The 144,179-nt window shown below is 41.0% G+C and overlaps 1 protein-coding gene and 1 long non-coding RNA gene across 2 annotated transcripts; one reads left to right on the top strand and one right to left on the bottom strand.

The window, feature by feature from the left end:
* The first annotated feature begins 29,501 nt into the window (after positions 1–29,501).
* spock1 (SPARC (osteonectin), cwcv and kazal like domains proteoglycan 1) lies at positions 29,502–141,938 on the top strand. The gene is given in 17 exon segments (XM_037780298.1): positions 29,502–29,688; positions 30,277–30,414; positions 80,614–80,622; positions 84,535–84,580; positions 99,628–99,708; positions 113,204–113,318; positions 116,810–116,942; positions 121,599–121,719; positions 135,340–135,411; positions 135,414–135,457; positions 135,770–135,816; positions 135,818–135,879; positions 135,882–135,932; positions 135,935–135,988; positions 137,227–137,289; positions 138,343–138,480; positions 140,544–141,938. Coding segments are annotated over 16 exon segments (1,368 nt in total). The 5' UTR covers positions 29,502–29,688; positions 30,277–30,279; the 3' UTR covers positions 140,741–141,938.
* Positions 64,652–67,547, bottom strand: LOC119494432. Its single transcript, XR_005208213.1, has 2 exons — positions 64,912–67,547; positions 64,652–64,835 (listed from the first exon to the last, which is right to left on the bottom strand). It is a non-coding gene; the product is annotated as an uncharacterized LOC119494432 (long non-coding RNA).
* Positions 141,939–144,179: the final 2,241 nt, after the last annotated feature.

Here is a 144,179-nt window from a genome sequence, read left to right as displayed (position 1 = left end):
CCATCCAGCCATCCAGCCATCCAGCCAGCCAGCCAGCAGTGCACAATAAGCATATTAAACATTATTATCATCGTTCATATTTCATTCAAATGTAATTTGAAATAAAGTCCCTTTGGCTGTTGGCGCTTTTCAATTTCCTGCTGATTTTAAATACTTGTATCAGATTTCTGCTTTCTGTGATTTAACCTGAATGACATTGTAGCTACAGTATATGCGGGACTGACAGCCGCTTGCTCGACCCAGTCGGTCTCTATTGTATATTAATATACAGTTAGGCATTGACCTTGAATGGTTAGGATAGGTCTTGGCAGCGAGTCTTGCGACAGTTTTTGCACGTCAATACATCAATCGACTGGATCGCTATACTCAACCCAATCGCTCTCTAGCTCGACCCAGTACCCAATACTCGACCCAGTAGGTCGATATACTCCTCCCAGTGGATCGCTATACTCGACCCAGTATGTCGATATACTCGTCCCAGTGGGTCGCTATACTCGACCCAGTCGGTTGCTCGTTTGACCCAGTTGGTCACTTGCTAGACCTGGTTGGTCGCCATACTCATTGTTTTGTATGTGACCGTCTCACAGTCAAACCAAGTTGAGACTTCTCCTCTCTGGTGAAACAAACTATCCCCTCATTGGATAAGGCTGTATTCGAATCATTTTGATAGTGAACACGACCAACTGTGACTAGTGTTACAGCTTACCTCAGCTCGCCTGATGATAAAGTGCCTTGAAAGTCTTCAGCATCATCAGATTTTTTTTTTTACCACAAAAACTGTATTAGTGTCAAAATTACAGCCCAACATTTTTCAGGGCACTGGCATAGAAGGCCTCTCCATCTCAAAGTCCCGGAATTAATTTCGGTCCCAGTCCGTCTCTGTTGCAAAAAGACGTGCAGCATAATTATTTTTTGCCTAGAAGTGTATGAGCCGGGCCTGCTTGCACCTATACTTGCGTTGACCTAAAAATACACGCAAGTCGATAAAAAACAATATTTCAGCATTCAGCCTCTGATTGAGGGGCCCAGCAGGCTCCATTGTTTGCTCAGAGTTGTTTTGTAGCACGTCACCGGAGAAAAATTAAATTGATGATATGTAAAACATTGTCAGTGTGTGGGACATGTGCTGGATTCAAAATGCCACACATGGGCCTGATACTAATCCCTTCTGCAGCTCTTCACTGTACAGTGTGTCTGTGTGTGTGTGTGTGTGTGTGTGTGTGTGTGTGTGTGTGTGTGTGTGCGTGTGTATTAACACACACTATCCGAACATGACAAAGCTTTCTGGCCAAAGAAATCCACAGCTCAGTGCACACAGATGTGTTGAACACGCTTGAGCTCTGTTGGGTTAAAGCTGTAAGAGAACATCAAGAGAGCAGGAAGGATGATGTGACAGGAAGACAGGGGAAGGAATATGAGTGGGCACAAAGAAAGAGGATGAGGAGAAGTGGAAAAAGCCAATTCTTATGAGAGGAATAAGAATTCTCTTATTCACTGACGATCTTCGAATGTCTAATCTGCAATGCCAGTGAATATGTCTGAGTTTGATTATTTTAACTAAGGTTAGACTTGTACAATATGGCTTTTGTACAATTTCCGTACAATACACCATGTTTTCTCTCTTATTCTTCATTAGGGACACACAAGGACTCCACTGCTTTATCTAAATGCAGACCACAGTCTGACTTAAAGGCTGTCACATTAAATACAGACCAATGTAGAACAGCAACTGCTGTGACTTGATGGACACATCAACAGGAGTTTGATTAGCCTTTTATGAGGCTTTATTTTTTAATTGAATTTAAGCTGCACACAAGGCCACCTTTATGTGCCTGTGGATAGGTTTCATCATCATTGTCGTGGCGAAAAAAGTGTTGAGGAAAGGCAGCCGCCATCGGCACATGCTGAAAGTTAGTACTCATGGGGAATGTCAGCTGCTCTATCCAACAACTTCTCCTTCAAGTTGAGTATAGCACTCAACAATAAGGCTTTCCCGCTTGCCCGGGGCAATTAAAATGCCACGTCAGGCTAGTTGTTGTTGTTTTTAAATGTACTTTATAGATAAACTAAACTTGAAACTTGAGTCGTCTCACTTCCTTCTCATCTCTGTTGAGAGTTTCACATGCACAGTGCCGATCGGGCAGAGAAAATGCCGGCGAGTAAAGGCAAACTTTATGAGCTGAAGTGCAAGCCGAGAATTTTAATTATCCTGGAAACGGGAGTTCAGTTGAGTGGAGGATGTGGGCGAAACTCCAACTTGTGCAGTTTGCTGCAAGTTTGAGAGCAAGGCAGATAAAACATGACAATTAACTTAAGTCTTTGTTGTTATTGATAACCACTAATAAATAAAACTATTTATATGGGGGCAAGTAAAAATGTACTTACCCACAAAGTTATAAAAATTACAGATAAAAGAACCGATGACGCCGGAGCTTATCAATACTTCGGGTACGGTCTTTAATAATTTAGCACCAGTGCCCGTTTAATACTGGGTTTCGGTACCCATCCCTAGACTTTACTTACTTTTACTTCGTGAAATATTAAGTTTCTCTTTACCTTGCCTAACCTCACATGCTCCTCTCCAATATGCCCCTTATTCAATCTAAGCTTACTCTCCCTATCTCCTGTTGTTGCTCCCTTGCTGCTGCCCCTTCTGTCATTTTATTATGATAAAAATGACATAGAAATGTCAGCCTAACAGTAAAAATGTCTCCAACACAAATCTCTAACACAAATTTTGCCATGACCTCATCCAGGACAGAGTGGAAAGGCGGATTGAAGAGTCAAGGGCCGTGGTGGTTTAAAAGAAGGCTAAGAGCAGGAAGAGGATCATAGTGGTGTTACACCATTCCCATGGAAGGGTCAGAGGAGAAGAAGAAACAGAATATATAGGATCAGTAGGGTCAGACAGTCTTCCAGTGGTGTGTGTGATAACCAGAGATGCATATCCAATGGCTGGGTTCAGTTTACTGAGATACTAACGAGTCCCATCTGGCCCCGTCTAAAATCACAAGTGGGCTCACTAGTGAGCTGTTCTTTATGAAGAAAGCAAAGACAGATCTTGATTTATTCTATCATTTTTGATTACGTACACACACTGCCTTGACCTCTTATACTCCAGAGTAGTGGCGTCGTCAGCATTGGGCTTTTGGGGCGTTAGCCGGGAATATTTTTTGTCTAGGGCCGAAGCTTTCTGACAGAGTAAAAACTCTAATCATCATAAAATGTAAATCATTTTATTCCTGACCACACCAACCCTTGCTGCTGCCTGTGTGTGTGTGGGTGTAGAGAGACTGGGTAACTTCCTGTTGTAGCCTATACGAGCTCAGTCAGTCCATCTGCACGGCGTGCAATGCTGCTTCTGCTCGGCTGTCGGGCTCACACCGCAGAAGTCCTGCTTTTAGACAGCCGAGTGTCCACATAGCTTTTTTTTCTGTCAGAAAGTGCTGGAAAGTTCAGAGATTTTCAAACTAGGAGCGCTCAGAGCGGCCACACAAAAGTCGGGAGGCTCGGAGCGCTCTGAAAAAAAGATGCTGGGTGCAGCGCTTTTTCTCTAGGCGGCCGCATCCACTCTCTCCTGGGAACAATAGAAAAAAGACGCTGGTGCTCAGAAAAAAACGCTATATGGACACTCTAAAACTGAGACTTATGATAATTGTTCAACATGTCTATTTTTCAATTGAATTGAGAGGGCTTTGGCTTCATATATTATGCATCCAGATAATTCCCAGACTTTTCAAAGTGATCTAAAAGATATGCATGCTATCTCTTGTAAATATCCCTGAAATTGTTAAATTCAGCACAGATAAAATTGTTTTGAGAATATGAAAAATGTGAAAAGGGAACAATGTTTAAGGTAAAACTTGATTTTGTCATGTAGGCATAGATGACATGAGTTAAAGGATATTAGGATACTTGGGGAGTTGTTGGTGACACATTCTGGAGAAAAGCGAGATGGTGAAAACCCCTGATGTTTGCACAAATAAACAAGTGTTTCAATTCAATGCATTGTCATCAGGATGCTTATTTGTTTTATTTGTACAACACAAAGTGCCAAATATTACAGCAGTCAAATAAAAATGAAAAAAAGGACTAAAAAAAGTAAAGTAGCAATTAAACACTGGTGCCGTAGGTTTGACAATTCTCAGCTGCCCTGCCGATGTCTATTTGGTCCAAAAAATTAAACGTAATGTTAGCAGTAGTCATACAACGCAGTAATAGCAGTAGTGTTTGGAGGGAGGCCTGAAGCAACGGACTATCAGTGTTGCCGACTTGGCAACTTTCTCGCTAGATTTAGGGACTTTTGGAGCTACTTTCATTGGAAAACAGTTGCCAACTTGGGGCTCATTTTTCAGATCATTTTTAATAATCTAGTGTACTCTTCCTAGTTTCTCAAGATCGCCCACCTTGCCTTTAATATGAAAGTGCTCCTATCTAAAGAGAGTTCAGAGACTAAATCCAATGCCTTTCTCCTCCACTTTAGCTTTCATTCTTGACCTCTCCACTCCTCCTGCCTTTTTCCTGAACAATTCTTTTTTATTTCACGTCATGGCTGTTTTTCCAAACCATTTCCTCCCAATCTCTCTCTAGTGCTTTCTCTCAAAGAGTATGCATCTCTCTCATTTTCCTCTCCCCCCTCATCGCTCACGTTTCGGCCTCATATTTCACTCTGACTCTGCCTCTCATTAGGCCCTCTATCGCTCTTGTTTCTCTCTTTCTCTTTTCTTTTACCTTACTCAATCTCCTCTCCACTTCTCTACTTCATTCTCTGCTCTTTTTTTTTACTGTTTATCTGCTGCCTAGCCCTCGGTGCCATTCTTTTTCTTAACCTTCTCTCACACTGTCTTTCTCTGCCTTTTTCCACTCTTCTATTTTCATGCTGCATTAAGTCAGTGAGCAGTGTACAGAAACCATATTAAGCCAGAGAGAGAGAGGGGTGGGGAGAGATTCTCAGAAGTTCTCAGTGTGCTGACAGAGACTGGGGGAGGTCATCTATCTCCTGGGTTTTCTCTCTCGCCTCCTCTCTCCCCAGACAGCTAATTCAATATGTTGAGAACAGGACAGAGCGCTGTTCCTTTGTCAACAAATTTCATTAAGCAACATTAGCAGCGCTATCAAAGAGGTGACGGGGAGGAAATGATGGATTCAGATTAGAATATTGAAAATGAAAATGTTGGAGAAGCAAAATGGTTCCCATGTGTGTGTGTGTGCGCGCGCACGTTTGTGCACAATCTCATACTTACCACACTTGTCCCCAGCCACTTAACAGACAGAATTTACATAACCCATTTGAATTTTCATTATTTCTCTTGGAAGGGGTTCGTAATTGGATTTCTTCCTACAGACTCTTTCTTCCTACCCACACGTACCCAAGAGGAGAGGAATACTGTTAAATTACTGTACCATTTGAAGTAGTTAAAGCCGGGTGTGGTTTGCAAATTTTCTGTCCTGATAGTGTTATTAACATTTTGTAAGAAGGGAACGATTTTAGCATTTCTTTCTTTACATTCACATATCTGCTTTTATAAATTAATCTTTGCGATCACAATTGCTAAATTCTCACTTCGTAAAAATGGTACGACGGTGCTAAAATGTAAATGAACCATCCATTTCACAGATTGATGCTACAGAAGGATGGATGGATTTTTTCTACTGCATTGTGTAAAAAAAAAAAAAAAAAAAATCACAACTCCCCGAATGAGATGTCATATTTTGATTTTCCCTTTTTATGTTTTTAAAGTTTCACTGGGCTAATAGTTTATGGTCATCATTAGAAATAATTAAAAAAAAATTGTAATTACAAACAGTTCAATATTGGAGTCACACAAAGGCATCACACATTCAGTATGAATGTCATGAAAATGAAAACTTGATAGGAAAGTGGCAGGAGTGAAATAAAAAAAGTCACTTTGCTGATTAGTGAGTACAAAGTATAAAAGAATATGTTCACTGTCGGATTAAATACAGCCACTGTGAGAAGAGGAAACCCCACAGAACAAATTACAGGCAGCAGCCTGCCGACAGACCTGGTTCAATTAATCATTTGAAACAGTTTGTTTTAGGTCTGCCTTTAGAAACAGCTCATTTTGGAATTAGATCATTCACAGACCTATTTCAGGAGCTTTCGGACACCGATACACTCCGATTAGATTAATCTGGCCTGCTGCTAACCATTATTAAATCTGACAGACTCAATTCAGCTGCCTTTATAATCAGGGTAAACCAAAAGAAGTATGTTAAACACTGAATCTGTTTTGTGGCAAAATACTGTTACAGGTCACTTTAAAAAATATAATGGTAGATCATTTAAAAAAAAGAAAAGATGCAGAGCTATTTAGCTTTCAAAGATATATAAATTGGATAAAATTGACAAATTTTAATACAAGTGTATTTTCAGTGTTGAATGTGTTAGAGTAATATATTACTTTTAGCAGTAACAATGTAATATAACGCGTTACTAATAGGATTTCAGTAATATTATTACATTTACTGTGTCAAGTAACGCGTTACCACCTAAAATTAAGTGATTATTGCTTTAATTTTTCATTCATCCGTCACGTGCCACTTCTGCTAGTGCGCCACCAGAAAAAAATATTATAAGTAGGCGATTTTAATACAGAAGTGGTAACTGCTGCATGTGATTGGGCCTGGAACCGGCTCCATCTAACAGTAGCTCTTGGACGAGGTGACGACATTCCCCGTATTGTTGTCTCCGACAGATCGTATCATGCACCCACATCCTCCTCTTTGCTCTACGGCAGCGGCTGTCAGATCCTCCGATTGATGCTCATGGGGAAAAAACAAATAGATAGTAACAAAAATAGATGATAAAAAGCAAAGGGGCGATGCTAGTCTATCATATAACGGCTGTTAGAGTGGTGATATGTTGTCAGGATATTGTTGTCGTAGAAACAAAACCCACTAGCATGCGGGATGAAGCGCTCCCCGGCGCCCTGCCAGTGCTGTTCTGCCCACTGGATTTGTAATGAACTGCAATCAACTTGCGCTTCTGTGTTTTAATTACCCGCTATCATTTTATGATGCCTAGTCCTACTTCTGCGGTTATTTTGGTGAATGCAACACAAAAGTAGTGTCATCAGTAACACATTACTCTACACAGACAGTGATATTGTAAGAAAGGACAGCAAAGATAAATGTCTGACTTCACAATGCTGAGCACGACACATCTACACCGCAGATGTGTTACATTGAAATACAACAAAGTAAGGCACAAAGACAACTTTTCAAAACTATGAAATCTGAACTACAGAGCATGCGAAACAGTGCCAAAGATTTGAAGTTATCAGCTGTTTTTAGCCCTTGGCAACCTCACATCTGTCCAGTTACAGGATAAAGGATCACAGAAAGCCGCAAAGCACACATACAGAGCTGGTTACACAGAGACTTAGGAATTCTGATTCTTTCTCAAAAAATATCTATGGATGCACAGAGGAAGAAACATTAAATTCCCTTTTCATGTTTTCATCAGTAACGTGTGCATGGCATTTAAACTAAAACCATTTGGTTATGTCCAGTGAAAGATTGAGTAAGGCTGTCGCAATAACCGCAATATTGACAAGCCAACCGTAGGGGATGGCATCAACTGCCACAACTGCTATGTTCATGTTTTTTTCTTTATTTTAATTCTTTGCAATGGGAGTGCTGCATATTTACATTTTGCTACAAACGGCAGCAGCGTGATGAGATGCTGAGTGTGTATTCTGCGCTGAGCGCTGCACGTATGGTGTTTTTTTTCTGGTCGTCGAAAGTTGACATATGTTCAACTTTTAGTAAAACAACCGTCACATCCTACATGTAGGCTACAAGTGCTTGATAACAACAACAATGGAGGAGAAATCAATACACAAAGACCGGCGGGTCCGTCCTCTCTCCCTGAGTACTTCAGCCTTCCCTTCATCCTGAGCAAGTACTCTACCTTGTAACGACATTTTGATATTCCATATCATAGCAACCAGATGCGACCAAAGCGGAGCTGAAAGAAACGCCGTGGCTCATTGCCATTACATTGTGTTCTGCATTAAACAATAAACAAGGATTTAATTAACAGTAAAGCTTATTTATACAGCACTAAAATCAGGATAAATAAAGAGAAAAGTTGCAATAATACCGCATCTCACGCTGTTGAGCCAACTATTATCATTGCCAGTAAAATTCCTTCACTGCGACAGCCCTAAGATTGAGGCCAAATTGGAATATAAACACTCGGAAAGCCTGGTTTTCTCTGGATCACAGGTGCAGCCTGTCGGTATAGGGATACACTGATTGACCAAGTAAACCATGCCACACATTCACATTTCACACATGGGATGGATTCTTCCTTCAATTGGATATAAAACGTGCCCAAAAAGTAGATTCATCCCTCGGCTCGTTTGTTGAAATGAAGTCATTAAAGGGGCCTTGAAGGTCACCAGCTTGACTTCTACACTTTTACAACATCTTTCATCTCTCCACATAATTAATGTTGCCACTAAACATACAGAATAGCTGCATAAGAACATTGTGGTTGCATGTTCACATCTGATGTTCTACACACTGAGAAACAGGTTTACACTAACCCTACAAAACCACACACAAACACATGTGAACGCACTGGTAATCCCTCAGATTGTCTTGTGATTGAAATGGTTTCCATCCCTTTTGTCGCCCCCTCCTCCCTGTATTGTTTTTTCCTTCCCCCCCACCCCCTTTCCTCCTTCATCTGGCTCTCTGGCAGCTACAGGGAGCAGTGACTGAGTGAGTGTGTGTGTCTTATTGTTTGTCATGAAAATAGGATTTCAGCAGATGGATGGAGAGATTCTGGAGGAGAAATACAATCTAAAAGAAAGTATACACATAAAGAATGGATTGTTATGGTTACCGGTTTCCTCTCTCCCACATGGGGGAGTAACAGACTCCATTGTTCTTTTGTGCGTGTGTGTGTGTGTGTGTGAATGCGTGTACGACCACGCACTTGTGTGGTATCTGTGATAAGCGCTGGCATGTGTCCTAATATAATTTGAATTCATGTGTGTGTGCCTGACACTTGACTTGAGTGGGAGGTGAAATGGGGAGAGAGCGGAAATGCATTCCTGTGTTGACTACAAAAGAAAAGAGAAACCTGCGCAGTAAGACGCAAAACGAATGAACCTTAATCTGATATTTGCAATCAAAGGCACACATCACTATACCTACACCTCGACATGGAGGGATTATCTTGTTAGATGCACAACTGATTGTTTGTATACCGCCCTCTGTATGTAAGATATTTAAACAGATTCCCTCTGTGTGTGTTTTTGATAAAGTGACAGGGAGGGAATAAAAGAGAGAGTGTATTTCCCATATTAATGATGCTCTCCTCCGCCTTCCTCTGGGATGGTGAGTGATGCAGAGAGATGATGAGCCAAATTTCCCCATGGGGATTATGAACAATTCATGTTGTTTTATCTAGATTCATCATATTATTTCATCTTTTTCTTATTTTTATCTTATGAGTTCATGAATATGTATTCTGTTTTGATAGGATGTTCTCTACATGTTCAGGGATGGCACAAATGCTAAATATATCCATCTATCTAATAAGGGTGTGTATCTCTCCCTTTCAGATGATTCAATGCATATCTACACTACATACACAGTCCACAATCTGACTTTTAACATTATGATACACTGCAATTCAAAGCACATTCGTAAAATAAAATAATAAATCAGAATTAATAATAATATTAATATTAAGTCACAGCACGCCAGTGAAATGCCAGAATGGACGACTTAGTCAGTGTCAAAGAAGGATGTAACATCTTGTATTTGGTGATATTAGGGGTTTAACCCAGATGCCAAAAGTTAAGGATAATGCACAGCCTAACTGCAAGCTAATAAAGTTACTATTGTGAACTGTTTATGGGGAAAAAAAATATTTCTATTGTTAATAATAGTAACATTGTTATCTTAATACTAGGAGCAGTAGTTGTAATATACATATATATATATATACTAATAATAATAATAATAATAATAATAACAATAAGTTATATATTTATTTTTATTAAACAATTTATTCTGTTTAGCATTAATGAATGTTAGAATTTAACTTTAGATTAAGGATTTTGATTAATCATCTCGAGCATCTGACGGAGCTTGGAAATAATAAAAAAAAAACGTTAAGCATTCTGCAAACAATACAATTCAAGTTACGTGAATAAAAGTTTATAAAAGACCGAACATTTTATTTAAAATATTTAAACATTAATAAATTCAATTTAATTGCAATGTTTGCTCTATTCAAACAATGGCTCCTCTTCAAAAGTCCATGTGTCTGTGCTTGGTGCAATAATATGTTCCATTTAACATTATTATCTTAATTATAACCACCCAAATCACATCCATAATGTTAGCTAGGAGCACAGAGCAAAGTTTTGGTGAGCAGGCGTATGGAGAACAGAGATGCGGGGTATCAGATCCATGGAGAAGAGACGGCAAACTGGTTTGTAATTAAGGATTTAAAATTCACTCGTCACTCGTGCTGATTAACGGGGCTCAGCGGGCGGACATGGCGCTCCACCAGAAACATCTCAAAATGCACAGAAGGGAGCAGATTCTGGGCATTATTTTTTGATAACATCTTAGTTCTGATAGTAACCTTAATAATCGTCGTAGGAAAAAATAATCGTCGATCATCTCTTCAATCGACGATATGCGATCCGATCGTGAATCGGCACAACACATGCTGCCAAGTTGTTTGTTTTACGATACCACTTTAAAAAAATTAAATTCCTAATTCAATGTAAATGTAAGGCAACGTTGTACACAGTAGTCCCGACATTTCTTTCAGTGTGGAAATTCTCCAATGCGGCTAGAAGCAGTATGTTTGAAGAACTATCTTCCATTATCAAGATCACCATTACTTGATTTAATTGTGTCAATACGTCCGACGCTTAGGGAGCGAGAGAATGAATAATATATACAGCATGGAGGCTATTAAAAGCATATTAACGTAATGTTATGATATTATAATTAGTAATCTAACACCACATGACACACACACATTCTGCCTTTATGGGTCTTTTCTAATCACTCTCTGATAAGAAAGCTTTTCTATGAATCCCGACGTCCTTTAGACACATTTAATAGAAAAGACAAGCCTCTGCCAGTCAATGACAACTCTCTCTTTATCCAATTCTCTCCTTCATTTGTTTAACACTGAAAGATGGAGGGAAATGAGAGCGATGCTGTAACAGAGAAGATTTTTACCAACTTGACTGCTGCCTAATTAATTCCTCCCCATCTTTGTTCAATAGAAACTATAATTATGTGTTTGGTTTGCCGAGAGCTTGGCTGTGGGAGTTAAGGGAGTGGATGAGTGTGCGTGAAGAGAAACAAGATCTATTTCCAGATCTTGGACTGTGTCAACAGCATTACAGTGATTTCCAGTGTTGGCTCTCTGCTTCTACTCAAATTCACATTTGTGTCAAATAAACCAACATACTATCTCTCTCAATCTAGCTCTCTCTCTCTCTCTCTTTTGAGAGAGTTGAGAACAGTTTTTATGAGCTTGTGTCTGTTCTTGTTTTCTTTTTCCATTGTTGGCCTCTACTGTATGATTTATGATCATCTTTGACTAGTTGAAAATGACCAGCAATGTCCATTGTGCTCTTTCTTACTTTCACACTACAACTTTTCCCTCCTATTCACCACTAACTACTGCCTCGGTTTGCGACTGCACGTCACAGTAAACAAACTTTATATAATGCATAGGTCTGCAGGATCTCTCAGGGCAGAGGTGATGCTGTCAAATATCATGCAGATGAAGTATTTTTGTCTCATGCCTGCTGACTACACCTATCTATTTTCTTACTGAGTGTGCGTGTGGGGTGTGTGTGTGTCAGTCAAACTTCCCCCCCAACTACTTATCTTTTGCACTCACTTTCTCTTCGCTCTATCTGTCATCCATTTATGTGCTGTCAACAACTCTCATATCCATTATTGCCCAGTCCAGCTATCTCACTCTGCCCTTCTCCTGTTTCCTTTGTTTTCCTTGACTTCCTCTGGCTGATTAGTAGCATACATAAGAGCATATATACAAAGATAACCTGCTGGCCTCAGGAAGAAGCGAGAGAGAATAGAAGAAAAATGACATACTGTAGTTCAACTGACAATGCATCATTATTCAAAACTGGGTCTTGTTGGTTTGTTTGTTACATGGTTAAGTTGCAGTGATTGTCAATAATGCACAAATAGTATTAAACATATAAAACAACCGGCCTAATCTTTTTCCTCTTTCATTATGCCTTTGCATTTCCTGCATTATGTTACCCACTTCACTTTGTTAAATTCTTAGCCTCTGCGGATTCCAGACAGTAACGTTAATATTGCCATTGCTTAACAGCGGTGTTTTTATGACTTAACCACTCGAACGCCAAGCATACACGACGTCTCCCATGTTGTATACACAAGCTCACGAGTTTCATTTGAAGGCACAAATTATTACATGAATAATCAATTTGAGTATTTTTAAATGTAATCTTGATACATTTGCCATATTGTATTGATTTTAAAAACAAATATTTGTATTAATATTGTGGTATGGATTTCAGCCACATCGCCCTGGGCTTTCTTGTATAGTGTAGTTTATGGTAGTTCAATGAAATGGGCATGCCTTTCTTTGCAGGCCTTAGAGATTTTATACCCATGCAATTTGAACCTTCATCACCCATGAGAGCTGCAGAAGTGTGCCTGTCAAAACACACACACACACACACACACACACACACACACACACACACACACACTTCAAGGAGATACAGATGAGAGATAGGAAGTTGGAGGCCAACGCGAACAGGATGATTGAAGTAGTAAAAAGATCATTACGAGGCTGTGTTAAGGACAGAGCAAAGGAAAGAGTAAAGGGATAGATGGCAAGAAACATCTTGAACGATGAGGGAGGGTGTAGTACAATACAGCTGAAACAGCATGTAAGTGGCTGGATAGGCACTATAGCCGTTATGCCAGATTTACTCATAAAACTCGATTGATGGCCATAATATTGTAATATGGCATGTTGCCAGTTATGGTTACAGCTTATACTGAGAAAAAAACCTTGGTCCTGATAAGCAGGCACATTTATTGCCAGAAGTGTCCCAAAAACAGCAAGTAAAGGAGAGAAATGCCTCACCAATGTGACAAAAGACTACAGTTAAACATCATATTATAATAGGATTTATGATGTATGTAGCACGCCTGGCTTACCTTTCCTATTACTAATCTCCAAATAATTAAAGTGTGTTGAACATGGTTCAATTTGGGTCCTGGTTTAGTTATCACTGTTACACACAGAGTGGCAAGTATTTGGGCTTATAATGCAAATAAAAAGGGCACAATTTTGCAGCAGACCTTACTATGGATACATCCACTCATCATGCATCATACCACACCAAGTTAATAAGACACCACAGTGTCATCAGCTCTGCAGAAGTGGCACAAGTTTTGGAGGTCAAAACAAGTATACTTGAGGTATATTATATGTGGCACAGCGGCCGACACAACACAAACACACCACTAATAACATGCAAATGACAAAAAGACTTACTGTTTGTAGGTCTACTTCGGAGTTAGGTGTCCATGGCATGTGCTGAACTTCTTAATCTTCTTCCTCTTCCGAGTGCATGGATGAAAAGTGTCCTCCTCCTCCACACGGATACGAGTCACAGCGTCCAGAGTGCGTCCGCAGGCTGGAGGAGAACAGCAGCCTTAGCTCAGCACTGATAGAAAACTGTGTCGCTGACATAACTTTGCTCAAAACTTCACCGTCCGTCTTCCAAAATAACGTAAGTATGGTGGTGTGGGTCTGGTAGCTGTTGTTGTTAGCATCAGAGTTCATCAGAGTGAACTTGCTCTGCTGAAAACAGGTGTTTCCTTGAGTTGCATGCACAGACAGGGGGCAGTAAATAGACTTGATTTTAAATGTGTGAACAATTCAAAGAAGAATTAAACCGATACATAGGTAAACAATATATATAAAGGAAATAAAGGGATAAATAAAAAACAAACAAACATAAAATTCAAAACATGCCAGGGGTTAATTTAAATAAATAATAGTAACTTAAGTAAAAACATTAAAATGGGAGCACAAACTCACTGTTTTATTAGCCTTTTTGTTGTTGTTGTTGTTCTTCTTCTTCTTCTTCTTCTTCTTCCTCTACACTTACCAGATCAGATATTGTTCAGTGTCTCATCATAAAGTCCTATTTCATGAATAAGAGCAAGAGATACTAGCTGATAGTTTATCATAATTTTGGTGTGACAGAGGCCCTTACATGTATCAAGTAAGTATACTTTATGTAATAAATATTCTAATATAAATGTACTAGCCGTGCAAGTGTACTACTTCAATGCTTATTTTGACTAAATCGGCCCAGTTTTTAATTAATAAAAGTACTTCTAAGTGTACTTTAAAGTGGCAGTAGGCAACAATATTTTGGCATAATTTGGCAAAAATTCCATAATAACCTTTCAGCATATTGTAATTCAAGTGATCTGAGAGAAAACTACACCTCTGCACCTCCTCATGGCTCTGTTTACAGGCTTTAGAAAATCTTGCCCGTGACGGCAGACTTTGACCAATCACAGGGCATTTCAGAGAGAGCGTTCCTATTGGCTGTTCCACAAAAGGAGATGCGCGTTCACGTCTGGTCTCTGTAGATAGTGAAAGCCTCGGTCAATGGCGGAACAACCTACTGGAAAGCTTGCTATTCCAGCATTGGCAGCAACTGCCTACACCTCAAAACAACCCAAAAAAAAGAAAGACAGACTTTCAAAAAGACAGTCCAAACTGTTGATGTCCTTAGAAGGTAATGTGTAGCTCGCTGCGGTAGCCTCCTCAGATGTAGCGAGCACGTATGAAGCGCGTGCATATGCCCGTTCTCGTGTGGGGGGAGGGGCTTCGGACAGAGAGGGGAGAGCAGCTCGAGGCATGCAGGATTTTGCGTTTTCCGGATTTCTACGCACTGCAGCTTTAAGTGTAAGAACAGTAAACTTCGATTACACAACTAGATTACATCTAAGTTGTATTTTGTACTACAACTATACCATGAAGTGAACTATACTACAAGTGAACTTCTAAGTATACTGTTAGTTTACTAGTTCTATTCTTGTAGCCCACTTTTTAGTTTATGAACGTGCACGTTAAAGTATACTCTGTAAACTACTAGTTTAATAGTTTTTACTGCAAGCATACTTGTACGTTTTCTTTAACTTATTGTACTTAGCCAATAATGTATACATTACATAAAGAGACTTGCTCCTTTTGCTATTTGGCTTGATGTTTTGTGATGAGATTAAAAAAAAAAAAATAGAACTACTTTTTCTCGCCTCCACAATGAACGGAAAATGCAAAAATGTAGATTAACATAAATTCATATCAAAGCGTTTACAAACTCTCCCACACCTAAATAGGCCACTCTATCAAAAAGTAAGCACAACAGTGTAAGCAAAATATACTTTAGACTTTTCTATACTAAAAAGTGAACTGAAAGCATATTCTCTTATTTTATGTTTTAAAAAAGTATACTATTAGCACACTTGCATAAACTAAATCTTTTTGGTAAGGGGGAGGCTCACTGAATCACCGCTGTGATTTTGCTCACAAACAAATCCAGAGCAAGGGATGCTGATATCCTGATAGTCTACACAGTTCCCCAGTTTATGCAATAAAAACCATCAGGCCTGTTGGAAACTCTATGTGTCCTTGGGGTGCATTGAACACACACAGTTCACATAGCCTACTGTAGTTTCATGAGAAATAATGAGACAATTATATTTCGCTGTTCTCTTAACAACACGGAAACCCATCGAGACCACCACTTCTCACCAAACCTCTCTTTGCATCTTCTTCCAAAAACAAGGCTTACCAGGGAAATAACTGCATACTTCTTTCCAAAAGGCCAGACAATGGACCTTTTTCACAGACAGACAGAAAAACACAGGGGAATTTTATAATATTAACAATGGCTCAGTTCCCTTAAAGGGACTGTTTCTAACTTCTTACACGTATAAATCAATCCGGGTCGGTGTCCCATGCGCGCTCGCGTGTGGCTACGCTGTTCAGTCAAGACTCCAACACAAACTACACGGAAGCACCAAAACCGCAAAGTTATATCTAGTGAAGCCCGTCTTGCAAAACAGTGTTGGCCGCGGTCGGAGGACACGGGGGAGACCGTAGCTTTTGTCTCCAGGGCCGGAGTCTCTGCTGTACTCTGCTCCTCTGCTCCTCTGCCTGCCTGCCTGCCTTCACTCACAGCTCGCCCCACCTCACGTGCATGCGTGCACACTTCACACTGCAGAAGAGTTATTTTAGCTCTGAGAATATCTAGTGAATGTACAGTGGATGTTTGTGCAGAAATAAAATCTGCAGCTCCTCCAGACCAACAGAGGTTTCCCGTGTCTTGTGAAGTGACGGGGCTCCGCAACAAGTTATGTTATCGTCTTTGACCGGGTGCCAGCCGGTGTCTCCCCTGTTCTGACTGCGGTCGGGAGGCTGAGGCAGGAAAAGCCAACACTAGGATCAGCAGTGATTCATGGAGAGACCTCCATCTGGTCAGCTAACATTACTGCCAAGCAGGTGAAATATAGAGGGACACTGTGCGAGTGACACTGTTGTTAGCAATTCATGTCAAATACTATCACATTTGTTAAGGAAATTGCACCATATACCATGCACCATGTACAATATAAACTAAGATGGATCCAGTATTATTACCTCATCTTTTGGCCCCTGTCAAAATCTAGTTTTAAGACCTTAATTTATTTAATTTAGGCTATATAATTCTCGGTTTAATGACCCCCATGTGTACGGCACTTGCAGAGAACCTAGAGGCAGAGAGGAGTGGATGTGTGCTGGGTGGTCAGTAACAAATTGGCCAGCATTAGTTGTCTTAATTGTCTGGCTGTAATAATCGTTTCTTGTTTCGAGGTAACAGAATTCCCAGGCGACACTGGCTGCGTTGTTAGTCTGTCTGAAAACGATGCAGCATGTGATGATAAACTGGAATCAAACAAGAGAGTAATTACATGCACATCACCTCTGTTTAAATTATTATCGATGCTGTCACTTTTTTATCTGTAAAAAAACTGATCACCATTAAGTGGCCACACACACGCGCAAAAAAATAACACGTAGTACTTGACAATACAGAATAGCCATAAAAAAAGCCTTAAGATTCAAAGTTGCAGCTCTGTGCTCAGTCTAGTACATCAAAGATAAAGAATGGACTATGGGGAGTATATTGTTTTGTTTTGTATTTCAAGTCAGAATTCAACCTCTATCCAAATCGTTTTGTGCTGACTTGTTCAATGCCAACCAATAGATCCACTTTCTATGGCTTGCCATGTATTCATACTGTATGTGACCTCGACTGGCTCAGGAGCCTCTATTGTGCGTCTGAAACTCTTAACAAGGCCACAAAACATTGCTCAAGGATATCTCAATGGTAATTTCATCCACAATTTCAGTCCAGATTTTCCCCACCTGCTCAGTGAATTTTAACAAACAACCTTCTAGTCAAAAACTTTCTTGGCTTCTGCTGCGCTGTCCCCTGACATTATAACCTGACCCTATTCCACGTACGTCCTGGTTAGAGCAGCAGCAACCTTACTGTATTACTACAGTAAGTACAAGTACCTCAGAGTTGTACTTAAGTAACAGCCTCACTTGTTTAACAGTTGCTTTACTATCATATGTTTTCTCCAGTAGTGTCTTTTCCCAGCTTCTTGTGTCGTTTTGAACTTACTAGATGCCGATAAGCTGCCAACCTGGCACCCCTGGCTGTGTTTCATTTGTTTGTCTCTTATTTTTCCCCTTCCTTTTCTCTCTTCTCCCTTCACCAGTGATTCATTTGTTTTTCTGAAGAACGAGATGAGGGAGGAAGAGGAAGGAATCTGCACAGGTGGCTGCTGCGGTAACAGAAGGTGGGGATTAGATTTCACACCCCGTGTGTGTTTGTACGTGTGAAGAAAGTTATTTCTCAGTGTGTGATAAGAGAATATTGAAGATCTAAGTAAGTGCCCCAGGTAAGAGTTTAGCATTGCCTCTAACACAGGATATTCATAGTGCATAACAGATCCTCCCAGACTCCACTCCTCAACTGGTCAATTATATTCTTCTTCTCTTCTCTTTCTGTATTATAGCATTGTGCTTCTTGGTCTGGGGGTTATACACATTTTCTCCCAAATAAAAGGTCATGTTTCAAGTTCTTATGAGGCCTAGCTGTGTGCTAAATTCAAAATAATCTTTAGTTTAACTTTCCACTATTCAGGGATGTGTTCTTTACTGACAGCAGCAGCATGATTCAAGTTCTGCTCTAACTGTGCAACCCATGAAACCTCTCCGCTGCCCTTGGAAAGGATTTGGCGCTGTTTGTGTGATAATGTATAAACCTGCCTGACCCTGCTGTGGAGCTCAAAGGGAGACAGTTAACAGGCTGCGTTGTCTCTCTGTGTTGTATCCTTCTATCTGTGTGACTCTCGGCGCGTGAATGTTTTCAACTATCTGAATCATTGGCCAACAAAAGAACCTCTGGCACTGGCAGCCATGCCGTGCCTGTCCAAAACAATTTGGGTTGCACCCGGAGAAACAGATAAGAGGGGCGCTCTGAGACTCATCCTGAGCCATGATGCAAAGTCCGCAGAGAGTTGAGGGGGGAGCGATTGAGAGACGGGGCAGTTAAGAGTAATATAAAAAGTCAGACGATGAAAAAGTGCAGAGAATAAACTAGTACTTGAGCATTTTAAAGCTGAAGGGGAAGTGAAGAGAGAGATGAGAGAGGAAGCTTGCAGCTAGAACAAGTTTTGGGTTGTGGGAGCAAGAAAAAAAAAATGACAGGCTGGATGATCAGACTCTTGGAAGAAATGAGAACAAGCCAGAGAGACCGGGTGGGAAGTGGGAGAAAAACTCAAGTGAGGGAATAGTTGTAGAGGAAAAGTGAGGAAATATGTGGGATGGGAGAAAGTCAGAAAGAGGCAAAAACCAGAGAAGGTGTTGTTCTTAGGCTGCAATGTGGCCAAGCTTAAAGGGGAACTGCGCCCCCTTTTCAAAATTCATACATGTTATTCCTATATGGTCTAAGACAGTCCAAGGTGTGAAACAGAAAATGTTCCCATATGCTCGGAACATTCCCCCGGGTGCTCTCAGTATCATCTAAAACATCTCTCCCTATTCATTGTCTATGGCAGTAAGTATAAGCAGTTCCACACTTTACTGTATACTTGATGACATCACAAGTTTTAGTTTTAGCACTCTAGTTTTTTGATTTGGGAGAGAGTTGTTCATGTTTACTAATATTTTTTGGACTGTCTTAGACCATAGGAATAACGTAATGTATGACTTTTGAAAATGGGTGTTTTCCAAAGTTCATGAAAAGTTGACTTTTTGTCTCACTTGAGGCTCTTTGTTTTACCACCAGCACCACCAGGGAAGTTAAAAATACACTGGACTGGAATCTGATATTCCTCCCAAATTTTTGATAGGACTTTTAATACATGTACATACATCAGAAAACAACTAAATCTTCAACAGAGAGCTAATAAGAGGTTGTCTTTAATTCAGGAAATGCACACTAGGTTGAATAAATTCATAGAATCAAACCCTTCTTTCGATAACTCTCTCCCCATTGAAACCGAACTGTATGGTGTGAAAACTCAAGTGCAGATTTGCAAGAACTGTCTACAGTAACAACCTTGTGGAGAGGCAGCAGAGGTAACTGAGTTTCTTGTGTGGTTCAGCTATATGCAGCAGGGCACGGCCCTGAATACACAACTTTAAGTTTCTTTCTTCTCTGGCTCTTGCTGCAAAAGATCCCGTCTCCCTTTAGTGCAGCAGACCTCCTCAATGAAACGAAGTGAAGTCTTTAAAAGTGCAACTATTCTCTATGTAGGATTTTCATTGTATGTATTTGATATATTATACTTGAGATGAGACAGGGATCAATCTTCTCTGCCCGCTCTTTCTACTAAATAACTTACACACTGACAGTTGTTGCCTTTTTTATAGTTTAAGAGTCAATCATTTCAGATACTTTTGTAGACACACACTGCTGCTCTTGATCTTTGAGAATCTGCCAGTTGAATGTTAAATGCCTCCTTGGTGAATATTAATAAATTTTCGATCAGGCATGCCAAGAAATCATCTTTTAGATTGACTGTCTTGGTACGCGGCAGAGAGCGCTCCTCTGGGATTATTTTGACCTGCACTAAAGAATATGAAGGAAAGACATACAGTATAGAGACAGATTGATAGACAGAGAGGGAGAAAAGTCTTCTTAATTGGCAGTCAGACCCGGTCAGTGTCAGATGTTTGAAGGAATGAGTGATTTGTTGAGCACTGAAGGAGACTTGATTTAGACTGACAGTATCCGGAAATGTGACACAGGTTTAAAGGAGCTGTTTTCGAGCATTCGTTTGATCATTAACCAGCTCTCTGTGGGGATAAAGTGTGGACTCTGTCTGCTCACACATTGTGGACCTTCCTTTTCTCCTCTGGTCTTTAGTGCCTCTCTTTCTTCTTTGTTTTGTTTTTCGGTTTTGGTTATTGGCAGTAAGATCGCTGAATCCGCAATAATGCTCTCACCGCTTTTGCCTGGTGTAGGATTTGCAGGCACTGTACATGTAAACACATACCGCTTAATATGATTACACACAAAAAGAAACAACTGAACCTGTCAGCAAAGTTCAGAAATAATCAAATGTAAGGGATCAGTGGGTTTAACAGTTGTTCTCTGCAGATCCAGAGTGTAATTAGCTTTCACGGCTGCAACTTTCCTCTGAGAAAACCTTGATATGGGTAATCTATTTCCTCCCACTCTGAGGCGGCCCTGAGGCCACTGCTGTGGTCAGTTATGGAGTTTCCTCTCTGTTGCTGTGGGTAGAGAGAAGTTGCTGCATCTTGACTGAGGGTGTGTTCACACCTTTATTTTGGATCATCCCCTAAACCACAAAATGACACGGTATTCTAGTCAGTTCACACTGCCTCATTGCAAAAGAATTAGTTGACCCATATCGCCCATAACTCATTCATGTCTGGAACATTTCAGTGATTTCTATTCTTGAGATTTGCAGAAAAACATAACTGAGCTCAAGGGGTTTATCTTCTCAGATGGTCTGACAAGCACAATAATGAAGAAATACTTAAATGCGATTGTTAGTCAAGGCTAAAACAGTTTTTTAGTTTTTCATTTTCTGTCCTAAATATATATTAAATAACCCATTGTCTGATCCAGACTATATTCACACACCATAAAGAAAGCACAATGTAGTTCACTTCAGATGATGTAACAGGCCAATTGTGAAAATGTCCTTTATTTAAGCCCAGGATTGTCTCGGATTTGTTCCTTTTTTCTTTTATTCTATTTCTTTCTTGTTGTCTGTGAAGCACAAACCAGTTAGAGAAATGATGTATGGCTGTCAAAGATAACGCAAAAATAACGCGTTAACGCAAAATAATTTTAAAGCCACCAATTTATTTAAAGCATTAATGCAACTTGCGATTTTTGGGTTGTATCAGGCTAAGTTTTAAAGCTTGAGTAAAATCTAAGGAATCCATTGGTACCAACCGTGTCATACTAGCTTGTCGGGAACAAGGTTAACGCTCCAAACTTATGCTAAATTTTGGCAAGGAAAAGCTGTCATGGCCATTTTCAAAGGGGTCCCTTGACCTCTGACCTCAAGATATGTGAATGAAAATGGGTTCTATGGGTACCCACGAGTCTCCCCTTTACAGACATGCCCACTTTATGATAATCACATGCAGTTTGGAACAAGTCATAGTCAAGTCAGCTGTTGTTGTCTGTTGGGCTTGAGTTTGCCATGTTATGATTTGAGCATTGTTTTTTTTATATAAATGCAGTAGCTGTGATGGTTTCTGGACAATATTTATCATTGTTTTGTGTTATTAATCAATTTCCAATAATGAATATATACATACATTAGCATAAAGCAAGCATGTTTACCCACTCCAGTGTTGATAAGAGTATTCAATACTTGACAAATCTCCCTTTAAGGTACATTTTGAACAGATAAAAATGTGCTACCCTAAAATGATGATAGGATATAATATCATGTCTAATGAAGTAAAATCAAAAAGTAAACTTCCTAGTGAGAGGAAATAGCTCTCAAAGTTGTTCATATGTGAAGAATGTGAAGAGGGGGCAGATAATAGCTCTGAGATGGTGTCAAACATCCCTCCCCGGGGATACTGTTGTTTCTCTGTGGAGGAACTCCTCCTGAGAATGGCTCTCCTGACTGCCCAGGTCAGGAAACCTTGGTAAACTGGCATGTTGCCTCTTCACCTACCCTGGAGGGAGTCCCAGCAGGTTCTGGTGCTATATGCTGCATTGCAGTGCATCTCTCTTCCCGTTGTGTCCTCTCGAACAGTGGGCTGCTGTAAGAAGATAACCTCTGAGTGTCATTGCCAGTTTATAACACTGTTTTCTCCTCCTCTGTGTCCTCTGCTCCTCTAGAATATGTTTAGACCCTGAACATAACACCAGCAGTACAGTAGTGTTAGAGCCCCTGACATGTTTTTCTGCATTCCTTGTCTATACCATTGAACAACTTTTTTTTTTTTTAAATCTGTACCTATTCACTATTTACTTTCCTGTCCTTGGCTGTGCCCTCACTGGCTGCCTCACTGTCTGTGTCTTGTCTGTGTTGATAGAGGAATAGATGATGTCATGCTGAAGGACGATTCAGCAAACTTTTAACCACACCGACTTTCCGACCTCTTTTGCTTTCCTCTCTCTTCTGATTTGTCTCTAAATCTGTGTGTTTTTTTTAATGCGGTCCTCTACTTTAGGACATCACTGTTCTTTCACCTACTTTTAAGATACAAATCAGACAGTCAGTTCTCTGATTTTAGGGCCTGTTGCTCCATAGAAAGCACTCCTTTGCCTGCAGTCCTCCATTAACCCTCACAGGCCTGCTGCTCAATCCTAAATTGTGGCAAATCCTCACTGATTGACACGTTATATTTTGTTCCTTTAAAGGTACAGTGTGTAGGATTTGGTGGCAGTGGTGTGGCTGCAGATTGAAACCACCCCTCCGCTCACTCCTCCCTTTCCATGATTGTGGAAACGCAAGCTGCCGAGTGCAAAACCGTGGTAACGCTGTGTTATCTTTCAGTACTTTCGTCTTGCCTACTATAGGAGCACCAAAATTCAGACAGCTGCTGGCGGTACCACGGTTTTGCACCCTGCGGCTCACATACTGCAATTTCACAAGCATGTCGGAGGACTACGGTGGCCTTTAGGTCATGTAAAAACACAAAAGGCTCTCACTAGAGTCAGTGTTTGGTTTGTCCGTTCTGGGCTACTGTAGAAACATGATGGACTCGGGGAAGAGGTCCCGCTCCCTATTTAGATATTAAGGGCTCATTCAAGGGCGCTAACAAAAACATAACAATTCTTAGTTTCAGGTGATTATACACTAGTAAAAACATTGTTATGAATATTATATTCCATTTCAGCCAATAGATCCCCCAAAATCCTACACTCTGGCCTTTTAACCAAAATTAACAGTTTTCCTGGGGTAGAGTTTGGAGGAATTTTGAATGTGGTTTCCACTTTAGAGCACCATTGTTCTTTCTCCTAAGTCTAAGACAAAAGTCAGTCCGTTTCTGATTTGGAGGAAGACTGTTTTTCTGTTGCAATGTGGTGAATGGCTTCTTTCAGCACCCTGGACAGCTCCCCTGAGACGTTAACCTGCCTCATTAAACCTCACAGTCCTGCTGCGCAATCCTGATTTGTATATTTTTAAAGCACCAACAGATGCCCCAAAACACCAGCAACGTTTCTACATATCCATGTGGCGAGCATGCCAGCTAATGATTACAAATCCCCTGACTTCACTCTCTAACTCCTCCACAGCTGGCTGGACCATACAGCACATGAGAATGAAGATACTCCTACAGTTAGAGGTCAAATGAAGCTTAGTAGTTATCTGGAATTGAAATGTCCCCGTGTCAACTTGTAACAATAGTTACATTTTATTTAAAACAATTTGCGCTCTTATCTATAATTGGCTGTTTTGGTATCACATCCTCCAATGATGTCTCAGTGGAGAGAAAATCAAAACTAGCTGACATACTTTTTTAAGTATAAATGTGTCCCCTTTTAATCAATTTATTTAGGACATGTTCATTTAGTTGTTTTTTTTTGTCCTTTCTCATTTTTGAGGCTAAAACTTCTTTTTCAGCTCAACAAAGAAACACTATGATCATTTAGAACTTTTCCAAACCAGCTTATTACACAGATATCAAGGGAAATGACAAAAAAAGAACCCATCTCTTTGCTTTGAAAAAGATGACAAATAAATGCAGTGGTGCCCGAATGACAGAGGGAAACATCAAAGCCGATTGGTGGGTTGTTTCTAAAGGAGTCAGATGGGCTTAATGTGTTTACATGCTGCATTTTATCCCATTATTATTTGGATGCTAGATTAGTCCTGTTTTTAGATTGGGCAAGTCAACAACATGTTCTGTTTACAACCACTGAAGTCCTTGATGAGGAACTGATTAGGATACGTACCCGGCGTATAAACACATCTATCACATTTATACTCTTTATCCCATTTGCTGGTGGGTTTCATGCTCTATGAGTTTCCTCTTTTCATCCTATGTGGAACGTCAGATGTATGATTGGATTTACGAATGCCCCCAAGAGCACCCGGCAGAAATGTGCATTGTTGTGTGATGCGAAATGTTACATTTTCCAACATATTTGCACCTTGCACAGTGGGACAGCCCAGGCAGATATCATCTAGGAGGCTGATATGCTTTATGATCATGGTCCATTTCTCCGGCAGACTGACAGAGCTTTTCTCTGGGGCCGCTCGAGTGGAACTGAAGTTCTCATGCACAAGTTAAGTAACAGACACATAGCTCATTAAGAAACAGTCTATCACACCCCACTGCTCGCTTTCAAACATCACCCGCAAACTTTTCCCATCTCATTTCCTTCTCGCTTGTCTCAACACACACTCACACACAAAACCACACAACTTTAATCTTGTTTCATCATTCTTGTTTTCCTTCTCTCCTCCCTCCCTCTCTCTTTTCCTTTTACCATCTGCATTTGCAGCGTAGGGAATTTACAACAGTAAATTTACCGCTGGGACACGGCTCCCCTGTGCTTTGTTTCAGATATTTTGATCTGTATTATTCAAAATTGGATCTCCTACAGCTGTTCGTATCCTTTATCTTCCAGAGCACCCCACCCCCCCTCCTTCTTTCCAGAATACCTGACTGAAGTGGGCCTGGATTGGATACTTGAGTGAGTCTCTAACTAAGCTGCTATAACAACACAATGACAATCAACAATGGTTAAAAATGATACACGAACATATCTGGTTTTCTGTTCAAAAGCATAAACATATCCTGAGGTTACATCTGATATTGAGGTGTTTTTCCTGATGTTTGAAAGCCGGGGCTTAAAGTAAAATCTGAAAGGAAACAACCACAAACCTTCATCCCACTGCTGATGCTCACTGTAATGTATCTATCAATATAAGCACCCGATTCAACTGTTATCAGGCCATTAAATAGACGTTATCGGTCGCTTTAAGCACCATAGATGTGGGTCAAAAGGGGCCTGCTATGCCTACTACTTTGTAAACATGAAACTTAAAAGCAACACGTTGTAGGACATTGTAAAACTGAATGAAAGGTTACGTTTTGAACACAAACAAAAAGGCTTTTTTAGGTTTCTGCAACAAAACCACTTGGTTAGCTTTAGGGGAGAACATTGTGTTTTATTTTAAAATAACTACGTTTCAAAAGTGAAAGTGATACTTTTTTAAAAATATTTTTATTTAAGAAAAATAATATTATTCACAGATATTTAACACGGAACATTTTCACAGAGGATGGGAATCCCAGTGGATGAAAAGTGTTTTGAATTCCATCCATCGTCCCAACCTCCACCCAATATGGAGTTTCAAGCTGTCTATACTACAGCGCCTGACTTCTGCTTCAGCTCCTGTCATAATGACTACGGTTGCTAGAGGTCTCTGTTGTCTTCTTTTATTCCTTCTTTCGGTGATCTATCATGTGAATAGATGATAAAACCTACTATTCGGTGTAGCAAGCCCCTATTCACCCACATCTATGGTGATTATAGCAACAGATAATGCCTATTTAATGGCCTGATGTCTGTTAAATTTTCCAATATGTGAGCAGACCACTGTGCTACATAATGTTCCTGTGTCTTGTACCATGTTTCTCTAACTCTTTCTCAATATATATTTGTCATAAATATCAGCATTTTCAGTACTTAAAATAAAACAGAATTTAAGATGCATTTAAGTTGTCAACTATAGTGTAAACGTTATATTTTGAAGCCTTATATTTCAGGAGTTTGAATAATCTATTCATTTTAAAATCTACAACCAATGTTTTAAATAAGTTGTTACATCTGAACCAGCCCCTTGGAGAAATGTACTGGTGTTGTCCACATTGTAGAGTGTCTAGAGCTTAAATGTGTGAGGAGAACTGTAAATAGGCCACTTGGCAGTAGTAGCTGAAGGACAGATGTTCCATCTCATTTCCAAGTGTCCCAACTTTACTCAAATTTACTGTAAATGTCAGGGTTTCCATTTAACACGGGCTACATAACTATTACCATATACTGCGTATAAATGTCTTGTAAGAGCCTCTAAATGTCAAAATCAAGTGTTTCATAATCACTCAGCTCATAAGCTGCTTATTGGACTTTCCAATTCCACCAATCACACAGTGCTTCACATTATAAGATGGCACAGTGAGAGACAGGTTTTTAAAGAGTAACGTCTCATTATTAGCAACTGTATTATGCAGACCTTCACTTGCCATTAGCTTTATGGTGTTGATGTCACTGTTGTATATTACCAGGACTCAAAGTGAGTGTTTTTAAACAATACAGATGTATGGCAATAACAACAAGCTCTTTAATGCAATAATGTGCGATTTCTGGCGCTTAAATCCCCGTAAAGGGTTTATGGGCCTCCAGAGTTTAGCACACATAAAATGACTGACCTCCCTTATTGATCTAGTTAGCTAAAGTCCAGAGAGTTTTAATACTTTTTTTTAATAGAAAAAAGGTATTTAAAAAGTAGTAACGTTTTCTCCCCCCAGTTGTAACATGAGGTGAAATAAAACATCTCTTCCAGATGCAGATATAAACACAAAACTCAATATAGAACACAAATATAATATAACTTTCCTAATAAAGAAACAAAAGTTGACATTTCAATTGACAGATCCAATTTGCTCCAGCTTTTAAAATGTCAGTTAAAATTGAACTTTAACACAATGTTTTGCAGGTCTTATCCTCTCATTTGTCTTTGTCTGGCAAAGTGTTGCGATGACCAAAAGAACAAGGCTGGAGGTTTTGGATGTAAAAATCGCTGCATCCTCTTTCAGTCTTGTGTTGTTGATGGTCTCTTTCTGCATGACATTAAGTCTGAGGGATGAAGGCAGAAAACTGAAGAAATATGATACTTTTGAGTACGGTGCAAAAGCTATTTTTCATATTGTTAGGTGTAATTCAATAAAACGGCACATTTCTAAAAAAGTATCTGTCAAATGTATCAGTTGTAGTGATCTTATCTTATCACACACTGTATCGGCCATCTGTCACAAAAGACTGAATAGAAGAGATAGACTATACTGGAGATCAGGAAAAACTATATAAAAATCTAATAATAAGATACATGAAAACATGCAGCTAAACTTAATTTTAATGGTGGGCATCTAAGGACTCAATATATGTGAATCTGCATACTGACCGCTTTCTTAATCCATTGGACTGATTAACTCTGAATCAGCTGCTACTCTAAATGACACATAACTAATAACTACTTTTATATGATGTGAATATAACTTACTGTTTGTATATCCTAAACTGTAATCATCTTAAGCAGTTGGGGTTAAAAATGGTCAGTACCATGAACAGCTCCCCCACCTGCAGTGTTTAACTGCGTCACTGCTGGAACAATCCTGCTCTCTGTGTTTTGAAGACACCAAAACACATGGCCACCCAATTAATGCTTAGACCTTTTACATAATGTGGACAAATATTAAAAATAATCCAGTATTTCATAAATAAAGGTTTAGGAGGTCACTTGACCAGACCTCACAGTTTTTACACTGCAGCAAACATTATTGCAAAGGAGAGCGTATAACTTCTTTGTGTTTAACCTGTTTCATTTTTAATGAGCTCCGATTCTGGACCGAGAACAGGAAATAAAAAGGAAAAACTGCAGCAGGTCTATAACCTATAAGGTTTAGTTACCCTGGAGGGATACACAAGTTCAGTGCTCAAACAGCTACTGTGAACTTTGGGTGACAAAACAATCCAGACTCATTAAAACAGCACGATAAAATATAGATATATAAATATAACACAGTGGTGGCAAAAAACAAAAACCTTCCTTTGCAAGGGCAGTGAGTTTTGCAACGTAGCAGGACGAGATGAATACAGAATTGCAAAAAAAGGAAAGACTACCGTGCCAGACTAGATTAATACTGGTAATACTTTCCAAAAGTGCAAACAATACAAAAGAGAATTGTGATGTCAGCCAGAATAGTTAGAATAAGGTTTTATGTGAAACTGAGGGAGATAAGGAGCTGGAGCTTTCTCTATGCCAAAACAAGTCAATAAAAAACAGGTTTAACTGAACCACTGGGCAGTCCTACACACACCACAGACACCAACACCAACACCAACAGCAGACACACATTACGCAAAGAGAGAGAGAGAAACGAGAGTGTTGCCAAAGCGAAGAAATCCCAGAGAGAGCCTTAGCAAAGAGTTACAGATTAAATATTTAAACATATATCGTTATATCCCCCCCACCCACCCCAAAAAATGAACGCCCTAGTTATATGGCCCATTTATGAATTGTGTTTTCATTAAAAAAAGAGCCTGCCTCTGTCCGTGGTGCTGAAAAGCGCGCAACACTCCAGCGGATCAACTCATTCATCCGCTGAGGGTCGCGCGCTTTTCAGCACCACGGATAGAGGCAGGCCACATGAAAAGGCTTTTTTTTAATAAAAAAAAATGTTATTAATGTATTTAAACTAATAGTAAATACAATTATGATACATAAACCCCGTAAAATCAGCGTCTCCAGTTTCACTTCCCTCAGCGGATCAACCCATCCATCCATCCATCCATCCATCCATCCATCCGCTGATGGAAGTGAAACTGGAGATTGTAACTGATTTTACGGCTTTATGGATCCTAATTGTATTTACTATAGTGGTCACGAGCTGGAATTCCACAACAGAGTGAGGCGCGTAACTAACATGAAATGTGTGTGAACAGCAACGCTGCTGTGACACACACGGCTCCTAAATCCTGCTCCAGCTCTGGTGTGAACATAAAAAAAGAAAAAAAAATCCCCCCCCCCCCTGCTGAAAATCAATGACACGGTGTGTGTGAGTGAGAAATAGAGAGAGAGAGAGAGAGAGAGAGAGAGAGGCGGCGTCTGGTGTCCGAGGAAGAGGAGGAGGAGGAGGAGGAGGAGAAAGTCCCGGTACGCGCGTCCTCGCAGCTTTCCTTTTTGCCGTCAATCTTACAAGCAGTCGGGTGCCGCCGGAGTGCCCGGGGCCGTGGACCTATATTTTCTCCCGGGAATCGGACAAATTGGACACCCAACGAACTCTTCCAGGTAGAAGCACCGCATGCTGTTTTATTTGATTTAAAAAAAAAAATTAAAATCAAAGAAATATAAACTGGAAATGAAAGTGAGTGGTTGACGACTTGCCGCTGGGATGGATGCAGGAGAAAGCAGACACAAAGCTCCTCGGGGGGTATATTGGGGGGCCGTCTATATAGTGTTGACGCCGCTAATTGCTTTTTAAATTGGCGGAGGGGGGGAAGCTCGCGAGCTAATCGTTTTGCGCGTCGCCCCATCTGCCGCGGTGACAAACTCTCCAATGTTTATAATCCGATTAAGGAGGAAGGATCAGCGATTTGATCAAATGAGCACTCTCTATATATACATCAGCCATAATAAACGGAGGTTCTTTTAGCTGCTTTCTACGTTCCATTGTGACATTCTGACCCATTGATGCGTCACAGAGTTCTAATGTTCTGTAAAAAGTGTTCTATCTCACTTCGTGCTGCTCTTTCTAACACTTTGCTGCATCCTCCTCTTGCTCTGTATCTGTTTCCTCACTCGGAATATGCATCCAGGCTCATGTCCCTCTGTTCTCTCTCTCTCTCTCTATCTCTCTCTCTCTGTCTTTGCTTCCAGAGGATGTTCTTCTTTCTGCTCCCTGTCGTGGCTCTCTTGCTGAGCAGAGAAACGACGGTCTCCGGTAACAGTAACGACAAATGGCTGAGCACCGTGGCTCAGTACAACAAGGACAGACCCTGGAACAGATTCAGAGATGTGAGTTTGCAACTGCAACATCTAGCCATAAAGGGGCACCATGATTACCTATACTGTGTGTGTTTCTGTGTGTGTGTGTGTGTGAGAGAGAGAGAGAGAGAGAGAGAGATCACTACGCCCTTGATACACCCTGTGAGTACTTGATCACTTGCCAGCAGCCATAATCCACCTTGTAGAAACTCAGCAGGTTCAGATCCTGGTTGAAAGAGATGAGGATTCGTAGACCAACAACAACATCAGACACATCTTCTGCGTGTGATGGAAAAAAACTTCTAGCTTATGATTTGACTGACCAATGTTGACTTTAAGAGATGTCCTCATTTCATTACATTTCCAAGCAGTAGTCATGCCATAACAGTGAGCTTTTTATAACTGATAATCATCTACTTCAGTCTGAGTCAGAAGAAGTGAGTCTGTGACTTATTATGTGCATCTATTAGCCTTTGCAGTAATGGTTTATGTGTCTGCCTTTCCTGTAGGAGTTCTCAGAAAAAGAACATACAGTACATGTAAAAGTCTATAGTCAATATATGAGCTATAGTGCACCATGTGTATAGAGAGAGTGCCAGTGGTAAATCCATTATGGTGAATCATCGAGCTCAATATCCATGTTGAGCCATGTTAGCTCTTCAGCTGACTCAACGTGCTGTCAGGTCAATACAGACGCATATTGATGGATTAACATTTCTCACTCTCGTATAAACCATAATGATGAGTTAAACCATTGAGTTTTGTGTCAGGGTTTGAAACCTTGGTTTGCTACGGCTAAAACATCCATGACATGCTTTGAAGAATGAAGAACTTAATGGATATAGCAGGTGCTTCATATACATTTGCTGAAAGTCACTTTGAAGCATGATTCTCTGCAGTTTCACTGACATGTATAGGTCTAATTATTGTGAAGTAAGATCTAAAAAAAACATATTAAGCCAGTTGCTGTGCAGCCACATTGTTCATTTTGTCAAAGATACCAAACACATCAGGCTTCAGAGTTCTGGAGAAAATGTGTATAAAATGATGAACAAGACATCTAGAGGGTTTCCATTAGATGGAATGGTGCAGCCATAAAAAAAAAACATGCAGTCTTGGGGTTGAATATTCCACTTACAATATAAACATTTTACAGCTCCAATGAAGAGCTGGGAGAGAGTATGTGATGCTGCCAGACGGTGTGAATTTAACAACTTTACAGCTACTTAAGGGGAAATTAAAGGGGTTGGTTGTGTTTACACTGTGCGTCAATATCAGGAACATAATGACTTCCATTACTCTTGGTATTTGGATATACTTAGGACTCTAAGCTCTGGCCTTAACTGGAGAATTACAACAATGCTAAGCATTCTCTCCAGTCTAACCAGTAGCTGACAGTAGTGTAACCAGCTGACCGACCCCATAAAGTAGTGCGTCGGCGATGTGAAAGCCAGTATTGGTCGTGTCTGTATACAATCAGCCAGGGCTCTACTACTGTACCTGCAGTGTGTGTGCGTGTAGGTGTGTGTGTGTGTGTGTGAGAGCATGTGCACTGCTGCCCACTCTCTATTCCTCTCTGTGGTATCCTGTGCAAGTGAAACTCATTAACAGGAAACTGTCAGCGGAGGGCGGAGGACAGGAGGGAGGGAAAGGAGCGGAGGAGAGGAGCAATGGATAGAAGGAAAGGCTGTGACATTTATGTTTAATATTTCAAGCAATGCTACCAACCTACTGTTGTGTTTATGCGTGTGTGTGTATTGTCTGCCCTATCACATAGGGAAACCTGCTGGTCGTAATTTGTCTCCTGCAACATTGGCTGTCTTTTGTCCCACTGTGTCTTCTTTCCTCCTCCATTCTGTCTTACTCATTCCTCTCTTCCCCTCTCTGGCACCAAAAGCCTTTAATATCACAGACAGCGAGACCTTAGATGAAGAAAATGTGTTTCTGTACGAGTCAAACTACAAAACAACCATTCTTGCAACCATTTAAATTTGATGACTGAGGAAAGCCCTGATGCGATTTTTCCCAGGAGACAGCTTACTGAATGCGAGAAATTTGTGTTGTTGTTGTCAATCATGGTCTTAAATCGCACCGTGCGACATGTCCATGACGACTTATTTAGTTGTGGTGACAAAAAAACAGGCTTCTTTAACATTCTGAAAATTTAAGACCAAAATCCCACAATGTGACGGATGCATGCAGCGTCCCACATTTACAAAGAATACAAGTTGAATACAACATGTAATGACAGAATACAGTGGTGAGCTAGCATATTTACCTTTCCGTCTGTAACGGCAAGATTTATGGGATAAAAATATGTATATACTGTATATATATAAAAAGAATATAAGCTAAATGTTTTAGAAATCCTTTTTTTTTTAATTCAAGTATCAAGTGAGCTCCATTATGAAAACTATGTTGATTTGATGTCAAAATTGGCCACCAGACTTATTATCCTTTAAATCCTTTAAATCCCTTTACATGTGAAGCCAGGTGGTACCAATCATGTCATGTTAGCTTGTCCGGAAGGAGGCTAAATAACGCTTCAAAGTAAGGCTAAATTCTGGCAAGGGACAACTGGCATAGCCATACTCCCTTGACTTCTGACCTCAAGATATGTGAATGAAAATGGGTTCTATGGGTACCCATGAGTCTCCCCTTTACAGACATGCCCACTTTATGGTAATCACATGCAGTTTGGGGCAGAAACATGCAGTTTGTTTGCATTATTTTCACCTATTCTAAAAATGGTGTATATAAATATCTCTGCCTATACTGCGATCCCAAAACAGTCTTGAAGTTACATAAATTGAGTATGACTGTAAAGTTGAGACTCTTGTGGATCCAATGAATTGAATTGTCACCTGTCTTTATTTATGTAAAGGAAAACATTTCCACCATAACTTGATGCAGAAAAGGCAGAAATTGGTGCATAAAAATTCACCAGAATGCAGGAAATGAAGTGTTTGATGCTCACAATATAACAATCCATTGCAGCACTGTGTCAATCTCACCCCCCTCCTCTTAATTCTCATTGAGTCATGAACTCCACATTTTTCTTCCACGCTTTGACTCGTTTTCTGCCTCTGTCTCTGGAGCTGTGGATGACCCTGTGCTTCCTCAACCATGGCCCTCTCTATCTTCCCCCCTCCCTAAGCCCTTACCCATGACTCCTCCTCTCTACTGCTCCCCCCCCTGCCTGCCATGTTTCACTCTGCATCCCTGATGAGCCACTTGCTCCCTCCTGCATAATGCATGAGCGTCCATTTGTTGGCAGGGGAGCTGGTGCAATGGTTAAGCAGTCAAAGTTCAGGTGGCTTATCTTGAAAACATAAGGAAAATAGGGTTTGATTTATTCTTTTTGCCTGGGCGCATTCCTAACGACGGCACTGTTGGAAGATACGCAGACAGAGACAGTTTTATTCTAGTCCACTTCTATCTGGGAAGACGTGCAGTAGAAATAAAAAGTCCCTCATTACCATCCCATTTTGTCAGTTCAAAAACATGTTTTCTTCAATCAAAACAAAGCCAGCGTCTTTGTTACTCGCTTGTATACTTGATGTAGACATGAATTTCAGCTGGTTTGTAGAAACAAAAGGACACATTTATGGAATAAATGACGCAGCGTGTTTATTGGCTTCAGACTGAAGTCTGTGGACAGGCTTGCTGCCTGAGCTAGTTTAATGCTTCACACGCCCGCCAGCTACTATGCAACCATAGCCTATAGGCTTATGTTTACATTGTATAGCCAAAGCTAATTGTATAATATTATCAGAACTGGACTAATTACCAGGCAGCAGAGACAAAACTCAGAGTTATATTTTATTATTTTCTACATTTTATATTTTTCTACAATATTTTATTAAATGTTAAAGGTGACAATTTTGATATCCAGAGCATTAATATAACTATTAACTATTTAAAGATATAATGGCGTAATGTCTACCTAAGCAGAGAACGAAGTCTCTCTTCCTCTGTGTGTGTTGTAATCCCAGTTTCCAGTTTCTCCTCGCTTTGTTGCCGGCTGCACGTGCTTATAGTGCATGTAAGTGCATGTGAGCGTGCTACACTTGCTCGCTCACGGACGCTGCTCTGCACTGCTCTCATACGGCGGTTACCGCTGATAACGCTGTCCCGGCTGACGGCGTCATCGCGGAAGCGTAGCAACCGCCCTCCGGTTCCCCCTCAGGTAAACACTGTTATCTCTGTCAGCACTTTTGCCAGTGTTAGCACCGTTAGCTACAAGCCGCTGGCTCGCCATCTCACTGTCGCCATGTTGAGAGCTGTTGAGAGGCAATAGAAATGCTCTCAATCCCGTATTTAGCAGCTTTAATGTTAATATTCACTTATCCTTAGATTCCATAGAAAATACTCTATTCAATAAATGTTTGTTTATACCTCATTCTGTTCTGTATAGTTCTTCTTAGACCGACAGAGGGAGTGAGCTGTATTAAAGGAGAAATGATTGTAGTGGTGTGACTGTGTGGAAATGGCAAATGGTTTACATGGCTCATGGGTCAGGATCGGTTCAGTCGGCATCAGTTGCAGGCCACATGACCTGAGAAATTTACTGATCTAAACTAACTATTAGCTAATGTTGGCGTGAAATATATGTCACTGACTCTCTCTCACTTTACATTTTTGTGTCTAGTAGGAGAAAGAGAGTGTTGATATGAGTAAAGCACACATAACTGTGTGATTTGTTGACTTGTCTTGTGGAAAAGTGTCTCATTTTAGTACAGTGCCTTTATTACCAGTACTTTATATTATTGACGGTTTGGAGTTTGTTTAGCTTGTTAGAAGATCTAAATGTTTTTATGACCAATTAAATACTTTCTTAATCCTTAAATTTGCTCAACCACCTTTGTTGCTCTTTTGCCAAATCGCTTCGGTATTTTCATTTTCCTTAGGTTAGAATTTAATTTCCATGAGCTGTTATGCAAATAAAAGTTGAGCTGCAGTGAACATACACACATTTGTATGCAGCGCCGAGTTGGACTGTGTTTCTGTTTCAAGCAGGGTCAACTTTGTTGTGAGCCTGCAGCTGCCTCGTGTTGTCGGCTACATCCGAGTATTCTGGTCAGGACTAAAGTGAATATTGGGGGGTCCTGCTGGAACAGTGGTAGAAGCAGCAGCAGTAAAACTAAATATCTTATTAACAGATATAAATCTGGTAACACCAGCATGCAGGGTTGAGACTGCGGTGCATGATAGGTGCAATTACAGTGATTTTTCTTTAATGTCTCGGTATTATGCAGTCAATACATTTGTAAGTTGAGTGAATCTGAGGACGCTTTTTCCTGTGTAAGTGTTCTTACAGCAATAGACACAGTTTTAGTTGATAATTATAGTCCTTCACAATTTTTAAATGATGTGACTAATTACTTTACCTCGCTCACCTTTCGCATCAAAACCGCTGACCTCAATCTTCTGTGGTCTCGGTAGTGAAAAGAAGAAACACTGATAATTTGCAACTTAACTGTTGGAGAGTTTATTTAAAGGCTGGAGAACGGCAGTTTAAAAAGCTCTGTGTAATTGCTTTTTATACAGTATAGTGAAGTCTATCAGATAACACTGCTCATATTGTGGTATGTGTATATTGCTGAGCTGGCCGGTTCAAACCAGTTCTGCTATTGTGGCCTGAGCGAGCCTATTATTGGTGGATTTATGTTGTGCAAGGTGTTTGTATTGAGGTAAAGGTACAGTAAGCATTGGTATCTGAGGGTCAGTGTGTAACATGAGTATGAATTTGATCTACGTAGAGGAGGTATGTCTGCTGATATCATGAGTCTGTGATGATGATGAAATACAACATAGACAATCCATATAACAGAAATAAATACATATATTACATTGCCAAACAGATAGAGCCAGAGCAACAAAACTTCCTCTCCACGCCAAATAGATAGAGCCACAGCAATACGACCTCCTCTCCACGCCAAACAGATAGAGCCAGAGCAACACGACCTCCTCTCCATGCAAATAGATAGAGCCAGAGCAACACGACCTCCTCTCCATGCCAAATAGATAGAGTCAGAGCAACACAACCTCCTCTCCATGCCAAATAGATAAAGCCAGAGCAACACAACCTCCTCTCCACGCCCAATAGATAAAGCCAGAGCAACACAACCTCCTCTCCACGCCCAATAGATAAAGCCAGAGCAACACAACCTCCTCTCCACATCAAATAGATAGAGCCAGAGCAACACAACCTCCTCTCCATGTCAAATAGATAGAGCCAGAGCAACACAACCTCCTCTCCACGCCAAATATATAGAGCCAGAGCAACACAACCTCCTCTCCACTATGGAACCTAGAGAGAGAACCAGATTTTTGTTTTTAATTCACAGTTGCTTGGTAATGTAAACGTATGTTTCCCATGCCATAAGCCCCCTTGGACTGAAGTAAATTGATAGAGAGGCTAAATCTGGTCCCCACTGGGCTTATTTGAAGCCTCCACCTAGATAGTGTTCATCAAATTTCATAATCTTATAGAGAACACAATATTAATATACAGAAATGGTATGACTACATAATATTGATGACAAACAAACAGATCTCAGGCAAGTGGTGTCGACACTGACCCACAACTCACTCGACTAAACCTCAGTCCCGACCAAAATGTGTCTGTTGTACAGAAAGCACAGAACGTTGGCGTTGAATGCCTGCTCAGATTAGACTGTTTACCTAATCTTTAATCAGATTTGTATTTATTCTAATCTTAATTTTGCCAAATACCCAGCCATTGTGTTAGTTGTCTTGTTGTATAATCTCCTCTCCTCTCCTCCCCCTGTGTCTCTTATCAGAATCTCTCTCTGCAAACAGTGACAGAAAAGCTGTCATTGCCGTTCAGACAGACCCACTTTAATCCTCAGGAGGAGGGAAACTTGTTTTCACTCTTCTGAGCCTGTTGTTTGTTTCTCCTAAAAGAGTCTTTTCTTGTCCCTGTCCTCCTTCCCTTCCCTTTCTATCATTTCCTACTGAAATCCTGTCTTCCGCCCTGCTTGCACGCTGTCAGGTTTGCAGAAATGCACTAAATCTTATTTGCGAGGGACATCGGATGTGTGCTGCATATTTCCTCATATATTTGTTTAAATGCATGTCTGTTCGCTGTCTGGCGGACCTGGTGGCAGGTAGAAAATCTTGGCGAGCTGCAAACCACAACGTTTGCGTGGTTGCATTGTGGCTGTGTGTGTCAGAGCGTGTGGCCTGTCTCCGCTCGGTCTCATGGTGACAATTAAATGCTGTCATCTTTTATCATTAGCATTCACTTTTCACAAGACGACAGCCTCTCCGGGGCTGCCAGTCACCGACCCCCGCTGTCTCTCCTTATCAAGGACTGTGTGTGCAGCAGTTTTTTTAGTTACTATGTGTTTTTCTGTCAGCCTCAGTGACACTATTATTTTCATTTCAAAGCTGGTCGGTGCGGTAGCTTGTATTACATGTTTTCCCCTTTTCCATTTACGGAGGAGAAGGGTTTTGCTGAGCTTGCACGTTCTTTTTTCAGCCCCTCTTTCTGACTCACGGTGAAAACATTCACACCTGGGAGCTTCCCACTGCATCCATATTAACTCTTCTGTCTATGTTTGCACCCTGGTGTGTGTGTATGTGTGTGTCCTGATTGCCTGGTTGCATAGCTGAGGGGGAGGGGTGCAGTTTTAGAGAAGCCTGGAGTCACCTTCACCTTCTCTCTCATACATATATATACACACTCATAAACCCTGCAGACACACAGTATTCCCGTCAATTAAGCGAAGACTTGGGCGAACACCTGTCATTCTTTTCTTATCTCTCCTTTGCTCTGACCTACATTTCTCTTTCTCCTCTTAAGCTGCCTCTACACCTTCTCTTCATACCGTTTATCACCTCCACTCTCTCCTGGCTCTTCCCTCTCTCGTTTTATATTCCACCAATTCCCGATGAAACAGTGCCCTTCAAAATAAAACCTTCTCACTATTCCTTTCATCCCTCTTCTTCTTCCTCCTGCATATTTCTTCTTACTGTGAGCCATTGATTTCAATGCTGATCCTAATCTCCGCACTGAAGGAGAGTTCTCTTTGTCATGTCGTACCCCTTTAAACTGACTCGTGGAAAATTTTCACATCTCTCTCTCCAACTGCTGTCTCTGCATGTGTGCGAATGCTCACCCAAACACACACAGCTTCCCAACCACCCCGAGGCTCTAGGAGAGATCGATCAGTAAATTTACAGGGCCTAGTAACCCTGATTGGAGCCTTGATATAATCAATACGAGTGTGAGGACACACAAAGACACACACAGACACACATATGCAAGCACACACACACACGTTGGAGGACAATTCGGTCACAGGCCAGACAGAGGTCACTGCACCCTATGACTAGGATAAATAGGTTTTGTGTGTTTGTGTGTGTGTGTGTGTGTGTGTTGGAGGGTAGAACAGAGAGACAGACAAAGCAGGGGAGCTAGAGGATTGCCAGTGTAATTTTGGCCGACGATAAAAAAGAGGAAATGGAAAAAACAGAGAGACGTAGGAGAAGAGAGGAAGAGGAGGAGCTTTCATGTGAAGCCCATCAACACTGTGGGCAGAACAGATGGACAGACGGAGGATGGCAGGATGGGAGAAATGTGGAATCCATCATCAATAAAACATGTGTGTTTGTGTGTGTGTCAGTCAGCTTTGTCGTGGGAGCCCCTCCAAACTCCCTTCTCTCTCTCTCTTTCTCTGTGGGGATCGTCTTTCTGTCGGTCGATTTGGCGCTGATATGAAGTGTTCCCGCTAAGCCGCTGATTCTTTTGAAGAGATGCTGTCTGATTTGCTGCTAACTTTTAAAGATTTAGACAAGACAGATAAACCACCCTCAGACTGCTGGGAAAAAACCCGATATATACTACCACTAGTTCTATATTTTCGTTTTGTCTTACTTTGAGCTATATTCTATTAGAAGGCTGATTTTTTTTTTAACACATACCATTGTTATCACTACACTGAAGTGTAGAAAATCCTCTTTCTATTTCTAGAAGAGGGATTGCATTGGATCACCTATCCTGCACAGTACCTTACATTTAAAGTATAGGTGATATGATGATATATACTATGAGTATTATGAATATGTCTACCATCAGAGATTTTACCATGCTGTTTATACTGAGGTAGATACCTGTTTAATATCTCTGGACATGTTGCATCATTGCGGACAATGTTTCAAACAATAAACAGGAATGTTTTATAGCAATATTGGCCTTTTAGCCATACCAGTAGTGTGAATCCACTGTAGGGATGGTCGGCCGGACTGTTGGTCCACTACTTAAACTATTTTAACCAGGGATGGTGGGTCATTATATGCTTGTTACATGCATAGTGTCCTTTCAAAATAAACTTCACACAGGCCACGAACAGTGGTCTCCTGTTTGAGAGTCCGTGTCCTGTGTTTGTTTTACCCACACCTCCTCCCCACCCTTAGCGATCTCTCATGCTCTTAATACTACATCACTTTACCTGAACGTCGGACAACGCTGCGGGTGGGTTTATATTGGTGTTAGTTGAAGGCCCAGTGCGTCACATACGGTCACTAAAGGGTGCCTCCGTACTTCGGTATCAGATGCCGAGGGGCGCTTACGAAGCAGCGGTACTTGACGAGTTGGGAGTGAAACCGGGTTGTCTATCTTTATCTTATGCTGCTGAGTTAGTTTGACATCCTTGATATATCATCCAAAGGCATATTGTAGACCCTTCTTTTCTCTGAAATCGCTTTTTTGTTTTTCCAAAAATTAGGTCACATTTCTTTAGGGATTGCAGCTAGTGACAGTGAGGGCTCCATGATACTCTGACAGCTTGACGGGGTAGCAGTGGGGGGGCGGGATTTAGCGAAAGGGTCAATTGAATTTTATTACCCTGCATGCAGTAGTGATCCATATGGCTTCAAGCTGTCTTCGCTATAATTTCCCCATGTTTCATTTTCATGGATGTCTGCAGTCGTTGTTAGAAAATCTACATAATACTAATGACAGGCAGCCAGCTTTCTGTCAACATACGTCTGTAATATTGTGGGTTTTAACTCGCTTCTGTAACAGCTGGTTTTGATGGAAGGGGAGGATATCAAAGTGTGTGAGTGTGTGTGTGTGTGTATGTGTGTGTGAAAACCTGCGTGTAATAGTATCATGCATAATAGTTTGTTTTGATCATCACGTCTGTGTGTCAGAGTGAAAATATAGGCATATATTCTATATGCCAGAATAGTTTTTTCCGTCTTTGTGTGTTTCTGTTGCCAGTGCCATTAATGAATCTGTCAACCCCACTGTGCGCTGCTTCTAGTGTATGATCAGATATTTGTTCCTCTGGGTTTGGCTCCCATCTCGCCATATGCCATTGTTTGATTTGTCTTTTTGTAATCTGTTATATAAGTTGAATCTATGAGTGGAGATGAGTCATGGCAGCCTTATATGCCTGCTTGTTACTCTGCCAAATAGGAAGTCCCTGTTGGCACAGTGACAGTATTGTTGTGTTGGGAGTGTGTGGTCTTTGCCTTGGAAGATGACCCTGGAATATATTTTTACACAGCAATGAAGATAAACTCTGTAATTAGGATGTTCTATGTCCTTTTTTTAGGAAAAGCTCAAATTGGGTATGTACAACAGAGTATTAGGGCCACATTGAGGGGAAATCAATTTGAGATTTTGAGAATAAAGTCATAATATTACGAGAAAAAAAAATGTAATTAAACGAGTATAAAGTCAAACTATTTCAAGAAAAAAAAAGTTGTAATATTATGAGAAAAAAGTCATAACTTTAGGAGAAAAAAAGTAATTTCCTCCTCCACGAAAGAGGCAATTTCCTCCAGGTCTGTGTGTTTCTTTCTTTGGAATAAACGCAGTTTCTTGCACAATCTTTTCAAGGTCCTGAAGCATTTAGTTATTTGTGAAACCTATACTAAAGTATAATTTCACAAAATGCTTAACGTTCCTCATTTTCACACAGGCGGCACGCTGCTCTATTTCCCCTCTATAATAACACGTAAAATTACTATTTTATAATATTATGACTTTACAGTTCATCCTCCGGGGACCATTGAATGTCCGTACCAAATTTCTTGGCAGCGCATCCAATCCAATAAAAAACTACAATATCAACATGGTAGATAAGGGTTCATCAGTAGGAACATGAGACACAGATTTATCAGTGTTGTTGATTGTATTTTTCAACCATAATAATCATCTTTTATATCTTGTAATATGTAGCTGCCACACAACATGCTCTTCTTCTCGCTATCATGTAATGAGGTATATCCTGTGATTTATAAAGCAGCTTCATGCCTTGATGGATCGTATGTGTCTGCCTCCGCGTGTTCCCTGTAATCACAGTAGTTGTTGTTGAGATGATGGACGCAGTCCTTGCTTTGCCCGTCATGATAGCTGATGCAGATGATCATACAAACGGCATTCAAATTACAGATTGTTCTTGGGAGTAAATTGTTGGGCTACGTATTGTGTTTTGTAGGTAGCCTAATCAATTATGTAACGCAGCAGCAGTTTTTATTCACAAGCGAGGCGTCTTGCACAGATCGCATTTGAACGTAGCCTTCCCAACCCTGAGTGTCACAGTGTGAAATAAACCACGGGCAGTCTGTTTCTCTTTTTCTCACCTCCCCAGCCCTCCTTTCGATCAGTGTCAGCATCCTTCCTCTCCCTCCCTCTCTTCCTCTCACTCTCATGTTTATGGTCTCTAAAACCATGTCAGATTGAATTGGTCATTATCTAATTTTCCCCCTGAGGGCAGGGATACAGTTACTGTTTGTGTGTATGAGTGTGCGGGCGGGGGTTTGAGAGATGTCTTGTCTGCTTCAATAATTCAGGAGGTGTCTGCTACGGCAGCTCATGTGATGCTCCTGGGAGAGCGAGAGAGACAGAGAGAGAGGGGAGGGGAGGCAGTGATTGACACAGAAATGTGGCAGATCTGTTCCTTGTAGCTTTTAGCGCCTTTCCATATTCCTCACCGCATCATTTTGTAGTTTTCTGCAGCGAAGTAACTCCCTGGCTGTGCACTCTTGTTTATGACACACAAACTCTTGCGAATTGTAGGTAATGGCAACGAATAGTCGAAGCCTGAGGGGTTGAATGAATACTGCATGTAAAGTCATGGACTCTGCATGTGTGTGTGTGGACAGTTAAACCAATAGCCCTATGGGTAGTTAGACAGTGTTAATTTCTCCGAAGACTTCCTGGAAACCAAGTGAAACTGAACTGACTGCTCCTTCTTCTGACAGTCTTTTCTGTGAAAAGCTGTTTATATCATTTCATATCATACAACAACCTTGTTTCATACGTTTCTCTCTCTGTCTCCCCATGTATTGGGGCATATTGGGGGTGACCCCGGGGTAGAAGCATCAGTAGCCAATATGGGATCTAATTCAAGGTTAATGAATATAACTATAGACTGTAATGGTCCTCAAACTTAAATTGTAAGGAATGACTGGTTTGTAAGAAGATAGATCAATATTGTTAGATTATTTCTGTCCGTCCTAACTCCTTAATCACTATATTAGCATTGGAAAGACATTATTATGGTCTTGAATGGGACTCGATTTGCTCTGGACTCAGTCTTGACTTGGTCTCAGCAGCCTTTGGACTTGGTCTTGACTCAGACTCGACTGGACCTGGTTTTGGACTTGACTGCCCTGGTCTTATATAGGCACAGTGGTATTTTGTGTTAAATGCTAACACATCTTAGTCTACCGTGTTAGTGTGCTAACATTTTCAAAGTAGCACTAAACATGAACAATAACTGAGGCTGCTGGAATATCATTAGTTTTGCAAGTATTTGGTCATAAACCAAAAGTATTGGACAAATTTGACCTAATGTTGGCGCTAGAGGAAAAGTTAAGCGATCACCAAAATGATGAGAAATCATCCTGAGAGGGGGTTAGGGATGTTACAATACCAGAAATTTAGTGGATACCAGCAATACCACTGAAATTCCACAATTCACTATACCCAATTCGATACCACAGTCAAAAACAAAACAATAATCCCTTTGAGCTAGTTTTAGGAAGTTAAACAGGTCATAATTCCCTCTCTAATATCTATTTCATATTGCTGTGAAAACTTCAAACACCTGTATTTATTCAGGTTACATGTCAAAAACAAAATTTTACAATATTACATTTGAACACATCATGATAACATTATAATTTACCTTCGCTAATACTTTTCTACTAAATAGAGCTTGAACACATCACAATGAAACTCAATGCAACCTCCGTTAACTTTACCTGTTAGCTCTGCAGGATTGTGCAGCACACCTGCTGCTAACAGCTAACGTTAACTAGCTTTCCTCCTGCCAATTTCAACGGCAAAAATTAGTGTACGTTGATAGTTTGTTTACAGCGTCCTTTAGGATATTAGATGCTGTTAGTCTCGAACCCTGACGGTACTTACTGTAACTGCAGAACTGTAGAAAAACGAGTAGTGTCACGTTTTCAGAATTTTGGCATCGACTTGGCACCGAAATATCGGTTCTTGTGACATCGCTAGAGGGGGGCATGAATGACCATACCAGATTTCATGGTTATCCTTCCATTGTTGTTCACATATTATAGTCTGGACCAAAGTGGTTGACCGACTAAACAACCGACCAACATTGCCATCCATAGCTTCATACCCCTAGCATGGCTAAAAACAAAATGCCACAAAAATATATATCTGAATTACATAAAATATCCTCCTGTGTAATGCATGTCCTCTCAGGGTGGTATAGGGTAGAAATTAATAGTTGCACTCCTCAGCTGTAATCCATGCAGGAATCACATTTCAACACCATGTTGTTGCTGTGCACTGTTAATGGAGAAGAATCCCGTTTATTGTTGGTCTCTATGTTGTGTGGTGTGCTTCTGCTGTCAGAGTGGGGTGAGTGAGTTATTTCAGCTCTGTGTCAGAAATGAAAAGTTCAAGTGGATATAAACAGCCTCGGACACAGTGCTCTACTTTAACCCCCTCAGATAGCCTGGATGGACTGCTGCAGATCTGGCTGATGGTGGTGGTGTTGAAGTCAGTTTTAGCGCATCACTGCCAACTTCACACCCGTTTTCTCTGGCACTACTGTAAGCAACCGCTCTCCAGTCAGATGTCATAGTGTTGTCAGAGTAACAGCTGGCTGGACGTCCTGTTTCAGGCTGACTTTCAAATCCAGAGAGACACGTGTAACCAAATTTAAGCCAGATGGTGTTTTTATCCCTTGTATCCTATTTAAACTTTTTTGATTTTGAACACATAGAGGGGTTTGAAGGAGAAACTCTAGTTTAAAAGTCATTTGGGGATTTTCAATTTTTAATAGTATTTGTAGTGAGAGAGGAGTAGTTATAGATGACTGCGTACCTGGCTGGATAAAATGGAACAAAGTACTGCTTTGAATTGAACTGAAATATCACAGTTACTTATCAGACAAAACATAATCTTCACTGCTACAGGAGCAGAGTTTTTTCTTCTGATCAGATGAGCCCTGCTGGGATGTTGACTTATGAATTTCACACACTCTTTGAAACCATTACATCTACACCACATTTGTGTAGGTTTGTTGATGCAAAACAAGATTATTTTCATGTTAATGCACCAAAAATGATATGGTCATTAAATCATACGGACTTAAAGCAAAGTAATTAAACAGGACAGGGCTGTCGACCGGCCTATGAATATGGTAATTAGAATTGACAACTCTTGGCAACTACACAAACAAGATGCGCCCTGTCTGTAATGTGCTGTATGTGCTTTGAGTTTCTAATGTGTCATCATGGGACGCTGTGAGGTGCACGGATGGCGCCGTCATTTAAATGAGCTGCCTGTAAATGATGCAAACAACACTCACAGAAACACAAACAATCTTTGGCTCGTGCTGCAGACGTGGACTATACTGTTCCTGAAGGCTTGTCTTTCATTACCGTCCAATCTTTCAGTGCTATCTTGAGGGTAGAAAATACTTGATGCTGTACTTGGCATGCAGGTTTCTGTTTTGTTCAATTAATATCCCAGAAGACTCTCGGCCAACTCAATCTCCATGTGCTGTCGTCCAAAACAAAATGAAATTAACGGCACGTATTTAAATTATATTCATGTGTAATGCTTCAGCAGAAAGATATCAAACTGAGAGCACTGATTGGTCACCGTGAGGCGAAAAAACAAAGTCTCATTTCAGTAAGACTACTGTGTTGGCACAGAGGGGTCCAGCTACAGAAGAATGACAACAAAATCTGACTTCTGTAACAATATAAGCTATAACTTCCTCTCAAAATCCATACAGACAGAATTCAGCTGATCCCATTAGGTATGCAAGCAGTATGTAAACACAGGTGCCAGACTGAGTAGTAGAACAGCTCCTTGTTCTAGTTTTTCTAGTTTTTTTTTGTGGTAAAAATCACTGAGGTCTGGTGCTTAGTGTCTTCAGTAATAGCTACGGCCACGCAGGTCGTGTTTTCTGATGACTGGAAACCCTCCCGCTTAATAACAACCAGAGCGACGGACTCTCCTCCCTCATTTTCTTGGCTCCCTCACCCCTCTCCTCCTCCTCTCTCTCTCCATCTCCCAGTCCTGTACGGCTGCGGTGATTCAAGCACGTTGCATGTGTTGACAACGGCTGTCCCGGTGATCGAGCAGTGGGCGGGGGAAAGACACGGGAAGAATAGTGAAGCCAAATGGCTAGTCATGTCTTCGGGGATGTAGAGAGGGAGATTGATTATGCAAATGTCAGGCTTCAATTGATGGGAGAGAGAGAGAGAGAGGGAGAGAGAGATGGAGTGAGATGGGTGTGTAAAGGAATATATTTATGCATATGCATGTTGAAGGGTGACACAAGAATTGTTTGACAGCTTTAATTAAACTCAGCTGAGTCAGCCTCTGAGCTGCGGCTTCAATCACATTTTAATGAGGCGCACACCCAGCAGCGCACATGGAATAAGGTCCGTCTCTTTAAACCTCCCCTCTTCTCTCTGTCTGCCTTTGGTTTGTGTGTGTGTGTGTGTACACTTCTAACTGTGAACGCACCAGCCTTTGGCATGTTCCCAGTGACTTCTTCATGGATTTTGAGTTGGTTAATAAGGTGAGCTGGGATGCTGCTGATCAATACTGGGAGCAGCTTCTTTTATCTGATACTGACAGATAAATACAATACTAGCAGACATTTTTACTGGTGCCTCTATGGGGATTCATTTAGGCAGAACCTTTCATTTGAACTGCATCAGACTGACTGATATAGTATATTCACAGGCAGAATAAGCTTATTGCTTGTTGGAAGTTAGACAAAGAAAGGCAAAGTTAGCGACTAGCTGGTGAACGTAGCGGAGCATTTAGCTGCTTAAGAGAAGACTAATAACACTAGTAGAGCTACAGGAGAACAAATATTAGATATTTGCCAGGTGAAAGTGAATGCAAATGTTGATCTGTATCTACTGGATGTGTAAATTCACCATATTAACTTAGAAGGCAGTAATACTTTACATCTGTGTTGTGCTTCTGCTGCCTCTAAGTGAGCAAAAAAATCAATTATTGCAGTTTTTAGGGATGTCTTCATAGCATAAACGCCCAGACACACCAAAGCGTCATCAATGAACTAGCGGCAACGAATGCCGACTGCTGCATCGCCTCATGTCACATGTGTTTTGGCCAAAAAAGTTGCACTTGTACACACCGCAAAGACTACAGCTAACGGCCAACTAACACGGACTTTCTGCGTCTGCGTGAGAGGAAATAAGACTCCACACCAGCAAGTGGCGGTAGTTTGTATTCATCATTCAAAAAGGGAAACCGGAAGACCGAGGACGGCGGATATACAAGCCGTTGTTATCATACGTACATGAAACAAAGCGGCGTTTGCCGACCATTTTCACCCCACTCTCATTCACCCCTTAGCTTCATTCCAGATGGACATGTTGTTGTGAAAATATCCGTGTGTTGGAGTGATCAGATGAGATGAAGATGGAAATGAGAAGAGCCTTCAAACCACAAAAACTAGGGCGACAGGTGCTCACCGATGGCCCCGACCTTGGTGGTGGTGTGTTGGGGCCTTAATGGAAGAGTAATGGATAGATTACAGCAAATATTGACTCTTTCACTATACATACTGTAAGGGGCTCTGGGTGTTGTGTTAAGGCACAATTGTAAAAATCTGAACCTATCCTTTAATGTTATTTAAAGTAATTAATATTTATTGTGTGTATAACTTTTTAGTGGTTCTTTATCATCATTTAATTTCCAGTCAAGTTTACTGTTATCCTATATTTACTGTAATTGTGCACTTTGGTCATAAAGTTAATTGTTAAACTGTAAAATTTGAGGGATCCTTGCCAAAACATCTTGTTTATGTTTTGTGATTATGTTAAAAGCAAACATTAGCCAATTTATCTTTAACTTTTATATATAGGTATTGGAAATGGCCCCAGAAATCCAATGTTGATAGGGCTTTAATGTGAACACAAGGGATTAAGGGCGCACACACACACACACACACACACACACACAGTTGCATTAATAAACCTAATACGCACTATAATCAGGCTGACATTTAATAAACTCTAAGTGGTCTGTTTAATGATCTTTAGTTGATTGCATTTTAAGTAATCAACAACACTGTAAACTACTTGCATTCACAGTGATATTCTTCCAGCCTGGTGCACACACACACACACACACACACACACACACACACACACACACACACACACACACACACACACACACATACACACACACGCTCAAATAAAGTGTTCATGACCCTCTTACTTGTGCTTTTACTTTTATCACTGCAACTTTTCATGGTGAGAGCTTTGACATTTAGATGGAAACAGCCAACACCATCCCACTCTGACTTTCTCTGTCTGGCTTCTCAGGAAGAGAGAGTGGGTTGAGAGAGTTTTTTGCGGCTCACTTCCAGCGAATGTACTTTTTTATTATAATGTGTGCCTGTATTTGTGTGTAGTATGTGTGTGTGTGTACCCATATGGAACCCGGCATGGTATTTGCCAGAGATGAAATATCTGTCAGCTGAGCTTCACTTGTTCACTTCGTGGGACACAGTAACTGCATTACCTCGCCCTGACGACTGTAGCACGACCTGGGGGGATTATAGTTTTGTGAGCTGGTTTGACTGGACCATAGTAACATTTTCCATATAATGACGATTGGTTGTTCTGCTACAAAAACAAGAGGGTAATAGATTATTGTCACCTGTTCAAACCCAGCCAATCTGATATTGGCACTTGCTAAAGCTGCATTTATGCTCGATGCAAGGGAGCGTCTGATTTCACCCATTGATAGAACCAACACAGTGCTAGACTGATGAATATAATCGGGTTGTATCCAGTGGGCTACCTCCGGGTCTGAGAAGTGAAGCAAAGGCTGAAGTGCCTTAAACTTGCACTCTGTCTAACAGCCAGCAGGGGGCGACTCCTCTGGTTGCAAAAAGAAGTCTGATTGTATAGAAGTCTACGAGAAAATGAGCCTACTTATCACTTGATTTATTACGTCAGTAAACATTGTAAACATGAGTTTATGGTCTCAATCACTAATTTCAGGTCTTCTTCAATACAACATGATGCTCATTTAGTAATTAGAGTCAAATAGACCATAAAGCAGGGTATGCTTTAGGGCGTGGCTACCTCGTGATTGACAGGTCGCTACCACAGCGTTGTCCGGTCTTGGAGTTGTCCGTGTTTTCATCTTAGAACTTTAAACCTTTCACAGTGTGTTCTCAGTTCATGAAAGGTAATTATAAACTTTTTGGTCGCCTGAAAATGTCTTATTCATCATTCGGTTGTACTTAGGAGACCTTCATCGTCATAATCATGGTCGTCATAGTTACTACAGCCACTAGAGGGCCTTATCACTTGAGCATAAACATATGTGGTTTTCGGGCACTGGCACTTACAAATCAATATTTGTGCCTCAGATTCAAAAGCTGTTCAAAAGTCGGTAGCTTAACTGACTGCTCTGTGTGTGTGGGTGTGTTTGTCTGTGTGTCTTATTCACTTTTCATACACCTCTGCCGTCCTGGTTTAACAAGGACACTCAGCGAGGGAGCGAGGAAGGGTCAGAATATCCAGACTGCGATATTCCTGACTCAGATTTTAAAGCTGGCCTAGTTTCAAAGTTTTGCAGCGAAGGTCAAAGTAAACGTCAACATCTTGTGAAGGTGTGGGTGCTACAGTATACTGTAGATGTGTGCTTATGTGTGTGGAATGTGTACTTTTCCCGGACTGCTGATGTTTCCAAAAGAAGCAAAGGAAATCTCAGCGTGTGGTCTGATTACTGACAACTTTTGCAACAACTTCTTCCAGGGCACACTCACACATTTGATCACAGCCCTATAAATAATGGTGTGTTATATGTGTATGTGCAACCCTATGCCCAGCAAAATTACGTTCCCATTCAACTAAACTGCATTCTCAATTACGTTTCAGGGGAAACATATTTTCTCCCGGATTACGGACGAAGTTTTAAACATGTGGTTAACATTGTAAATTAAAAAAAACAAACATAACAGCACTACTTAGTTAGGTTTATTAAAAACATCAAAGTTTGGCTTAAAATACAGACTACCGTCCACAGTCTGGTGTTTGTTTGTCCCATCCACCACAACTTCCAACCGCCCGTATAGTGGACTTTCTCACTTGTTATATTCATTATTATACCACATAACTTTCAATAACATTATTATTAGGGCTGTCAATCGATTGAAATATTTAATTGTGATTAATCGCATGATTTTTCATAGTTAATCGCGATTAATTGCAAATTAATCACACATTTTTTATCTGTTCAAAATGTACCTTAAAGGGAGATTTGTCAAGTATTTAATACTCTTATCAACATCGGAGTGGACAAAATTGATGCTTTATGCAAATGTATGTACATATTAATTAATGGAAATCAATTAACAACACAAAACAATGACAAATATCGTCCAGAAACCCTCACAGGTACTGCATTTAGCATACAAAATATGCTCATATTATAACATGGCAAACTCAAGCCCAATAGGCAACAACAGCTGTCAGTGTGTTAGTGTGCTGACTTGACTATGACTTGCCCCAAACTACATGTGATTATCATAAAGTGGACATGTCTGTAAAGGGCAGACTTGTGGGTACCCATAGAACCCAGTTTTATTCTCATATCTTGAGGTCAAAGGTCAAGGGACCCCTTTGAAAATGACCATGCCAGTTTTTCCTCGACAAAAATTATCGCAAGTTTGGAGCGTTATTTAACCTCCATCCTGACAAGCTAGTATGACATGGTTGGTACCAATGGATTCCTTAGGTTTTCTATACATGTCATGATGATACAGCCTAAAAATCGCATGTTGCGTTAATGCATTAAAGAAATTAGAGAATTACTTTGACAGCCCTAGTTATTATTCCATTTAACTTTCATTAACGGTTGCTCGATATACTACGTCCCCTGCTCCGCACGTCGTTTGTTGTACTACATCACTTGCAGCGGCCGTCCGAGGCCTTACAAACGTATTTGTGATACGGAAAATACAAACGTTATCTGCGACAAAATACGTTTCGTTCCAAACGTAATTGAGAATGCAGTTTGATGTATGGGAACATAATTTTTAGGAGCCAGGCCTCGTGTGCTCGACAAACACCTACAGAATGTCAGTTTGCCACCTAACATATTATTTTGCTGTTTTGCTTTCATGTCTTACCTGATCCCTTCTTTTCACTGATGCTACAACAGGTAAGTCTGTATTTTCATTCATTATGTTGTTGGCCTAAACATAGTGTATGAATTTTAACAAGTGGGTGTGTGTGTGTGTGTGTGTGTGTGTGTGGGTGCATATTTTCTGTGTAATTGTGACTGCAGGGATTTGTGCCGTTTCTTTTAACCTGCACACAAACACATCTACACACACACATAGAGATCTGTGCCGCTGGCGTGATGATTTGTCGACTTTGAGTGTGTAAGTGTGTGTTTGTATGTGTTTTAGCTGGTACAGCCTTGGTTGCTACAGTACCGGCCTCCAGGCTTGAGTGTGGCAGCGGAGATTTGTAGCTCGGTGCTCTGCTCTCCCCTGAGTCTCCACACACACACAGTACAGTTTGATTTTACTGCAGACACTGAAAACTCTGTGGCCTCTAGTTTGACTGCGGTTAACTGGTGCAATCAGCCGATAACACCAGTGCGTTGTCATGATGAAATCCCCCACTAGTGTTACCCGTTACCACTGCACTCGGTGTGGCAATCCTGATATGGGGGTAATGAATGTCCAAGTGACAGTGTTCAACTCTGACGTGTGGTTAACCACCTGCCAACTGGCAAACAGATCCTCACCCTCGGAGAAGCTCAGGACACGACAACTGAAAAGTCGGCAGGATACACTGGTATATAAATAAAATATTCCTTATAATATTATAGTGGTACATGTACTGTGACCATAGACTGTAGATAAGAAGTGGATGTAGTCACTGTGACATCACCCATTTGTTTGTGGACTACTGTAATGAAGCTTCAAGTTCAGCATTTTTGTCTCTCCCCATCTTGGTTTTTGCAACCAGAACTGACACGAGAGGGTGGAGCTAAGTACAACCGAACGTTGAATAAGACATTTTTAGGCGACGAAAAAGGTTATTATTAACTTTCATGAACTGAAAACACACTGTGAAAGGGTTACAGTTTTAAGACGAAAACATGTACAACTCCCAGACCGGACAACGGCATGGTAGCGACCTGTCAATCACAAGGTAGCCACGCCCTAAAGCATCCCCTGCTTTATGGTCTATTGGACTCTAAATGGGATCATAATTTACTAAATGAACATCATGCAGTATTGAAGAAGACTTGAAACTAGTGATTCAGACCATAAACTCATGTTTACAATGTTTACTGAGGTGATAAATCAAGTGAGAAGTAGGCTCATTTTCTCATAGACTTCTATACAATCAAACTTATTTTTGCAACCAGAGGAGTCGCCCCCTGCTGGCTATTAGACAGAATGTAAGTACTTCCTCATTGGCTTCACTTTTCAGACCCCAGAGTTGCCCACTCACTGTGACACATGTGATGAAGAAAACATCAATAACTTACTGGCTACAATGTAAAGTATGTTGCGTAAGATCATTTCAAATATGATTATGGTCACTGTAGAGTCACTGAACCCCGTCCTGTAGTCCGTGTAGGATTTTGAACAGGGTATGAAATGATAAAACTAAGTAGCGCTTTAGAATTTTTATTTCTTAAGGGTTTTATGTTTCTTGTAGCAATTCCCCACCAGCACAATACCAAGGCCCTGGAACTCAATATGAACCAGCAGGCTGTAAAGTTTATTTATCAAGAGGAGCCTCTTTATTTTGCCTGTGTAAAAACCTCATCTTTATACCCTGGATGGATGCTATCCAAGTAATAGAAAGTCGCTATCAAGGCTGTGGGTGACTGATGGTGCATAAAATTATACTTCTCAGGCAGTCTTGCTGCACAGTACTACATGTCTCCTGCTGCATTCATGACACAGAGGTATAAAAATCTATCGCAGATTTCCCACTTAGTTATTATTTTGTATACTAGATTAAATAAACTTGGATAAATGAGGCACTTTAGCTCAGGCAGTAGAGTAGTTTGGTCACTGACAGTTAGGTTTGATCCTCACCTCCTGTTATCCACATGTCAAAGCATCATAAAACACTGAACCCAAAGTGCTCCTAATGTATGTGTATAGAAAAAAAAATGTTATTGCTGAAAAATAAAGTACTTTTGACAAAAGTGCCACATAAATGCAATGTAAATAGATAGACGGTTAGAGGTGTCTCACTCTGATTATGCTGTATGCTCAGGTAAATATGATTTGTTTACTCGGCTGCTTTGAAATCGCTTTATGTTTGGCTTTGAGAAAGGTTTATAGCTGGAACACAAACAAACTCATGCACCTCATTATTACCAGCTCCAACTTTTCACAAACATAATTTTACCTATACCGATGCTTTACTGTATGTCAACACTTGTTTGCTTTGCATAGTGGCGGACTCAGGCTGTCTGAGGGGCAGCGATGAATAAATAAAAAGGGCATCAGCGAGTTTTCTAGCATGTAGGGCAGCCTATATGGCAGGGCATCATGTGTTCTCCATTTTAAAGCCACATTAGAGGTCATTTCATCCCGTTTTCTCTACTGGCAGAGCACTCTAGTGGGCACTTTATGATGTTTTCTCCATTTAAGGGCACCCTAGAGGGCAATTTTGCTGAGTTTTTTTTCCTTTTTCGATTAGAGGCCAGTGCCTTTTGATACCATGCCTTTAAAGCTCATGTACATTTACTAAGTTGTGATGTTGCTTTTTAAACCACAAACAAATAGAAATGGTTGGAATGATGTACAGCATCTTTAGTCCAGTGTAGTAGAGAAAATCATGCTTTGCTTATGGTGCTCATATTGTGTTAATAACAGCGCATCAAACAGGCGTGTATATATCGTAGCTGTATGTATATATGTTATCCATCCCATGAGAATGTGCATCAAAGAATGAGTATATCTCCAACATAAATGAAGAGATAGTAGTGAAATATTAATGTGACTATATACTGTATACTCTACAGAGGAGTGGGAGAGATAGTAGTGAAGGAAACAGTAGGACATCTAGTAGAAGAGGCACCAAGCATTAGTTTTGAAAGTGACAGCTCCATTACTGCCATATCATCCATTAATATCCAGCCAGGTCATTAGTGTGAGAAATGAATCCAGGCGCTCGCAGAGACAAACAAACACAATGCTAATCTCCGTTCTCAAACAGAGTGTCAACAACACTGACGTAGGCGAGGGGAATGGAAAGCGAGCGGAGAGGTCAGGGTGGAGAGGGAAACATATGGAAGGAGACGGAGAGAAGATGACGAAGGACGAGAGATTGCATCAGACAAATGACAAGCTGACTGGGATGGCAATGGAAGTTGATATAAGAGATATCAAAACAGGGTAATGACAGTGAGAGGAAAGATGCTGAGAATAAAAGAGTGAATTGTCTGACTTGTGTTAGAGGACTTTATAACTCGCTGCTCGACGACCTATCTTAACTATTCGAGATCAATGCCTAACCTTAATCTCGCCATAGCATCCTCAGTTTGCTGGCTCCCTTCTAGCCACTACCGTCTCCGGGTGGTAACGTAATGTTTCATGACATAGATTACGACTATGTCAACATCGGCCTTGCAACGTTAGGTGCAAACGGTAGATGGCGTGTTGAGCCATTTTCAACCCATGAAATGCAAATTTTGTATACATTTGGTAGGAAACCTCAATATTAACTTCAGCATTGATGCATTTCATCATAGCACATTCATATAATTTAGTTTACAGCTCAAAAAAACCCTGCTTAAGTGTGCAGTCCCTCTTTGAGTTTGGATAATGACAGCTCCGTTATTTGCATCATCGTCTGTGAAGAGCCGGCTAAATCATTAGCGCTAGAAATGAGTCCTGCTGCACAGAGACAAACAAACACGGCGCTGACCTCGAGCCTCAAACAGAACGCCAATCAACTGCCACGCGTGTCAGTGATGAGCGGTAATTAAACTGTGAGAGGGGCAGGAAGAGAAAGAAGTGGTCTGTGGTCTGTCCTATGTGTCTCCGTGCTGCATCATTACCAAGCTGGAGTCAGCAAATCCCATTTGATGAATAAAAAGCCTGTTTCCTCCCTCTCTTTCTTCTTCTTAGCCTTTCTTTCACTTGTGTACTTTTTTTTCATCCATTCCTCTTTTTTGTGTCTGCCTGTCACTGCCTTTCTCTATAATATCATTCTCTTTTTTTTATATAATTGCTCTATTATCGGCCCTGCCATGCCTTACGCACTTCCCACAGGTCTTTTTCTCTCTCTGAAAAGGAGAGTCATAGAATGGTTAGAATGGTTTTGAAGTACAATAACAGATTTCCTGCTGGGGAACGGACAGTACTTCTACAAGTACAGATACTGAGTGCATACAGCTATAGGCTACGGCTATTTGTCTATGTGTGTGTGTGTACATGCCAGAGTAACGTGGTAACATAGCTCTAAACTAAGTCTGCAGATGTTGCTGACTTTATAAGATGAGATAAGACGATATGAAATTTTATTGATCCTCGGGGGGAAATTGGATCTTTTGTAGTATCTAAAGTAATATACTGTAGGATTGGATTTAACCACAGAGGTGAAATATAAAGCAATAAATACAACAATATAACACGAAAGCAAAATGGACTATGAAATAAAAATCATAGAGGAATGTAAACATATAGCAAATGTTTCAACACTTACAGCCAACTGCACTAGTGGGAATTTAGATCATACGTTTTGTTTGGGCGTACTGCTTGTTTTGTTTGTCCACAAAATTGCAATTTGTAAGCCTGTAGTTCTAATGTAAAAATTAATTTCCTGTCCTGATGCAAATGCAGCAGCACAACAGTAAGAGTGTTGGTTTGTCTAAAAGGCACAAGATGAATGTGGTTCGCTGATAGCTGCAGAGTAATTAGAGTCTCTGATTTGAAGATGTCATAATGCGGCAGGGAGTGTTTAGTTCTTCTGTAACCCAGAGACATAAAATGCTCTTTGACATTATCAGTTGTCGACAGAATATGTTGGGAAAGAAATTACAATGTGACGGTAACATTTGTGCCTTAGATAGAGTTTAGCTTGAATATATTACCAATTGTTCTATGGGTGTGTAGCTGGCAACGTATCCTCATACAACGGTTTCTATTATAACTTCTCAACCTCATTTTTTGTGGGGTTTTCCTACGAAAGTTCAGTAACACGTGACGCATGTGTCAATTTCCGCTCCTGTCTTTTCAAAATAAACTTCCATCTTCACAGGAAAGAACTTAGTTAGGTTTAGGAAAAGATTGAAGTTGGGTTACAATAAAACCGGAAGTGGCGTAACTTAAGTACAGAAGTTACGTTGCCAATAAATAAACGTTGACTTCTGGTTTCAAACAGGGTACGAACAACTATCTCATGGTTGAAAGTCTGGTGTTTTTTGACCCACGCATCCACCCCGACCTCCTCCCTATGGAACGTTTGTCGCTCTTTATACTTCCTGTTTCACAATTACGTGGATTACATACTGAACAGATTGATTTCGTAAGATATATATGCATTACTTTTTGTAGGTAGAGCTACGAACGGTGTATGAGAACAGCCTGTAGTTGGTAACACCATCATCTCCTGGCCTCAGCACTATACACAAACACACATGTAGTCACAGATACACACTCAGATGACTTCTCGCTCCGTGATTTTCTTGTCTCGAGGCAGCAGACTGGTAGCAAACTTGCAGCTGTGATGCTATGTCTTAGTACACACTTGTATACACACACCCATGCTGATACAGACACATATTTGCACGCACACAAACATGCACACACACACACACTGGCATACACAGTTCACAGTTTGCTTCTCGATCTGTTCGATTCTGCTTTGTGAGCAGAGTCTCTATTGGATTTGTGTTTGGAACCAGCCTGCTGCCTTATTACTACGTTGTTGTCATCACACACGCACACACACACACACACACACACACATATATATATATATATATATATATATATACATATAGTATGTGTGTGTATAAGTGTGACCAATTAATTTTTCCTATTCGGGTGACCAGAGGCAGAAGCGCAGCCCTGTCAGCGAGCAGGATGAGCACATTATTAGAGGGAGGAATACAGTATCAGAAGGTGGAGTCGGGGCAAGCTTCAATATGAAGACCAATCACATCCGCTCCTCTCTTCCTCTTTAATTGCAGCAGACAGTTTTCTAACGAGCCGGGAGGAGAGTTCAGGTCAGGCTCTCATCAGAGAAACTTCTCTGGGAGGCAGTCAGGCTACAATTACAGTAACTTGTGTTTCATTATTACTGTCTGTACTTCTTGTTTAATTAAGCGATGAACACACAGGGTTTAATCTTCAGGATGCGTCCTACAGGATGCTGCAAATGATTTCACGCTTAAATCTTGAATCTGCAAAGAGGAGTTCACCAGTCTGTTGTGCAGAAACACACACAATCCATGTATCCCTCCGATCCATGTAATTATTTATCAAAGTGGTTGTGCTGTTTGCCCCTTGTGAACTCAAATCACAAACAGCAGATGGAAAAGCGCCTTAATGCTGTATAATGGCTACAATATTAAATCAGCCGAAAGGGAAGACATGAGAAAAAAAGTTGTTGATGACATTATTTGTAAGAATCAACTATTAACCTAGTCTAGTGACGGCCTCAACTGCAATTAAAAATGCCATTTGATATGTAATTACTGGAGAATTTTAATGTGTATATTTACGTGCACTAAACTGGATGAAAATCAAATCAAAATGAAACTCTTAATGTGATATCACATTAAGAGTTTTATTTTGTAGAGTTTTGTGTATGCGGCCAAACCAACTAAAGCTGCAGAAATTGCAATAAGGGGTGTTGTAAGCGAGCTAAAAACACAAGTCAAGTCAAGTCAATTTTATTTGTATAGCCCAAAATCACAAATCACAAATTTGCCTCAGGGGGCTTTACAATCTGTATAGGATATGACACCCTCTGTCCTTTAGAGTGTGACCCTCTCATCGGATAAGGAAGAACATCCCCCAAAAAAAAACTTTTAACAAGGAAAAAAGACAAAATGGAAGAAACCTCAGGAGAGCAACAGAGGAGAGATCGCCCTTCCAGGATGGACAGACGTGCAATACACAACCAAAAGTCATGCCAAAAGGAGAAGTGAAATTGTAGTTTGCCACCGGATTTGCATCAAAAAGATCTTTTGAAGCCGCGATTTCACCAAATAGGCGCGAGCACAAAAGAACGGATTAATGTCCAATGAAAACAGCGCTGCAACCGGGTTCGCACTACTATTATCTTTGCTCCACAGGAAATAGAGGTTTTAAGTGATAGTTCGGGTGTTTTGAAGTGGGGTTGTATGAGGTACTTTTCTATAGTCAGTGCATTACCTATAGTAGACGATTGTTGATAACAGTTGGAAACAGACAGAAGTACCACCACATTTTCACTCTTTCCTTGCAGTCAGACAGCCCTTTCCAACGGCGAACTGAAAGTGAAACTTATCTAAACTGTTTTTGCCAACTGAGTGTGGTGGATTTGAAGAGAGCAAAGATAACTTTCCCTTTCAGTTCCCTATTGGAAAGGGCTGTCTGACAGCAAGATAAAGCAGTGAAAATATTCTTGGTACCCCTGTCTGTTTTTCCAAACTGTGGGCGTGCCGACCACGATCTACTGTAGGTAATACACTGACTATGGAGAAGTACCTCATACAACCATCCTTCAAAACAACCAAACTGTGTCTAGAGCCGTATCACAGTGCTGCTTCTCTCTGCTGTATTTTTTATAGAATATTTATTAGACAGGTGTTCTGACTATTCCTACCATTAGGACCTCTCTGTCATCTGTATGTTTGCCTGCTTGCTCTGAGGATCCCAGATTGGACTGTGTGTCACTGGGGAGGCTGAGGTCCTGATGAAAAAATGATTTAATCGTGCTCTTTTACTAGCCTGCGCACGTGTGTGTGTGTACCGGTGTCCTTCGCTCTCCTTCATTTTTAAATGAAATGGGTATTGCTTCAATCTTAAATTTAAAACTGAAAATGAATGGATGGAAAATGGGGAGGAAAAACTCTACTGTGAATAAAGGAACCTTGAAATTGCAGTATTATACAGCAGATGCCCCTCTCGGCCCCTCCAGTTATTGTTCCTGAGCTATTTCATTGGTGGCACTATTTTCTAACTTTGCCTTGATCTCTGACCTTGTGGGACACTCAACATCCTGAGCCTCACTTTGATTTGTTTCCTGTTGCTGTTTTTTGACAAGGCAGTGAAACACATAGTAGATCTGAGAGGAGTAAAACTAAACAGCTGGGTGCAGAACATTGACTAGAAAAGGCAGAATTAGAGTCAGCCTTAGTGAGTTTTTGCTGCCTGTGTTCATCAAATTGATGAATGTTTTCCTTAATTAGCTTGTATTTTATTTAGTTGTAGTTTTTTTTCTTTTCAAAATGCGTGTGTGAAATGTCAGTTTGGTGATTTTTCTTACATTTGCTTCTGTTTTTTCCATTTAAATTTGTTTTCTTACTGTCACGCCACAGGTACAGTAGTACTAGTAAAAAGATGTGTTGTTATCTCAAAGGGAATTAATTTAATTAGACAAAACACTTGTTTCTTCGTCCTCTACTCTCTTCTTCCTCTGCCCTCTGACCGACCTCAGTGTCTACACAAGATGCGTTCAGGCACACTATTGAGTGTAGGTCACCCCAGCGTCTTGGTATCTCTCAGAGCCCAACACACAATCACTGTAGTTATGTGCAAAAAATTGGAGAAAATTGACATTTTTTTTATTATTTTTGTTTTATTCTCATACCGTTCATCTCTACCCTCTCTCTGTTTTTCTCTTGAACATCACACCGACCATTATGATGATCTGAAATACTCCTTCAGTATAAGAGGGAAGTAAAGACGTTTGTTTTAAGCGTTGATTGTCGTGCCTTAAGAGTAGATTGTCCTTGACGCGGCGTTCTACTTAAAGCCTGCATGATATAATTGAGGTATTAACATAAGTAGTTTCAGTTGCACGGTGCTTTCCGTTGCTTTTTAAGTATGATAGTGTGCTTGGAGTACAGTCTGTCGGGGTGTAGGGGGACTCAAATCTGTATTTCAAACAGGAACAGCAGCCCGTGAGTGCGTGTTGTCGTCAGCCTGCAGCCATATGGAGCTTAATGTGTTGTCATCCACAGAGATAAAACAGAGCTCATTGACTTATCTACACTTTTAACAAGTGCACTCCAGAGATATCACAGGCTCCCTTTCATCCCTACACAATTCTCTTTCTCACAGTACACACTTGGATTTTCGCAAACATTTTCACACGGTGTTTGACACATTTTTTTAGCACTTGCAGAATTCAGTATCTTCAATTAGTAAAGCAAATTAGCTGCCGCTGTGTGCTCTGTAGCCTCTGTTCATACATCTTGTGGTTTTCTGTTCCCTTGCAAGATCTGATCCTGTATTTGCCCAGCTTGATAGTGTATGTTTTTGTGCTTCACTTTGACACCCTGGTTTACACATTTGTAGAGACTAAAGAAGAAGCAGGCTGCAACGTTCACTTATTGCTGCAGTTGAAGTGAGGGTTTGGCAGCGCAGCCAGAGGGGAGTCATACAGTACTCAAGATTCAAGATGATAAGAACTTGGATATGTCAACTGTGGGTTGTAGTCTGGCCTGGACTCACTGTCATGTTGTCAGCGGTGATGGAAAGGTCTCGAAGAAGATAAGATTCACACTGGGAAAAAAAAAGCAGCTCAGATTTGGCAGGCAACGTCGAGTTTCAGGTGGTGGGAAGCCGTCCAGCTCGACTCCAAATGTCACCTAGGTGGGCAGAAATTCCTCCGCATGTGCCAGAGTGTCATCAGCATACATTCACAATTGACTTTTATATGACATTTGGTCCACATACGTACCTTCATATGCCTATACATTATGTGTGAGGTCTGCTATAAGTTAACCAGCAACAATTTTGATTATCAAATACTTGTAAGTAACTCAGCGAAAATGGCAACAATTCATCTATTTTCAGCGTTTCCTTCTATTAAGGCTGCGTATTGGCAGAATCTGGTGATGCGATAAGTATTGTGATACACGAGTTAGGATTTAATATATTGCGATATATTGCGATTAGGGCTGTCAATCAATTCAAATATTTGATCGCGATCAATAGCAAATTATTCGTATTTTTATGTGTTCAAAATGTACCTTAACGGGAGTGAAGTATTTAATACTCTTATCACATCAGAGTTGGCAAATATGCCTGCTATATTATAATATGTTCAAATCATAACATGGCAAACTGAAGCCTAACAGGCAACAACAGCTGTCAGTGTGTCAGTGTGCTGACTTGACTATGACTTGCCCAAAACTGCATGTGATTGTGGGCATGTCTGTAAAGGGGAGACTTGTGGGTACCCATAGAACCCATTTTCATTCACATATCTTGAGGTCAGAGGTCAAGGGACCCCTTTGAAAATGGTCATGACAGTTTTTCCTCACCAAAATTTAGCGTAACTTTTGGGCTTTACAACTGAGCCCGTTACAACCTAAAAATTGCAAGTTGCGTTAATGCGTTAGTGCCGTTAAAACAAGTTAATGCGGTAACTTTGACAGCCCTAATTGCGATATCTTGTGGTACTGTAAGCAAGGCGATATATTGCGATTATTTAAAGTCTAATTTTATAAAGGACACACCATCATATGCAGAAAATCGGAGTTAAAAAATGTTTACTTTTGCTCCCTTACGCTACTTCCTTCCTCAGTTTACGTTGTTGCGTTGGAGTGGAAGAGTCAAATGGCTGACGGTAGATGTGTATCAATATTTTCTTACACTCCTATCTTCTATGACAGTAAAGTGAATATCTTTGTTTTTTTTGCATCTCTCCCTTATTGTATCTTCTCTGAACCCCTTCAGTGACAACAACCTCCACAACATCCTTCCTCAATACTGACTAAATCTCTCTCTCCCTGCTGCATTGACACACATATTACAAACACACAGTTACAAACATAGCAGCAAACATGCGGTCTCACGGGCTCACAAAATGTAGAACAGGCTCCCAGCTCGCCTCAGCCATATTTGTAAGTCTTGAAGTGGAAAAAAAAGGCTTCAGCTTTAAAATAGAGATAAATACCTTCACATCCAGTTCAATTACTTTCCCACTCCACTATCAGCGTTTTGATTAGCGTCCCTGTCAGCTTTATGATTATGATGCCGATTACGGTGATCATAACTGTTGTGATGATGGTGATGATGATTGTGTTTGTGATTACTCTGCTTACTGACTGTGGCCGTGTCACCGGCGCAATCTTTCATCCGCTCAACTCATTCTGTGTGGAATTGGCAGTCTGGAGGAGAGAAGCAGGAAGTTTAAGTGGTCCAGACCTGTTCCAGATGGAGAGAATACTGTGTCTCTGTGGGAGATGGAAAACACCAAAGTGGAGGCTTTTTGAAAAGATTTCAATTTAGTGGGTGGGTAGATGTGGAGGAGTCGACGTTTAGCATAAAATATAATTTTGAGATAAAAAGAAAAGCTTGAAATATAACTCTCAGAGGCATGGAAGTGTGGGGGATTACAGGGAAAAAGAAAACTGACAGAATTAATGGAAATGAATGAAATATGATCATACTGTTAGAGTGCAAGAGCAGCAGAATCACCCAGGTGGTGCATATTGTGTATGTTATTTGTTGAGCCAGATATAGCTGAGAGGGATTATAGATTTTGTTTTCTGTAGTGCTCAGAAAGTTTATCATAATAATTTAGCCACAATAAAAGCTCAGTTTATATTACTGTGATTCATGTTGGTAAGTTCAACGCCCCACTCCCACCATCTCTCTCTCAATGTGATTTTTCTTACATGATAGTATTTTGAACACTCACATTGTTTTTGTTATAATTTTATAATGCTCACACTGTTTTTGTCATAGTCTTATCATGCTTGTAAATTATGTACACTTTACACTTGTAATGCAAACAATTACAGGATAATGGTTAAGGAAAAACATAGCATAATAGTAGCACAAGTAGAGAAAAGCCATGCAAAAGCATTATCTACCTAAAGTTTGCTAAAAGAGTTGGCTAACATTAGCCACCATAAGGTTCTGGTCATACCAGACCAAGTAAAGGCCGTTACACACTGGAGGCGTTTTTTTTCTTTTCTTTGAGCAAATAATTTGCATGTCAGTATATTTTTTCGAACTGTTGTTTTTGTCATGAATACTTTCACTCAGAATGCGAAAATTTCGTGGTCGAAAAAGTACTTTTTTTGGTCGATTTTCTGAGCTTCAAAGGCATCAATCAGTCACGCTGTGCAGAACGGGTTGAGTTGCGCTTATTTATGAAACAACAACACAGAGGCTCCGTAGTCCGAACCAGAATGGTAAACTTTATTACTCATTTCCACCTCGACAAAGACAGCGCAGACCAGATCCACTCCCTCTGTTCTTATCTTTCACAATAAAAGCCCTTGACTTATAATATTATCAGGCGAGTATTTCGAATTTTTGTGTCATCACACCTCTTAAGGCCTTTTGTGTAAAGGCCTTAAAGCTGCATCAGTAAAACCTCTGAGTGTTTTGAATTAAGCAAGAGTGGATTTGATTGCTTATGAATTTTTTACATTTCATTTTATTACCTCTTTCAAACGTAGCAATGTTTAATTCATGTCCATGCAGATTTTAATTCTACACTGTACATTTAGCATCGTGCTTATTGTTCAATGCAGAGGCACAGGAAACACAAAGACAGTGCACCGTATAGGGATGAATGGTGAGAGAGTAATAATCAGAAAACAACTCTTCTACGGAACATTTTCCTCTCGTTTCACACATGACGCTTTGTGAATTGGTTGTGAATTGCTTAAAGTGCACTCCGGTAAGAAAAGGGCTTAAACGCGCCGACACGTAGAGGTTAAGACCTATAATCACAACAATAATTTGTGGATGAAAAGAAGAGCACGGTAGAGAAAACAAAGAGAGAGAAAATCAGCTCGTGAAAGTCGCCTCTGCCTGCGGACGCTCAGATCTCATTTAACAGCTATTAGGGAAGAGATGGAAAGAAACGAAGGATGTAAGAAAGCGAAGATGACATGATAAATAGATGCGTTATGTTTTTTTGTCATCAGCTGGCTTTTGAGAAGGGAAAGGAAACCACTAGTGAATGGGAGACAACTAACAGCGGAAATGTGTCCTTAGTCGTTTTCTTTTTCTTTATTGGTAAAAAGCGTAATACTTTACAAGTGAAAACGATGAAAAACAGACTATATCGCAACGTGCGTTCTTCGTAGATCTATGAGAGTCTGCAGACAACCCTCCTGACACAGCACGTTTCAGTCCCCGTATTGAATGTCAAAGCGGCTGTCTGTCTAAATGAAAGATTTTGTTAGTTATTCCAGCTCCCTGAACCTCGCACTCCTGACTTCGAGAGCTTCAACCAAAACAAATCTACATTTACAGCAGAGCTTCTGGAAATGTTATTAAGCTTCTCCGTCACCCCGACTGAATTACTGTATCAACAGCATGACAGGAAGAGTGTGTGAGGGGCGTGGGAGTACTCTACAGGGTTCGCAACATCTCAATCCACAGAGATTTTGTGTAAAAGCTTTTAAGCAGAGATGACTGTAAAAAAAAAAACACTGAGTGCTCCTCAGAGGAGTCGCTGTTGTTTTAAGTGAATTCTTCATGCCTCAGTATCTTCTCAATAGTATCTTCAGCATCAGTCCGATGTTTTCAGTCTAATTATACAAATCTCGTAATTACACAGCGAGAAAGAAGGGTTTTAATAGAAGCAGTGAGGCTCACTGATCTAAGTGGATCTAAACTGGTGAATAACCCACTGAACTCTGTTGTTGCCGAGTTTAGACATACAAGGTTTTCCAGTGAGCAGCTGGAGAGACTCAAGTTGATGGTGCGTGTAAAAGCACCTCCTCCGGAGCGCGGCTAAAAGACGAGTCACCAGACTGATGTTGTGCTTTCAGAACGCAGAGCTGAGAGAGCAATAAGAGCTTTTACTTACCCCAGTAAGTTCACTTTCACTGTTTGAGAGCACATGTGGAGTTCAGAATAATTAACATTGCGAGTGACTGAAGAATTACAGCGTGGGAAGTGGGGAGTTGGAAGGCAACCGCTGTGTTTGGAATGTATCTATGACATCAGACTATTCTAGAATCCAACAATTAGAATTAGCACAGGTGTTGTGTTAGTTCTATACTAACACACTGCACCTGGAAAGAACCACTATGCGGTTTCACAGCTTTAACTTAAGTAGTGCCGGGTACGCATTACATTCCCCTATCCCGACAAACGTCAGCAAAGCCCCGATTTTTTGATGGTTCTAAAGATTATCTTTCCAGATATCCCTGTGGTGTGAGTGTTTTTACATCCCCGATCGGCTCAGAAGTCCATCTTGGCCGCACCGCTCTCAAATCGTAAATATTGAACATGTTCGGATATCTTGTTGTGTGTGGGGAACCCAGAGGACAGACGATGACGCAGTCACGTGGGAAAGGACGATAGCCAATTGCAAACCAAGCTGACTGTCATGACGGCCGCGGCTATTGCATGGGGCTAATGCAAATCGCGAGGCATAAAGTAGTAATATGGAAGTGTTTATTTAACGTGTCTCAATGACTTCATCCATCCATCCTTTGTGAATTTTCATTACAAAGTAGAGCAAAAACGAATTGCTAATTCTTCCTGCCTGTCATCCGCCATGCTTGTTTAAACTAAAGTCACATTTGATCAAGATATTTTGCAAGATTTTCCCTATTTTTGTAGTTGTTTTTCTTTCTTTAGTCTAGTCATATTTTCACTGCACAAACGTAGTAATTTTAATCCCAACCCTTACTAAGTGGTTTTGTTGCCTAAACCTAAGAAAGTGTTTTTGTTTAATTCACCACGTTAAGCATGTGTTTAATGTGACCGAAAAGTGACGCAGAGGGGGTCTAACAAAGCGTCGATATGTGACGAGTGTGTATGAGAACGTGTTTACATGTTTAATACAGTATACAGTGAAACACACATGGTCAAGGATGGTTGAACAGCTGTAGTGGTTCATGGTCAAATTAAGCATGGAGACTTTAAATAAATAAATAAGAGTGCTATCCTTTATTTAACACCTGATTTTCAAAATGCAAGCGGCACCTGTATCCTGTGCAAGCGCTTCTCTTGCTAAATAAAAAAAAGGAATGGGGCAACCAAAAAACATATGACTTTCGTAATGCTCTCTGCCTGCTAGATGCATCACAAAGGATTGAACAAAAGAATAGGGTTCGTATATGATTAGGTACTGTTGCAGATCCCGGCCTCACCTCTGAAGAGTAAAATAAGGCTTCCATCGACCAATGAAAGCAGTGGGAGGGTGCCCCTGTCTCTCCCAAGAGGGCTCATTAAATTTGATTTTGTTGTTGTTAGCTGAGAATGAAGAAGAAAGACCTTTCTGTGTGCCATTTCAGACATGACTCAGATTGGAGTAAAAGCGATAGGAAGCTCCCTCCCAATACAATTACTACAATGAGGGTGCAGCATCGAAGTTCTGAACCAGTACAAAACAGTAAAGAATATAATAATTGCACTAGATCATCGTATCGCCCCCGCAGAGTGAAAGCACATCCTTCAGCCAATCAGTGCCGAGATGAGCCGGTTGGAAGGGCCAATCCCCATGTGGGCTTGTTAGGGACCTGGTGTTGTTTGTTTGTCGAGAAGCGGGTGAGACAGAGATAGAGAGAGGGATGGTTGAGATAATAGCAGGTTAGACTGATAGAGGCGATGAGGAAAACACAGCAATTTGTTGGTGTGTCTGTCTGCTTTCTGTGCCTGAAGAAGGTTATGTGTTTGGTCGCGTCATGCTCTGATCAAATGTGGAAAATTGTACAAAATAATACTGATAATATTTACTTTAAATCAGGAACTATGTCATGAAAGAAACAAATAGATGAGAGGTTTGATACCCAACCCATGTCCACTGCCTTGCTGATGGCTGTGGGGGAGTTATAGGGTGGTGATGTGACCTCTGGAAACAGATCAGACAGGATTAACTACTCAGACTGGAAAAGGTCAAACACGATCTGGGTTCATGTGTCCCGCTGGTCCTACAGAGCTACTTTCTGCTGTTTACAATGTCAGATGCTCGCCTTTCTATTTTGGAATCACAACAAAAGGTCTAATTTGTCCTAATATGGAAAATACTACTTTTTCTCCTCACAATAACTAAAGAGGGTCAAATAGAAATAATTCTATAAATTGCAACACTTCCTAGTTACTCAGTAGTGAAGGTGAATTATATCATGTTTTTAATGTTTTAATAACAAGTACGTGATGATGACTTAGTTTTCACCAGTTAATTGACTATGATAATGTGTGTGTTCCTCATTATTAAGGCCATTTTGATTAATTATTTACATATTGTTACTGTATCTTGACTCTTCCCAATGATAGCTGTCATTAATTAGCTAATTATTACTTATTTGCTATTATCAAAGATAAACACGTTTGAATTCCTGATTATTCAAATACATGGTACGTTTTGAAAGTCATGTAATGTCAAAGTGTGTCAGTAAATATAAGACACACCTTTATAAATAACACCAGTATATATATATATATATATATATATCCGTATACCTGTGTAAATAACACCAGTATGTATGTATACTAGGGCTGTCAATCAATTAAAATATTTAATTGTGATTAATGGCATGATTGCTCATAGTTAATCGTGATTAATCAGAAATTAATCACACATTTTTATCTGTTCAAAATGTACCTTAAAGGGAGATTTGTCAAGTATTTAATACTCTTATCAGCATGGGAGTGGGCAAATATGCTTGCTTTATGCAAATGTATGTATATATTTATTTTGGAAATCAATTAACAACACAAAACAATGACAAATATTGTTCCGAAACCCTCACAGGTACTGCATTTAGCATAACAAATATGCTCAAACTCTACTTTCACAAACTAAGTTGAAATGTAACAAAACATGATTGAACTGAGCCTTGAACAGTGTTGATAGACCAACATCTGCACTATTCATGTTGAAGAAAAGGATCTGGTGCATTGTTTGTGTTGTCTTTTAGTTTTGACGGAGTGTGCTCATTTAGATAGATACGTCCCTCAGCTGTACCTAACCTGAAGTTACAGTCCTCTGCTACAACGTCTTAAATCAGCCGCCATGTTTGCTTTGTCTCTCTCCTTTGTGCTCTCCTCCTCTCCTCCTCGTCTCTGGTTTTCACCCTGCATTCGTCTTTCCACTTCATTCTCCTCTTTATTTCCCTCCATCAGCACCTTTCCCTCTGTTCTCTTTGTTTCCCTCACTGACTCTGTTCCTGACTAAGCCTTTTAAACTCCCATGAGGCCGTGTGAAATTAGCTCCTGGCTGCTGTGAATGTGTGTGTGTGTGTGTGTGTGTGTGGTGTCAGTGGATAGTCCTGGTAATCTTTACCACTAACTTTGATCAGACATAATGCAGGCTGCTGTTTCACTGTTGTCTTTATAAGACAACGGGTGTAACAGTGAAGGAGAACAATATTTGTCCAGAGTGTAGTGCAGAGTGCTTGAAATCCTCTTTCCTTCCCTCAAGCGGCAGCAGTGCTGCCCGTCTAAAAATATCCACATTATTGTCCATCGGTGTGTGTGTGTGTGTGTGTGCGTGCGTGTGTGTGCGTGTGTGTGCATGTGTGTGTGTAAATGTGAGTCACTGTTGGGTCACTATAGGTCAGATCTTGACTTTTGCCCTATGCAGTGTTGTTTCCTTGTACAAGGTGCACCCTAAGGTGATAAATATGCAAATCAGGGAAAGTTTACAGTATTCTTGTTCACATTTTCTTGCTGCAGATTAATGCATAGTTTTATATACATGCTTTACTAAACACACAAAAGCCTTGTTTTTGTTTTTGCCTAGCAGTTCCATTGTGTCTGACATACATGCTCCTTAAAGATATAACATAGGAGTGCAAGTGTAATTTGAAATGCAAGAAGAGTTTGGTGAGTCAAGAAGAATGCACTATGAATATAAAGCATTTGATATTAAAGCTAGGGTTGGTAATGTTATATTTGTTGAAATTCTCATTACATCCCAACACCAATCAATAAATTGGGTTACCTGCCTGCCTGTGCGTACTGTGCCCGTTCACTCATTGCACGTCACCGGAGTCTTCCACAAGCTGCTAGCTTGACAGCTGTGAGTACTAAAAATGGCCATATTCATAATGATAATTTTGGGGGAGTGGCTTTGAAGGGAGGCCTGAAGAGACGGACTGTCAGTGTTGCCGACTTGGCAACTTTCTCTCGAGATTTAGGGACTTTTGGACTTTAGCAGCTAGTGCTGCTAGCTACTTTCATTGGAAAAGAGTTGACAACACTGGACTGGGTTTTTCGGTTGGATAATTTGTAAAATCTAGCGTAGTGCTAGTTTATCAACATTCTAACACTGTTATTTTTTGGGGCATGTTTTTAGGTGGGTTGTTATCCTAAATACGTTCAGAGTAAAAGTTTGATACTTGAGCAGAAATATGTGGTCTATTTTACTACCATACCAATGAGATGGTCAAAAATGTGAATAAACCTGCCCGAGCTGAAATGATTAGTTGACTAATCAAAAAGAATAAATAATCTGCAATTATTTTGATTAAAGTTGATTTTTAAGCAAAAATGCAAAACATTTGATGTTTCCAGGTTCGCCAATGTGATGATTTGCTGCTTGTCTCTCACTATAGTAAATTGAATATTTTTGGGTGTTGAACAAAAAATGAACAGACATCATTTCGGGCTCTGGGAAATTTTGAAAAAATATGATTAATTGAGAAAATAATCATCAGATTCATCGGTAAAGAAACTGTTCGTTAGTTCGTTGCAAGGCCTGATCTCAGCCGGATTTTTAGATTCAACATGAATATCAACATTGTTGTCCTTCCATTGACCTGCAATCTGTTCATGAGGCCATAAGCTTAAACAACATATCACTGCTGCCTTTGTATATGGACCAGTAAAACAGAGGATGTATTTACTGGTTTGGATTACTATACCTGAGCTCTGCTTTTACTGTAAATATAGTTTGGGTGGCCTCCACAACAACCCACATGGAAAAAAAAACTGTTTTTCCATAACAAAGTAAAAAACCCGACAAATGTTCACATACAGCGAACATAAAAACACTTTGTGAAAAGTTTAGTGTTTGTGTTTGTTTGTTTGGGGGCCTGTTGTGGGTGTTTTGTCTGCATTCATTTGGCTTGCATTTAGATTGACAAAGCCTTAGAGACAGGTATGTATCAGTACAAAGACACACACATTAGCAGACACACAGTAAGATGTGGGAGCTTCTTTCCACAGACTTCCTTTGAACTTTCTACTGGCATTTACTCTGCGAACAGACAGGCAAACAAGAAGAAAGACAGAAAGTGTCAGAGGAGAATGAAGGCAGCGGAGGAAGAGTTTGGGGAAAAAGGGAAACGACGAGAAGCGGGACTGCTCTGACTGGTTCAGGACAGCTGTAACATGCTGAGGGAGGAGGAAACGTACAGACTCGCTGAGGGGAACTGAGGTGGAGGAAAGAGTGGAGGAGGATTAAACAGAGCAGAGTAATGCACCTGGAGTAAAGAAAGGACATTTATCTCTCCGCCCTCCTGAGCTCTTCCCTTGTTTCCCCGGTGGAGCAGACAGATAAGAGAGCCCATGTATGATTGGCTTAACACTTGGCCCGTTGCCACGTCTGCACTATCGCCGTGGGATACCGACAAGAGTGGAAGGATTCTGTCAGATAGGATGGTATTAAAAAAAGATAGGATAGTTTTGTACAGGAAGTTAAATCATTTGAATTCTGTGTGTGAACTACTAGAACAAGAACTGCCCAAAATACTCAGCTGTAAGCCCGCTATCACGCTCCCTTTCACACTGCTTTTGCATAATTTTCTTCACTTTTCATACAATTTCACAGTGAGACTCAATAGATCTGTTTAGGGTACTAAGTCTCTTGCAGAGCGGACACACACAGAGAGAAAAAAACATGTGAATATATTATGTCTGTTGTGAACTTTTGCCCTCATTTTTGTGTGCTTTACTCATCTGTGTTTTCATTTATCTCCATCCTGGAGCCGTCTCGCAGCTCATCAATGCAAATATATGGATTCAATTACAGCCAATGTGTCTTTTTTTTATCAGCCTAGGTTCCCTATAATTCAACAAATTGAAGATCTAGCCACCAGTTAGAAAGCAGAAAGAGAAAGAGAAAGAGAGATGCTCTCAAGCATTTTCTTTATCCGTGCTTTTCTGATGTTTCTTTCCAAATGTCACTTTCTGTACTGCTTTTATTTAGATGTAGAAAAAACAGCAGAAGCAGCTTGGCTATTAACAGTTTATAATTCCTACTCTAAAGATGTATATCGGGCTCAGCATCTGTCAGCTAGAGGAGAGAGAGAGTGAGAAGGAAACTGAAATGTTCAGAGCAAGCTGTGGAGTGTTTTTGCAGGAGCAGCTCCGGCTTTGTTTTTCACACCAAGGAGAGGTTATGGAAGCATGGCAGCAACAGGAAAGCACCATGTGAGAGCTTAGACTGTTAGCAGCCAGCAGAGTCTATTCATCATCATCTAGCTTATGGCTGCACACTCACCGGGAGAGCTCACCTCACAGATCAAGGACTCGCAGTGCACAAGTCTGACAGACCTGTAGTCAAGCAGACAAAAAGACAAGAAACAGCTTTTCCTATTATGTGTCTTTGCAACCCGCTTCCTCAGCCAATCACACAGCCAGGGGCAGCAAACAGCAGACCTGTAGCCGTGTCAAGCTAATCTGGTGACATGCTGTCTTATCCATTATTTATTACACTGTGTCTGTCCACCAGCCTTAGATCTAGTTCCAGGTTGACCCTGACACGCCTGCGAGCTGCTGGAAGGCTTACATGGTGTAGAAACGCTGATCTGACAGCCAAAAGCGACTTGGGAACAGTTACAAACATGAGACTTAGCTAGGTGTGTGGAGAAGCAAAATGTTTCAGACTTTCTATTTCTTACTTGTCAGTTTCTTTCAGCCTTATGCCTTGATCTCATTCCTCTCAGTTCTTTCTCTGTTTATTGGACGTGTGGCTGAGATTTTCTCTTGTTTGGCCTTTCATCCTTGTCACTTACTGACTTTGTCACTTTTTTGCACAGTTAGTCATACAATTTTTTTGTCCATTTACTAACTCAACCTTCAAGCTGGTGCTGATTTGATTAGAGTACAAACGATAGAAATGAAATCATTATCAAAGTAATTTATCTGGCAAAAAATGTCAAACATTTGCTGGTTCCAGTTTCTGTAGTTTCTGAAATGTGAGAATATGCTGCTTTTCTCTGTTTTATATTGCTGTAAATGACATAGAAGTGGAATATCTTTGGGTTTTGAACAAATGGTCAAACAAAACATGCAAATTGAAGACATCGCTGGCTGGCAAATTGTGTCACTTGTGACACTCTAAAGACTAAACGATTGATTAATAGAAAAACTAATCAACAGAGTAATTAATAACGAAAATAATTTTTACATGCGGACCAAAATGTAGCATTGAAATGAAATATATTTTCATTTCATGTTCTCATCTTTTCATGTAACATATGTATGTGTGTGTGAAAGGGGACTTTCTTTTCTGATAGTCACACTCACTTCATGCAGCGAGTAGCCCAACGTGTTCTCATACAACAGTCCGTATGATATCTTAGGAAAAGTTATTTCTCATTTTTCATGCGCTTTCCTACGAATGTCCAGCAACACGTGACGCGTGTGTCAGTTTCCGCTCGTTACATGTATACAGTCTTTTCAAAATAAACTCCCCTCTTCCCAGGAAACAACTTAGTTAGGTTTAGGCAACAAAGCTACTTAGTTAGGTTTAGGAAAAGATTGTGGTTTGGGTTAAAATAACACCGGAACTGACGCAATTTAAATGACAAATAAATCAACATTGACTTCTGGTTTCACAAGGGACACGAACGGCAATCTCCTGGATGAATGTCCAATATCTTTTGACCCACCAATCCACCCCGACCTCCTCCCTAGCGCGGCGTTTGTCCCACTTTATACTTTCACGATTACGTAGATTAAATATGCATTTATTTCGTGGGATATACACAAATTACAGTGCATTCATTTTCGTAGGAACAGCTACAGCCTGAGTAGGTGTTTGGAGGTGAGAAAGTAAGCAGGGTTTGAACTTCTCTCTCAAGCTCCCTCTTTTCATGTCTACGAACAAGTGCACGATGTACAATACTCAGCTTGTTACATCCACTTTAGATAAAAGGGATTTTGTTGTCAAATTAGTCCACAGAAATTCAGTGAGTCACATACAATAGTTTTCAATGCTCCTTTTTGCCATTAAGAGTCCCTTTTCTTCACTGGCTCATTTTATTCTTTGCACCATTTCAAAAGTTTGCTTAAAAATCCCATGACATTTGGATGGAAATATATCTGCGGATGCCCTGACAACCAATCATTCAGTCCAAAGTGTCATTCATCTACAACGACTCTCTTTCATTTGTGCTTCATGTGTGTTTCTCACTCTGTTTCTTCTGTATCAACTGCTTGAAACCCTCTTTTCTCTCACTGGGGAATGTGTAAAGATTGCTGTTTCTCAGAGCTCCATCATCACTTTCCCTTTTGCTTTGTTTCTTCAAGCTCTAGTTCTCCCCCTGGTTCCCCTTCCCTACTCACTACACTTAACTCCATCTCTGCTTTCTTTCCACCGACTCTTCTTCTCTTGTAATCGATTCATTTTCATGTTCAATATCCTGAAACTGAGAGGAAATAGGAGAAAAAGGAAAGGAAGCCAGTTCGGAGAGAATATTGGAAAGAAGAAAAGAAATCTGACGAGCGTGAAGATGACAAGATATTCTGAATAACAGGCTGCTCAGTGAAGGTTTTTCCCTCATTAGCGTGAAGAGAAAGGACAGAATGGAGAGGAAGCATATTTTTGATGTTCGGCTTTGAGCCACATTGTTCAGATTCTGGATCAGTAGAGGGATGTTTTCAGCAGTGTGAAAAAGAGGAGTGGAGGAGAGAGGAAGAGAGTTGATGAATGAGGTAGGCTATAAAAATAGAAAGCCAAGGGGAGAAGGGGGGAAGTAAGCAGAAAGAAAAGAAGTCGTTTGTCTCAGTTTAGAGAAGCCGGATTGGCTGTGAATACAAATGTGGTCATTGGTTCGCCAGATCCTTATGTAACGTTACAGTCTGGAAGGAATTCACGACTGTAATATGACAGTGTGTTTTTAGCCTAATTGTGTGAGAGAGAGAGAGAGCGGACGAGAAACAAACTGTTAATTTGAGCTACATATCCTGAAATGCAGCTGCAAACTGTTGTGTGTGTGTACAATATGAATGTAAAGCAGTAGCGTTGCTGCTTCATCCTCTCAGCACCACATGTAATATTTAGTGTTACCTGTATGTTCATGTGAATGAGATGCTGCCTGCCAATCTTGAGGCCGTAGACGCACATGAATACTGGATAGACTCCGGTGGAGCACACCACCATCTCTGTTCTTCCTCTTCCTTCCTCTCTCTTCTTAGTCTGTTGTCCTCCTCCTCATCCCTTCTCCTCCTCCACCACTCTGTCTATATGTTTCCTTGTCATCTTCCCACCTCTTCCTTAGTCCTCAATCTCTCTTTTGTTCCTGGACATTCCTTCATCCCCCTTTTCTTTTCTCTTCCCACTTGCTCTCACAATACTAAATCCATGCTTCTCTTCCCTTTGTCTTTCATGTATGTCTCCATCTCTTGCTCAGTCCAAGGTCTGTTTTCACATTCTGGTTACAATGCAAGAAATTATGGATTGCAAGTTCGTGGAATTATAATCATGCGATAGCAAGTAATACCGGCTAGAGGGTTAAAACAGCCCATATGCAGGAAAAGGCGTAAGAATGACACAATAATACGCAAGACATTTGGCTTGCAATAAGAACGCCTTTCTTGCTTTTGGCGTGTAATTTATATACGCCGTGGTGAATGTACTTGTATGCATAATTACTGCGATGTAAACGCATCCGCGTGAATATGCTACGCTCTGACGTAGAATAAAAAGTTCGAAAGACCGCTGGCGAGCGGGTGGGGAGGTGGATCGGTCCAACAAACTCAGGACTTTTAACCGTGAGACCGGTGTGTATAGACGTTTGTCTCATGTTTTCCGTACTGATGTTATATTGTTGTACGTATTTTACCTAGTTTACGTAGTTATTTTAAGCCCAACCATGATGTTTTTCTTAAACATAACCAAGGCTTATTCAAAGAGCCTGGGACATGCGTCTTGAGGTATGGGGTACAGTGTAACTGGAGCTACGGTGCATTGCTATTGGCTCAATTTCGGCGAGTGCAGACTGCGCGTGAGTTGTACCCGAATAATATGACGCAATGATGACGAGTGACATCTCCTCTTTTCACTCTCCTTAAACTAAGTAGTTTTGTTGCATTATCCTAACTGCAGACATTCCTGTAGTTTTATTGCATGGCATACAAATGACACGCAAAAATGCATCCTCATGACACGCGGCATGTCCGTGTAATGTCGTGCTATTTATACGCCTTCCCGTGAGACTTGGTTAAAAAGACTACCATCTGTTGGAAGGGATGCCTGCTGCTGACCGTGATCAACCAAACATCTCTGCTTTTGATGTAAATGTATTCAGTTTGACTTTGCCGCCGCAGTAATAGCAACGCTGACGGATTTGTTTTATGCTCATGCTCATTCAGTCAGTTAAAGCTCATCCACATGACCTCACATTGCAGCAGGTTTGAGTGCTGGTCATAATGTTAATGGTATGTAATGTTCTCAAAGTCACGTAGCAAACTACTGACCCGTCACAGTCAAGTCTATAAAGCACAAATTATCTTGTTATATTTGACAGTCCCATGTTCTGAGACAGTTTTGTTGGGTTAGGTCAAATAATTAAGGTTGTTCTAAAGTTTGGTGATTAATTTTATGAACATGACCGGCTTGATTGACTTCACACAGTGCACAAGGTTATGTTTCACAGATCAGATATTTCTTTCCCTACTAATGAGGACAAAGTTTCCAGTGAGAACAAGCTCATCAGATGTACTATTTCTCCCTCTGCTTGTGTGTGTGTTGCTTTTTTCCGAAACGGGAGCGTGTTTCCACTTCAGTATTGTTGTTGAAGCAAAACTGCCTCCACTGGTCCTAACTCAGCATTCCTCACTCCTGCAGAGGCCCAACAGTGAAGTAATCGGATGCAGCGCATCTCTAAAATCCACTCTCCGCTCTGTTCTGCTATCTGCTCACCAAGCTCATATATCAGCTTCACATGATGCTGATCAGATCGCAGACCAGTGCTCGGCTATAAGTAGGATGTAGCCTGAGGAGGAGAGCAGAGAATTGGTGGAGAGGAAGGAACGAGAGGAGGAGGAGAGGGGAATGAATTAGAGACTATGGGGGAAAGGATGAGGGAGGGGATTTCGGCAAGGTTCCAGACCCATGAATAAAATGCATAAAGTACACAGTAAATTTTTAAGGCTGTTTAGTTTCCACCGAGAGGCCAGATTTGCATCCTCATCCCCTGATTATGACATCTTCAGTCAGCACTGCAGGCATGGCTTTGCCTATTTTAATGTTAATGCGGGTATTTGTGCCAACTCACAAATATATAGGCACACACACACACACACACACGTTCAGTGAAGGTTACAGTACTTCTGCTGAGAGAAGCTAATCGCGCTGAAGCCATTCCCACTCCGTTTCCCTCTGTGAATCAAATCTGTTCCTTCTCCACCTTTTTTACTGTCACACACTTCCTCAGGGATCTGCTATCAGATGAGATCTCGGGCCCATCACTTTAAACTGGAGAGGGGGAAAAAATGAGCCGACCTGCTGGAGACCTCGGAGACAGAATGACTGTGAAGAGGTCATTGCAGACGTGAATGACTTTTTGAAAGTGTCCTCAAAGTGAAATGAAAACGCTGACCCACTTTTGACAAAGTGACCTCTTGCTGCAGTGCAAATAATGGGCACATACATTCATGCTGCCGTTTGAGTCTTATCGGGATATGCTGTTTTCATTGAACATATAGAGGAAGTTTCAACATCCTTTTCTACAAGATGATGGAATTATCCAGCTTTCTCATTTTCTGTGTCGTTTGGCTGTTACTATTTCTGTAGCGACTAAGTTACCTTAACCTGGATAAGTTGTTTATATGCCACAGTAGTTTCTATCAAAGTACTGCATATCCAGGTTTCTGGGACTGGAATATATAGACTGAAATGAGACAATCTGGCACGAAATGAGTGGAAGTGGGTCGGTATATGTACTGCTAGGCTGATTAGGGAAATAGGAAACAGGTGAGGTTTGGTGTGAGAGATCAGGTGATGGTGATGGCGGGAAGAGGGGTTTGGAGGGTTAGGAGGAAGTTGCTGGTCCGGACTGACAAGAGAGTTATGCTGCGTTCCATTTACCTAAAAAATCAGAGGTCGGAGCTAGGAATGATGTCACACCCGAGTTGACCGCATTCCAGTACAAGTCGGAAGAGTTAGTGGGGTTTTAATGCAGCCACATTAGCAATTGTTAGCAATGCTGGTTGATAACAACGCATTCCATAGTGTTTTGCGCATACAAACACCGTAGTAACATGTCCACAGATAGAAGTTGGATAGTACTGTGTGTACGTGTGATTTAATGAGATGCAAATAAGACAAAAGTGCTAAGAAACAATATATTACTACAACTTTTTTACTGTTGATGTGCGTGTCAGCCAACTTGGATGTTGAGGTCGGGGATTGTGAGGTTCGTCCGACGTTCCGAGTTGGAAATCTGACTTCAGGGGTCATTCCATTTGAAATTTGCAACTAGGAATTGGGAAAATCCGACTTCCCAGTTCAAATGGAATGCAACATCAGTGTAGTGGCAGGGAAAACGAAGCAGACAACAGAATGATTATGGAGCTGCTGGAGTTGTGACGGAAAGAAACTAGTGTATGCTGATTTGCAGTTTTCACCAAGTTGTTGTTTCCTACTGCATTTCCTCATTGACATGTCTGACCCTTCTCTTGCTCTGGGGAGACCGCCTAAACACTGCAGCCTAGTTTAACTCCATCGCCTGGCTGCTAAACAGCAACGTCTGATGGAGCTACTCACTGCGACATGGAGACGTTTGAACACAGACATGCACTCAATTAACCACAATTAAAACGGTGGCACTGCTCAATATACGGCATCATGTACAGTTTTGTAATAAATGAATCCCATTTTCTTTGACAGCTGTTGTGTTACATTTTAAACAGATTTTAATTAAACCCTATTAAAAAAAAAAACTTAATTAAACGGTTCAAATTTTTGTTTGCCAACAAGCTCCTGCAGAGTGTAAATGGACACAGTTGAAAGACTTCCCTCACTGTGAAACTCCAGCACCACCTACAACAAAGACAATATGATAATAACGCCACAGTTTTATCTCCGTCTAATCACTTTAAAGGGTTTGAATGACATTGGGGCAGTGTCGCAGCCAGCTCAACAGCCAGTTAATGCTTTTGAGATGAGCACAATAAAATATTAATGGGGGTCTTGGGCATGAAAAGGTGATTCCTGAGACTTCTATTGAATAATAAGGTCTATAGGAGCAACCGCTGTGAACCTTAAAGATGGCGTAGGCAGTTTATTTTTGGCATCATTGGGCAAAAAATAAAAAATTCCATAATAATGTTTCAGCATATTGAAATACAAGTGTCTTAGAGAAAACTAGACTTCTTCACCTTCTATTGGCTCTGTTTACAAATCCAGCCGTTTACGGAAGCATTTGGCCAATCACAGGTCGTTTCAGTGAGAGGGCATTCCTACAAATACAGATGCACGTGCTCGTCTCTTTGGTGAAAGCCTGATGGTCGTGGCTAGAAGGTAACACACAAAATTGAGACAACTCTTGTGAGATGGTTAAGGCATTGACCTCGAATAGATAAGGTTATGCATTGACCTTGAATGGCTGACGTTAAGATAGGTCGTCGGGCAAGTTTTCGCAATTTACGTGTTTCCTTCTAGACACGACCAAGTCTGATTCAACGGCATAATATCCTGCAGGAAAAGTTGCTATTCCAGCAACGGTAACAACTGCCCACACTGCAAAGCAACTCAACAAAGGAGGACAGACTTATCAAAAACCGTCAGACAATATCGGCAAAGCGTTTCAGAGATGGAGAGAAAATGTTCCCGGCAGCAGTATAGCACCATGAACTAGCCTCATGACATAGCTCGGGACAGCCATCATATTCTCTCAATCGCTCTAATACTTTATCCTTCTGTATGAGCTCACCACTGCGGTGCAGCCTGATGGCTACAGTGATCAGAAGGCCAAACTATTAGCAACATTTCCTCTCCATCTCTGAAATGGTTCGCCATATTGTAGATTGCTAGAGCCTCGAATCACATTATGTCATCTCAAAGGGCTTTACAGTTTGCAAAGAAAACAGGATGGTAAATTTCATAGAATTGCTGCTATATAACAGAATTGGGATCACAATGATGATTGGTATGATGTTTGAAATAAATGACTAGTACTCGTACAGGTTACTGTATGAAGCGCATGCATATGCCCGTGATTGTCTGGTGGGAGGGGCTTAGGACAGAGAGGAGAGCTGCAGGATGACGGCTGTATTTTTAAAGAATATATATCCAATTTTCTTTTTTTTGCCTACCCCGGGGTACCACTTGAATTACAATATACTGAAAAGTTAGTATCAAACTTTTGCCCAATAATGCCAAAGTGCCTCCCCCAGCTTCAAGTAACACCAGCTAGTAAAAAAAGAAAGGTGCAATCTGAGGCAGCAGCACCTCAACTGCAGTCCTCTGCTGGACACAGTAAAAGCTGTTATCTGATGATAACAGAGGAAACACTTTTCGCTTTACACACAACATGTTTGTAGCTGCAGGTCGAAATGAACTCAGCAGAAAACATTAACACGTCGCAAATTGTCCAGATGGAACAGAAATCAACAAGACAACAAGTGTATTTATTCAACAGGCTCTGGTTCAGATGAAGCTACACAGACAGTCATTCACTGTAAGCTGATTCTAAAGAGGACCTCAGTCGGGCTGTAATGCATCATTGTATCTACAAACAAAGCGTGTTCTTTTGTCTGTCTGTCTACTATTATTAGTCTACTAGTTAGCTTCAGTTAAGTTTTTTTTCTCCATCATGATTTACTTTAGATAAAGCCTCATTTAGTTATGTGGGATAACAACGTGAATTACCAAACCCCCATTCAGATACAGTAAGAAAACCCTCCACAAAAAAAACCTCTTTAATTAAACCTCTCCGTTTAGCGCAATAAAGAGGCAGTAAATTCACATACCCTTTTTTTTCCCTCTTGCCTCTACTTATTCACAACTCCCCTGCCTCTCCCTCTTTCTTCCCCTCCTCTCTCTTTATGCTGTGCCTCAACTCTAAGCCTGTACAATTTGCCCGCGATGTGTTTCAAATTACATGCCATATCAAATAAGCCTATCTCATAAGGCTGCGAGCGTGTGTGTGTGTGTGTGTGTGTGTGTGTGTGTGTGAATGTGTGTCTCCTATTCTACCACTTTCAGAATCAGATTCCTATTAAATGAATCTCTAGAGTTGAGCTCAGTATTCAGAATGAGTAACACAGGGTTGTAATAGATCTGATAGACATAGCATACTGTGCCATTATCACTGACCTTTCTTTCTTTCTCTCCTCTCTCCCTTCTATTCCTCCGCCTCTCTCCCCCTGCAATCATTTAAAGGAAGCGGAGGTAAGTAAATCCATTGTGTTTGTGATTTTGAAACATACTGCGGTACCTTCCTGGAAGCCACACACACAGTGTAGTGTTTGTCTGGCACTTGCTTTGAGGCATTGTTGCAGAGCTGGAGAGGTGTTGCTGATTTAAATGCACAGCAGGTTGGGTGGCTGGTCAGCCATAGCGTGGTATAGTTCAGCATATTAAAATGTTGTTGTAGTGGTTTGGTAGGTTTCATACTTTTAAGAAAACATGGCCAAAAGCATGCGGACACATGCACATTACATCCATAGTGACATTTAAAAATTCATTAATATTCTCCATTCTCCTGGGAAGGTTGAAGGATTTTGGCCACATCGTGTATACAAGATTCCTTTGTTTGTTTGTTTTTCTACACCATGTTTTCTGACTTTGTGTTATCAATTTTTTTATTTGCTGTAAGCAGAAATTCAATATAAAGGATGAAAATAATCTCAAGAGAAAAAGGCACCTGCACTCTGTATTGATTCTCGCAAAAAGATGATTTATTAAGTACAATTACGACGTTTCATCTGCATCAATTACAGGCTCCACCTGGGATTCATATTTAGTCTATATTATGGAACTTCTTGGTTACATGTTGAATATTACCTGATGAAACGTTGTAAATTTACTCATTAAATGTGTCTCTTTAGGAGCATCAATTCAGTATTTTTGCCTTTTCGCATATCTGTTATGTCGGAATGTGAATACATTACCTCGAAGTGTTCCCTGATCAGAACAGTGGCTCTGATATTTAATGACCTTATATACTGTATACCTGGGTAACACTTCATTTTACAAGTCTGCAAATTTCATGGTAATTAGGTGATAATTAGCAAGCAACCTATTTGAAATTCCTTTGGAAATACTGCCAAATTACCCCAATATTTACCTCAAACTTATCGAAAATTACTTTATTATAAACATGATTTAATTAGTATATGCAAAAATAGCATATGATCGTTAAAATAGGGCCCATAGGCTAATTACCAGGAAATGCTGTTACCTGTACCTTCGTGGCGTTTTTTTCTGCAGCTTCAAACTATTTTCCTTTTTTTCTGTAGCTGACAATGGAGTGTACATATCGTATAGCAATACGGAGAGAATGGGGAGTCATTGTCATTGTATAATAGAAATGTAATGGTTTCACATTTGTCTTAGTTAAGACTTTGCAGAAATGACTTTAGCCACAGTAACATCCTACTTTACACTTTCACAGCCATTAAGGATAATTTGGTAATAGAGACAGAGCGACATATAGTTAAGTAAGAGAAAAAAAGAAGTGACTATATGAGTGAAGTAAGGACCTAAGGGAGAAGCTAATTAGGTTTCATCTCCTCATTTCAAACTTTTGTATTGGCTCAAATGTTGGCAGTTGGCATTTATAGAACAAGGACTGGATGAGTGGGTCAACTGTCCATTTTCTGCGGACTGTTTCTTATTATTCTCTCTCTCTCTCTCTCTCTCTCTCTCTCTCTCTCTCTCTCTCTCTCTCTCTCTCTCTTTCTCTCTCTCTCTCTTTCCTTCAATAATAAAGGAGGCAGAGATCCTGCTTTCAAACCCAGCAGGTTTCCTGTGCCCCGTTCACATAGTGTCACTGACACAGGCTCACTCCCTGCTGACACACATATGCCTCGCTCTGGGCTCTACTTTAGATGCAGACACCACCACTGTGTGTGTGTGTGTGTGTGTGCTATAGCTCACATTGCAGAGAAAACAGACTACGTTCAGTGCAAACATAATTCGGCAACACTTTACTTCATCCCTCTCTATTTATCATTCATAAGCCGTATATAAACATTTCATGAATGGTTTAGAAATGTGGTTATAAGCAGATATATATATATATATATGTGTTTATTATGACAGTATATTAAAACGTAGGAGTGTAATGATCCATCGATCTGGATCAATATATTGATTTAATGATCAACGATGCAATATATTAGGCTTGTTCAAGATGCACCAGGCCTGCAGCAGAATCGATAATCGACGATCGCCACGCAATGAATGCCGGTTAGATTTGTGTCTGACTTGATCCCGACTTGCTCTGACGTCAAGCACACGTGGGTAACGATAACCTCACAAGATCAAGGCGGCCACAGTTTTTAGAGCCAGTTGCTCTGCACCAACTGCAAGACCCAGGGCATTATGGGAAATGCCTGGCTGTTGCCTGATCTAAGAGCTGATTGAAAAATAGTCCTAACTTTCTGTGTAATTGTAATATTTAATGCTAGATTGTAGGATATTAGTCTCATGATATGCAATGAAGGTTTCATCTGTTAACAAACATAGGAGGATAGAATCTAATGCCAGATACACACACATTTCCGTATATGTTATATAAATAAATCCCAACGTGGTCTGCAAACTACAAGTAGCCTACAGATCGGATCTAACAGGATATCACCATCTTTGTGACTTCCTGTAAATTCTTCGAAGGCTGCTGGAAACTGTCCGACTTGACCGCAGCTTTTTGTCCCCACCCCCTGCTGCTGCCACCTGATCTCATCTACTTTCCAGGCGAGGAGCAGTTCATCTCGAACGAGCCTGTTGATTCAAAGTGAAAACATTGATGCACATCATCATCTTTAAGATAAGCCCCTATTTTGAAATTCTTAAACATGAGAACTGTAGCACTTTATAGTGAACACCAGGAGGTCTATTTTTTATTCTTTTTATTAAAAAAAATAATCTCATATCAATCGGAGGCCCCTGAATTGAATCAAATCGAAATCGTATCGAGGCAGACTTTGTGATATCAGCAAATATCATATCGTTGTCCAAAGAATCAATTTAATATTGTGATGAAACATGTGATTTACACGTCTAATGGTGTTGTAATAATCTAAAATGTCTTCATAGAAGCTATAATTGTTGGCAAATACTGTATATTAATAAACAATTAAAAATATCCCTACAGCCTTTAAATGCTAAATGTGTGGTTGGGGTGCGAACATGCAAGTCAATAGCAAATGGCGTTCAAAGTGAAGGTTCAGTCAACGCCATTACACCTTCCTGGGCATCAACCTGTTCACATAACAGAGCGGTCTATTGAAATGCACAACTGCTTTTGCTGCTGCTATTCTCACCGGTGGGCTGCTGCTCCACTGCAAGCTGGAAACACACCACTTATACAACTTCTGCCTGCGTCCGTATCAAACCTAGATAGACTTCATAGACTATTAATCAATCCTTTCTTACACCTATATATGTGATATGCATCGCGGCTCTTTTCATAATGGGGTTTTTAATTGCTCCTCTCAATAATAGATGTCTTTACCATAGCTGGGCTGAATAGAGACGTATTATGCTTAACTAATCCAAACCTCTTCTCAACTGAGCTTAGCTGAGACAAGCCGATTATTTTCTGTTTTAATATTTCCAGTTGAAGAGGCTTTCTCCATGACTGTTGAGTATTCTGAACAATAAGAATAATGTGCGCTTCTTCAAATATGGGAACACTACCTCCTCAAAAATCCTTCCTCTCCTCCTGTCATTGTTTCCTATCAACAACAACACTTTTGTTCTGAACTGTTTTTCGGAGTCCATTTTGACCTTGACATTAAATGTTTTTGTCCCAGTTAAACCCATTATTTACTAGAGCGCGTAACGTTCTTTACTCCCCAGTGTGTCTCCCGCAGGTTTCTCCGTATATTTGTGTCCTATTTTTAAACGTCCAAACAAATTCCTACCTCTCAGTGTCTTTTCTTCTCTGCTGCAATCATTCATTTCTACAAAAACACAAGTATGAAAGAACAAAAGGAGAGAAGAATGAGGACAGGATTCCTCTGTAGTTTGGTTTAGTATTTGGGCTGTTCTCTCTCTGGTCTGCAAAATAATGATATTCTAGGAATGGAGTTATTTTTTTATAACCCAGTTATCTTGTGTTCTGTTTCCACTCAGGACGACTACTTCAAAAGCTGGGCTCCCGCCAAGTCTCTGGACCAAGGTGAGTCCTGCTGTTTTTGTGTGTGATCCTAATGTTTATATTAATGTGTATCACACTGAGCATGGATATCAAACCGCAATGCTTTGAGTATTGACCAAATTGTTACTGTAGTTGGCATTGACTGCTTGGTGAGATACTAAGCCTTGTTTTATGTTATCCTGATCTAAATGAGGAAATCAGACGAATTGGCTGTAATGTTAGACTTTGACAGCAATCTAAACAACATGAAACACCAACGCAATGAGAGGTTTGACATATTTTGCTAAATTACAAATTACAGATAAAAACATATGCCTCAAACTAAGGAACTGACAGATTATAGTTTTGATGACAAACTGCAGGTACAGTGTGCCATTTAGTCTCCTCCTGTAATGCACTTGTTCACAATTAAGTCAAGAGGGTCATTCTCTTTAACAAGAAAAAATATTCTACACACAGAAGTTAAAGTAGTCATTACTACAGGACATTTATTTTTTTATTTTTTTACATTTTCTGTTCCTTTCAAGTTAATTGTAGCAGTCTTTAAAAGCATGACTTCTCATTCAGGTAAAGGTTATCCGTTTTTGTTACCTTCATACACTGTAGAGAGGTTTGCAATATGTGGCTCAACGGAAACAAACACGCAGAAAATGATCCTGGATTTTATACATTTACAAGTTCAAAAGATGATAGAAAAGATATCCGCACACTTAGATCTATGCAGTATTCCACTTTATTCTAAGCCTTCGGCCTGTCAGACCTTCATCAGATCATACGTGGTCTGCAGTACATACATTTACATGTTGAAATTGCAGCTATCTGCTTTAAAGGTAGTAAATCATATGTAGATAGTATAATAAAGATAACAAAATATCATGTAATTCAATGGTTAAAATTGTATCTTATACAAAATCATCGGTAACACTTCATTTTACAGGTACACAAATTTCATGGTAATTAGGTGATAATTAGTAATTAGTAACCTATTTGAAATTTCTTTGGAATTGCTGCCAAATTACCCCAATATTTACCTCAAAATTGATAAAAAAAATTATTTATTCGGCTGTCTTGACTTGGAACTTGACTCTGGATGTTTATTATTATTATTTTATATCTATTATAAACATTATTTTATAATTATATTCAGCTATTTCCCAATAGCTGGTAATTTATTTAATATATTTCCAGGAAGAGAATACAAAGTTAATTGATATGCTTTATTTCCATGTCTGCTGATAATTACATAATAATTAGCAAATAACTTCTTTAAAAACTCCCTGAATCATTACATTAACTACCAGGTTACATTTGTGTAGACACACAATGGTAAGATTTGTGCCTGATCAGAAGTGTTTTCTATTAGTTTTGGTTTTCCACTGTTGAGTCTGGAAATCTCAAGCCTTGGGCTGAGAACGGCAGAGATCCCAGCTCAATATTCTTCAATGTTCAATTTTAATGTTGTCTGAAAGTCAACACAGGTTACTCAAATGAATCACATGATACTGTACAAGTATTTTGCAAGAAGCAGAGTTTTCATCGTGTTTAATATCAACAGACACAAACACAACCAAAACCCGAGCAGGTCCGGACACGTCTGTCCGGACGCAACTGCTCGCGTTCTTTACATCATAACCTTATATACTTGGAACAAAGAACTCACCCCTCTTTTCCTGTCATCATAAATCGTAGTATTCCTCAATTCTACTGGTCTCTGTCTTACTAATCAGCATATACCCTCTGCCATACATATGATCTTGGTACCTCCTCTGCCAGATTCCCTGTTTTGGGCCCCCTGCAGCTGCGAGGTTACTTGGAATTTACATGACATCACTAGAGCTGTGAGTTACAGTGGCCAGTGTGAGTATTACAGCACTGGGGTCAATACAGCAGCACCAGGATTGTATGCTGTTTCAGTAGTAAAAACAGTGTTATAGGATTAATACTTTTATCATTGTTTATCACATTTTTATATAGTTAACAAGGGATTACTTCCACACCACCTCCGATGAAGAGCAGCGCACAGCCGCTTCTCAAGCCTAAGGGCGTTATTTTAACGATTATATGCTATTTTAGTTACTGAACAGCAGTTATACACAGTAAATTAATCTAAAATACATAGAAACAGTTTTCAGAATGTTTCTCAGGAATGTTTGCACCAGTGTTAATATACTGAGGCTTGAATGTGTGTTTTTACTTCACTCTTTTAATTGTACAATTTACACGATGTGAATTAGAAGAACTCCAAATGAACTAACTGTGCTGTTTTGCCAAAATCCAATGATCTCTTTAAACATAGGTGTGTGTGTGTGTTTGTGTGTGTGTGTTTTGTGTCTTTCTCCAAGGCCAAATGCTGCTACTTTTCGCATTTACGTACTGCTTATGGACTCACTATGGCAACAATGCCAAGTCCACTTATCAATCACACTCAAGTGTGTAATGCTCCTAGACCCCTAGTAACTCTTGACTAAACTCAATTATTGCAAACACTCGCTTACTCTCGCTCACACTCTCACTGTCTCACACACACACACACACACACACACACACACACATACACGTACATAGTTTGGGGGGTTGATTGGACTGCCGCTCTCTGAACATCACAACAGACTTTAAATCTTTCTACCGCCAAGTTTGTTCTGTTGTGTGCAGGCTTGGTTTTGCATATCTAGCACAGTAACTGTAAGTCTTCAGGGAAAGACATGCTGAGCAGGTTTATCTGGGCCAGCTCCTCGTGGATACTGAGCCTAATGAGAACAGCCTCGCCTCAGTGCATCAAACTCGGGTGTCTGAGAGAGACACTAAAGACAAAAAGTAAACAGAGCTTCATTCTCCTAACCAGGGACTAAATACCTCAGATGTTATGGAGGAATCCTCTGTGGCAAAACCCCGTTGTAGCACATGTACAGAGGCCGGATTTAGATGCTCAAACAATGATGGACTAACAGGAAAAAACTGTATATGGATGAAACACTGTTCTCCAAACATGGAGGCTCTGCTTTGTTTCCCACTGAGTCGTTTCCGTACTTACTTACGTCTTACTTTACTAATATTTCATTCAATTAGGCCAGAAACTAAATACTGACAGGGATGAAAAAAGTGTTGCACTCATGAAAACATGAAAAGTTGCAGAAATAGTTGTGTAGAGAATCAAAAAAGAGAGCAAGAATTAAAATAATCCTTCTTACTTTCGCATGTCCACACAGCTGTCCAATCCCTGCGTGATGTGGGTGTCAATGTCAGATTGAGACCTACGGACACAGCCCCATCAAATTTGTCATCGGACGGTTGTGGGGATCAGGGAACGTTAATTGCTAAAAAGAGGACTGACTGGCAAGAAATTATGAGCAGTCGGATTATCAGGTTGTAAACAAAAACAGTCGTCTCTTTATTATTATCTCTATTATATCTTTATTTTGGAGTAAAAACCATAGACCGTATAAAATATGGACGTAGTTTCCATGACGTCACCCGTAGGTCTCTGAAGAGCCGTTTTGAAGCTCAAGGTCGGTGCTCCGGCTGTTGCTATCTTGGCAGTGACAACACAGCCTAACTCCTGACTAATCCAGAAATGGGTAAAGAGGTGGATGCCAAACTTTAAGCCTTAATATAATTCAAACGGTTGAGTTGTATAAAAATTCACCCCCTGCACAGTTGTCATGAAACGGGCAAATTAGCTATAGAGACCAATACCGAGTTTTGTATAAGGCTATTTATTTCTGCTGTAACATTTTAACATGAGGGTCTATGGGGATTGACTCGCTTTTGGTGCCAGCTTCAAGTGGCCGTTCGAATAACTGCACATTTTAGCCCTTCTGCGTTGGCTTCATTTCTCAGCACCGGAGATTAAAAGTGAAAGCGAGCGCACCCGTAATGTCGCTCATATACACTCGAACCGTGAGTCTGTAGGTGACCTCCATCTTCTGTGTTTTTAAAAAAACGTTTTAGAGAGGAAGAATAACAGTATCAGTCATTTCAGGAAGTACCTTTATGTTCACATTATGTTTAAGTTATGTTATGTTAGTAATTATAAGGAGAGCAAAGGAGGAATTAAAGTGACATTGTTATAGAGCCACAAAGTCTGCGTGGATGAGTTACCAAAAAATGTTTCCCGTTTCCAACTGACAGTCAATGTTGTTTTTAACCTTAACCACATGGTCATTACCGTATCCATGACGACGAAGGTCCCCTTACCGTTTTACTAACCTGGGGGTTGTTTCCAGCCTGCGTGTGCAACTGACTACTTTTGTTTGTTGCCCAGTTGGACCTATTTTTAGCAACAAGAGATTTCAGTAATTACTTTAGTGAGTACAATACTGTAAACAATAAAACTGAATATAAAGTACACGATGCAATTAATCTTTTCCTTTAACTGTGGTAGGAGATGCTCACAGTAGAATCTCTTTCACTATACCACATTTAGAAAAATGTTTCAACTTCTTCCTGAAAGTCCCTTTCCTTCTCTAAATGTCTCAAGGCTTTTTGCACTGCCCACACCACACGGTACACTCCGAGAATGTGAGTCACTGCAACATCTTGACAGGACGTAACGAGGTGACTTGTCCTCTTGAGAACGTGGCATCTGTGCACACCTCCAGAGAGACATTCCACGTAGCTGAAGCTTTGTGCCAATTAGACTCTTTATGGGAGTGCATTAAAACATTTTCCTCCATCTTCCCTTCGCCTCGTTCTGCTGCAGCGATGCACGTCAGCTGCAGTGTGACTGCTCCCCTGCTGCAGGGCTGCTAGCATCACTATATGCACGGTGCAGTTACTCCCACACAAACAGCACACCTGGGAGTAATGGACAGTGAAACAATTAGACAGCGAATAAATAATGGGAATCAATCTGTTCTGCTGTGAGAACATTTGCTGTTTTCATGTGTCTGAATTGCCTCAGGTGGGATCCCGTTTTCACCCAGCTGGTACAACAGGCATCACACGCGTAAGTGTTGATTTCACCTTTTGATATCCAGCCAGTGTCAGCGTGACAGGGTGCTTAAGATGAGTCATTCGATGTGGGGGCATGATATGGGAATTGTCTGAATCCTTTTCCTGAACAAAGCTACAATACTGACAGTGTTGTTATCTCATAAAACCTGGTGTGTGTGGTGGTCAGGAGACAATTGGTGCCTTCAAATGGGGTCGTGTTTACCGTGTTCACGAGAAGAGCCCATATAAACGCCCCCCTAATGTGGTATTCACAACCTCGTAAGTGGAAAGTTTCTGAAAGCTCAGAGTTGTGACGTATTTGTTGACATTGACAGAAATGGCGGAGGCCTTGGAAGTTCATTTTTTGGCGCATAATAAGTGAATATATTGTAATTCCAGTCGTATATTGTAATTCTTCGTAATTGTATAATTTGTATTAGGGAAATATTGATATTCCCAACTGCCTAAACTTTATTGTCATTATGAATTTGCATTTCCTGCATTATGTTACCTGCTAGCCTGCTAAATTGTTAACCTCTGTGGCTTCTAGACGGCAACAGTAACTTTAATTTTGCCGTTGCCTAGCAGCGGTCTTCTCACGACTTAACACTTGAACGCCAAGCATATTATGTACACGACTTCTTATGTTGTAAACACAAGTCAAGTCAAGTCAATTTTATTTGTATAGCCCAAAATCACAAATCACAAATTTACGATCTGTACAGGATACGACACCCTTTGTCCTTTCCAGTGCGACCCTCACATCGGAAAAGGAAAAACATTACTTAACCAAAAAAAAAAACTTTTAACAGGGAGAAAAAATGGAAGAAACCTCAAACACAAGCTCACGGGTTTCATTTGAAGGCACCGAAATTCATATAGAAATGACAGGTTTGACCACGGCTCTTATTTGGATGTCAAAGCAGCAGAAATGGTAGCGCCATCAGTCACCACCAGCCGATCTCAGTTTGACTAATGAGTCACTGGTCGCCCTTGGAGACTAATCAGCAGCAGGAAGGTTGATGGGGGAGAATCCAGTCCCCTGATGAATCACTCGGCGATTAACGCTCCCCCTCTGTAGCATCTAATGAATGGAATCAGTGGGATCACAAATTACTTGTTGTTGGTGATACTGAACGGCATGCCATCAAATCCACCCGTGGCAAATGTGTTTGCCAGACTACGTCTCGTGGTTTAATGAGGTCCAGCAGTTGATTTGTAGCTTATATTGTGGAGCTGTGGTGAACATGTATTTGAATCCACGCTAACCCTACAGCATTTGAGAAAACTTGTGTGAGGCCAGTTGGCTGCTTCGCCTCGCTGAAATGAACATACATTGCAGCTCATCAGTATCCTGATAATATGTGCTGTTGATTTAGTTCCGCATATAGTCCTGGTTTCTGTGTGACTCGGTATCTGTTTGGCGACAGCCGGCCTGATTTCAAATAATTGTTTTCTGTCTTTTGTTTGTAGGATTTTCCCAGACTGTGTTTTGTGTGTATGAATGGCTTTTTTCCTGAGACTTAACAATGTGTTAACATGATTTTACACCGGTTTTCTTCACATTAGATGCTGATGTTGTGGAATAACGTACTTTGTTTTGTGTATTTTAATCAGAAACACTTTATAATAACTATCATTTATAAATGGTAAGTTGATAGTTAATTAAACTTAGTTCATAGTTATTTTCCTGTTAACAATCAAATGATAATTAATAATGTTTACTAATTATTAGTAATACTATAATTTCTATATACATTCTATATATATTATTTTCTAGCTGATAACAGACATCAACAATTACATTCTGATTACATTTTACAGTTTATTGCTGCAGACATTATAACATTATACTATATTAAGTATTTGTGAATGATTACCAGTGCTTACCACCTTTAAGAAATCATTTGTAAAACATCTATAAAATGACAGACAGATGGACCAAAAAACTATTATTAACCATTGACAACTATCAACTATCTAAATAATGTTTATAGATGCTTTACAAACAATTTCATAAAGGTTTAGAAATAATTTCCTAATCATTAACAAATACTTATATATATAGTATATAAAATGTTATAATGTGTGCAACAATAAACTGTTAAAATAACGTACATTATAGCATTACTAATAATGAATAAATATTATGAATTATCATTTCATGGTTTGCTAACAGTAAAATAACTATTAACTAGGTTTAATTAATTAATCAATTTACCATTGATAAATGATGGTTATTATATAGTGTTACCTTTTAATCTAATGGAAGTTCTGTAATTTGTATTTGACTGTAGGTTGGATAATTGTCTTGAGATGATGAAGCCTGTTTTTGATTGGAAAAAGGCTGTACTTTGGTATATTTGGCCACCCTTTTCTGAACATGTTTGTGCTCTATAAGCTCCGCCACCACATATACTGCTGTATGAAGCAGGTGATACTTTAAATACCAACAAAACAGGATGCGTGTTAATGTTTTAAAATAGTACAGTGTGGGCAGAAGGACTTTCACGCCAACATATGTGTGAATACATTTTGTTTTGTTAACATTAACCAGCTCCCGTTGTTGTCTCCATGTATGGGTTGTTTATATAACAGGGTGGTAGCAACATGGGAGCACATATTGAGCATAAGAAAACCTCACATGCAATTTTGTTTTGAATACTGAAGAAGTCACAAACTTTGCATCCTGTGGAGGTGAAGTTTTCTGCCAGTTTTTTCGCTGGCAGGCGATTTACTAAACCGACAGAATCTTACATAAAGTGCTGCTTCCCACAAAATATATTCATGCAGCAGTACAGTGTACCCTGCCTCACTGCAGTCACCAAGTCCTCTCTCTCCCTTCTGCCTTTTCTTTAAACTTCACCCTCACTTTCTCTAAATTCTCTCATCAGTTTTGTTCTTCATGTTTTCAGGCCATCCATCTCCCAGCACCCCTTCACGTCACACGCCTGCATCTCTGTTCAATGTCTCTCCGGAGTCTTCTATTGTTTCTGAAGTATTGAGTTCATCAGTTGGAAATTACATAATGATGAATAATGGGCGACTGTGAATCAACATTCCGCAGTGACGTAAACACACACACGCACTGAAAAGCCTGTGAGAATTAGTCGTTAGTCGTTTTCATACATTTTTGATAAATATTTTACGAGGTTTGGTTATTATTATCACATCCCCCCCCCCTGTGGAAGTGTAGTCTCATATCTCCTCTTTTTTCTTTCAGCAGCTTGTTTTTGCCCAGCAGGAGATCTTTAGTAGAAACATGCTGTGTCTTCCAGCTCTACTTACACATTCTTCATCCGTCAGAAAGTACAATTTGACCGTACAATGTCACAGCAGCTCAGTAGGGATCTTTTCCACATATTCATAGCTGACAGTCTCTTTGGTTGGCATCACTCAAGTTTCAGTTGTCACATCTCTGTGGCTACGACGTGTGAAATAAATATTTCATTAAAGTATGTTGTACTTTGCATTTGGCTGGATTAAGAAAATGTGATTAATGAATAACACATTATGAATAGAGTAACAATATTTATTAGGGCTGCACAATTAATCAAAATTTTATCGAAATCGCAACATGGCCAAATTGCAGGTATATTTGCGCAATATTTGTTGAAGCTTAAATATATGTCAAAATACTATTTTTGAAATATTGTCGTGCTGCAGAGATGTCCTAGCCAACACATCATATTCTAAAGACTTAAAAAAACACATTTGTTTTGGTACAGATTGCTGCAAAAATCAAACCGTAATAATGTTGTTCAGTGAAAATGAGAATAAAGATGTAAAAATGACCATTCCCTCTAATATTGCAAATCATCGCAATTGCAATGCCAGTCAAAATAATCACAATTGGATACTTTTTCAAAATCATTTAGGCCTAGTATCTATATTTCAGTAATAATACTACAGCACTGTGAAGTTTACTTTGCCTGTAGTTCATCTTGAAACATCACTTCCCTCTCCTTTGGTCAAAATGCACAGAGCGTGATATGAAAAAATAAGAAAACAGTCATTAAATTAAACAGTTTTATAAATTACACGTCACACTTAAAGCTAGGGTAGGTAATGTATTTTAGAAACCTTTTGAGTTATATTTGTTGAAATTCTCTTTGCATCGCGACAGCAATGAAAAAAATCAAATGCTCTAACAAAAAATAGAAAAAAATCCGGTATATGTGGCTGTTGCAGGACTGTATTATAAGCCTTCCTACCTGACTTTCTCTCTAGATTTAGCGTCTTTTGGAGCAGCTGCGAGCTACTTTCATTGGAAAGGAGTTGGCAACACTGGGCTGGGTTTTTCGGTTGGATACCAGTGTTGCCGACCCAAGCTTTAAATGTTACAACCCCTTCTTGTCTTCCTCACGCATGAGGATATATCGGAGAATCCTTCGCCACATTAACTTGTTTCCATGGTGACAGCTCACTGACCCGTCGTCATGCCAGTCACGGATGGTTAACCTGTTAGGCCTCTGTACATGTTGTTCTTAATGCTCTGTAAGGAGGCAGGTGTGTGTGGGTGACACTGGCCTGTGTCCCAGACAGCCCAGCTCGCCCCGTGGGTGGATTAAAGAGACGTCTGCTGTACTCAGATCAGGGCTTCATGTTCGTGGTGCACCAACTCGCTGCCCAAAGCAGACCCAGGACCGATGAGTGAGGAGGTTTCCCGGAGCTGCCGCATGCTCTACTCTTGGCGCAGTATTCTCCTGGTGGCAGGGAGGACGAAACAAAAATAAGAGTCGTATTCTCGTTTTCTGCCATGTGAAGATTATAGCAGAGTTATTTTGACCGGTTCTCAGAGTTTCAGTAGTTTGGTCCGATTTTGTGAATTTTTGCCCTGCTGTTAGTTAGTAGTTGGCTTTTTATATATATATATATATATATATATTAATAACTGATGAATGTAAATTTAGATTGTATGGATCCAGGAGTAAATGATACCCTCTATTTGTTTTGAGCAGGTAGTCAGATCTTACACATTGCACCTTTAAAAGCTGCTAAAAACAGAAATATTGAATAAACAATGATATCAGGTCGTTTTTTTTTTTTTATATAATTACTGCCTTGCCTAAATATATATAGTGAAACACACAACATACTCTTGAGTAAAATTATGGTCCAAGGTTTGATTTTAGTTATTTTTGTTTTTTTTAATGAGGTGATGTCACTAAACCTACAATTTCTTTCAAAGAAATTTGAAAAATAATCCAAACACGAGGTCCACTTTCTTTTACTGGACCTTTCAAAACAAATGGAGATTGCTCAGTTTCCTTCCCGTGACCCAACTTTAACGACATCTGAACTAACAAACACTGTGAGGTGTAGTTGAAAGCTCCAGACAAACCTACATCCAAGAGGACCCTGTGTTAAGATTGTTTTGTCAAACTACTATTTCCAAGTTCAGGTAAGAGTTGAACCTCATAAAGATAGTAAAATATAAATGAATAGCTTGTTTTTTTACCTTTCAGTAAACAGTTGGTGAAAACCTTTCACAACAGAACCTGTTTTGATATTTAGAATTTACTTAAAATTAGTTTCATTATTGAGGCAAAATCCAATATTTTGCGATTTTTGTATATAAGGCAAAGGAATATGACCACACACTCCCATGTTAGTCTTTTTTGTTCATACAATACACACAGTGAGCTCATAAACACAGGAACACATGCACACACACACTCACACACACTATGGTTGATGATTTCTCTCTCCATCCACCGGTGACTGACTACAGCAATCTGGAGTGAGAGCTGTTGCCTTGTAGTCATTAAAATGTCAGCCATGTTCTGATATTTACTTTTACCTTTCCCATTTACAAGGAGGCAGAAATACCTGCTGTCAAACAATCCCAATACGATACACTCTCTCCCACAAGATAAAGTCTGCTGTTGACTATACAGCCACACTTTCTGTCATTTACATGAATTTAAAAACAGTTTTTACTTCTTTAACTGAGCTGTGATACGATAGGAACCGACTGCTTTTCCAGTCGCGTAAACACACATAACATCCTCCCCATGATCCTCGCGAAGGAGCATTTCTGCTCCGCATGCACAAAAGCGTTACCGCGAACACGGGGCTGTAGCGATCACTCGCTCATCACGTTGACTTTTGAGAGGATGGAATAGACAGTGGCTGACGTCTCTTCTCCTTTGGTTGCACTAGCTATGCCGGCTTGCAAGCCACGCGGTGCGTGAGCATCGTTAACTGTTGCGAACGTTTTTCGACAAAAACATGAGCATGTTCAATGAATGTGCTCTTTACCGTGTCCATGCTCAACACCGCTTAACGCTGCACCATGTTACAGCCACACGTCCTCCAGGTTAGCTCGGCCTTCTTCTAGAGATTTCTTTATGATGAATTACTGGTTTTGTACATCTGCATTATTCTCTGCACGGTCCCATCTATAATGGTTGGAGAGTTGCCCTGGAAAGGCCTTTAAGCCCGAGCACAGAGACGGAGAGACTAGAGGCGAGGAAGAGTCCTTGGCAGCAGATAACAGTTGTACTGTCAGCAAGACCAATGCTCAGAATCAGTACTCTGGCTATTTCATTCTTGGTTCTTGTGTATGGGCATGCCCAGCACATTTGTGAGGCTGTGATTGCAATACATTATCCAGAGACGGGGAGTCAAAAGGGAGGATCAGCGCTTCATTATCACAGCCAGTCCAGAGCAGCACAGGAGAGTCAAACTGGCAACCAGTGCACAATGCAGACAAAGACACAGGAAAGACAATGCAAGTTAAGTTCGCAATTTTCAGGTGTTGCCCGTTTGCCTAATTAGATTACACAGTGAATAAGTGGTTGCCATGGGAACCGTGTTGGCAGCAGAAACAGAAGCCATGTGTGATGCTCTCTGGTTTGGCAGTGGTGGCCACAAACAAAGCCTCGGAAATCTGGAGCTTCCAAATTGCCAATCAGCCTGATTAGACGTGACATTGTGTTTTCCCAGCAGAGTGTTCGACGCTGTTATATATTTCATCAGCTATTTCTCCGACTCTCCAACTCTCTACCTCTCTGAAGATCCGCTGTCTGTCTGCTCCCATCCCTCATCGCTCCATCTTTAATCTCTGCCACTGCTTCTTAATACATTCTCGTATATATAACCATCTTTGATCTGCGCCTGGAGGAGCTAAAAGAATTAGAAAGACAGAAACTGATAAGAAAAGAGACAGATAGGACAACAAACAACAGCGAGCACCTCAGGTCTGTGTATTAAATGGCGAGTGAGCCGGAGCGAGAACAAATATCTCATTTCAGTCTAATGTGCTAAGGGTTTGTAGCTCGCTCCCCAGGCGTTCTTTAAACATTGTTTACCGCTCTGATTTTAATGGCTTGTTGGCCACATCATAAAAAGTGACTCGATATCCATGACCCTCGGCTCGGCTCTTATCTCGCTCTTTCAGAAGGGGTGAGCGCTCGCAGTGTCGAGTCTTAACACATAAATGGGACTATCAGCTGAAACGCACACGTACATGCTACAGTGATTTCAGGCATACGCAGTAAATTAACCACATACACACACTCACGGGTGGTAATCAATGATACCTGGAGCCTGCTGAGACGCGGAGGAAGGAAATACACACAGTCACACCGAGGGTATTGTTAATTTAATGAACAGATGAAACCAATCACATCAGCGAAGCAGTTCTGTTTAGTATGGAAAAGAAGAATTGGTATGGAAGAAGAGGCACCGAGGAACTAGAGAAATGGTGATTAAGAAAGGGTAAATGTTGGCAGACGGAGACACGGCAAGTGGAGTGAATTGCTACTGCCCTACACTTCCAGTTTAAGAGGACAGAGCCAAAACCAACAGTAAACTCAAAGCGAAATGAAGCTGTGAATCAATGAACTGCAGTCTGTGTGAACGGTGCTGAACAGGCTGTTTTCAAGGGGAGATACACACAACAGTAGATCACATAGATGGAAGACTGAACGTGTGTGTGTTTGTATATGTGTTTTGATTCTGCCCTTTGTGGCCCGCAGACAATAGAGCTTCCTCTGATCATCGTAAATTAGGATAAATAAACTTCAGGAGGATGCGAGCAGACAGCCGTTGCTAGCGATCATAGTGCGAGCCCTCGGGCTAAATGCCAGCTTGTGAAAGCGACAGTGGCATCAGAGAGTCTCGAGGGAGGAGACACGAAGATATACAGACACGAGGCCTACAGAGAGCACTTGAGAGAGATTGCCTGCACAGAGGATAACTCAGAGATAAGAAAGTCATCCAATAATGAGGAGGAAAGAGGCCTGGCGAAGAGGATCGAGAGGAAAGATTAATGAATAGAGGGCGTATTGACAAAAAAAGCAAAGTTAACTTTTGCCTCCACGCACATACGTCTCCTTACTTTTACCTGGTCATTATATACAGACCATGTTCGGACCTCGCTTAAAAGCCTCGCTCGCTGATAAATACAGGAGATGGATGAGTTTGGGAGTTAATCATCTCAGGGTGTTAATGTCACGGCCTACAGACAGACATGACAAACTCCCTGTACCTCAGTGTTTGGCTTCTCTGCTCCCGCCCTGAGGCTCTGCCACCACTGGCCTGATTCCATATGGGAGGTTGTACTGCAGTGTGTTTGTGTGTGTTTGTGTGTAAGAGGGAGGATGGATTAGTGTTCCCGTATCGAGATGGATAGGTGCATTACTTTGCTTTCCCTCGGCTGAGTCTATTTGTTTTTGCGCCCGGTAATGATGCTGCGATGATTATTCCTTTCAGACGAGAAAAATAATGTTTGTGTAGCACCACGGAGACTGTCTTTCTAGAGATTAAAAGCATTATATCAAAACGTACTTGTTTTGGATTGTGAAGTTGGGGACGTGAGTTAGAAAACTGATATCACATTAAGGACAGAGCCGGATCCGGGAGGTGATTAGCTTAGCTTAGCATAAGACGGGAAGCTGGGTTAAACAGCTACGCTGGCTCTCTCCAAAGTTCATATATAAACCTTACTAATTATCACGTTTTATCGCTTTTCTTTAATCCGTATAAAAACATTAACATAACAACAACTTGAGGTTTAAGGGAAGTTGTTACATGTAACTATTTTGTTGGCGGACCAGCCAAGCACAGTGGTGCCAGGCAACCAGCAGAGATGTTATGTTGTAGTTTTTACATTGTCTACAGATTAAACAAAAAAGATATAACATGTTAATTAGAGAGCTCTAAAGGTGTTAGTAGTCTGATTTTTGCAAAAACTCTCATGAGACTTGTTGCCTGACGACCTATCCTAACCTTAACCATTCAAGGTCAATGCCTAAACTCAACTATATAAGGTCAATGCCTAACCTAAACCATTCCAGGTCAATGCCTAACCTTAACCATTCAAGGTCAATGCCGAACCCTAACCATCTGAGGTCAATGCCTAACCTTAACCATTTGAGATCAATGCCTAACCTTAACCATTCAAGGTCAATGCCGAACCCTAACCATCTGAGATCAATGCCTAACCTTAACCATTCAAGGTCAATGCCGAACCCTAACCATCTGAGGTCAATGCCTAACCTTAACCATTCAAGGTCAATGCCGAACCCTAACCATCTGAGGTCAATGCCGAACCTTAATCATTCCAGGTCAATGCCGAACCCTAACCGTCTGAGATCAATGCCTAACCTTAACCATTCAAGGTCAATGCCGAACCCTAACCATCTGAGGTCAATGCCTAACCTTAATCATTCCAGGTCAATGCCGAACCCTAACCATCTGAGATCAATGCCTAACCTTAACCATTCCAGGTCAATGCCCAACCTTAACCATTCAAGGTCAATGCCAAACCCTAACCATCTGAGGTCAATGCCTAACCTTAACCATTCAAGATCAATGCCTAACCTTAACCATTCAAGGTCAATGCCGAACCCTAACCATCTGAGGTCAATGCCTAACCTTAATCATTCCAGGTCAATGCCTAACCTCAACTATTCAAGATCAATGCCTAACCTTAACCATCTTGCAAGAGTTTCCTAATTTGCGTGTAACCTCCTAGACACGACCAAATAACATTAGCATCGATCTTCTCTTCTTACTCATTGAACTCTAACTCTAACTCAGCGCATTTCACAAAATGTTGAACTATTACTTTAGGCATGTATGAACTATTCTAATTATTCTGTGTTTGTTTTTACGTCTTTCTTTAGAACGAGAGGCCGAACCTGGCAGATATGGAGACCCAGGAACTAAAGCTCACTCCAGCTCAGCCAAGAAGACAGTACAGGATGGTGAGTTTGTTTAACATCATTTTCATCAGGGTGGGGAAGGTTTTATAGTGACTGGAAGACATAGCTTCAACCAATTCAGCCAAAAGTTAGTTTGTAACCATGCTGTTGTTGTTGTTACAGCTGATTTGACTTATCTGATTTCGCTTCTACTCTATGTGTTGTTGGGCTATCTCAGTGCTGATGTATTTGTCCTATAATAATGGGAGTCAGATCATTACAGATTACCAGGTTTAATGAGAAATAAACGCTCTGGTAGGCAGTCATTGATGTTCCACAACAGACTGTAGCATTACTTTACACTGCGTTTAAATTATTCTGCACTTGCTGTCTCAGCTTCAGATCCCATAAAACGGCGGCTATAATACAGCAGTGTTTAGCACAATTAGTTCTCTGCCTGGTCTCAGGTTGTGTGCGGAGATGTCAACGTGGAAGAGAGAGATAACCAAGCTTGCAGCTCGTCGTCTGAACCATGGCGAATGCACACATGATGATCAAAGCTAGCCCCGTCAGTAACACGGAGCTATTTCCAGGGTTAGCTGCAGTACGAACATCATGGTCTGTTAGTGCAGGCCAATACGAAAATTGTGATTTGAGATTTAACAAGTGGGCAGTGATATACTCAGAGATTTCCCTCTTCAGAGCACAGTAGCGTATACCTGTCAGTTCTGGTGTTTGTGCTTTCAGCTCATCAGAATTAAACAAGCCAACGTGGGTGTAGTGGGCTGAAATCCTGCATATTGCTTGAGATTATCATGGGCAACATTTTAATTGAATTTTGCAGTATATGGAAAATGTATTCAGTTCATTTACTTTTTGTAAATCAGTTTGATGATGTCTTTTATTTTTGTACTAAATTTTGATCTGACCTCAGAATACAAAATATTCCTGCATGTGGGCATCACGTTTTTATGTCTGCAGCACAGCGTATATTTAGGTTGCTTTTTTAGCGTTTAGCGTGACTAATTGAAAATGCAGAGGCATAAAACTGCAATACACATATTTAACAACTATGCATGATTAATTAGTGTTTAAAATGTATAAGGTAGTAGTATGGGACCTATAATGGAAGGACTTCCTTATTTATGTACTTATTATTCATTAACGTCTTAGCTAAAGCAGTTCCTTGACTGCTATTTAATTTGATAATACTGTTATAAAATTAAATAATTTAAGAAAAACATGTACACAGAAATAATTAATCAAAAAATAGATGAGTTACAGTGACTCATAAATAGCCAAATAAAACAAGTTGCTAAAAAGGTAATATAAAATGGATTGATTAATCTGTGTCATGGTGAAAAACACAAGGCTAATATACTTTGTGATGTAACAAGGCCTCTTATGTCTACTTACATGAACTTTCTGACATGGAACACCCATGAAAGATGATTTAAGCTACAACAAGGCTCCAGGCCACCGCTGAAATCAGCCGATGGGTTGACAAATGGAAAACTAACTGGGGAACCAATTGGTAAATCAAATGCAAATTGAAATACGACTGATGCACGCATTGTGTTCTGTTCGTTAGGCAATTACAAAACCAATTAGACATGTTTTGATCTAATTCAATGGGAGATAAGCTGCATGGTAACATACAGTAATCCACGGTATCAAAGCCTATATAAAAAGAGCCGCAGCCATATTGTGCTGCTGTGAGATTCAGAAGAGTGCATCTTCATGTCTGTGGTGAAGGTTTGGTTCTTTACAGCTTTTCCTTGTCATGAGCTCTGATGAAACAACGCTGTAGAGCGACGTCTCATTCAGTTTTTCCAGGGAATGCTGCTCTCCAGTAGAAAGCTGCAATTCAGAGATTAAGTGATTTAAATTAAAGCATTGATTTGTTTTCTGAAAAAAAAAGAGCGAAGATGTCAGGCAGTGAGTTGTGAAAGCCAGAAATGTCAGACATGCAGAAATGCAAGTGAGTCACTGCATGGGATTGACCCTCATGTACTAAACAAACATTTCCCTTTAAATGGAGCAAATTGTGAGATTTTTGAATTACATATCGCATCATTTCACTCTCCATTCTTCTCTTGTCTACTCTGTGGTGTGAGTCACTGTGTGGTGTTGCCTTGCTGCTGGAGGCTCTCTTTTAGAAAAAGTGTAAAGAAAGAGGAGACTGAAAAGGGTTTTTAAACGTAGATAAAGTGAATAGAGTCTGGTCTTTCTCCAATTTGTCGCTTTACTACAAGCTTTAAAAGGATGATCTAATGGACGCACAGAGCTTCCGTATGTCATAACATTAATAAATGGTGAATATGAGTGGATAATGAGAGGAGAGGAGATGGAGGTAAAGGAGATACAGGGCTCTAATACTCGTTCTCATGCATGCTCAAACACACACACACACACACACACACACACACACTTCAGCTTCAGATTAATGAATGCTTCAGTCTAGGACAGTGCAAAAACATTTAATTATCCCTGACACTGAAGGTGAGGCAGGAGGCCAGATCTGTCATCCACCTGTACAGAGGAAAAAGAGGAAGAGATCAGTGTGTCAATGAGCGAGGAGTCAGGCTGTAAGTCAAGCGTGCGGTCTTTCATTGTGACCTCTCCTGAAATTGACTGAAGGTCAAACTGACACAAACTCTTTGTCCTGGCAGCAACACATGGTCAGTTAAGGGCCTGGATCTTTTTTTTTTTTTGGCAGAAGAAAAGAGACCACTTGACATTGTACAAGTGCAAAATGAAATCTTGAATGAATAGAAAAAAAAAAACCTTCCTGACCGTCCTGCACAGCTGCAGGAGTACAGCCTCACAGAGCCTTTAGCATGGCTGTAATCCCTTACTGTGTTCAGACAGAATGCAGAGTGAATTTCAGAGGTTGCATGATGGCATACAAAGTCAATGGAAAGACGGGAGTAGACATAAATTCACTCTTGGCAGCAGGAACTGAATGTTTCAACTATCCCGAGGCTTTATGAATCTACTTCATAAACATACAGTGGAGAGGAAAGAGGAAGGTAACAGAAAGTGGTGAAGTTTCTGGTGAGTTCTTAGATCAGTCAGAGGCTGACAACAAGCCCCCAGGAAGTGCGCCAGGCTTTGAAGACATTTCTTGTAGAGACCAAACGGTGGAATTACAACTTCAGTGTCCATCACGTGACGCCATTGGGCCCAAAAATACTTTTTCCTCATAGACTTACATTCGTAAAAGACGTCCGTGAATCAGTGGATCATTTTTTTTTTTAGGTAAATCAACTTCCTAGTACGAACACTTGAATAGCCCTTATACCTTTAAAGGTATTATATGTAACAATGGTCGGTTTGTAAACACACAGCATTCAAAGTTGGCCCCTCAACGGCTAAACAAGCCGAGAGGGAGAGAGAGAGCAGCGATGGTCGAGCGAGCGGCGTTGGTGAGAACAAAGTAGTGAATCAGAGACATCAAAATGTGCAGAGTTGCCGGATTTTGAACGAATGCAGACTTCCTGTCTGCTCGTCAAACTACAGACACACACCAATCATAGCTGCACTCACAGCACAGAGAGGAGCAGGGGGATCACTGGAACACATGCACATAACACGACCCGCTCTCATCCGTGAAATACGGACGCTTTGTATCTAACAGAGCTAAAGGGGGACTTGTGAGTCGTATCAGAAGCCGAGGGGCGTGACAAAGTGGTGATATTTGACCCACTGAACGAAACCCACGCTGTTATTGTCTGGGTCCCAAAGGCTGTTTGCTGACGCCCAGAAGCGTCCAGAGTAAAGCAAAATAATAAGAAAAGAGAAAATACAGGCAGAGGGCTGAAGGGTCTCTGCAGAAACAGACACCGCCACACACTTCTAGTGGGGCATAAGTGATGATTGAGAGGGATTATTTTTGTATCAGTCTGTTGTTTTTTCGTTGAATCTTGCATATTAAACTTTCAAATCATTAGTTCCTAATAGTTGTTAAATGCACTAATAGCCGAATCCAGAGTTATTTTCCTTCCTCCGTTCATGTGAATGAGTCAGAGATCGAGGGCTGGACCGCAGGCTGGGAGGCGGGGTTAAAGGAAACGTTACTGCGCTTTCTCTGTGGGCCCAATGACTGCGGATGATCGCCGGAAGATCCGGTTCATTTTATACTCGAAAGTCAAGCTTTTTTTTTGCTTCGTGCACCACTAGAGCAACTTTCATAGGAGTGAACAGTAGCCCGCCTCCGACGCCGTATCCAGTCCTCTTTATACATCCATGACTCCCACGCACACAGCTGGTGTGTCCATTGTTCACTAGCTTCCAGCTAACTTCTGGACAGTTGCTGTTTGGGGCAAATAAACACAGACTGCACAAACTGCGCAGCATATTCACAGGAATGAGGTGTGAATCACACCTACAGTCTTGTTGAAATATGGACTCTTGAAGTTATCCATACACACAGGGTAATGTGCCAAAAGTTTGGTGAGAATTCTTATAGAAGCCCGGTATTATTGTTGAATTTCACATAAGATAACATGTTTTAAATGAAACCCTTGGTATATCGCATAAGTCCTTACAGCCTGGTTTAGCTGGCTGTTATCAGGAGCTGGTTGCTCATTTCGGCTTCTTTCTTTGTGAGGGTGGACACAGTTAGAGACTCCGGTATCTACATACTGTATGTGTTTCCTGAGTGTGTGCGAGTTCCCTCCAACCAGGCCAATTTCATGCATATTCTATTTTACTTCTGCTCTCTCTCCGTTCTCCATGATAATGATTACAATTATAAAGCAGAACAGTTTATGTACAACTTTAGCTCGACTGTAACAATTAGCAACTTCCACCTGAAATTACTGTCTTCTTGTGTGCGCATGTTGTCCTTAAATTCATCTTTGCTCTTTGGCTTTGAAGCCGTCTTCAAAGCCTGTTTGATTATTTGCTTTCATACTGTTTCTTTAAAAATGCCTCGCTGCCAGCAGCAGCTTCACAGAACATACTCTTTCAGGGCTTTTCACAGTAAAGTGTGAGCGTGCATGTGCTGTTGTGTGTGTATAGTGGTTGTGTGGCAGTGATGAATATTCAGTTTGTAAGCGATAGTCAATAGCCTTTCTGCCTCTGCAGATATTTTTCCTCCCGTAAGCCACTGTGGCTTCTTCTCTGACATTCAAACTGACACAGCCTGTTTATCTTCTCCATTCCAGTTACATCCACAGTAATATGATTTTCTCATGTTTTCAATAATTAATTTTATGGATGGTGAATCCGTTCTATCGCTGCGTCCTCCCCGAGGCCTTCTTGGTGCTTTCATCCCTCCATCAGTCCTCGCTGTCATCCATCGCTCCAGTGCCTCTGATAGGCCAAACAGTCCGACCCTGAGGAACGATCACAAAGCAGAGAGGGATGGGGGGGTTTTATTTCCTCCTGATCTGTTTGTCTTTCTGTTCTCTCTCTCTCTCCATCTCTTGTTTTTTCTCTGTAGCCCCCCCAGGTGAAAGAGAAGAAACACCTTTTTAATTAGTTTATCAAAGCCTGAAAGTGGTGCTCATTTTTCTAATAACAGTCAGGAATCTGTCCTCTGGGAATGGTTGTTGAAGCGCTTGTTTATTTAATTTTAAACTTGTTTATTTGCTATTAGAAACAGCGGCTGGGGAGCGCAAACAATGGAGACGGTGTCGATAAATGAGCACACACACACATACACATCCGCACACACAGATTACAAAAACACCCCGTTGACCCATGTCCAGCTCAGCAGCAATTAATTTGAGGTCACCCTCTACTCTCTGACAGGGTTTGTTGGCGACGTGGCCTCTGCTATTGGACTCTGACTATCTTTATTATCCAATCACTGCATTCCATCCTGGCCGCCGTCCAACATTAGAGGACACAGGACGAGTGTTTTATCTCACCCTTCTCTTCTACAGCCACTTTTTCCTGTCTCTTAAGGAACATTAAGGGTAAGAGAAAGAGGGAGAGAACAATTCTTGAGGAGACAAAATGTGGATGAGTAGGGCAATTTACTGTCAACTTTAATTGTCATAAAACTTTACAGCTCCAAGTGCGATGTGCTTTTTTTTTTGCCAGGAATCAACTTGGAAGTTTTGCAGCAATTAAATGGCTGGAAGTTATGTTCAGGGTTGGATCATCCACTTTTAAAAGAATGATTTTTTTTACACACTGTGGACAATAAACTGCCATCTGTGCCGCTCGCCTTAATGAATAATAGCGCTACGATACAGCAACACTGACACACTAATGCAGTTAGCGGTGATTCAGTTACTGAAGTTACTGATTCTACATTTTCTCTGTGTAGGCATAGATCAAAACTATGTCCTTGTGTATCACAAAGTGTCGCACAGTAAAATTCCCCTACAGTATTGAAAGCTTGTAAGTAAAATCACAGATCCATTAGAAATTAAATCTATTGTTTAATGTTATGTTTTTTTTATATACGGAAGCACTACACTAAATAAGATTATGCCAGCAGTATGTTTCCAGCTCTCCTCTGTCTGGCTGTGTTTGCCCTGTGGCTCCCTGTAGGCTCTGAGCTGTGGACCTGCAGGGATGGAGGGAGTCAATATATGAACCTACTTCATCCACAGTTGTGCACAAGAGAGCACTGTAACATGAGGTAATGGCAGGAAGGCACAGCGAGGACAGAATGATGGGTTTATTGTAACACCGCCACACCTACACGAGCAGAGCAACAAAACCCTTATAGATGATACATACACACATCATATTCACATGATGAAAATGACTTTGATCTTCATGTTCAGCCAGATGAGTATTTTTTTCTAAGATGCAGCACAACTTTTGATTTCAGAGGGGAATCTATTTTTCTTTTATGTGTTTGCTGTACTCGCTGAGCATGAGCTACCAACCGTGGAGTATATTGATTCCCCCCCAGTATATAAGAGCAAACCTGACCAGATGGTAGCTGGGATGATGTTGGGTTTGCAGCAACAGCAGCACTTTCAAAGCGTGCTGCAGCACAGCAGTGAAATGTACAACAGCCATGAGGTGTCTGATTGTAAAAGTCTCACAAGTCGGCACCGCACAAGGTCCTAAAAGACAGCCTGTCAAATGTTTACAACTTTACCTCTCCGGTGTTAATATCAGTGCACAATATCAGTGATTGCAGCTGTAGGTACTGCACATAAATAGATTATACTGTATATATACACAGAGATCTTTTCACTTTTACATAAATGCATTAGGATTGAATTGAATTTGAACTATGAATTTTATTCACAAATGGAGCGCAGCTTTATTGAAGTCGCTCGCATTAGCTGATTGGCATCCGCTGCTTCATTCATGCTTCAACACAATGTGTTTCTCCTTGCATCAATCTAATGAAGTTAGATGGATCTAATATTAGGCCACATGTGACATGCAATCACTTTGATTGCTGTCATCACAGAGCCTGTAGGTGCCTTTGTGTGTTCATTTTTGGGGTAATTGTTAAATTAAATTTGATGTGTGGGTATGTGTTAGGTGGATTAGTTCTAATCCTCGATGCTGCTCAGATTCTTTGAGAGATTCATTAATGAGTATTTTTCACCGAAGTGACCATTTGCTATAAATGGACTCTGACTGAAATACACATTCAGGGAAAGGGCTGTGGTGACGTAGTTTAAAGAGCAAAAGAGACACACGTGTCAGCGGAAAGGGGAGGTGGATGGGTCCAACAAACTCAAGGCTTTCATCCAGGAGACCGCTGTTCATGTCCCGTGCGTTACGTTTCACTTTCATGTTACAATCAGCTGTTTGTTTGTGTTCACAACGGCCAGTCACATTTGCACTGTAAAAAACGTAGTAGTTTTAAATCCAAACATGTTTTTTTTTTTCCTAAACCTGACTAAGTGGTTTTGTTGCCTGAACCTAAGAAAGTGTTTTTATTTAATTCCTAACATTAAGCACTTGTTTACTGCGAGTGAGAGATGAGAACGTGTTGATCTTTTCCTAAACCTAAATACTTTTTGTCACGTAACTTTCGTACCCAAACCACAATCTTTTCCTAAACCTAACTAAGTGGTTTTTTTTTAAAAGACAGTGTGCATGTAACAAGCGTAAATTGACACATGCGTCACGCGTTGCTGAACATTTGTAGATAACGCACCAAAAATGAGGAATAACTTTTCGTAAAATCTCATACGAACCATTGTATGACGATACGCTGACCAGTTACCAAACTGTGTCAGTTTCAGACTTAGAGAAGTGTAAATGTGCCCAACTTGAATTCAAACTGAGGATATTTCTGTTCATTTGTTAATGATCTGCTTTTATCTTGAGCCCTCGCTACCCTCAGCTACAGCTCCGTCTACTCTAACATCTGTCTCACCCCAACAGACTGGTAACCCCGCACCCAGGGGTCACCAGTCAACCTTACATGTGGCCAAGGACAAAGGCTACACACATTGCCGCAGCTGTAATATTATAGAGAACACACACATGACTCGCTTCTCCCTGTTGTTCCTCCCTTATCAGCTACCAATTTCAAAGCACTGCGTCTCCACAGTTCGTCTGTTAAGCAGTGTCTGATGAAGAATAATAATATTTACTTCACGCACACACACACACAAATCCTTTACACTTGTACATTTGGCAACGTCTTATCAGCAGCAGACAACCTTGTTCATTTGCATAAATCAATAACATTTTCAAGGTAAAAATGTGGTTTTGAGTGTGAAAATGAGTTTTACTTGGCACTTTGGAGTGAATGGATATGCGTTAAGGCATGTCAAGTGATATTGCTCATGCATATTGTCTTATTCACGCACACACGGATGAGAATAAAGTCATACTTAAGATTAGAGAGAAGAGAGGGGGAATAAAAGGAGATGAGAGACACGTATGGAGGAAAGTGAAAGAGAGGTGGCGAGAGCGTGCTGCAGTGCTCCTGCATTACAATTGATTGGCTGGTTTAACCGCCAATGCTGCTCACTCGAGCTTTAAATAGATGGATAAAACTCTCTTTTACTCTACACTTTCAACTCTACAACTCGCATCCTCCTCTTCATCCTGTCATTTTACCTTCTCCTCTTTTCTTTTTGCTTTTCCTTTCTTCCTCCTCTCATCCCTTCTTTTCTCGTCTCATCTCCTCTCCTCTCTTTCTAACTCCTCTCCTTCCTTCTTCTCTCATCTCATCTCATCTCCTCTCCTCCCCTCCTTTCTCCTCTCCTCCCTTCTTTCTTCTCTCCTCTCCTCCATTCCTTTCTCATCGCCTACCTTCTTTTCTCCTCTCCTTTCCTCCCTTAATTTTTCATCTCATCGCCTCCCTTCTTTTCTCATTTCCTCTCCTCCCTTCCTTTCTCCTCTCCTCCCTTCTTTTCTTTTCTCATCTACTCTCCTCCTTTCTCCTCTCTTATTTTCCCTTCCTTTCTCCTCTCCTCCCTTCATTTCTCATCTCATCTCATCTCCTCCCTTCCTCTGTCCTTTCATCTCCTCTCCTTCCTGATTTTCTCCTCTCCTCTACTCTTCTCCTCCCTTCTTTTCTCCTTTCCTCCCTTCCTTTCTCCTCTCTTCTCCTCCCTTCATTTTTCATCTCCTCCCTTCATTTCTCATATCCTCTCCTCCTTTTCTTTCTCCTCTCATCTCCTCTCCTCCCTGCCTTTCTCCTCTCCTCTCCTCTCCTCTCCTCTCTTCTTTTCTCCTCTCCTCCCTTCCTTTCTCCTCTCCTTTCCTCCTTTCTTTTCTCCTCTCCTCTCCTCCCTTCCTTTCTCTTCTCCTCTCCTCTCTTCTTTTCTCCTCTACTCTCCCCCCTTCGTCTGTCCTCTCATTTTTTCTCCTCTTTTGTCTTCTTTCTTGTTTCTCCTTTCTTTCCTCCTCTCCTCTCCTCCTTTAGATACCACAAACATTCAGATCACGTCAGCTGAAAACCAATTTCACATTCAGAGCATCATTGTCAGTCCAAATGAACTTTTTTGTTGTTTATGAGGAAGTAGTATCCGTGTAATCGTCTACATGTGACGCTCTGTGTACTTGTGTGTGTGTCGGTGCATAAACTGACTCACTCATTTGTTTGTGTGTGTCTGATTTCCAATTTGTCCGTGAGTGGAGGTCACACACTAATCCTAAATTGTCCTCCAATCCTGTTAACCAGATACTAGCCTCCCTTCTCCCCGATCCCTCCTCTCCTCTTTCCCTTCATCTCTCATTTCCTCGCGGTGATAAAGTCATTTTGCTGCAGAAGTGAAATAAGATGGGTTTCCTCCAGCGCTGATAGATGGAGGTGAGGACAGGCCCAAATAAGCGGGCGATGGAAACACAAGGCAGATCAGACAGCTATCAGGAGGAAGGTTGACATATCATCTCTCTGCATTCTGGAGAATACGAGAGGGCACGCGGGCTTGTAATGTGTTTTTGTATCTGTGTATGTCTTTTACAGATTGTGAGGAAACGAGTGTGTTGCTCAGCTATGACGGATGTGGACGGTGTACTATCTCTTCCCATGAGACTATCTGAGCTTCACCATCTTTATTGTGTGTGTGCATTCGCAAAGATAAAGGAAGCTGTCCCATAAGATATGTTCAGAGTTACGTATGTGTGGGTGTTCATTCATTCTTAATGATGGTTGTTGAGATTACTGCGAGCGGAGACAAGAAAAACGCCATCGCGTGTGATTGATTTAACGCTGATAAACCAGCATGTAAACTGCAGCGCGGTGCGTGTGATCAGGTCAGAAACTAGTTGATGTTCGCAGCAGACACCAGCTGTGGCTCAAACACAACCCATTAGGCCCCTAATGGAGACGAGGCCAGTCTCATTTCATGATGTTAGTAGCCACATGCTAATGACTTGTACATGACGCAAGGCTTTGATCTGTACGCACTGTACTCAGTCTCAATTAACTTAGGATTTTAAATCATTTTTAGTTTGTTCACTATAGTGACAGCGTGTGGTCTCTGTATGTGGTTTAAAACCCACTTTGTTTTTGATCTCTTTAGTTGAGTTCATCAGCTTGGTGACGTGGTCACCATGACCACCAGTCCAGAGTTCACTGCCTGATGTTGGCCCGTCTCTCACTTCATCTGTACTCACCTTTAATCACCTGTCGCTAACCCATCCTGTCCTACTTGTCTCAGTTTCTCGATGACAGGCCATGCTTTGTCCTTATTCCCACACTTGCATCAGACTCATATTACCTCCGAATCAACTCACCATGGATCTCGAACTGTAGATTCATCCATCTGAAAGTGATTCTCCTCCAGCCATGATATTCCCGCAGTAGTCAGACTGCAGACAAACTTCCCAGCATAGCCAGTTGCACACCGTGTGCACATACCTCGACCTCATGAGCACCTCCACTGGAGCTCCCCCAATGAGCTCTCTTCAACTCCGGTATGATCTCAGACTTCCTCTCCTCTGTGTGCGAGAGCCAAGAATTGAGGTTGCCATAGGCATAGTTGCAATAGCTGGCTTCAATTCCTCTACTCATCCGCCACCTCCCTCATGGTTCCCAGCAATGCACCACGGTGCATAGGGTGCGCCCTCCCCCTTCGCATCAGTCGTCCTCATATCTACAATCCAATGTTATATTTAGAGACTGGATCATCGTGTTCTAAAAGGGAAATCGTTCCCTTAAACCAGCCGATTAGTCAGGCTATTAAATTGGCGTTATCAGTCGCTATAAGCCCCATAGATGTGGGTCAATAGGGGCCTTCTACACCCACTAGTAGGTTTTATCATCTATTCACATGGTAGATCACTGAAAGAAGGTATAAAAGAAGACGACAGCGACCTTTAGCGACCGTAGTAATTATGATAGGAGCAGAAGCAGAAGTCAGGTGCTGCAGTATAAACAGTGTGAAACACCTTAAGAGGTGGAGGTTCGGGACGATGGATGGGACACAAAACACAGGGTTTCCAACCAGGAGACTGGATTTCGCAACCTGTGTGAAACCAACATTGTGTGAAACCAACATTGTGTAGTTGTCTTTGTGTTCATATGTTATTTTAACCCAAAACACATGTTTTTCGAACAATTTTTTTTTTTTGCCTAAACCTAAAGAAGTTGCAGTTTTGTTGCCTAAATCTAAAAAAGTTGTAGTTTTGTGGCCTGAACCTAAAGAAGTTGTATTTTGTTGCCAAAACCTAAAGAAGTTGTATTTTGTTGCCTAAACCTAAAGAAGCCTTTTTGTTTGTGTTCAAAAGATGACATTTCATTCAGTTTTTCATGTTAGAATGTGTTGCTTTTAAGTTTCACTTTCACTTTTACAACGTAGGCCCCTATTGACCCACATCTATGGTGCTTATAGCGACTGATAACGCCAATTTAATGGCCTGATAACAGTCGAATCGGGTGTTTCAACTGCATCGAAAAACAGTTTCTTTCATATTTACTCAGCTTTCATCAATACTCCAGCAACAACTAACACATGCTTCATCCACCATCCACCTCCAGGATCGTCACACATGGCATCACAGCATCTCCACCCCCTTTCAGAGCCACAGCCAGCATCAGCCCCCCCATGTGTTTCCTCTTGGGCCTGCTCCCTCTGCGGAGCCGGCACAGCTGACCTTTCTCAGCTTACTTCATCATTTTTTTTCATCCCTGTGTTCACAGGATTCACAAAATCCCCATGGACACACATCCTCTCATCCCCCCGTCCTCGAATTCCTTCAGCCATACACAGCAATGCAGCTTCTCCCAATATTTCTCAGTCAACACAGCATCCCAAGAGCCCCACCCAACAACCCAAGGTCCTCCTATCTCAGCCTATACGAGCCGCTGACCAAATACATCAGTTCCATATTCCTCCAAGGTCTCACCTCAAGACCCACACCGAAACAGGGAGAATACCCACTGACTTTCACTAAATCCTCCGCATATCTTCGGAACACTTTTCCTGCCATTTCTTCCACATTGGCACAGTTTCGGAGACGGATCACCCACAGTGAGTGTCCTCCTCCACTGCAATATATCCATCCCTGACTGACCAAAATGAACAACTTCGTCCTCCACCTTCATCTCCTTCCTCACATCTATCCTCAACATGAAATGCTTCCTCATTTCATTAACTCACATTGTTGTGGCATGGTCTTTGCAGTTGAAAAAGCTCTTTCTTTTACTGCCACTGTGTGTTTTTTTACCTCCTCCACCTTCTGTTTTTTCTTCTGTCTGTCAAATGAAAGTGGGTTTGTGCTGTTAGCGTAGTGTGAAATGACACAATGCTCGGAGTCAATGAGCTGCTTTGATCTTTTGTCACCCTGGACACCAGCCAGCTGTGCCTGGCTGGCACGGCGGTAATGTCACTGTGGAGATTGATTTGGAAGAAGATGGGGTCGACGCTCAGGGAAAATAGTCTTCATTAAGCAACTCACACCGCGGAAAACTCAACGTTTACTTCATACATTTTACCACTCTTCTTCTCCGTCTCTTTCTCCAACTCATTATTTTTCTTCCTGCTTCAGTTAGTAGAACGTAACTACCTGCCAGCTGGGAAACCAAAAGAAAAGCTTGATGTTTTGCTGCATCAACTTTCAACTTTAGCACTCCTTTGTGCTGATTCTCCTGCTTTGCATGTTTCCACTAACTTATTTTTGCAGCTCAGAGATTAAGTTTATCCCTGATCTCTCCCTGTAGGCCCAGACGCCACCAAGGACCCCTGTCTGAAGGTGCGCTGCCCTCCTCACAAGGTGTGTGTCAGCCATGATTACCAGACAGCCGTCTGCACCAATCACAAGCAGCCAACTCACAGGTAAGAACCAGTACTGTGACATTTTCAGCATTGTGTGAAAAGTACCGTCAACACCGATCACAGATATAGAGTATACTGTATGATAATCCATAGTATTTCATCATGTTTTATAGCTGATGTGTCTGAGACCACAAACAGAAGTAATGCCATCACTTCAAAATCATGTTTATGAGCAATCCTCATAAAGTTAGGAAAGGTCTTGAAGTATCAAGACGATAAACTATGTTAAAGGTGGAGTCAGTGATTCTAATCCAATACACTTTTTGTCAAATTCAGCGAATATCTCCTCACGGTCCGCTATCTGTCCGGTGTTCATACACAGCTCCGGCTCTGTAAATGGGAAGCAAACAAAGTGGCTCTGAGTTGGACCGAGCCACACAACACTATTCCAGCCAATCAGCAACAGGGGTGCATTCATGCTCATGCACAGGACTGGAGAAAAATGGATGTATATAGAGAAAGGTAGAGGAAGCGAGAGGGAGAGGGATGGTAAAATCTGGGGTGAGGTATTTGTTTGGGTGTTGAGTTCAAATATCGACAATCTTTCTCTAGAATCGCCGACTCAAACTGTAAGTATATTTTTTGAGCAATCGTCTTTTCTCCACACAGAAAGGTCCTGCCCAGAATAGGAATTGACAACTGGACCTTCTTACTGCGAGGTGACAGTGGTAACATATTTTTTGAGCAGTCAAAGGTGCTAAATGCAAGATTGGGTGCATTTCTTTTGCCTCCAAACGGCTCTCAACATGGCTCGTACGTAATAGTGCTAATAGCGCTAACAGTGAAAACAACGGCAACAGTGTTGAAAAAACTAACAGTGTTAATCTGGGGGGGATCGGAGGGACTAGAGGGTGGGTGCTACGCTTCCACAATGGCGGCGTTTGTCGGGGCGGCGTTATCAGCTGTAACTGCCGTATGAGACCAGTGCAGAACGGCCGGCCCGGATATGTCAACAAAGCACAGAGAAGCTCTGATTATAACACACACAGAGGCCGAGTGACTTCATTCTCTGCTCAGGTAGACATTACTCCTCTATATCTTTACATAGACAATAGTTGTTTGCCTCTATATTAATGCTCCGAATGTTGTATAGAGAACCTTTAAAGTGGGCCCTGAACACAACATCAGGGCTGATTCAGCATCAGTATTATCTACAAAAGAACAACAAAACGGTGGAGTTGTGGCTGCTTTGATGCAAGACTTTCTCTACTTAAATATGGAATTATTATTAAGTTGAAGTAAACGCCTGTAACTCAAAGATTATTATGCAAAGTTGAACTTCAGTATGCTAGACCCTCAGGGCACGTTAGACAAATTACGCCCAGCAGAAGCAGGCAATAAAGTAGCATTTTGTGTTTTGTGTGTTTGCAGTGTCTAAAAATCCAATCTGCTTCAGTGACAGACATACAGACACATATTCTCAACACCAATTAATTTTAATCAAACTATCTGTTTGCTCTCTGGACTCTGTCAGCACCCAATTTGTTTGTGTTTTCAACCTTGTCATGTTGCCAATTTTAAGGTTTTTCAATTTTTCAGTTCAAGAAGCATTTCCCCCGAAAGACATCCAAAAGACATTTGAATGTTATTTTTTTTTTTTGTCTCTTTCTAGGGTTTAATTGATTTCCTCAAGTCATTAGCTCCTTCTCGGATTTAATACTTTTCTTTGCATTGCATTAATTACGAGTCTTATTTGCTGCTTAATACGTAAAATTATTCAACTAAAATCTGTATTTCACCAACAGCATCGCTCACTGAACCTTTGGACCATGATATTATTTTATCTACGAGTTGAATTAGTCGCAGTAATTGGCATAACACGGATTAAGTGTCCTCTCGGAGGGGAAATCCAAACTTTCAAGATGTTTGCAAACAGATGTGCAGCTATGTTGCAGCGTGTTTATCTAGGAGACGATTCATCCTTGTTATTCACTGCTAACAAAATTGCCTTTTTGAAAATGCCCTGGACACACTTACTGTTGTGTTTACTAAAATCCACAATCAAATTACTTTTGTTCTTCACTAAAAAAGCTGTCATAACAAACTTCCTAAGCATATCTTCTTCTTCTTCTTCTTTTTGAAATCGTTAAAACTCGGCACAGACTTCACTTATGGGGTGATAATGTTTGGCTGTCGGCTTGGACATCCACATTAGCATCCAGCAATAATTCAAGAATATTATGGAGCCTTGCTGTGTTAATTGGTTTGCACCTCTGTCCTGCTGTGAGGGGGCTGTAGTGCCGTCAAATCAGAGCCTTTCCAGATTACAGCAACATGGAGGCTCTCAGCAGGGGGTCGAAGTTTGGTGGTATAGGAGGAAGAGAGAGAGAGATATCACTTTCTTGTTTCCGTTTGAGGCTTCTATAGAACGTCGGTCCACTTTTTCGCTGTCTCTCCTTGTGAATAATCGTCATGCACGCGCTAATTTCCCCGGCCAAACTAATCCCACCCTTCAAATCACACTAATAACTTAAACACATTCATGTGCTTCACTGCATTTAAGCAAAGAGCACTTGAAAGGAGAGGAGAAGCAGCATGGGATTTGATGGGGAGGTAAATGAGGGGAAATATCTAAAAAAAAATCAACGTACAAGTTTCATTGTGCCTCCATTTTACCTCATCAGCCGGCACTGTTATATTCATCAGCGCGGCGTGCATGCCTAATCTGCCGTGGCAATGATTATGGCTCGGTCGGTGAGTGTGACACCTCTAAAGAGCCAAGAGGGCGGCTGACACTCTGCCTGGGATGTGAATGTTGTAGTTACGGAGCGTAGATGTCTCCCAAGGGACTGAATTATTACGTAATGCTTTCGAGCACACCAAAATGTCATAAATAAATAAATATTCCAGGAGTAAGCGACACAGTGTGCTGGGGGGTTTTTAGATTGAGATTTTAGAGCGTAGATGTGAAAGAGGTTGTATCTCCACCTGGTCACTCTAGTAGTTGATGTTCACTTTGCATCATTCGTTGTCGCCGCATTAGTTCCTCTGTAAAGAGTCGGTCTGGCTCTACTTCCATCGCTGCCCGATGGAACAGGAGGCAGCCGGGTGTTCAGTGAGAGCACTTAGATAGAAAATTGCTGCGAGATTTGGATCAAACGCAATTACGTTCGTTATTGAAAAGGCCTCGATGGACCAATCAGGATTCGCTCTGCTTCAGCTGATCCTGACGACCAGAAACACTTTTAAAACTTTCTGCTTAGCAGAAAACTGATTCTGCTAGTTATTATGGAAAGTTATTACTGTACTTCAATTTTCTGCCAATACATAAATTTATGAGGGAAATGTTAAAATACATAACGCTTTTGGCTCAAGCACTGTAGATATTATTGTTTGTTTAGTGTTTTCATGCATTTGTGGGAGACCTCAGCTTTGTTTTACTGAGCAATATCAAAATTCTGATTCATAACTATCTGAATTTAAGTATTGTTTCCCCCTTTCTCTCTCTCTCTCTCTCTCTCTCTCTCTCTCTCTCTCTCTCTCTCTCTCAGTGTGAAACCAAGAAAAGGCAGTGCAGGCCACAAGCACAGGCTTGAAGCTGGTGCTCATGGGAAATGTAGGATCTGCTCAGGGCTCCAGACAACTCCTTTGTGTGGATCTGATGGACACACCTACTCCTCCAGGGTGAGACATCTCTTTTTCCCATTAAGTTTCACACTCTTCTTCCTTTCTCACTCTCTCTGTACTCTTCTCTCACTTTAAGTGTCATCTTCTTATTTTCTCAGCAAATATTATTTATCAATAATTCAGTTTGTTTGCAACCATAAAAGCAAGGACAGGCTTGCTTCGAGACACACAACAGCGCCTGAAGAGCCACTGACTTGTATAATTCACGATGTAAATATTTGAGAGGATGTGTACTTTTCTTTCTTTTTTTCTTGATAGATGATATTTTATGATATGATACTAATCTATCGTCACCTTTTCCCTTTGCTTCACGGTCTTTTTCCTGCCCCCTCTTCTCTTCCTGCGGTCCCATTTCATGTATCGACTCCTATCTTCCTCCACTGTGTTGATTTCAGCCGTACTTTTCTTTGTCTGTTATGTAAATGACTGGGAACAGGTCAGCAATCAGAGGTCTTTCCAGCAGCTAAAAAATCACCTACAGGACAATTCGGAAAAGCTCTCCAACCTTCTCATCAGACTCTAGCCCCGTTTCTAGCTGCTAACCTTGGCTCGTAATCTCACTCTCAGTCTCAGCTACATAAAATGACTCATACCCACAAACTCTCAATGTCAGAGAAGAAAAGAAAGGCAAGAAGGAAAAGAGCAGAGGAAGTTCAGACTGAGGAGTTAAAGAGGAAAATCAGTTGGCTGAAAAAGACATAAAGAAGTGAAGCATTGTGGGTCTGTCCTTGGTAGAGCAGACTCTGGATTCTTACTGACATCTATATTTATTATTATTTTGGTTGCAAGGGGTGAAGCACAATCCAATACACAAGAACCTCATACAAATGGACAATATAAAACATCTCCTGAGCTGAATCAAAGTCTTTGTGACAGAAATATTGGCAAAGTAGAGCGAGCTATGACCTTTCAGTATACCTGCACACTGTGCTTGTCACTTGCTCAGTATCATTTATTAATTGCAGTGACAGTGGTGTCTGAGGAGACAAAATCAATAAAAGCAAAACCTTTGAGAGAAGGAGTTGAACTACGGTCATGTTTTATTTGCTGGGAAGCTCGTTGACCATCCACACATCATCCGTATGTTTCAGCTGCAGTTCTGCAGGAAATGAATGGACTTCCAGATGTTTGGTGGCCACGTTGTTTTCAGTTTAAATTCAGGGGTAACGCTGAAATGCGGCCTGCAGCAGGCTGCCATGCAATGTCTATGGAAAGCTGCAGCGGCCGCTCCCGAGCTCAGCAAGCTGCAGCCATTGAATCTGCGGCAAACTGCGGCCAAACTAAAAGTTGGGAAAAGTTGAACTTTTAGCGGAAAAGTGCGGCCGGAGAATACCCGCAGCCAATCAGTAAACAGATCCTGTGACATGTTGACCTATGTTGCAAAGATTTTTTTCCTGTCTGAAACACACGAACGCGCCTCCCTGCCTCAGAAAAATGTAATTATTGCGGCAAGTCGCACTTTGCTGCTGCAAAGTATGAAACAAAGTGAGATGGGCAACCCTGAAAATTACATTCCCATGGTATAACAAAACTGCCTTCTCAATTATGTTTAGAGAGAAACATATTTTCTCCTGGATTACGGTCGCGCTAGGTTTAAACGCAACAAACTACTTGGTTAGTAAAAAAAAAACAGAATCACAATGATCTTTATTGTCATTATACTAAATTCCGCAGGCTACACTTGATGTAGTTAAGATTAAAACAAATAAATAAAAGCAGTGGTATTACCACTGCTTTTATTTATTTGTTTTAATCTTGTTTTTATTACCGTAATAAAAACAGTAATAGCAGCAATATAAAAAAATAATAATAGCAGTAAAAAAAAAGAAATATAGAAACAGTGGTTGCAGCGCTTAAATTTGAAAGCGCTTATATTTTCAAAGGAACACATTTTTAAAGCAAAATCTTTGTTTATTATGTTAAAAAAAACATCTTGGTTTGGCTTAAAATGACTACTAAACTGAAACAAAACACCACAAAAATGCAACAGAACTACTTGGTTAAGATTAGTAAAAAAAAACATCATGATTAAAATAAGAACGTTGACTTTTAGTTTCACTTTGAGTCTCCTGGGCAACCCATTCACCACCCAGACCTCCTTCCTACGCGGACTTCCGCAAACATACTTGTGATATGTCAAAAACAAACATAATCCGCGACAAAATGCATTTCCCCTTGAAACATAATTCACAGTGCAGTTTCGTTGTACTGGAACGCAGTTTTGAGGAGACAGGGCTGGAGTGGGAGTTTCAATCCCTTGTGTATGAGCAAGTGAGGACGTATATGCTTTCCTAATGACCTACCTGCCTGAAGCACTGCTGAGGAGGAGAAGTATTGAAGGAGAAACAAGAGGAAGAACAAAGGGAAGGGGAGGGCGGGGAAGGTCCCTCCGGTCGCTGCGGTAATTTAGTTGGAGGGCTTCAGTTAGCTGGTGGAGTGATGGGTCCCTGTGGTCCAACCTAAACCCTGCTCACCAGTGAGCTGCTGGTCTCCAGCTCATTCATGTTTTATTATTACATTACATGCCTCCCTCATCATGACCGCACACACACTCAATATCCTATTAAGAGGACAGTGCTCTTATCTCCTGAGAGGCTTCGGCCCACTAAGTTAAGTCCATTACTTCCCTCCTCTTAAATCATCCTTTCTATCCTCTCCTCTCCTCTCCTCTCCTCTCCTCTCTTCTCCTCTCCTCTCCTCTATTTTTACTCCACCAAGTCAGGTGTTAAAACACTGTTTCATCAAAACCACATTAACCCCTGGAGAGAGACATACATAAAGATTCATGGGGCCCCTTAGTGTGCTGACAGTGACTGGGGGAGGACATCCATTTCCTGGGCTTCCTATCTCTCTCTCTCTTGCTCTCTCTTTCTCCCTCCCCAGACATTTAATTCAATATATTGAGAACAGGACATAGCGCTGTTCCTTTGTCAACAGATTTCATTAAGCAACATTAGCAGCGCTATCAAAGAGGTGACAGGGAGGAAATGATGGATTTGAATTACAACATGGGAAATGAAAGTGCTGGCAGGATCTGGCTATAAGCTTGCGTATGATGCATGATGTGTGTATAGATGTTTATGCACAGTCATGGTCTCTCACCCTGATAAAACCTGTCGTCATCACCTCGCAAACAGAATTTACATAACTCATTTCAGTTTTCATTATTCCTCTTGGAAGGATCTTGTAATTGGATTTTTTCCCCCCAAACTAGTCCAAACAAGTTATTACCCCTCACTTATACCTGAAATGAGATTTATACTGTTAAATTACATTCTAAAGTAGTCCATCTTGCTTTTTTGCATCGCATTAGGTTTGTACTGCGGTGAATAATAGAATGTCACTGGGCATCTCTGTGTCTAATGGTGTGTCTACATGGCTGCCTAATGGACACATCTGTTCATCGAAGATAAATGGCCAATCCTGTCTCAGCAAATCTTTCCCTTAATCAGCTCGACAAAGAAAGTTCGAAAGTTTTTGCTTGTAATTTCATACTTGGAGCACAGTTATAACATACCTGTAGATTAAGTGTGCAGAATTCATGATTCCTTATCTGTGCTATAGGTTTATTTTATTTAAAGAGGACCCTTTTATGCATTTGTGCTATTTCCCTTTCCTTTAGTGTGTTGTATCGTTTTTTTGTGCATGTGAAAGGTCAAAGTCCACACCAGAGGGAGTTCCTCTCCCCCAGAGAAAAACTGCTCCTGAACTGCCTGAAACACATTGATTGAAGTCCTGCCTTTTTCTTCTGTAACGTGGTGATGTCACCAAGTAACACATTTGCATAATACCTACCTAGGGGCTAGTTTGGCTCGCCCTCAAACAAAGCTAGTTAGAGCGGAGCTGGAGCGGAGTCCGAAGAGTTTGGTTCGGTTAACCAATCACAACAGTGACCAATCAGAGCAGACTGGGCTTTTCAAGAGGGCAGGGCAGGAGGTCAAACAGAGCGTTTCAGACAGAGAGTGAAAAGAGGTTCTGCAGCACAGCCAGTATGAGAAAAATAAAGCGTTTTTGAACAATAAAGCATGTAAACATGCTCGAGTAGCAACCCAAAATACAAGTATGAACCTGAAAATCAGCATAATATGTCATCTTTAAAATCATAAAATAAAGCAGATTTGAATATAAACAGTCAATCGGTGCAGCAGCAAAATATCCTGACTTTTTGCCTCTGGCAGGGTCAAGTTATAAAAACACAAAACCCTACGCTTCCCATAATGCAACTCAATAGTACCTATTCATTATACTTTCAATGTCTGGTCATTACTCATGTCTTCTAATGCATGTTTGTAGTCTGCAAAGAAGTAGTTGTGTTAGGCCAGGTGCAAGCGAAACAATTCAACAAAGGGGGAAAAAGCCATTAGTTGGTGCGGTCAAAACATCGCCTTTTTCAACTCCAATAAAGTTTTCCATACACTTATTCATCTACAAGTCCAAAGTAAGATAACCGTGATGACATCATCTGGGCTGTTTTCTGAGACTTTAGAGTGCACCTCCAGAGCCACAGAAGACATTATACAACTGCTTTTACAGACCAAGTACTCCCCATGACAAGTACACTGACCTTTATGTGTCTTTATGTGGAGTTCCCAGCCCTCGGGTCTCTGATATAAAGCATCCATTACTCATGTTTTTGTTGTGTGTTTTTTACAGTGTAAGTTGGAGTTCCAGAGCTGCCTGTCTGGGAAGACGATCTCAGTAAAATGTGACGGGCTGTGTCCCTGTTTGCCTGGTCAGGACCTCAGCAAACCACCACATAAGACTGAAAAGGCCGGTGAGTACTGTCGCTCGCCGTTACATAGTCAGTGTTCTTCGTCTCCATGTTCATTTCATCTGATGTGAGCTTGTCAGTCACTTTCGGTTCAGGTGGATGCCTCAGAAACCCCTTTCACTGGTAATCTCTCAAACTCTTCCATTCCTTTCCTGCATGTCACCTCTCCCCTTACACCTGTTATTTTCTTCCCCTCCCCCCATCCCGTTTTCTGACAGCTACAGGGAGCAGTGATGGAGTGAGTGTGTGTGTCTTATTGTTTGTCATGAAAATAGGATTTCGGTAGATGAATGGAGAGATTCAGGAGGAGAAACGCAATCTAAAGGAAAGCAGCACAGAAAAGGATGGATTGTTATCGTAATGGGCTTCCTCTCTCCCAGACGGGGGAGTAGTGGGATGGTTATACTTTATGTGCATGTGTGTGATGTGAGTCTATCTACCTATCTATCCATCTATCTAGTTGGGATATTGAATATTTGGCTTATACTCTGCCCTCTTAGGTCTTTTCTAATCACTCTCTGATTAGGAAGCATTTCTAAGGATCCAGAGGTTCATCAGGCACATTTAATACAAACGAAATGTGTCTGCTAATTAATGAGGACTCCCTCTTTTATCTCATTCTCTCCTTCATTAGTTTGAGGCTGAATGATGGGAGGAAACAGAGAGTGATGCTGTAACGGAGAAGTGTTTTACCAACTTGACTGCTGCCTAATTAATTCCCCTCCATCTTTGTTCAGTAGAAACTATAATTATGTGTGTGGTTTGCTGAGAGCCTGGCTGTGGGAGGGAACAAAGTGGATGAGTTTGTGTGAAGAGAAAGATCTATTTCCAGATCTTGGACTGTGTCAACATGCAGCATTACACTCAGTTTCATTATCTGAGTCTCTCGCTTTGAGTTTTCTGTTTAAACTTTCCCCATTGTCCTATTTCTTCCCCTCTCTCTCTCTGGCTCTATCTCCTTCTCACGAATGTCACTGTACTTTCCACTTTCCAGCACAGTCTGTCCTCCGACCATCAGTGAGATAGCAGGTCCAAAATGTTTGTGCATTCAGAGGTAGCAGGGATGATAGGATCTCTCATTAGATCAGCAACACAAAATGGTAAACAGATGGAGATGGCAGTAGGTGAGGAAAACACTGTGTGTGTGTGTCAGATTGTGTTCCTATGGTAACAGCCAAAAGATTGCAACAGTTGGGTATGTGCAATCACTCCTCTATGTTTACTGATAGCCACAGGTTCAAACCGGGTCTGCACATTCCTACCAGGCTGGTAAATATCTCTGTTCACACAACACCTGCGTCGAGTTCACTGAGCGCCACTTTTACAGTAAACAGGGTTGTTGTGTTTCCACAAAACAGCAGTGGTTTGATGATCCAATGTTCCCTTTTACACTGGAGGTTCAGAATATCAGATGGTTTGGACGATATGTAAACATACCTTCAGGGATTGGACCACTATATATCTTGATATTAAATGTATACTTTTTAGTTGTATAACCCTTAATATTGCAATAACTGTTACAAAGCACAATTGAGAATACTGGGAAATACACATTTATCATTGCTGAAATTAGAGAAAATAATGTTTAAAAGGTATACATTGTTCAATGTGTTCACATTTTCATAAAAACAATGTTTTGACATGTTTCAAAACATTTTGCGATTAATCGCAAATTAATTGCATATGTTTTATCTGTTCAAAATGTACCTTAAAGGGAGATTTTTCAAGTTATTAATACTCTTATCACAAATATGCTGCTTTATGCAAATGTATGTATATATTTATTATTGGAAATCAATTAACAACATAAAACAATGACAAATATTGTCCAGAAACCCTCACAGGTACTGCATTTAGCATAAAAAATATGCTCAAATCATAACATGGCAAACTGCAGCCCAACAGGCAACAACAGCTGTCAGTGTGTCAGTGTGCTGACTTGACTATGACTTGCCCCAAACTGTATGTGATTATCATAAAGTGGGCATGTCTGTAAAGGTGAGACTCGTGGGTACCCGTAGAACCCATTTACATTCACATATCTTGAGGTCAGAGGTCAAGGGACCCCTTTGAAAATGGCCATGACAGTTTTTCCTCACCAAAAAAGTTTGGAGCGTTATGTATAGCTTTAAAAGTGACCTTATGAAATGTAATCTGGATCTATAGCATTATCATTCAAGATGAAGAAATGATTTTATTTTCTGTGTGAAAGTTGTATGAAACAGGAGAGCTGGATATAATATAATGTAGTGTGTGTGTGTGTGTGTGTGTGTGTGTAGGGCAGATGAGGTAAGTGTCATGGTGAGTTGACATCAGGAGAAATAAACTAGACAGGCAGAACTAATCTAATTAAAATGGCACTGAGCTGTTTAAATCAAGCAAATGTAATCATATAGAGATTTTGTTATATATCCATATATAGCATACTGTCATAATATCCTCGCAGAGCTAAGGCTGAAGCCACTGAGCTCACTGAGCTGTTATATTTTCATATTCATTATTATCCATAGAAGTGTAGTAGTTTGATTATTAAGCACATTCATATCAGTGGCATCACAGGACAAGATATCTCAGTGATTCGAACGCAAAAACGACTCCAAACGCTCGCAGTAATATTTTCATGTCACCACCAGTGAGATCACAAGTTAAGGGTCAATGAATTTTGTTACCACTCTTCTCACTCCCTTTCCTTCGGCTTCATTACAGTCAGTTCGATAACAGTTACTGTTCATGGGGGGATTCCTGGCCGAACTGACTGTCATCACTCTGCTCTCATCAACTGTCTCTTTACATGCATGAATGAGGAAAGGGAGGTCGTTCAGGTTTATGTCTGAGTGCTCCAAACCTTGCCTTCAATCGCCCAAAAGCACATTCAATTACCATTCGGCCTCAAAATTGTTTCATGTGTTCCTGCAATGTCCGAAATGGCGGAGGTCATGGAAGTTTTTCAGTGCATAATAAGTTAATATATTGTAGTTTTAGTCACATATTGTTTTTCTTTGTAATGTTATAATATATCTGAGGAAAATGTTGATATTCCCAAAGGCCTCATCTTTTTTCTCTGTCTTTATGCCTTTGCATTTCCTGCATTATGTTACCCACTTGCTGGCTTTCTAAATCGTTAGCCTCTGTGGCTTCTAGACGCTGACAGTAACGTTAATATTGCAAGCTCACGAGTTTCATTTGAAGGCACCAAAAGTCTGGATTTTTGAGGGCATTATATTATGCATGAAATTCATAATCAGAATCTGGACATTCACATTAAATGGCGTATAGGGTAAATGTAGTGACTTTGTAGAAGATAGAAAGGGATTTTGGACACAACCCAACATGCTTTTTTATTTCGCAGAACAGTTGAAATGTATATTTATTACTCAAAAACTTTGCAAGGAAGACAACCAGTCTCTGCCATGAATGCCAGCTCTCATGCTGAGACAGTTAGTGAGTATGTACTACTGTAATATGGTCCACCGCTGTGTCTCCAGATTCAACAGACAGTAGAAAGCGATGTGAAAACAGTGTATTCTCTTATAAGAATTGAGGAGGAAGTGGAGGAAAAATTGCACAGGCAGATTTTATAGATGAATCTGAAATTTCTGTCCATCTTCTCTCACCCACTCCCCCGATTCTGATTGATAGTTACAGTGAGTGTTCGCTGCAGTATGCTGTTTATTTGGAGTGCAGGGCCAATATCGTTTTTTATTTGACGAGGCTTCAAATATCATATTTTTTAAGTACCCTTACCTCAACCTCACTAATAACCTTTATTTTTCACAGTGTAGGTGTGTGGGGAACATGTGACATGTCCCTGTGTGTTTGTCAGTCACACTATTTCTCCTCTCTCTCATCTCTGTCTGTTGCTCATTTATTTTCTGTCCAATCCATCATTTTGCAAGAGCGTTGGGTTAACCTCCACCTTTTTTGTCTTTCTCACATTTTTCTGCCCTTTCATTCATTGCACAAAAGACTGTGAGAGATGCATTTTTTTTTTATATTAGTCAACAAATAGAGTTCAACCCTTTCCTTAGCTTTTGACACTGGGTCATATTGGCACAAATGGATCCCGCAAAGTCTCTAAAACCACAAAGAACTGAGAGAAATGAGAAAAATGGTCAAAGATTAGGCCATAATTACAGGTTAATTGTATATGTTAATAGCTAAATTTGGTGTAATCTTTATTTTAATGACTAATTAAGATCTTTATTAATGATCACATAAACCTGATTTGCTCAGAAAAATCCATTTCTGCTGTGTGCCTGTTTGTCAGCAAAGGTTAACACATTGACACAGAGGCACTGAGATTTAATTTGATCCGTCAGTCAACCCCGAGGCAGCGCTGCTGTGACGTTCAACATCATCACTCTCTCACATAAAAACGAGCTGACACAAAGCGATCCTGCTGGTGATCGTGTGTGAAGGCCTAAGTCCGTACCGGTTGTGGTCAAAGAGATTTTTTTAACAATAATTTTCTGTGTTGAACAAAGACATCGACATCACAAAGAGAAACCGTTAAAGGCTGAATGAGCTAAATCCCCTCGCTAAATTAAATTTTTCCTGGCAATTCTGTCTCACAGCTCCACAGAGAGCACGCAGGAGGACAGATTGTGTTCTCCTCTCTTCTGCCTCCACACTTCCTATCCTCTCCTAACACTTGCCAATTGCTTAGGGATTGTTTCCAGAGTGCTGACTAGTGTGAAGAGTGCCTGCAGAGCATTTTAGTATGTCCTCTTGAGACTCTGAGACTGGTCATTTGTTCAAGCACTTAAAACAAACAATGTTTATGGTTTCCTCACAAGCTGCCTCGTGTGGTAGACGTTGTTATGGTGATGTTCAGGTGGATGCTTGGGCATACAGTTTTTTGCATCCCCTCTCCCTCCAGCGTTCAGTTTTTTTAACCATAGCACGTTCACATCGAACACAGTCTCACGGCAGTTTGTGAAATAGTCACAAAATGTAATCTATTTGATTTGTGTACATAGACATGAGCTTTGTTACTTGTTTTTCGTGACGCACAGCTCAACTTTCAACAAAGTATTCTCCATGCGTTTTCCTACGAATGTCCAGCAACACTTGACGCACGTGTCAATTTCTGCTCCAGTCTTTTTAAAATATAACTACTTAGGTTTAGGAAAAGATCCACTTGGTTAGGTTTAGCCAACAAAACTACTTAGTAAGGTTTAGGAAAAGATTGTGATTTTGGGTTAAAATAACTCCGGAAGTGCTGTAACTTAAATACTGAAGTTACGTGAAAAATAACTCAACTTTGACTTGTGGTTTCAAACGGGACACGAACGCCAGTGTCCTAGGGGAAAGTCCGGTGTTTTTTGACAAACCCATCCACCACGACCTCCCTACACGGCGTTCGCTGCTCTTTATACTTCCCGGTTCACAATTCTGTTGATTACATACGCATTGATTTCATGCTGACCATCATTAAAAAAAAGGGAAATTTGTACGTGTAAATTTTGTGACTATTTCACAAACTGCTGTGCGACTGGGCTGTCGCGTCATATAATTCAGGCCGTGATGACGACTAGCTGAGGGGGAAAAACGGTTTCAACAAAGGCGTCAACAAACTGGTGGTAAAATGGTGCAAAGCCAGCAGTTACATCTACATAAATATATTCAATCTTAACACCAATGCAGCCAACTCACTTAATTTAAAAGGAGTTGTACAGTTTGTCTGTATCTGGTTTCACTTGTTAGCGAACTGCTCAAAATATGTAAAAAGAGGCTAATTTAGGCTGTTTATTTGGTGTGACTACAAGGAGAGCAATCCTTGGAATAATGCATGAATAATCCTAAGTCGTAGTAACGGTGGATTTTCCTATTCTTCCCATTCGAACAACATTGTGTGACTGCACCACTAGTTTTAGATGCCTAAAATAATCCAAACCTTAAAGGTACTACACAACTACATTGTTCACCTGCACAGGTGTTTTCACTTATTTTTCCTGATTAGCCCTCTTCTCAGGACTGTTGGAGTGTCTTGACCAACAACTCCCACACGGGCATGTCACGGTAGGAGAAGCACAGGTGTAAATAATGAAACTAATCATGGCTGACGGCTTTTCTGCTATGTCAAGTCAAAATATCTGCTGTGAAAAAAGCCTATTCCCTTCATAGCAGCAGTTGCCCTTTCACTAGAAACATGGCAGTTCAGAAGATGTTTGTTCATTTATAACTGTTTTGGAAGACAGTTTTTTTGGTTTTGGTTTGAGGACTGTCTGTTGCTGGTCATACCAATACCTACAATACAATAACTCTAATCAATGCAAACTTTCATGCTAAAATGAATATAAACCTCAATCAAAATCTAACCTACATCCAAGACAGCAAATGATTTACAAAAATAGTCTCCTTCCCAAGGTTAAGACTTAAACTGGTTCTGTTTCTGTCTCTCTTTCTTTGTACCTGTCTCACTCATATCGCCACCTGTCTCCCCGTCCGTGCAGACAGCGTATTATTGATCATTATCTAGGATAACCTTAACTCACTGCCAGTGAGATTGTTCTGGAGAACTGATAGCTCGAGGCAAAGAAAATCAAACGTAGCCTTGTATCTTTTTAATGAATCTGACCTTCTATCTTCCTCATATCTCCTATCTGACCGTCTCAGTCCATTTCTTTCTCCTTCTGTTACCTTGTTAGAAAGTGTCCCCTCACTCCACCACCTCGCGTCTCTCCTCTCTCCCTCTCCATCTGCCTTTCATCGTAATCTGATCAGACCGTGTTCCTTATGTCTCAAGGTGATCACCATTTCCCACACCCACCTCTTCTCTTTTATATGACAAACAAATTTCTAAATGATAAAGGAGACCCATGGAGGGATACAACTCCTGATGGTTGGAGTTATATATTAGAAAGTCTGGAGAACGCATTTATCTCGCGGCCTAAACCGGCCTGGAGGGATTGACACCGTATGTAATTTGGCAATGTTGCACTCAATCACCTCCTAATGGCGGTCACAGGCACAACATCTGGTGATGTGAGCTAGGCTGTTGCATGTTTCTGCCAAACTAGAAGGGAACAAAGAGGACGCATCTCCACTAAACAAGATGGACACAATTTGTTAATTAAACTGACAGTTCTGACAAACCTAATGAGGAATACATGATTGATTGATTTGTCACTGGGTATGGCACATGTTTTGAAGATTGTTAAACGGGATGTTTTTATTACATGAGATACATAATAAATACCGGTTGGATAAAAAAGATCACAACAAGTTGCATTTTCACAAGATGCAGCAGCATTTCATGTTTTTCATAGTAGACTCTAATGTTACATCTATAGAGAATTACATGTGAGAGAATTGCTGAATGTAATGTGAATATATACTGTATATAGCTGTAGCTCTTCGTTGCTCATTATGAATCAAATCAATGATTGATTCAACAAACACAAGGCTTTCATCCAGGAGAACGCTGTTCCCGTGCATTCACTTTCACTTTCACTTTGCATTCCGCTGTTCGTTTGCATCCTGTGTTCACAACGTCCAGTCACATGTCACTTTAAGCCCCATCATAGTGGTGTTATTGCCTGAACCTAAACAAGTATTTTTGTTTAATTCACAACATTAAGCACGTGTTTGCTCCGACCGAAAAGTGACGCCGAGGGGTCTGACAAAGTGTCAGTATGTGATGAGCTGATATGAGAATGTCACAATCCAGTCAAATCTCAACATGCAGACATTATACATATATTTTCAGTTTGACTCACCTTCCAAGGATATCATTATTGCTGATGTCCATCGCAAAGAAACATCCATAAAACCGCTTCGAAATCATAGAAATAATTTGCTTCTTTTAACTTCAGAGCTTCGAATCCAAAGTTTTTTTTTCATTATCAAAATAATCCAGTGATAGTTTCCTGTACATCCATCGGCACATTGCAAACAGGAACTACTAATTACTGTTTCGGCATACTTTTAATGGTACCAAACAAATATAGACTAAAGTAGCAACCTACAGCATAACTCATTGAATCCATGGCAACATTATACTTGATTTTCTCTTCACTATCTTGATTTTGCTGCCTTATCCAAGTGTTTTAGTAGCCTAAACATAACATTAAGAAGGTCACTACACACAAAACGCTGTCTACAGTGTCAAAGTCCTGTGCTTTGTACATTCCCCCCTACGCTTCCTGCATTGTGTCCTGGATCTTACCATTGGATATGCAACAATCACATTCCTCCTGAACATATTTGGTAACGTCAATTAATAGTATGCAGTTTATAGGAGACAGTGTGTGATTCAGAAGCACAGATACTGATGCATCTCAGTGAGTAGTGGTTTTATTAATTGTGGGGACTTTGTCTTCACCTTAGAGTCCACAACCTTCCCCAAACGATAGCTGCTTCTCCACGGCATATTGTCTTTTCCTTCTCTTCTCGCCTGTCTCATGTGTAACTCTTTGTCCTGAAATGATCAGATTGGTCTCTGTTAGTGTTAGTCTGTTAGTAGAAGTTCATCATATACAAACACGTTTTTATATTCTGCTCTATTTGGCTAGGAAGGAGTAAAACTTGTTTCTCCATGTTGTGTGCTGGCTTGCAGTTTAGCTTTACTTTTTCCACGTACAGCTGGTAGTTTATGTGCGCGTCAGTCTGTGAAAAACTGATGGCTTGTGGGGTTTCTTGGCTGCCAGTTTTCTACTGATCTGAGTTTGCAGACATGAAAGACAGCAGGAGCGAGGAAGTGCTGGGTGAGAGGAAAGGAGGGAGGAAGGAAGACGGATAAGAAGGTAATTCCCAGCCATGATTCAGTGTTTGATATTTGACCCGCAGCTCTGATCGATTCTTCTTCTTCTCCTGCGTGAAAGCAGCTGGTGTGTCTGGCTGTCTACTACCACTTCATCCTTTGTAAAAGTTCACTGTCAAACAATCTGTGATGGGTTGGAAGTGGAGCCGGTGGCGTCAGTTCTGGCAACTTTAGCACCGCATCTCTGTCTCTGTGCACGTGAGCATATCCACCACAACAATTAGCTGTTTGACTTAAGGATGTATCCGTTTTTATATTTTAGCAGAGAGGATGTTTTTCTCTGAAATGGCAACTTCTTACCCAAAGGCTTCCAGCTGTTCTTACTGCTATCATTTCATATCACTTTCTATTATAGCTTTTGTTACATTTAAACGTTATATTTCCCACTAAAACACATATAAATCACTAAATAATTTTACAACAAAGAAAGCAAAAAAGAAAAAACAAGCACATTCAGACAGCTTTATCTATCCCAGAAGGGCAATTCAGTTTAACAGTCTACCCAGACCATACACAAACTCACAGACAGCAGCAGTCACCAGTATGTCAGAGACAATAGATAAGTGAATAAATAAATGAATAACTCAGTCTACGGGCAGAGATCCACACTGACACCTCATGTTGCCCCGTGCATACTGACTCACACCAGGACCAGGCCAAGAATAAAAATTCACAATATAAATAAGTAAATGATAATAAAACATTAGCTACACTTACCATTTCTACATTCAATGAAGAAAAACATATTAGTGTAAACCGACTATTGTGGTTAATGAACAAATATAAGGTATTCATTCAAAAAGGCTACTATCAACATTTAGCAGCGTGATAGCAGAAGGATTGAAGGCTTTGTAGCGCTGGCCTGAGGGCATTAAAGTGAATTCAACATCCTTTTTTAAATTTTTCCAGTGCCAAACCACCTCATCTGCCCTTTATATGGGGTGATGGCGACGCTACAATGATCAAAATTACATGATTGTTAATCTGAAAATAAGGCTGACTGGAGAACAGTTGAATGTGGATATACCAGGGCTTGTGCTTTAAGTGTGTTGGAGTAAGAAAACAGCCAAACTACATTTAAAAAAAATCATAGTGAGCAAATATGACTCTAGTTTTAGGCTGAGTCTGGCTGCAGCCATGGAGTGACCCATTTTTTCTTTAAGTCAATCTTTGCGTGTTTTTCTGTGAAGTGATTCTGAGACACTTGATCGAGTTTTCTACTGACAGCAGCAACATCACTTGTCGAGTCCCACATCAAATCCAGTTGTGCCATAACTGTGTAATCTTTACTGCTTGTGGTCGCGCTTTGATGTTGGTTGTGTGTCTGACATCTTTAAGCCTGCCTGACCCCGCCGCCGTGGCTCGGAAAGAGAGCGAGAGAGAGCAAGAGAGAGAGAGAAAGAGAGAGAAATGGTTAACAGGCCATTTTATCTCTGTGCGTGTTGTGTCCTCCAGTGTGTGAATGCGTTCAGCTGCAGCTCTCTGATTCACTGCTCAACAAAAGGAGTCCTTACACAGGCGGCAGTGTCGGGCCCGTCCAAAACAATTTGGGTCACACTGAGAGAGAGAGATACGAGGGGGTCCGCCGAGACTCATTGTGGGGCGTATAGTGCGCAGTCCGAGAGACTTGAGAGGAAAAGAGAGCAGCGCAGACAAAAGTGGAAAAAGTGGAGGAAGGAGGAGAGGGAGTGGATATCAAAGAGAAGAACAGAAAGCGTCTTTGGATTCTATAGGGGGATGTGTGAGGGGAGAGATGGGAAATGAAGCATTCAAAGCAATTTAGGTGAGAGAAAGATAGAAGAGCGGGGCATATCTAAGTGGTCCTCTAAGTTTAAGAGAAACTGAGTTAGGTACAGCCAGGGGGTGATAAGTGGCTTCTATTGAATCTCAGACAATTGACAGAGATAGAGGAGAAAGTGAGAGAGAGAGAGAGAAAGAGAGAGAGTTTGGAAATTAACAGGCAATAGAGGGAAATGAGCAAGAAGCCCTAAAAGGCAACAAAGGAATCACAAAAGCAGAGAGGGATTGAAATGGCGGTGAGTGGGAACAGAAAGGAAAACAATGAGATGAGGGGAGGAAACTTGGTGTGGAGATGAAGAACGGTCAAATAAATGAGTGATAAAGCAAAAGAGCAATATGCTGCAGACTCCACTGCTGCCAGAGGAGGAATTTTAATTAGGAGGTGAAGATGGATAATGTTGTTGTGGCTGTTGGTATTTCGCTCTCTTTCTCTGCTCCAGACCGTGGAAATGAAGAGCACTCTGAAATGTTATCCGTCTGGTCCTGAAGGGATATCTCACATACACACACACACACACACACACACACAGATACAGAGCACCTTGGGATTCCAGAGGTAATGTCACACGGATAGCCAGCCAGATAAATGTTATCAGTTCCCCTTCTCAGCTCCAGTCTGTTACCTGCAGGCATCCTGTGTTTTATAGCAGCTGCAGTAATGACACAATCCCAAACTATTACAAAAGAAAATATATATGTGTGTGTGTGTGTGTGTGTGTCTCTGTGTGTGTATGTTTGTATCCAGAACATGAATATGGTTTGGCAGCAGGATGAGGAATGTGACTTGACAGAAAGAAAAACATCTCTCGGCCCAGCAACCTGCTTTAAAACTCCCACTGGCTCAGTAGCATGTGTGTGTGTGACGTGCATGTACCTGCAGACGTCTTTATCCACTGACAGCAAAGTGCGATCCAGGTCTCACACATAGGGACCAATCTGCTCTGTTCTCTCTATTAGAGTAAATATGAGTGTGCGTGTATGTGTGCGAGAGAGACTTTGTATGAGATTATCTTCCTCTCTGCTTTATATGACTGTATGAATTCGGTGTATTTGCATGTGAGTAACGGTGTTTTTTTTTCCTTCTTTTGTGATTTCTAACACTATATCCAAGAATTAGAAGTTATTATTGCAATACAAATTGTTGTGATTTGTATTTAGACGTGACTCTTTTGATACTCAAAACCTTTGCATGATGATGTGTCACAGCAAACAACGTTTCATAGGGGTGGCCACTGAAAATCTGGGGTGGCACACCAAAATCAAAAGCCAGAACTGAATTTAAGGAATTCTATGATGCTGTTGTAGGCTAGTTGAAAATAAGGATTGATATACTTTGGTTGTCCTTTTCCTTAAGGAACAGTGTGTAGGGGGGATCTATTGGCAGAAATGGAATATAATATTAATAAGTATGTTTTCTTCAGTGTATAATCACCGAAAATAAGAATTGTGTTTTTGTTACCTTAAAATGAGCCGTTGATATCTACATAGGGAGCAGGTCCTCTTCACTGAGTCCGTCATGTTGCACCGGCATGTTTCTACAGTAGCCCAGAATGGACAAACCAACACTGTTAACTTTTCCCGCTTGGACCAGAGTTGGTAACGTTACTCGCTGCTGCTGTCGCCGCTGCTCTCTCTCTCTCTCTTGCTTCACCACTCACTTCCTACGTACACACACACTCTACAACTGCTCTTTTGAAAAGACAAATATACAGCTTTAATTTGAAGGGTACATTGATTGTAAGGAACAAAACATGTACTGGGAGCAAGCCTACTCAAGTTTAAAAACACCACACAGAGGCCTCCAATATTATGCGACTCACGAGGGGTGGCCAGCGATTGCATCAAGGTGGCCGTGGCCCCTCCACCCCCCTCCGTGGCCCCGGGAATGCTAACAACCTCCTTCTGCATTTTCTATCAGCCACGCCAAAGCTGGAGCGTTTTGGATTGGAAGGCTCAGCACGAGGTGAAGGAACGGCTCTTGTCCTTCAGGCACATTTATCAAGCTCTCAAAAGAAACAGAATGGGGAAAAAAATATGTCAATCACATGCAGGAGAGAAAGAGAAAGGAAGACTGAGATTGACAGACAGAGCCGCAGAGGGAGACAGGCAGAGGCAGACCCTGTCAGTCCCACAGGGGCTGAAGAAACCAGGGATATGTTAGGCAGCGACGGAGGCTGGTTTATACTTTTAATTAGGGCTACCAGTAAATGTGTTGTTCAGTTTGTGTTCTCTTTGGGTCGCAGCATGGAGAGTTGCATCAACATGCATGGCGGTGTAGGATCAGCTTTCTTTTGGAGGAGTGTGATCACGCATAAAAACACAAACACTGGAGTAGCTGAATGGTTACAGCACATGTCATGTAACCGCAACGTCCCGGGTTGAATTCAAGCCTTCGGACCTTTGTTGCATGTCATACCTTGCATTTTTGAGATTCGATACAGTATCACAAAACATGGTATATTTGATATTTTTGATATTTTCTTACACTCCTAGCGAAATACCCAAAAAATAATAATAAAAAAAAGATTTGGAGAAAAAAAAAAACAAAACACAAAACACACAGATTTATCTGCGCCGTGGACAAAATGGCAACAATCAAGTGGCCTCTCACTGCAAACAGACCTTTGTCCATTGGTAGTGTGTGTGACTGTAAGTGCACAGTTTCCCGCATGGATAAGATCAATCATCTGAACAAGAGCACTAAATGGTGAACAGATAGAGATGACAGCAGACAAGGAAACTCCAGTGTATGTGTACTGTATTTGTATTTGTGTGTGTGTTTATGTCAGATTGGGTTCCTATGGTAACTGTCAAGAGATAGCAGCTCCACCTCTGGATATCACTCTACTTTGTTTACTCAAGGAGAAGAGTTGGATAAGAAAAGGAAAAGAAGGACGCAGAGAGGAAAAGTACACAACAGAAATGAAATGAGAGTTTGATAAGAAGCAAAAAAAGAATGTTTTTTTCTTCTCTGATGACGCAGCAGATTGACAGCTTCCCCTTCTCCTCATTATTTTGTGTTTGTGTGCGTGTGTGTGTGTGTGTGTGTGTGTGTGTAGCCTGCACTGACACAGAGCTCCACAGTCTGGCTGCCAGACTAAAGGACTGGTTCGGAGTGCTCCACCTCGACGCCACAGAGACCTCAAATCCTCTGACAGCTTTGACTCCGCACTGGACGTGAGTACATCCCCCCACAAAATGTGTGTGTGTGTGTGTGCAGCCCTTTCCTGTTGAACAGCCACGCTTTGGTCAGTCCTCATGAGGGCGCCTGTTGACAGCAGCGACCCCGCTCTGTCCTCTGTAATGTCAACATGTCTGAACACACTGTCAGCTCCTGCCAACCCCGCACACACTCAGATACTCTCAGTGTGATACTTGAAAAAGATAAAAATGTAAGTGACCTGGACACGTTTTGCACTTTCAGAAATGTTCAACATCCAAGAATTCCATTATCTATTTTTTCCCCTCTCTGTCTCTTTTCTCCTCTAGGACTTTGACACCAGCATCTTGCCCATCTGTAAGGACTCACTGGCTGGATGTTCACAAGCTTGACATGAACTTTGACCTCCTGCTGGACCAATCGGAGCTGAGTGCCATTTACTGACAAAGTATGAGCTGTGCATGAAGCCCCTCTTCAACTCCTGTGACTCCTTCAGGACGGCAAGCTGTCTAACAACGAGTGGTGCTACTGCTTCCAGAAACCTGACGGTGAGGAGGGGGAGACAGTTGAATAAAAAAAAGGAAACCTTTAAAATAAGAAGGACAAAAGACAATAATAGGATTAAACAGTAAGGCTGTCCAATCGATATTAAAAATATTATATATTATAAAATATTTAATCTGGATTAATTGCATGATTGTCATAGTTAATCGTGATATAATCACAAATTAATCGCACCATTTTTTATCTTTTCAAAATGTACCTTTAAAGGAAGATTTCTCAAGATTTAATATTCTTATCAATATGGAAGTGGACATATATAACAATATGCTTGCTTTATGCAAATGCATGTATATATGTATTATTGGAAATCCATTAACAACACAAAACAATGTCAAATATTGTCCAGAAACCCTCACAGGTACTGCATTCAGCAATAAACAAGTATGCTCAAATCATACAATGGCAACTGCACAGCCCAACAGGCAACAACAGCTGTCAGTGTGTCAGTATGCTGACTTGACTATGACTTGCCCCAACTGCATGTGATTATCATGAAGTGGACATGTCTGTTAAGGAGAGATTTTCATTCACATATCTTGAGGTCAGAGGTCAAGGGACCCCTTTGAAAATGGCCATGCTCGTTTTTCTTCGCCAATATTAGGCACAAGTTTGGAGCGTTATTTAGTCTCCTTTGTGACAAGTTAGTATGACATGGTTGGCACCAATGGATTCCTTAGGTTTTTCTAGTTTCATATGATAGCAGTATCTTCACTCTAGCTTCAAAAGTGAGCCCGCTACAACCACAAAATCGCAGGTTGCATTACTGCGTTAAAGAAATTAGTGGCATTATAACAAATTTGTGTTAACATGTTATTATCGCATTAACTTTGACAGCCCTAGTAAACAGTAAAACCAATTTGAGGCTAATGCACAAGAGAAAAAATGATGAAAATGTAATAATAATGTAACAATTAAACCAATAAAATAGATAAATATCACGATGACTGGTACCAATTATCTGTAAAATGCAAATTTTTACTGAGACTGTGGTCCTTTAAGCGGATGATGGATTGAGGAGGATACAGAAATAGATTCAGGCATGTCGATGTGAGGACAGGAGGATGCATTGAGGAATGAACAGGTGACCAATATAAGGATAATCAAATAATATGTTAACTAGAGTAGATGGTAAGACAGAGAAAGGAAGCCATTTTCAGTTAAATTATGCTGGTAGAAAAACAAGCTCTATTAATGAAACTGTTTTGTGTGGCTCTCTGTTGTAGGACTACCTGCCAAGCTGAGAAGACCAGGATCCAGAATCAGAGTCGAAGGAAGAGCCTCATAGGTCAGTCTGGATGATTGACGGCTGTCAGCCACTGATTCCTGTCTGAGAAAACCAACATGTCTACCTTTAATGCGAATAAACACACACACTAGCATGAAAAAATCTTTAATCTCTTTATAAAGGAGACCTAGTATGTTTATTTTCAGGTGCATACTTGTATTTGGGTTTCTACTAGAACTTGTTTACAATGCTTTAATGTTCAAAAAATTACTTTTCTCATACCGGCTGCGCTGCAGCATCTTTTTTTACTCTTTGTCTGAAAGGCTTTGTTTGAGCTCCTAACCCTCCCCGCCCAAAAAGCCCAGTCTGCTTTGATTGGTCAGCTGGCCCAATGTTGTGATTGGTCAACATAACCAAACTCTTTGGACTCCGTTCTATCTCCGCTCGATCTAGCTTTGTTTGAGGGCGTGCTGAACTAGCCGCTAGGCAGGTTTTATGCAAATGTATTACTTGGTGACATCACAACGTTACGGAATAAAAGGCAGTGCTTAAAGCGAGTTGTTTCAGGCAGTTCAGGAGCAGTGTTTCTGTTGGGGAGAGTAACTCCCTTTGGCGTGAACTTTGAGCTTTGTAACTTTGCAGACCTTTTACATGCACAAAAAAATATATAACTCACTAAAGGGAATGGAAAAAGCATAATAGGGCCTCTTTAATAGTTTAATAGTTTCAAGCAGAGAAAATCAATCGGTGGCATAAAACACACGGTACACACACACACTATAAAGCATATCCTGACATTTTGTACACATGTCGCCTGTCCCCTCCGGCAGATCGTTCACAACAAAACAGAATGAAAAATGAGCTCGGGCTGGGTCAAATGAAGGTAACACAACTAGGTGTGTGTGCGTGTTATTGAAAATGACTGCTTCCCTTTAAGCAGGATGTATGGTCGTTGTCCCGCAACCTTCACAGCAGTAATTGATTGTTGATCTCGCTCCGCAAATGCACAAGAACCGTGGTCACTTTCATGTTCTCCACCCTCTCCATCACTTGCTTTCTCTAACCTTTTCCCCCTTCCTCCCTCCTTTCCTTTTTTTTCCTCTCCATCTTTAGGCTCTTATATTCCCCGTTGTACCGAGGAGGGCTACTTCAAACCGACCCAGTGTCACGGCAGTACCGGCCAGTGTTGGTGTGTGGACAAATATGGCAACGAGATCGCTGGCTCCAGAAAACAAGGCAACCCTAACTGCGGTAAGACCAAAACACACATGTTCACTTATAGCTAAACAAGGGATTGGGCTCCCATTTGTCTAGCTGCCTTTCAGAGTAAATGCTCTGATCCAGGTGGACTGCTGTCTGTCTTTTATCTCCCTTTGTAATCTGCTGCTGCTACAGATGAGAGAGACTGCGGAGCTTCTCTTTAAAACATAACGTACTGCTGAAACACTTACAACACCAACTTTATCCCAATTCTTTGCTCAGTATCTCTCCCTGTCTCTTTATCTTTACCGGTATCTACGCACCAGTAATCATTTAGGAAATAGATAACATTAGGCGTGCCTCCGGATCCAGTCTGGCTGGTGTACTATCAGTCATGTGTCTGATTCTATCTGCCTCTGATATTCTGCTTATGTAGCTTTGATAAAACGCCAGCGACTTGCAAGTCAAGTCGGAAAATCCGTCACAGTTGTCAGCAGAGAGCCGTGTCAAAAGATTTGTTATAAACATGAGTTCGTAGCAGTGACTGAGTCGCACCTTTTTTATAGGAGAATAAACGCTTAAGCTGCTGGCATCCAAGAAGATGCATTTAGACAAAGAATATATATAATTAAGTGCTTTGATGTGTCAAAGACATAGTTAACAAGCCAGCGGTGGAAATTCAAAGGGAATGGTCAAAAAGCCAATAGAAGCACTTTGCTGCAAATCAATGGCCGAGGGATTTCATTGTGGGAAAAAAAAGAACAATAATTAGCACGAAAGAATCCAGGCAGATATACTGATTACCAATCAAACAGCCAACGCTCAGTCACAGATTACGGCTCACACGAATGCCAGTCTAGTCCAAAGCCAGTAATTGCAGCTTCCAATATTGATGAGGTGTCTCTCCGGTGCCACACACACACACACACACAGACAGACACACACGCACTGACAGCAGCAGTCCTTTGTCTCCGCTTTAACAAGCTCATCTAACTCTGGCTGAGTGGCCTCAGGCTGGAGCAGTCTGGAGTTCTCCCATTCGGCCTTGCATAGCAAAAAAAACAGGTAGCAATGCAGCAGCTCTCCGCTTGATAGCCCAAACACAAGGACACCAAACTGATTTTAACACTGTAAGTGCCACTCAACCAGAGTATACTTATACCCAGGTGTAAATAGGTTGTTTTGAACTGGGATTTTGAGGTTTCCCAATTCCACAAAATGCTGGAGGCAGCAGCTGAGATAATGACTCCTGTTCACACTGTAGCTGCACAGGATGCAACATTAATGCCAAAAAACATTTGTTTGACATCAAAATGTTTGCAGGTGTAGCTTGATGTAACTGCCAGACACCACTGAAGCTGATGAGTTGAGTGGAGGAATGATGGACGGGATTGTGTCACCTTCTTCTCTTCTTCTGTGCTACCATTTATTTTCTGGATAGGAGAACAGAATACTGTATATGTATACTGGTCAGTCATGACTATGTGAATATAATTGTAGTTTATAGTCGCCATGGTCGGCGCTGGAGACTAACACTACATGTCCACCAGATCTGGCAAGGACGCTAGGGGACACACTGCTCCACTCAACTGGCCGCTCAAGCGGTGACATATCCTATCGTGGAATGTACCAATATAATCAATGCCACTGCTGAATCTTGTTTCATTTGGATTGCCTACTTTGACAGCTTGGTCCAAATTTTGTGAGCCAGCCGAGTCACGCTGGACGGGCTCATTTGCATAAAGTTGAGTTTTTCAACTATGCAACTATGCAAATACAGACCCTCTCCAACTCGCCACTGATGGGAATATCATTATTTTTTTAATTTGGACCTCATGATGTTGCTAGATGAAAAGCGAAGAAATCACCAAAGTTATTGCAATTCATGCCAAATTTCATGGTAATCCATCCAACTGTTGTTTAGGCATTTCATAAAAAACACAAATGGTTGTGCCAGCTAGACGGCTCAATCTGTGCAACCATGAGCCGCTGAACCCACACTACTTGATCTATGGCAGGTGGAGACGCACAGTATACAGACTCTGTTACACATGTAGGGATCTCACTGTGCTTCTAACCCGTCTGTTTGTCTGTATACAAACTCCTCCCTACAGATGAGGACCAGGAGACATCGGGGGATTTTGGCAGCGGCGGCGCCGTCATTCTCCTCGACGACCAGGAGGAGGAGCCATCACAGAGCGGGCGGAGCCGGCAGAAGAAGAGACGGGGCCGGATTCACCCCAGAGGAGCCATCGAGGACGACGAGGACGAGGACGACGACAAGGATGACGAGATTGGCTACGTTTGGTAGCTCCGCTCCATTTTATTCTGCCATCAGCCGACCAGGAAACTCAGCACAGATCTGAAGCCATTCCAATGTCTCTTCCTCCTCCAGTTACTTTGGCAGCAGCAGTCCACCTTTTGGCTCCTGAACTTGCTCTTGTGATCCCTGTCCCTTATCCATATCTCTCTCTTCAGTGAACCTCATCCGATCTCTTCATTTTCAAGTGTTTCGCTCTTTCCTCAGACGGAAAACAGAGAACCTATTATTCAACAACAACTGTCAAGCTGTCCACTTTCTGCCTCTACCTTCACCCAAACCTGATCTTTAACCTCTTCTATCATGGACTCACTTCTCTATTTCCTCTATAACTCCCTCTATCTCTATCTCTGTATGTCCATGTCAGAGCCTCTGGTCAGTCTGTGAGCCCAGATACATTAGCTGATGTACTGGATGTAAATATGTTTCCTCCAGGAAGGCCAGATTGTGGATTAAACCCTCCCTGTACTTCCATCAGCGGTTTCATTCTCATGTTCTGTGTTCCACCGTCGGGGCTCCTTCCAGTGTTCAAAGATGTTCCCACACCACGTTCCCCGGCTCTGAGATGCTCCCTCACCCTCTCTGTTATTTCACGGAGGATTGTAAATTATTTACTCGTTGATCTTGAATGTCCCAGAAAGCCCAGGAAGCAATGAGATTAATGATGTATTGTCGTTGTTGTTGCATGTTTCTCATCGTGTTTCTGTAAAAGAGAGATTTACCTGGCCAGGTCTAAGCTCTATGCATCTCAAACAGAAAGTGATGCCTATTTGGCTGCTACAATACTTTGTTGCTATGTCGATGCTGTCTAGTGTCTTTTTGGTTCTTCTCCCAATCTCAGGAGGTAGGAAGTTGCATTGCAGAGCGATAGCAGTGTAGAAAAGCGAACTGCGAGGGCCTACAGTCCAAATCTGCGGCGTTTCAGCCAGCTATTCTTTTACTAATTGGTGAGTAGGGCTTCTGAGGCTGTTTGGCTGTGCATATATAGACACTAGAGGAAGAAGCTGCTCCTGAGCTGGGAGGACACATGAAGTTCGGGCGAGCAGAGACGAGGCTCTGTTCTGCCACCCAACACTGGATATGTTCGTGATTTAAAAATTGAAATCCTCACAATGTCAACTAAGTGAACTTTTATTTGTAACTTTGAAAATTTAAGTAAAGTGACACTTTGGGTGTCTTTTGAACCTTACAGGTCCGTGTCCATGTGTCTCTTGTTCTCCGATGATGTACCATTTTCAGCTCGTGCCTCGCATTTCATCTTTATTTCATGATGAAACAAAAACACATCTCTTTCCTTACTGTGAGACCACAAACACATTTATATGAGTTTCCCGTGCTTTTTTTGGTTTCTCTGCAGTAGAACAATCAAAGCCCTCCATCAATCCTGACCTTTTCCAACCTTGAGAGAGCAGCCTCTCCTGTTAGAAGCAGACATAAATGGTAGCCGCAGAAAAAAGGAATACTCTTATCACTTGCCTTTGAGAGAGGTGAATCACAAAGCCAGCAGTGTCCAAAAGAACATAAAAGCTTAATGAGTGTTTTTGTAATATCACTGGCTAATGGGAACAACTGACCCCACTGGCTTTAAACAGCCCGCTCAGCACTTTGAAAACACATTGTAACAACAATCGGAGGCTAAAAGGACGACCGAATCTTCTGTCTTGAAGCAGCCTATTCAGCAGTTCACAACCGACTCTGTCAGATACAATAGACAATGGGCTTAACTATGTGCATCAAATTATGCCAGAGGCTGTGGAGGGTGTATAATCATCCTGGGACCTTCTTCTTCTTCTGTCATCAGGCTGCATCACAAAAGCCCTAACTTGTAACTTCAACCCTCGTTGTCCTCACTCACACTCTCTCTCTCTCTTTCTCTATAATTATTGTTTCTATTTTGTTCTGCTCTCCCACTCGCTTTCCTGGAGTGACTTCCATCTTCATCTCAGTGAGGGAGATGCGTGCTTGTGTTTTATCCTCGGGGCAATCCGTTCCTCTGTTTCTTTCTCTTTTGCCTGTTTTTTTACTATCCACAGATGGCTTCCCTGTCAGGTGGATCCTCCCCTGGTGGTTGGCTACGACGAGTGGCGGGGGGGGGGGGGGGGGGGGGGTTTATACAATCGGTGGTTCTTTTTTTGAGACAAAATGGAGCGGCTTGATGAAGTTGTCATTTAACGTGAGATATTGTTGTTTGCGCTTAGTTATCAGTGAGCTATATAAGTTTACAGATGTCTTTTACTTTAACTTTGAGAACGCACACTTAGCGAGGTGCACAACAGTGTGAGTTTCTATCTAAATTAAAACACATCGCACAACTCATCTCCAGTACACCGTCTCCATCTTCCCTTCATCAGATTTTTTGACCACTTGGAGGCAGCAAAAACAAGCTGTAAACAACGCTGACATACAGTATCATCACCTTTTAAGATGACAGCAACATTATAAGTTCTTTTGAGTTGTGTTCTGGTTCTTTAACTGCTCAATGCTCCACTATACTAGTCGTAACTGTGTCTGCCTGGGTAGGTAGCATAAAACAACTAAAACACCTGCCTGCTGTGGCTGAAAACTACGCCGACGAGAGCCGTGAGAATAGAGCAAAACTGTAAAGTTGCGGGCCATGAAAGCAAAACAATAAACCGAAAGTTACTGAAACGCTCCTTAATGCTGAGTGGAACTGCAGTGTGGAAATAATTAACTGTGGGTTCATCAATATGAGTCATGTGATCCATTATTAATATGAAAATAGTGATTATAGCAGCTTTAAAACTTTCATCTTTACTCACTCAAATCCATCTCCTGTAATATAAAGCTTTAACTTGTACAGCATCTTCTTAACACTGAGAAGTTTAGATGGAAAAAGACCAAGCTGAAAATAGCCCAGCCATGTGCCAAAATTGCCTCTTCAGCAGGAGAAAAGTCCAAGTGGCTCCCCAAAGTCCTCAGGGTCCAGAGTGCTGTTGGTTCTCCCAGGTAGTTTCCGTTCTAGCTGTGCGATCAAGGACCGATTTAGACGCGCAAACCACAGGGGAGCGCAATTAACTACCTGACAGAAAAGAAATCCAGCAGTGCTCCAGGGCCCGAGGACCAGATTTGAGGATCACTGGTCTAAAGCCTGCCTATGTAATTGGCACAGACATTGTAATAAGTAGGGATCATCTCTCCCTAATCTGTCACAGCCCACCACTTCCACTCACACTCTCTTTCATGCTTGGCTGCCGCGGCACCAGAGCCAGCTCGGTGAGCGCCTGAACAGATCAGACCCCCTCGTGCCCCCCGGTGGAGGTTTCTTGGATCATTCGCTTCGACGTGGTAACCAACGACACTATTCCAAATTTGGAGAGAGATCATACCGTTCTCGTTAACACTCTGCCAGTGAGGTCCCTCCGATAGCACTAAATTGCTGGGTGTAGCCCCTCTGCTAAATAAATTAAAC

This window comes from Sebastes umbrosus, chromosome 9, assembly GCF_015220745.1.
Source record: "Sebastes umbrosus isolate fSebUmb1 chromosome 9, fSebUmb1.pri, whole genome shotgun sequence".
NCBI lineage: Eukaryota > Metazoa > Chordata > Actinopteri > Perciformes > Sebastidae > Sebastes > Sebastes umbrosus.
The sequence above is the reverse complement of the archived record's forward strand: the minus strand, read 5'-3'. Positions and strand labels throughout refer to the sequence as shown.